Source organism: Serinus canaria, chromosome Z, assembly GCF_022539315.1.
Source record: "Serinus canaria isolate serCan28SL12 chromosome Z, serCan2020, whole genome shotgun sequence".
Classification (NCBI taxonomy): domain Eukaryota; kingdom Metazoa; phylum Chordata; class Aves; order Passeriformes; family Fringillidae; genus Serinus; species Serinus canaria.
Window position 1 is genome coordinate 35337250 of NC_066343.1, and position 144179 is coordinate 35481428.

The 144179-nt window shown below is 39.1% G+C and overlaps 2 protein-coding genes and 1 long non-coding RNA gene across 9 annotated transcripts in view; all 3 read right to left on the bottom strand.

Moving 5' to 3' along the window:
* The window catches only part of LOC108962943 (uncharacterized), a 17785-nt gene extending 1212 nt beyond the window's left edge, over positions 1–16573 (bottom strand). The window contains exons 1-7 of one of the 4 annotated variants that reach the window (XR_007780507.1): positions 13691–16573; positions 13265–13599; positions 12027–12997; positions 11338–11431; positions 10638–10815; positions 7823–8642; positions 1–586 (exon numbers count right to left, since the gene is read on the bottom strand). The exon at positions 1–586 is cut by the window's left edge and continues 1212 nt beyond it. This is a non-coding gene — a long non-coding RNA (uncharacterized LOC108962943). Of the gene's footprint in view, positions 587–7110; positions 8643–10637; positions 10816–11337; positions 11432–12026; positions 12998–13264; positions 13600–13690 lie in introns of those variants that run through there. The other 3 variants (XR_007780506.1, XR_007780505.1, XR_007780508.1) reach the window with 3 other exon arrangements.
* Positions 16574–25893: 9320 nt separating this feature from the next.
* NXNL2 (nucleoredoxin like 2) lies at positions 25894–32162 on the bottom strand. The gene is made up of 2 exons (XM_030237563.2): positions 31813–32162; positions 25894–26430 (listed from the first exon to the last, which is right to left on the bottom strand). Exons 1-2 carry the CDS (start codon positions 32112–32114, stop codon positions 26262–26264), a joined length of 471 nt encoding a protein of 156 aa, XP_030093423.2. The 5' UTR covers positions 32115–32162; the 3' UTR covers positions 25894–26261.
* An 11779-nt stretch (positions 32163–43941) lies between these two features.
* Positions 43942–105931, bottom strand: SPIN1 (spindlin 1). Of its 4 annotated transcripts, XM_050986598.1 has the most exons (7): positions 105605–105905; positions 93022–93122; positions 66925–67150; positions 57070–57118; positions 51592–51845; positions 50395–50628; positions 43942–47711 (listed from the first exon to the last, which is right to left on the bottom strand). In XM_050986598.1, exons 3-7 carry the CDS (start codon positions 66974–66976, stop codon positions 47512–47514), a joined length of 789 nt encoding a protein of 262 aa, XP_050842555.1. In that variant the 5' UTR covers positions 66977–67150; positions 93022–93122; positions 105605–105905; the 3' UTR covers positions 43942–47511. The 4 variants fall into 4 exon arrangements, with proteins under 4 accessions (XP_050842555.1, XP_030092754.1, XP_030092753.1 ...); XM_030236894.2 differs by lacking the exon at positions 93022–93122 and having other exon boundaries at positions 105831–105931; XM_030236893.2 differs by lacking the exon at positions 93022–93122.
* Positions 105932–144179: the final 38248 nt, after the last annotated feature.

Below are 144179 nucleotides of genomic sequence, written 5' to 3' on the forward strand. Positions count from 1 at the left end.
CAAATATGCCGTCAGCATTATATGTTGATCACAGGAACCAAGGCCATGATTTAAATAAGCAGTAAGAGTGTCTCTTCTCTCTGAGAAGCATTGCAGAACCTTGCTGTCACAGGAAATGTGTTCAGACTTTCTGAACATCCCACATGACCAGAGCCTGGCAGATGTCTGCCCAGCTGTGAAAAACAGTCTTGGCTGTTTAGGTCAGTCATGTCTTTTCCAGGGAATCTGATGTGGAATTTTATCTCCTCTCCGTGTGAGTTATGCTGAGCAGTATTTGTTAGCTTATTATCTTTTCCAAGTTGGTCACTTTGTGTGGCAAAAAGAGAGAACAAAACTCATGTGAATTTATATTAGAAACACTGGAGAGCCCACATGTAACACTTCTTGACATCCTGTTTAAATTTCTGTAGTTATTATTCTTTGTGGAACATGAAACTCCTTGGACAGTTAGGGCATTTCTGGTCTCAAACCAATAATACCTCCAGCTGAGGCACAGGAAATCCAAATTGCTCTTCAAATTAAATCACGGGAAACCTTGACTCCTTGCTTGTCTCAAGCAAACTTAATGGGAAACAGATGCACATTCCTGTCAAAACACAACGTTGTATATTTATCTACTGCTGGCTTATCTTTCAGTGTACTGGGCTAAAATTATAATATTCACTTCTCCCCATCCCTCCTCATCCCCCTCCCTTAGTATTTCATTTGGTTAATATGCTTTTGCAAAATACTAATGAAAATAAATTATCAGTTTGTATTAATACAAAATAACTGATAACTGATCATTACTGGCAAATCTGGATCACTAATTTAATCAAAAATGAAATTTTGTGCTCTGGGAAACACGGCAGCAAAAATACCATTCATAATCTAAATTGATACAGAACAATGACAACCATAATCATCTGATGTAACAAAATATTCAATGTAGACTCAAATAAAATATTTTGGCTTGACTCCAGCTAACAATGTTTTGGTAAAAGGAATCTCCTCCAGATACAAAAAGTAGACACAGCTATGTTTTTAACAATGTGCCTCCTCTCCCTTCCACCCCAATATGAAACCATGCTATCCATCCATTGAAGCTATCATTCCAGTTGCAATGAAAGAGGGTTCTGGGTATCCTTGATCAGAACTCCCGAGACAAGGTTTTAGGTTCAGCAGTTAGATGATTATATGCTGTACATGTGAGCAGCTGCCAGTGGCAGTATCAGGAAAAAGTGCTGCTTTCAAGCTGGTCTGTATCCATGTGCCCACTCCTTCTTTACATTTCTCAGCACTATGATGGACAAGATTAACAACTTTCTCCTCCCTCCAAAAAGGGGTTTAAAAAATTGTTTAAAAATACTCATTCAATGTTAAAAAATGTTTTGTAAGCATTTCATTGATTGTCCACAGCCAGCAATGATCAGGCACGTGCCATAGCGGAAATCTGGAATGGAAAAAAAAATTCCTTCTTAATGACCTAAGCTAGCTGGCTTTTAACTCAAAGTCTTTGCGTAATAGTTCGTAGCTGGAAAAAGAGAGAAATCTCTGTGTCCAGGTTAATAGTACATTTTATAAGTGTAGTGCATGCAGCTTCCAGCTGTAGGTAACTAATGGCCCAAATTCAGTGAGATCACCCTCACCTGCAACCACATAACTGAGAGATTACCCAGGCCTATTAAATATCTTCCTACAGGCCAAGTCAGGAACTGTTCAGAGCACTGAATGTCTCAATGCTGTCCTTATATGTGTTTCTAATGTGATACAAGAAGCCAGTGTTTAAAATGTGTCATTTCTATAAACCTGACATTCACCGAGCTGTACCAATCCGCAGCATGTTGGCTTGTGCTTCTCCTCCCAATACTCCCCCCTACCTTGTGTCTCCCACATCCTTAGTGCACCTGGGATTAGTGGGATTGCAGTTTACCTGCCAGTTGCCACTGAAGAAGGGCCTTGGCAAATGATCAAGCCCACCTTCCTGCTTTGAAAGGGATATGCTCATTCTCCAGCCCTTGCTACTTCCCAAAAATCTATGACATCCTAGAAGAACAGTGCTGGCCTGGAGCACATTTGCTGGTCTCAGCAGAGTCCGGCTCATGGTCACACTTGTATTCTCCCATGCTTTGACTGAGGTCTGACTGAGTTTATATCCATTTCACTTCTTTGCATCTTAAAAACATTGTCTGAGGTCCTGGAGACCTCAGGCTTTACAGGATGTGGAGGAGGAAATGGACTAGTAGAACTAATAGCTCCCTTGGAAGGGTAGAAATTTCTCCATGATCTTGATGAGGAAGGAATGAAAACAAACAGCAAAGCAAGGAATATTTTTGCAGTGCTGTCTGCCTCTCAACCACCAACATGCACAGGCTCTCTGTGAGCTCCCTGAGAAGACCTCCAAGCCCTTCCCAAGGGCTATCTAACTTCCCCTTGGCTGACTTACTCCTTCATGACTCTGTACCGTGGACTTTGAGGCAGTGACAGCATTAAAAACTGAACATACTCTTGTGTCATTGTTTATATATTATTTTTTTCCTATCTCCTTCCAGAATGTATTTTTATAATCTTCCCTAATAGCCTGGCTTGCTAAATGAAGATTTTTGCTTTCAGCTACAAAGTAATTTTGCACTTAAGGAAATTAAATAGAAACTCCTAAGTTTCCTACCTTCACTGCCTTACTGGCAGCAGGCCTAATGCAGCAAGTGAAACACTTGTCATTAGGAAATGCCATGACAGAGGTTTAAGACAATCCTCTGCACATTGTGCCACTGAGAGTAAGAACTATACAGAAGAGCACTGCAGCCATCACGTCATTAAATGCTTGCCCTCCGAGAGAAAAAGCAGCATCACATCAGCACAAGTCTCCTGCCATTAAAAGGGCAGCAGTTCAAACCACCTGGAAAGGTGGGGAGACAGAGAGGCAGGCAGTGAGCCAAGTGATGTAAGAAGTGCCAGCGGTCCTCACTGGGGAAGGAATAGAAGTGCCAGGGAAGCACAGCATGGGCAGTCAGAAACGCTAGCAGGAAACTGGAGAGAGCTTGTTTGAGTGAGGAGAGAGAAAGTGGGGCCAGTTTTGATTGTATTTGTATTCATGCCCTGTGCAGAGCACTTGCAAGAACTTTAGGCTGATGACAGATGAGAGCTATTTTTTGAGATGGATGTATCTTGCCAAAAGAATGTTTCTGGTCCAGCAAAGCACGCATACCAGCCTTTGGACTTTCCATGGGGTATAAAACCATTCATAGAGTGACTTAAACGTTATTTAGGCACCTTTTCTCAGGTATTTGAGCATTGTCTGGGAGCAAACTTTCGGTGTTTAGTTGAGGTAAGGTAAGAACATATTATCCTATGAGGCACAGACAGGTGTGCCCACAGATAGGCTGCCACGACTAACTCCCAAGCAGGCATGCAAATTATCAGCCCATTTTATCCTGATTCCCTGTCCCTTGGTGTTGCTGGCCACTGAATAAACCTATGATCTGCACTAATAGCTGCTGAAAGCAGTAACCTCGTGGTTAATTTACAGTAAACAAGTGCTTCTGGGTTAATTTAGCTCCAGTAAGTCCCAGCATGTGAAGCTGCATTTCACCCTGTGCAGTCTTGTCCTATCCTCGCAATCGACAATTCCTAGCCTGTGGCTGAGGGCCAGGTCATGCTCCCAGATACGGCTGGATAGATCTGCTCTACCCACAGAACTATTCAGTCTGCCTTTTCCTCCCTTGACTAGGCCTTCATCATGCATCTGGTTGTCTATTTTGTAAGCTGCCGTCCATTTAATCCTTTTTGCTTTACTTCAGGCTTTATGAAAAGCTATGGGTTTTTTTGAAAATGCAAATACAAAAATAACTTCTTTTTTCCTTTCTGTAGACACACTGCTGGTCTGACATAACTCTAAAATGATTTCTTCTTGACTAGTTCTTAATTAAATTAAGGTCAGAAAAAATAATTTCAAGTAGTGTGTGTGCTACAACAACACACTGAGGCAAGTTTACGTATTTTTTTATGCCACAACAGTCTCTTAACTTCTTGTACGAATGACTCATTGCAGTTTCAGCAGGTTATTACTTTCCTGAAATACTAGTAAATTCAGTCTCTCTTCCTCAATTGTTGATTACTACCCTAAATTTCTGGCTATTTCCCACCAGTATAAAAAATTAAAAGAATAATTCTCCTAGAAGCAAGAGTGCTCTCTCACATCTAATACCACCCTGCTCCCTCACTGTCCTTTTTTGGTAATGTTTGGGCTAGGTTCTGGATGTGAAACTAGCTGTCTGACAGAAAAGTGCCTTTATGTTTGCATTGGTGGAAAATTCCAATTCCTCATTAGTTTATTTACTCTGTTTTTCTGGGGTCTAATTGTGGGTTTAAATGCTGTGGTTATTTTTAATTATATCAGTAAGAAAACGTCCAGCTGCTTGGAAATTATTGAATTTTGTTCAGAAATAAAAATTACTTTCAAATATCCAAATGAAAGCCTTAACAGTAAACCAGTCATAAATCAACAGTCTATTTTTTTAAGTGTTTCAAGGAGTGATTTACTCCTGATGTCACAACATCTATTGCAATTGTTGCTGGAGACTGGATTTTGCTGACACAGACTTACTATGTCAAACACAAAAGACTGTCCTAACTTGTGTGTTTTGAACCAGGTCCAAAGGAAAGAGAAAAAGTGACAGAGGGAAGAGGATTACCATTCCAGCTATGCAATTGAAAACAATCTGCCTATGCAGAAGAAGGCAAGGGAAAGGACAGAAAAAAATTAGCTTCCAGTCTCCCATGGTGCCCTGAGAATGAAAAGGAGAGGAGTGGGAGTGCAACCTGATGTTCTTCTTTACATATCAAATTGGCTTCCTTTTGCTTACATTGAAATTTTATGGGGTTCTCTTTTTTCACTTTCATTTTGAGAGCTGCTAGGAGTTTTTACCATTCTCCTTTCCAAATTTAAAAGGCCAGCCAGGCTGAGATAGGAGTGTGGTTATAGGATTTCTCAGTGCCTGTAAGAAATGTAGTTAAGATGAAGATTCTCAGGTGAGGCTGAATTACGTGAGAAAACAAAGAGCAGTCAGATAGAAGAGTTTGAAAGTCCCCTGTTAAAGCTCTTGTGAAGAACAAAATAATAAGTCATTAGGGAAGACATCAGGGGAGAGGAAAAATATTCAAGACAGAGAGCTATCTTTGCCTCTAGGTCTCTTACTGAGCATAAGAATGCAGGTTCCTATCCTTACAGGTAATGCTTTACAGGGAAAAAAACCCAAGAGTTTTGAATAAAAAGAGTATCCAGGGATTGTCTTGTACGTGTTACACACAGCAGCAGTTGATACCCAGTGTGTTTTACAACACATGCCCATGTACACCCCTGAACATGGGGGACCACCCAAAACCCCAGAGTCTGTGACAGGCTCTCCTCCTCCCCACAGTGACACAGAGCAGGGACTACAATCCAGTGTGGTCCCTGCAGAGGAATGCAGCAGGGTTCCCAGGCAGGTCTGCAGGAGGAGATGGCTGTCCATCTGCTCAGATCCCTGCAGGTATGGACAGGCCCAGATGTGCCTGCAGAGATGCACAAGTGTCTGCAGGATGTCTTTTTTTGGTATGTGGCTGCCATAGGACTGCAGGCACCTCTAGGAGTGAGCGGGCAACAAACAGCAGCAATCCTGCTCCAGGTGCTGCATTTGGCCAAGAAACCCTAGGCACCTTTGCTTGTTTAACAGCCTTTGACTGTCTAGGCAGCTTTCTGTGACTGTGATCAAGGGCTTGAGTTTGCTGCATCCACACAGTTGGTGGGAGCAGAGACCCTGCTTTAAACCAGGTTTGCCTCTTGCTGTAGTTCTCCTGCTTTGGGCTTCATTGTGGGGAGCTAGTTAGTGAGGATAGAAGGGGCTTGGAGCATGAATGCAGGATTGATCCTTAACTGACAGGACAGCAGTTCTCAGAAGTAATACAGAATCAAGTAGACTTCCTTTTCCAGCTGTTTACCAGTCTCTGTTGCCTGTCAGGTTGGGAGCTTGATGGCAGAGACTGGTTCTTAATATGGATTTCCATGTTTTCTGGCTGAACTAAAGTACAATGCAAACCGTGGGAGCAGAATTCAAGGCATTCCATTGTTATTTTTGCAACAAACTTATCTGGAGATAGATTATGCCTGGTGGAGCTAATGTGCACTGAAGTCAATGCCACCCTGCCTTAGCTGCTCTGAAGCCAAGCTGCATTGATTTGGAATGCTTGCACATGGTGCAGTTATTCCTTCCACTCAGAGCAAGGCATCCCCTGTGTCCCTATAACTTATCACAGAATATTGCTTCGTTATTATGCTAAATTGCAGAAATATCATGACTGTTTCTTCATCATTCTTAAAAGCCGATGAAGTAGTTTTATTTTTACGTACTCTGGCAAGTCCTGTTTAGCAGGGCTGGGTGTTAGCTAATCCTGATGTAGCCACTTGGGCTTAACTTTTTAATGAGAATGAAACACATCTGTTATACGGAGATAGTAAATCGTTTTAGAAGTTCCAGCAGAAGATAAGACCCACCTACACTGTTGGCCTGTATCTATCAGGCTTGCTGTGCAATCAGTTTTTGTCTCAGTACTGAACTGTTTGAAGATTTATGGTTAAATACAAACTTGATCATAGAGTTTACATTCCACAAGTGGCTCAAGCAATTTAAAATGAACTCGACCTGACATTTTAACCTCCTCACCAAGTTATGCAGACTGTTTATACTGGCAGGGGGGATCTAATAAATGGGGTAAAAAAAGGGAAAGGGAAGTCAATCACCTTATCTCAGCTGAATCATTGATTCACGGTGTGACCTATGCAAAACCCTGAGTCTCTATTGCCTCACAGATATTTTTTTTTAATGAGAGTACTCTGAGACCCAAATATACCACTTGAGGTGTGATTCTCTTGTTAAATTTGTGTCTGCTTTCAGAAAAATTGTCTAAGCATGGAACATTTCATACAATGCCTAAAACAACACAGAAATACTGGACATACGTTATTTGCCAACTGTGAGCCTTGCAAAACATGAAATGGGCTATTAGTTCACATTTAGGGATTGCCAAACTGCACATTTAGGGTTGCCAACAATTCTTGAAAGTCACTACAGTTTGCATGGGTTTAGTCATGACTTTTATTTTTCTCAAAATTACCTGAATTTTCAAGGACTAAGACTTTCAGCCAGTTAATCTCAGTTTAAAATCTCTTTGTAAGAGCTGAACCATAAAGGTTCAGCCACTTGGGACTCTTTGAAAGCACCATCATCTGGCCATTCAACAAAGCCATGTCCAGCCCAGCACCACTTGCCTTTCTGACACTTGTCTCTCTTGAGAATTACAGTCTGAAGAAAATGATTGAATCATACTCCATATGGTAGAGGCAGTGTCATGGAGATATAAATGATTTGTGAGTTCTTCAAACTCTTCCAAAGAGCAGCTGCCATTCTCTGTGCTGTTTCACACCCAGAATACAAGGGAAAAATTTACTGCTCCAGTGTTCCTTGCAATAGCTCCTTCTTATCCTTGAACTGATATTGAGGTAAAGCACATTGCAAATGAAAAGACTGCTGCCTTATCTCTTGGTCCTGATTGTGCCACAAGCCCAGAACATTCCCTTAGGCAGATGTTCAATATATATGCTGCATTTCTTTTAGTCAGACTGCATTCCTTGAAAGTGTGGTCCACATGTTGCCATTGGGTTGGAAAAGAAAACTCATCATGGAAATTATCAATATGTGATGATAATGCACTTACAAGAAAAGGATGGTTGCAATATCAAGCATCATAATTGAAATAATTATTTCATTCTCCCCTAAAAAACAGCAAGAAATAACATTTTACCCACTTTTTCTCTAAGAACAATGCCATATGGTGCCTAGCCTGGAGCAAGGAAGAAAAATTCCTTTGCTTTCTTCATGTCAGTAGCAGTTGGGCTCCTGTGGAGACATGGAGATGGTCTGAAATCATACCTTCCATTAAGGATGCTGGCTTTTCAGTTCTCTGAGAGTTTCTAGAGGAAGATTGTCTGTATGTGCAGCTCCACACTGTCTCCCACAACACAGACCAGGCTGCCCTTACCAGGAAGGGACTGGCTCTGGAAAACTGTAGCCTTGATAAGAAAGGGGGAGACCACTGTGGAGGAAAACAGCAGCTCCCAACAGACTTTCCAGCAAAGGAAGAAAGCTCTGCAACCTCTGGTCAGGTAGAAAGAAAAAACTGGTGTGTGTTACTTCAGACTCTGTACTTTATTGAGCCACAGATTTCTCTTTTAGAGTGTATTTATTCACTTTGCTGGAATTCAGAAAAGAACAAAATGAAGTGGCTTGGAAGTCAGGTAAGTAGAAGTGAAAAGGTTGGTCCTATGACCTGTGTTCTTTACAGCTACTCAGCTACTTAAACCTGCTTGCATGGTGTGGGAGGAGTTCATCTCTGTTCATTCTGTGTGTGTAAGATCTGACAGACCCTAAGGCATCATGAGGTCTCTTGAGAGCTTTGAACATGGCACACAACACAGATATTTACTGGCAGCTGCCAAAGTTCAAATCAGCTGCAGAATAGGGTCCAATTCCTTGTCACCTATCCATGGAGCAGATAAATCATCGGCTGGACAAGTCTGTTCTTGCTGTGGCTGGCAGTCCAGGGAGCCTCCACCAGCACCTGACCACCTGAATCAATGAAAGCAGAAGAGGAGGGGTGATGTCAGTGTCACTCCTGCCATAAGCAGCGATCAGGACCATCTCCTTGCCATAGAGAGTAACTTCCACAGGAACCAAGGAACAAGAGTAGAGCACAGAGCCCTCTCTCTACTTTGCTGCAAGAAAATTGTATTTATAGGTGCTGGCGTCACACAGCCTGGCTATGGCTGACTAAAGAATCCATCTCTAAGAAAATGTTAACTGCCCAGGCTCATCCTCATTAGTTTCCAGTTACAGAGAAGGCAATGGAGTCCAGATATTATTGCATGCATTTTGCAACTGGGGGGATTTTTTTGTAGTTTCCTTGTTTTAATTTTAAACTTTGATACTATACCACATCTATGCCAGAAGCTTCAAAATAGGTCTGGGAGAGTGAGAAGGATAAAAGAGAAAATAAAAAGAGAGAAATTAAAAGAAGGAAACTCCTCCCAACACTATTGTAGTCTTAGTGGTGTTAAACTATGGGGAATGATAAGACCTACATCTACAGTAACCCATTTGAGCTCAGCAGGTCACCTTTCTAAGATGGTTTCCATGGATTTTGGTATCCTCTCATTTCAAAGCGTTTTTCAATTAAAAAAGCATTGCCTGTGTTTAATTCATGGTAAACAACAGCTGTAAGATTTGTTCAAGGTCACAGAGGAAATGAATTTTGGAAAATGGAAAGTAAACTAGTATGGCTGTATCTTTCCCTCATCACTGGTTCAGGTAGCTTTCCCTTAGGAGACAATGACTCTCACTGTCTTTCAGTCATAGGCCAGACTTTATATTATTTATTAATATTATATATATATATAATATATATTAGATATATATATATATATATATATATATATCTAGATATCTATATATATATATAAAATATATATATATAATCCCTATATATTATATATAGGAACTTTATATATATTTATTGTCTTATTATGTCTATCTATCTATCTATCTATCTATCTACTACTATCATTATCTATCTATCTATCTATCTCTATGTATACATATAAATAAAATATATAATGGAAACAGTTTTCTGTTTTTATCCCACTTTAGTCATAGCTTTTCAACCTGAGAGTGTCTTACACACTGCAGAACATACAGGATGATGACCTCACTGCTTTCTGTAAAAACTCTCCAAGAAAGAAAAACACTTTAATGCTAGAAGTAAGGGTCATGACACAGCTTTCTTATATTCATACTGTATTTTTTAAGTGCTTGCACAGCACAGATCACAAAAATAACAGATATCCATGAGAATGTGGAGGCTTCACCTTGCAGGCCACTTATCTTTTTAAGGTGTCTAATTAGTCACACTAATCACAATCAACTGTTGATTTTAACTGTTAAGTGTAATCCATCTGATCCGTATTCCAGGCTAGCAATGAAATTTGGATGGCTCATCATATTGCATTTGCTGCTGCAAGCTCTAAGGTGCACAAAACACTACAAAGAATTGTCCTCTCCCAAACTTTGATTTTTTTAAAGAATTGTCCTACACCTTGCATGATGAGGGGCTCTGGAGTGCCCTCCTGGATGTTAACCCTACTGCATGGATGTCCTCATCAAAAAAGTCCAAAAGCCCAGAGCTCCTTTATCATAGTTATTTCTGGTCTTTCTTTTCCCCAGGAACCTGATGCCTGCTCCCACCCTTCATTCCTCAAGCTCCGATTTCTCTGTAGGGAATTTCTCTCTTACACTTCACCAGGAGAAGAATTCACCAGGTAGAGAACAAAAGCAGCCTATTCTCATGGTCCCAGCAATGCTCCAGCAAATGGTAGAAACTCAGAGGGGCCAAGCCACCCAAATTAAACATCTGGCAGCACATGACAGAAGACTATTCCTCTGATGACCAAGCATCTCCTTTTTTACTGTCAATACAACAAATAATTGAAAATTGTGTTCTAATTTTAACTAATAGGTACTGTCTGCTGTGTTCTACCCACTTTTGCCCAGTGGTGTGCTGTGGCTTACCATCTTGAGGACTACAGCTGCCACCTCTTCATCAGATACCCAGTAGAAAGGGAATATGCTGACTCACACACTACCAGCTCCCAGACACTGACATGTCTTCTGCATCACTCCAGAGGTAACCAATTCCCACGTATGAATGGGAAGGAGCATCACAAACCTATCCTGTAGCACAGCCTGTCTGTAAGGAGAAGAACATTGTCTGTAAGGAGAAGAAGTGGGTAGTGGGTAAAAAAAATGGGAGGAATCATCAGTGATGCTTTAGAAGTGGACTTGATGGGCAGGGGACAGGGAGGACTGAGGTTTGGCTAGAAACAGACTTGTCTCCCTTGTCACACTAGGAAAATTGTGAGTTATGTCACTTATCACAAGGCTGTAATCTTTTGGCATGTTCTTTTTGAAGGATAATGGCACAATTTGTAGGGATCATTGCACAAGTAACAAACAACAGCTTATCACTGCAGGCTGAATGATCTGATGTACAAATCTTTTGGGGTATTTTACTGCAAATGTGCTGAAGAAACAAAACTTCTATCATGTTCTTTCATTCTGTGCATGAGTTTTCTCTTTTAAACCCTTAGAGAAATACTGATGTAATTAAAAGAAACAAAAATAAAATTCAGAGACTTCAGAAATGTAAAACTATGACAATGTGCAGCATTTGCAAATCTATCAAATGCATTTGTCTTGTTGATATACATACCTCTTTTTAAATCATAATTTTCAAGCTATTTCCCAGGTTCTCTGCTTAAAGAAAAGAGCAAAGTGCACAGTTGAATTCTGCTGGAATCTTTTATCTGTGAAAGATAAAATGAAAACATCACTTTCTATCAGCTAAATGGCACTTTTATCTGGATTTCTTTCCCAGCAACCAAGAGGTTAATAAAAACATGATCTAATTTTTTAAAAAAATCATTTGATTCCAAGTGCCAAAGTGCATTTAGGGTTATTTCAAAAGGTTCTGCTTCAAAGCATACCCATGCAGTCTAGAAAAAAATGACAGTGGTTTAAAAATCATTCAACCAAACTAAAATGTCACTATCTGGACTCTTCAATTGCTTTGTTTAAATATTTTTACAGTAGTTTGACTTGCCAAATCTAGCCAAGAAGCTCTCACAATCACATATGACATGGTCTATTTTTTTATGACTCAGGCAATGTAATCTAGATTTATTAAAACAGAATCCCCCATGACCAAAGCAAAATCTATTCCAAACATATCACACATCCCAAATCTCTGAACCTGGGTCCCAAAAAGTAGGATACATGCTCTGTGGAAACAAAATGCTTTAATCCCCAAACACACAATTTACAGTTAAAACTTCTAGACCGCAAAGAGCAGTAAGTTAGTTGTGTTAAAGACATGAGGACAGAGAAAGTTTTGAAAGGTACCTCTTATTGCTTCCCATCAATCTTATTCCAGGTGCAAGGTGTGAGGGTCAGTGAATACAGGATGGCATTTGTGCCAAAGTGCCCTGCTGCTGCACAGCTGTGTGCCATGCAGCACAGTTAAGCTCAGCCCAGTTGCCACTGAGGCCACTGCCTGCCTCAATCTGGCAGTATTCCAGAGATGCAACTGCTGAGAGACTGTTTAGTTTGTTCAGTTAGAATTGCATTTAACTGCTACTTTTTTTAAAGCTGTACCTAGACAAAACATGAAACTAATAAACAACCAAGGAACATTTTGCACTTAAGTGGCAAAAAAATAACCTTTGCAATTTTTTTAATACATGTAACACAGAAAACCCCAAAAATAAAATCAACAACAACAACAAAAAATGCAAAAAAAACCCCAAAAAACAAACCAAAACAAAAATCCAAAACCCCAACAAAGAAAAAAACACCACAAAAAAACTGCAACCAAACAAAAAAAAAAACCTACTAAAAAAAGAGGGTGGAAAGGACAAAAAAATGACTCTGTAAATGTGTTCAGTCCCTTTTACCATATTGGAGAATTAAACTAATAAATAATCTCTAGATAAAGCAAGAGAGGAGATTAATGACAATTGTAACATGAACTGTGTGGATGCTTCTGACCCTCTTCTAATCCTTTTACACCATTCAGGTAGCAGAAGATACCCTGGACGAGTCTAGAAGGATGTTCAGACAATGGAAACCACAAAGCTGCCAAAAGAGTCCACAGCATATTGTTCATAGTAGGCAGCAGTGCTCCTTTTCCATCACACATGTCCATCAGCCACTGAATGTTCCTGAGAGCATCACCATTTATTCATGCAGCACATTAATAAATCACACCAGCCAAGTCTGCACTGAATGAACATGATCTACAGTGGTTGGAGGAATGCAGAAAAGGCATCTGTAGGAACATTTTCAAAACATCATCAGTTTGAATTTTCGGATCCCTGAAACAACAAATTGAAAATGTATCTCAGAGAAAAATTAAAGAGTCCAATTTTATTATTTTCTCTGCTTTGGACAGGTGGTTTTGGCTATTAAAAAAAGCTGTAACTCAATTACAATAATGAGAATGCTGCAACTCAAACTGGAATGGTTTCCCCCCCATCGATATCAGGGGTTTAAAATGCAGCATGCACATTTTGAGTAAGGGAAAGTATTTGTGTAAGCTACATCGATTGCAATTCTGAACACTTTCCAGCTTCTACAGTTACCTTTTGAAAGAGCTGTCTCAAAACAGAAGGCCTGGAGCCAGGAAGCTCTGATACCTAGCCTTGGACGTGACACTTGCTCACTTGGGGAATTCATGTAGACTCCATCCCAACAGATACTAAAGGCTTCCTGCAAGATGCAGAGATGTAGCACTGGCATGGATTTCTGCTGAGATGTTTCTTCCGGAATACCATTTATCTTTCCTGCTGCTGTGGTGAAGAGAGAATGATGGGGAGGAGTGGGATGTTGCAACATTGTGCTTGCCCTGCTGACAGGCCAGATAGCAAAACAACTGGTATCACTGGAATGGACAGTGTTGCTAATTTGTCCTGCTTGCCTGCAAAGGAAAAAAGAACAAAAACCTTAAAACCTGCACTTTTTGATCACACAAGTACATAGGGGGAAGGGGGAGGTCATGACTGACTCACCTTGGGTTCAAAACATAGTTTATTCCTGATATATATGAAGAGCTCTTACAGCAGATCATTGAAACATGAGGTTGATTTACAGGACAACTTTGGTACTGATGATTTGCCAAATCACTGAGCAGTAATTACCCTCTTCTTCCTCACAGCTTTTCCCCTCACAGCTCCTCTTCAGTGGCAATTACACAAAAACACAACTCCTGTTCATCTGCTTGATAACAGTGTTGTTTAAGGATAGACAGCCAGCACTAATTCTGAAGCTGCTTTCCTCATACAAATCTATATAGAAAGTAAATTACAATATTTCAAAGAAGCACACACGTTCAGGGCTCACATAATGACAGATCATTTTGGAGCTCACAGTGCCTTTGCTAGGGAAGAGTCTCCCAGTTACTAGTATTTCCTTTGCCAGCAAATGGAAGACACGTTATTGAAGATTAACAACCACAATGCTAAATAGGTCCAGTTATATAAGAACATCGCAGCAAACTGAGCGTGGATCGGTCAGCAGAGGGGGCAATGTGTAGGCTGGCAAAGCTCTGGAGTCTTGTGCCGCTGAAGGATGGAAAACAGGGATGACATTGCCCTCTCGTGGGAAAACGCTGAAGTGGAAAGCAGCAAAGCTGCAGCCGGCTGATGCCGGCAAGGTTTGTTAATCCTGCGAGTCTCATTACAGCAGGCTCTTAAACCTCCTGATATTTTCCTTCCATATGCTCAGGTCATTCAGAATTGAGAATGTGTGACATGCTACAGGACCAGGATTAAATCTTTACCCAAAAATTCAGTGTGTTGGCTAGGGATACAACTGTGAGGCTATAGCACAGAAGCATCCCCTTGAAAGCTATATATTTGAGCTCAGGATTTTATTTTCAAAAAGAACAGAGTAAAAAGAAAAAAAAAAAAAGCAAAAAAAAAGAGAAAACGTGTTTTAGTGTTTTAGCCTAAGAGCCATGACACAGAGCTGTGCCGCTGAGAGTCAAATCCTGCTAAGACCACTTTGCTTTAAAAATATCCCCTCTGCTCTGTCTAAAAACAGTTCAGTTCTTATCTCCTAAAAGTATAATTCATACTGTACAGAGTGGTGGGATGGAGGTGATTTAGGTTTAATTTCAGAGGATTTATAAATTATTATGGACTGATATTGATAAACATATTATAGAGTGGGTTACTGTCCAGCCATGACAAGTGTGGACATTTACAATGGGTTGTCCTGAGGAGTTACATTTTATAAAGAAAGTTGATTTTGATTTTTGCTCAGATCACTTCAGAGAACTTTGTAAAAGATGAACTATTCAACTGGTAAACATGAGATTAAGAAGAACAAACAAAAGCAAGAAGGAGGAGACAGGTTGAGGACAGGAAGGCTGAGGACAACCTAGCTTGGTTTTGCCCTAAGGAGAGCAGTATATTACTGGTGCCCAGCTATGTTTCTGATGTCTGCATCATTGCAATGACAAAAATGCAGGACAGTCTCAGGATATCTTTATGAAGGAGGCATGCAGGCCTACAGGTGGGTCACTGTTAACAGCATATATAGGATTGCTGTAATAAGCATGGCTGACAGAATATTATCCATTAATAAACATTCTATTCTCAACACAAAAAAAATATTCCCACCATTTGTCAGCACTGTGGGGAGCAGCTATTAAGAACCACAGCGAAATTATAGAGGAATAAGTTAAACTAGGTATGTTCTGGGTTTAGAAGGGCTTGTTGTTCTTCTTTTTTCTATATATACATATGTATATATTTATATGCATACATGTATGTATGCATGCATGTACAAATGTGGATAGCAACTGCAGTGACTAAGTAAAATCTTACTCTCTCAAAGTCTTTGTTCAAACTGTCTCAATTTCAAGTCATTTGAGATTGAGGACACATGATGAGAGAACAAGCCATAACTTGTTCATAGACCAAGTAGTGCTTTGAAGATTGAATAGGATAACACAACAGAGGAGAAAGCAAGCACTTTTTTTTAAAAAAGCGAACTTTACTGTGTTTTGCCAATAAAGTGTTTAAAGACAGAAAAATGTTAGCAATAATGTATCTCTAGATAAATCCAGCTGTGTCACAGTTGGGAGCAGGAGGAAGTGTTTCAGGTCCGCGTTCGATTGCCAGGGCTCAGCTAGAGGAAAGAGGTGCGGCAGTTTGGGGTGGCGCTAATCCCAGCCCAAAGGCGCAGCGCAGCGCCCCGGCACCCCGGCCCTGCCGCCGCTGGGCGGTGCTCAGGGCAGATCGGATCCAGCTGCCGAAACAGAGCTGCCCCTCAAGCTCTCTAGTGGTCCCCAGCGTCTCTTCTGGGTCCTCAAGGCTCATTCACAACAATGCAAAGAGCCAGAAAAATACCCTCTGTGTGCTCAGTGCTGTTACCTGGTGCTGCAATTACCTCGTGGCTCCTTCTGATGGATCTCCTGGTGACAGAACACGGTTCCCGTACCGAAAGAGAAATGATTGTAGTGCCTGACCTCACAGCTCTATCGGGTGTTTTGTCAAGTCTCTGGCCCACAAACCTTAGAATGCTTAGCTGTCTGAGTGAAAGGAGTGGAGCAGCTGCTCCCGTGTAAGCCCATCCCTCCTGGACCCTCAGGCAACATCTTGCCCGCAGCTCCTTCTGCTCCAGTCCCGGCTTGTCCTAAGACTCCCAGGGCATCCCAATTCAGAATTATATGACTGCAAGTAAGAAAAAAAAAAAAAAAAAAAAAAATTCCTCCTGCTCTGGATGATCCCATTCCTTTCACATGTCTCCCTAAATTACCCATCCTAAGCTGGGCATCTTCCCTTGTCTTCTCACCCCAGCCTAAGGTCTCTGTCCAGAAGTCAGCTGGTGCTTGGTCAGCTTCTCCTGCTCTGCTGGCACGGGTACTGCTGCTCTCCCTCCCACACAACTACTCTGGCTCCTTCTTTCCCAGGGGTTAAAAACCACAGGCATGAACTGCTTTTACCAGAAATCTGCCTGGGCAAGACGTTGAGAGCAAGAGAGAAGAACATGGCCTGGAAAAATGGATGCAATAGCCACAGAACAAGAGGATTCAAGTATGTCTAAGAAAATCAGCCAGTATTCCTGTCTCTAAATGAGCATAGAAGGTACTTGTAGTGACTATGCATCCTTCCTGGGTCCTACATTATGTCTGGTGTCACGTGTGCTGTGGAACTCCACCATATTTCTTGGAGCAAATGTTCTTTTCCTATGCTGCAACTACACATTTTTTCTTGTAGTAAGTATTTTCTCCTCCCTTTTTTTTTTTTTTAGGATATACACACATTTGTTGGTGTAAGCATGTAACAAAACTTGTTATGATGGAATTTTTCATTCATACTTCTCTAAAGAGAAAAATACAGATGTATAAAGGCTGAAGCTTTATAAGAAAAATACAGATGTATAAAAGCTGTAGCAATAAAAGCTACAGGGCTTTTGGCTACCTTTTTTTCCACACTGACAGGAAAATGTGGTTCTTTCCAAATATTTCAGACCAAGAGATCATAACTTCTCACATCTCTTACAATCACCTTCTCTAACTGAAAAGGCACAATGATTTTGTGAATTATGTGTAGACTCTTTTACCACAGTTGTGCAACGAGTCCCTAGCTGTAGTTTGGTAACCACTGGCTTAGGAATCAAATCATACTACTATTTGTGTTCAGGTCCTGGCATTGCTGCAAAATTCACAGGAAACTTTTCCAGACACTTTCATTATGTCTTGTTTTCTCTCTCAGTAAAATTAATATAGATCACATCAGCTGCTTCCCAGGACTGTTGGGAAGACTGGTGTTTTGATAATGGTGAAATCTGGATGGATGTGACCAGAGAGGCATAGAGTGCCTCTATTAGAGGCAAAATTAGATTTTGCCATTAAATAAACCCTTCCAGAGTAAGATTTCAGCAGAATTTAAGGAAAGATTAGGAAATTCTAGAAAACAGCCAATAGCCAAAGAACAAAGAATGCTTAAATTTTTTTAAACTAGGTGTTTAAAAAAAAATTACCTAACAGACACAGAAAACTGGCAGATTCACTTACAAGAGAAGAAAGCCAAAACAATATGCAGAAGAAAATAATTCTACCTTTAGCTGCTACCTTGCCTTCCATGAAGCTGGGCACTGACATAGTCTGTCAAAATATTTTAAAAAGTGTAATGTTTCAACCACTTTTGCTTGTGAAATTTTAAGCATCTCCCTGCCTAGTTTGCAGCTTTTCAGACTCTAGTATTTGGAAGGAAAGGCTTGTTTTACAAGACTAAATTAAAACATCGATTGCTTCATTGTTTCTCATAGCAGATCATTTTTCCTAGCGGGCAAATCCTATTGTTTATTTGGAAAATAAACCTTAAAAATCTGACCTGTAGTCTGCTATTTTTCTTGTGCTTACTAGTTTCTATTTGTGAATCTATTTCCTAAAAACTAAAAACAATTCCCTTCCATTTATTTCTGCAGTTATGAGTCCTAAGAGAAAAGGCATTCTGCTTCTTATCATTGCTACTTCAATCAATTTGCCTTTTCTGTTATTCTTGTGTATAGCAATACAGCTCAAAATTTCCACCTGGTGCAAAACAATGCAAGAATATTGCTGTTCCACACTTGCAATATCCAATTAAAGAATCATAATTTCTGAGCATGTGGATCAAAATGCTGCTACCGGTACATTTTACATGGGCAATAATAGGTTCTTTTCTACACTATAGGACCTATTTTACAATGTATTTTCTTCTAAAACTATGGTTAATGTTTATGTAAATTGTAGAAATGTTCTCAAAGAGAAAAAGGGCACAAGCTGAGAAAATGGTGTCCCTGGACACCATTCAATGTAATGATTGTGACGAGATCATTGCCAGGGAGAAATATAAATTTCTGTGCTGTGGTGAAAATCTTTCTTGAATTATTTAAGTCTCCCTTAAATCCTATTTTTAGAACTAAATTTAATTTAAATGCAGTAATGGACCTTGTTCAAGCATAAGGGAGAATTTCTCCTCAAGAATATGTCTGGTCTCATTTGAACATTTGTGCATTGCAGAGATGTGTATGAATGTGATTTCGTTTTTCTCTGGATACAATCACCTGCCTGAGACTGTGGTGATGAGACAGTGGTGAAATACACTCTACAGTTTCAGATGTGCCTGAAACTAATAATGTGTTATCTTCTGAACTAGAAAGAAAAGAGGGGAGTGAATAAAAAGCATTACATGTTAAATTAATTTTAAATAGAAGCACTGTTTTACCATTGCCTTGATTTTACACACAGAAACATATTTCCTGCTATGATAAACTCGGAGTATGAGAAACCTCAGTTCTGCCTATTTAAATCAGTTACTTACACAGGTATTGAATTTTTAACTTAATTTCCATTCTAACTTCCAGATTGTAACTCACTGGTCTAACTTCATATGTTCAGTTTTTAAAAGGGAATGCATTTTTTCTTTTAACATGCATTGTAACTCACAGTGAATACAAATAAAAATCTGCTAGATTTTCTCTTAACTATGCACGGAAATTTAGGAGATAGTGTACTTTGGCATAAAAGGGTTAGTAGAACAGTGATAAATATGGATGACAAAAACTGGAGATACTAGTAGAAAAATAAAGAATTAATTTATTCTGAAAACTGGCAGGTTTTCAGCATAAAACTTCTAGGCCAGTGATAAACTCTGCATTAACTGACCCTGTGTTTAGCGAGCTGGTGAGATTAAAAAAGCCTTTTTTCTGAGTCCTCAGGATATGACAATCTCTTCTCTAGATAAAGCATTTAGGTGTTCAGAGAGGAATCTGAGCATCTTACAGCAGCTACACAGGTAGGGTTTCCTAACATGGTGTTAGCACAGAGTAAGGAGAGGGAGGATGTAACAAATACAGTTTACAATCTTTTTGCTCCTTTGCCTTCCCTAGAAAAGCACTAAGCCTGTCTCTTTGTTACCGTTTCACAAATGGATTCTGTTGGTGGATTTCAGCTTCTCTGTTCCATACAGAAACAGAGGGGTACGTCTGGTCCCTCCATTCTTCACCCGTGCTTGTAGTCTGAGCTACTCTTGGCCTTTGTTCTGCAGCAACAGATAGCAAAGGCCAGGTTAATAGCAACTTCAGGTTAATACATGTTCCCCCTCTCCTCTCTCCCTCCTAGTCAGGAGCAGCTGCAGATAGCTGTGCCTCTTGCTAGCTTGCATAACTCTCAAACACCCACTCCCTTACTATTTTAAGTAGAAGAGACCCACCCATGTTCCACTTCAATAATCACCTGAGCTCTATCCAGCATGATAATTACACCACCCTCCTGAAAGACAGAAGAATGCTTCTGGAAGCCCAGCAATATTGGGTTACCTTCATGAAGTGCAGCTGGACTGTAGCAACAAATTATTTGTCACTAAGTACAGTTTGTCAACAAGTATAGTTGAAAATAAACTGTGGCAGAGCCAGACTGCACTTGAAGGTCCCATCAAGTTCTCTTCTTTAAGCTCTCACAGATGAAACAAATACTTTGTGACATAGCTTCAAGAGCCCCCTCTTTTATACTCCATATTGTGTTTTGGCATCTGACTGCCAGGCAAGAATGTTCTAGGTTGAGATTGAAAATAAATACTTCAAACTAATGTCTTTCTTCAAAGGTCAAGTGCACCATGACTTTTTAAAACACATCTGGTAAGCAGATTACAAACCACAACTCAATCTCTGAGCAAGAAGCATTCTGTGTGGACTCACAGGGTTGAGTTCATGTGGTCAGAAATTTCCAAGCTTTAAGTATACCAGAACATAAATTGTTAAGAAGTGGCCTATTAGAGGCTGCTAGAGGCCTATTAGAGCCCAAGAGGCTATTGCACTTTTGTGCATTCTTACACAAAATACCTGTTGTACTGCAAACACAGTCTACTTCACAGATTCTGGTTAGCCAGGGGGTTATTTCAACAGCTATAGGACAGAAAGGAGAAAGGTTCAGTCCACTATCAGTACAAACCATGACATACCACAACTCTGCTGGGTTTTACATCCATTTACAGCAGATACAAACTGCTCTGAAGGGGATTGATACATCAGGGCAGCAGCACCTTTACAGAAGGGAGCAGTGTTCTTCTTGATAACCCTGAAACTGCAACCATGTGACCTCACAGCCCTCTGTCCAGCTTCTCCATCTCTCACACGTGATGCTGCTGTGTCCTCAATCCAGCTGTGACCACACCAAGGCCTGCTTCCACATACAGGACAGAAAGAAGTTTTGTTTTGGACATTACTAGATTCAGACAAAGTTGGTGCTAGTTCTCTCAACTCGAGCAGAAAGTCAAATGTTTGAAGTTTTGAAATTTATTACCCTCTAATTGAAGGGTTTATTTTGGAGGGGGGTTTATTTTGGTCAATCTTGTTCATTTTTAAAGAAAGTCATGCCATCTTGAATGCAGGATGACTGAAACAAATGCAACAGAATTTTACTGTCACAACCCCACACTTGTTCCAGCCAAGTCCCACCAACTTCAAACGTCTTTCATGATGTTAGAGCTACTTCAACATCAAGCAGTTAGTTCTGTCTTTCTTCTTTTCACATGTGGGATACTTCTGCAGCTGTCTTTGCAGCTGTCTCTCCCTCTGCACCATGCACAGTAAAATCCTCCAAACACTCAAAATCTTCATGGCCTTAAATGTGCCATTGTTTGAATTTGTCTTGGAGGAGGTGATAATGTGCCAACTTTGAATACAAATGGAGATATTGCTAATGTGAATACTCTTCTAATGATAGGTGTTAATTAAGGTATCACTGAAAGCAACACACTTCATAAGCACAACTAGCTGCAGCAGGTAATATTGATCCAGGGAGCAGAGTATGTGTTTTTCAGTGTTGATAAACAAAGCCAGGACTGGGACCCCAGGATTAAATGAAGTTCTCAACTCTTGCCTGCCCTTCATTCTCTGCTCTCTTCATCAGATAGGACTATATGTGTTAGCAGCTTTATGAGGTTGTAGAGAGGAGGTATCTAGATGTAGATAATGTAATTTTGCTTTGGTGATGACAACAAAATACAGCCACATTCCAATTTGTGTAGACTGCACTGGGTCACGAAATGTGCATGCACTGGCATTGCTTCAGAGCACTCTTCAAACATTTCAATCTTCGGACATGGTTTAGGATTATTATGTATTGTACTGGGAGAAGCTAGGAGCAGAGTGAGAGTCACTTGCACAATGAAATAGAGATTATAACCCCCAATGTACCACTTGAAGCTGGCAATATTGCTATTAATTTCCAAGTAAGAAATAAGCATAACAAGGAGATTGCTGCATTAATGAAATATTACTAAAAACATCCTCTTTTATGCTTAAGCAGGCCTACTATCTGTTGAAGAGAACCTAATGTTTTGACAGTCTTGTTAGAAACCTGAGTGCCTTTCAAAACCAAACTGAAGCTACTGCCAAAGAAGAAAATCTCAGTAAATGACGTTCTTCTAGGACAAAGCTCCACTTATTAAAATAAAATAACTTCCTTTGAAAATAATTTGTATCCAAGCATAACAGTATTAGTAAATTTTATATTTGTATGGGAAATGTGCCCTCACATTATACTTGGGAAAACATAAATCTCTGAAAAATATGTCCTTTGATGCCCTGCCCATGCACTTAGAAGGATTTGGCTACTGCCTATGCAAAACGGTTGTTTATTGTTCTAAGAATCTATTGATTTGTCAATGTCCTACAAATACAAGTAGGCAGTTACTGGAAAAGCCAGTACAAACACTTCGAGGACAGTGCTTATATCTATTTACAACCTGCCTACAACTATTTTTTATCTCTTTGAATTGTTAGGGCTCTCATCTCAGTTCCTGCCCAGGGAGAAGACTACGTAAGAACACCCTTGTGCCAAGTTTCTTCAACTTCTCTTTGAAGTATTTCTTTGGGACTGTGCCATTATGCTTAAAAGCAAGATTTTTTGGACAGAAATAGCACCTTCCATAGCAACTTCTTCACCTGACACTGGCAGCATTAATTGATATCAGAGAGTCATGAGATTGATCATTGAACTTCCTCTACTAGGGAAATTTAAATGACATTGAGGAGATAGAAGGCTTAAAAGTGTTTCTGTTCGGTATTGGTCATTTATATGTCCATCTTCACAGATACTGACAGAAAAAAAATTAAAGTTGCTCTTTTATGAATATTGCCTGCCAGAACACATAATAGTTAAATTCTTATCAGTGTCTGGTTTTAACAAAAAACTCAGCTGTACAAAAGGCAAAACCAGGCTGTGCACAGGGTGGAAATGAAATAAAAGCAAAAAAAACCCTGTCGTGTATGTACCAACTACTGCTTGTGTTCTGCAGAACATCTGTTTGCACTCTAGATTTAACTCATACTTCAGGAAGAGCTACTGATATTTTGTATGTACTCTTGACTGAGACGAAAAGTGAAAGATTAAGTTAGCATTAAAAATGCATATGAAGATATCATGACAGAATTTCAAGGAATTTTCAAGTACCTACTTTAGGTTTTTCTCTTCAGCCCAAAATATCATAATTGAAGAGTTTAGGTGAATAAACAGAGATTGATCACCCCCTCCCTCCTATTTTTAAGCACATATATTTAAATACATCATAATACTATTAAAGTTTGACAACAGCAGTGCTGGAGGAGGAAGAAAGAAAGTTTTTTTGGGAGCAGGGTTAAGAAATAAAAGGAATACAAGATTAACAGAGAGATGTTCATTGCCTTTTTGATGTTTATTTCATGTCTGAATCTGCCACCCTTTCTGCTTTGCCTCTTCCTAAAAAAGAGTTATGGGACAGCCTGCAGCACTCACCTGAAGCAAGTCTCTACAAGATTCGGGCTATTTATCAATTCACAAAGTATCAACTTACAATCCTTGCTATTTTTCATAGTAAAGTAATTGTTCATAAAGCCTACAATAAATTCAACACCACTGGTTCTTAGCAATCTTAGCATATATTGATCCATAAATGATTTACTAATAATGGACACTATCTTGTCCAGTGGAATTAGGAAGAATGCTCCTCTTCTTGGCTTTACTTTTTTTTTTTAGTTGACTCCTTTAAAAAGGAGCAGCATCAACCAGTAGCATTATGCTGCTGTCTATTGTTGTATTTTTATAATGAGGGTTTTTTCCCCACTCCACTGAAAAGTGCTAGTATTAGCTAATACTCAAGGTGACCGTGACTAAATATGGAGGGAAGAAAGTCACCAGTAAACTGAAAAATAATTTAATAAGTTAAAGGGACAATTCTGTACATTCTGAGATGAATTCACTGCAAAGTTTCATTTCCAAAGAACACACATTCCAAGTAATAACAAGCCTTACAGCTGACCCACTAAGATTTACTTCTCTAATTTCACAAGGTATTGCTAATAAGAAAATATTTTCCATTACTCTGTACTTTATCTAAGTCAAACATGGATTATTTTAGCACTGATAAGTAAACCAATTTTCTGATATTCCAAACACTGATGTGCAAAACCAACAGTTCTTGTCTGAAGTCACACCAAACTTTTATACAGTATATATCTTTGTTTCATCATTATGAATTCTTAGCTGAATTTTACTTGGAAGTTGTGTTATTCTATTGGTGTCAATTATCCAAAGGGCCTAAGTCCATCTCTGCTGTAAAATACTGAGTTCTTTCATATATATGCATATAGACAAACAAGAATCAAGATATCAACCATCGTGAATCAAGATATCTTGGCTGAAGTAATGCCTGATATCTGATAATAGGGTGCAGTGGATACTTTTGCTATAAAAATTATTCCTCATTCAGGTAACCTATCTTCAAACATTTGGAAAAGCTTTGATAATTTTTTTTCTCATCATATATTTGAAATATATCTGCTATTAGGTGGCTTCAGAACAGCCCGCAGAGCTCACATCGCACTTGCACAAAAAATTTACTAAGGAGCTTAGCATTCATCAGGAAAGACCATGAATGCTACTTATATAGTGAGATGGCACAAATTAGAAATTGTGTGTGGTACACCCAGATGTAATTTTTAAAACAACTACAAGGAGCTCAGAACTCACAGCTCTGCTGAACACTTTCTGAAGTTATTATTTTCCATTTTAAAATCAGTTTCTCTGGTGTACTTGCTTCTCACCTACTGTGAAATATGTGTGACTTTTTACATTCACACTCCTCAGAGAATTTTTTTCTCCCTCCATTACAAGAAAATTATGCAGGTTTGTTATTAAATGATACAACTATTCACACACATTAAAGTTCAGGCCCTCTTTGTTAAGTTTTCTTACAGTAAGGCAAACGTACCTTAAAAAATAATAGAGACAGTTGTGGGTGGGGTCAGTAAGCCAATAACTGCAGATGGGATATCACAATCAATGTTTTGTTTTAAGGCTGAAGTGGTAACCCTTCAAGCACAGGCATGCAAAGAACTGTCTGCAGAACAATGACACTCTGAGGAATCAGCACTCTCGGGTGCCTCACTAATGCACATAGCCCAGGGGATGGACATGAAGTCAGAATTCTGAGTGCAGTTAGAGGACTGTGACCCCTTGGGGTCACAGAGACCTGCTGGGATGCTACACAGAACTGGAGTGCTACAATTGATGGATGCAGGCTCTCTTGCTCCAAATTGAGCCAACCAGACTTCAAGTGTTAGTAATGTAAGTGCTTGTAATGGAAACAATAACAACTCTGTTAAAGTCTTTAAGTTCTAATCAGCAAACACTCGGCTTGCATGGGAAGTGGGTTTTTGCGGCTCATTAATTGCATTAATGTCTGGGCTGGGACAGCAGCCATGAAGAGACAGCAAATCAAGTTGTGCTTTAGATACAACACCAGCATTCATCAGAGAGACCTGGTATAACTGTTGATGTTTGCTTCTACATATTTTAGCAAAAGAAAAGATGGAAAATGGTTTCTTCTTAACCTAACCTGATGTCAACTTGGGAGCAAACATAATGGAACCATAGAATGGCTTGTTTTGGAAAGGACCTTAAAGATCATCTAGTTCCAATCCTGTGGAATTGGAACTTAGCTTATAGGGTAAAGTTTTAAAATCCAGGGCAGAACTATAAATAAATATAAATAAATCCCATAAAAGTAAAATAAAGTAGAATATTTTTTCAGTACCGACAAACAAATGTGTTCTATTTAAAAGTCATGACATTTTCTGATTATTCTTGTTAGGGTAGATAAGGAAATACATGAGACATATTTCATAAACAGTAATTTATTAAAGCAAACAGTTTTATTTTCTTAATAAAATGCGCTAATCACCTGAAAAAAAGTCATCAATAAATAGTTTTTTGCATTTATTTTTACTGTGTTGACTTCGCAAAGTAAGTGTTTGCATAGATTTTACAGGTTTCTATTATTACTGTCTAAATAGCCTATTCTTCTGAAGTTCTTTAGTATTATTTGGAACACTGTGCTTCATTTAAATATCATAGATAGAACAATACAAAAATAATTGCATTTTATGACACTAGAATAACTGGTTTTCAAGTCAAACCCAAAATTTTTTTATAAGCAAAGGTAAATAAATAAGTCTTACCCTTCTCATTCTGAACAAAGCAAGAGTATTTTCAGAGCTCTACTAACTTTTTCACTATGTCTTTTCTTGCTTCTGTCTGTCAACATTTTAGCTAGAAAAATTCTGAAAGATATCTGCACCCTCAAGCCAGTTCCGGAAACAGGATAGCCCTTTGTCTCTGATCTGTTTTCTTCCCTTGTCAGTAATGACTTCTCCAGTCTGTTTCACAATCACCAGTTTGGGAATTGCTGTTATGTTGTATTTCTTCTTCAGATCACTGTGGGAAAAAATTAAAAACAAAACACACATTAGGAGCAATGTAAGAAACCTCCTAGTGTCTTTACAAAGGCTGCTCTGGCCAGGACACATGGGAGAGCAGGAGTGATGAGTGCCTGGGCTTCCTCAGAGTTTGAGGTAGAGCACTGGGCATTGTAAGGAGATCAACAAGGCGGCAGCTGGAAGCCCACACAGTGAAATGTAGCTCTGAGAGTTACGAGAGGTGCAGCATCCTTCCTGCAAATGCTTAGCACTGCTGCCTGAAGTTTCCACAGGAGCAGAGGCTCTTGGAGATGTAAAAGATGTCCATAGAAGGAAAGTTTGATATACTCTTCCACCTTTTTTTTTACTAGTCCAAAACAGATGTCATTCTGGGTCCTTTCTACAGGACAGGAGAAGGATCTCAGATTAGCATTTGATATTCATTCCTCTACAAATACACTTGAGTGTCCCATAGTGCTACTTTCTGCAACATCTCTCTCAAAACATACTTATAATATTAAATGGAAATATGCTGCCTGAGCACCATCACCACAAGCAAGAACGTTTGCTGTATGAGGTTCAAACACCAAAGAAATTTGAGTAGGAAAAAAATGTAGGCATTGCTAAAAAATGCTTGACACTAATACATAGACATTCTCAATGATTTCCTGGGAGGAAAAAAAAATATGGAAAAATAAGACTTCAGTGAAATACTGACCCAGATAAGGCATACCTGAAATGTGCCTTCCCTTCTGTATTGTTCCTTAAGAGAAGAAAAATGAATAGGTGAAGCATATTGCTCTGCTGTTATGTTGGCTAAGCAATTATGCAGGAAATACTATGGAAACAGCAATTATAGGTATGGACCAGGTTTGCTCTCTCAGTGAATTTTGACATACAAGCAAGCAACCAACAATCCCCACCAACCTTCCCAAAATCTGCTAAAACAGGTGAAAAAAACACATTCCAAAGCAAGTACGCATAGAAGCATGTAAAACTATCACCTCATACCACCTGAATGACTAATAAGGTGGGTGGAAGATGCGTTTTATTGGTTCCATGAACGTTACTTATTGGTTCAGTGAGCAATAAACACAATTGCAATAAACACAACTGTAGCAATCAGAGATAGAGCACTAGGAGACTGAAGGCATGGAATTTGGTATGGAGACTGGAATCTTACACTTTACTTTCCTCAGGGAATGCATATCTCCAGCAGGGCATGGCACCTTGTTCAGACAGCCTTAGGGCAGAAGGTGCCTGCATCAAACCAGATGGAAGCATGCACGGATCTTGATTACATTTGTGCGCAGCTTTCAAGATCAGTGGACCTGAAGAAGGCTCAGAAAGAGTTCTGCAGACAATGTTTCTTAATCACTGTGTACATGGGTACATGTGCTTACAAAAATGACTTCTTAAAACTTATTAAGATCATTCTCTCTGATAGGGACCTAAAATCCCATGACTCACCTACACAAACCACATATGTGCCATGGGACTAACTCCAATGGCAACTCATGGTATCATTAAACCATAAATAGAAATAAAAAGCCATGACACTAAGACTTAGGCAAACTGGAAGTCATAGGCATTGTTAGATCTTTTTACTCTTATAAGAAGGTTGGATGAAAGTTTCTGAGAGCACAGATTTTGTATTTCCAGATAATAGTGATATTAGCTGGGAGCTAATTTTCTTTACAGCAGCTTGCATGGTGCATACCAAAACAGCATTGATAACACATCAGTGCTTTAGCTATTGCTGAACAGTGCTTATGCAGCACCAGGGCCTTTTCTTGTGCTACCATGCCAGTGAGTATGTTGGTGATGCACAAGAATCTACGCGGAGCCCAGCTGGGACAGCTGATCTCAAACGACCAAAGGATGTTCCATATCATGTAACACTGTGATTAGCTGTAAAAGCTGAAGAAAGAAGGGGGAAGGGACCAACATTCAGAGCCAGGAGATTTATCTTCCCATGCAATCACTACAGGATGATACAGGACAGCTACTCTGTGCTGGAAGCTGTTAAATATCTGTCAGTGAATGGGAACTAGTGAATGAATTCCATATCTTGCTTTGCCTGTGTATCTTTACTTTTGCTTTTTCTTTTAAAACACCTTTATTTCAACCCCTAAGTGTTCTCACTTTCACCCTCCACCCATCCCGTGGGGGCAGGGAGTGACCCAATGCTGTCTGGGGCCTGACTGCCTAACCAGGCTGAGTCCCAACACAAGTATATTTATATAAGTGTTTAAGATCTATGTGCAAGAGCATTCTTGAGATGAAGACAACACGGGGCAGATATAATATAATCTTGGGAACATAAATGGTAAATTTTATACACATGTGTAATGGGATATCTGACAACACTTGAAATTTAACAGCTTTCGCTTGGAAATACTGTCATGTGAAAGTGATGGGCTTCTTGCTCATCTGCTTCTAGCAGTATGCCCTGCAATACACAGCTGTAAGTACTTTAGGTGTGAAATTTCTTCATTGTTAAATCTTAGTCATAAGCAAGCACGGCACATGCTCGGGATTCAATTTTAAAGCGTCTGCTGAGATTTTGCAATAGCAGTCTAAAAAGTCTAAGAATTAAGCAATTGCTCTTAACTGCTCAGATACTTCACATTATTCTACCTGTTTTTTAACACCCCACCCCCCCAATATTTCTGCAGGTGCCAATCCACCCTCATACATAAAGCTTCCTAATATAAAATGAACAAACAACATTTTTATTTTTTTATGGGCATTTTCCATGATTTTAATTTGCTGAGCTGTACAGGCCAGCCTGGAAGCCTGCAAGAACTACTGCACACACCAGGCACCCTCACAAAAACTGATGCCTTTCATCACAGTATTCAGTACAAACACAGCGGTATGTCTTTGTGTGCCATTATCAAAACAACAGTCCTATTTGACACCCTTTGTTGTTGATGTTGATGTTCTGTCGAACACCTGCTTTTCCTCTCTACTAGGCTCTTTCTCTTCCAAGTGCTCACTTCCTACCAGACTGTCTTCACACTCCACTTCAAGAATCAAAATATTGTGCCTCAGGCAGCAAAAAAAAATTACGTTAACCTGCAGACAGTAAAAGGATCAGGAGCAATATTTCCTGTTAGTCATGCCCCAGACCATACGAGGTAGTAAAGGTGCAGTCCCACCTCTGGGAAATAGCCAGGACTGACAGCATGGAAGAGTCTGGAGATCCTGCTTAGAATTCAGTTTTGCTTCTCTAAAGGTAGGCTTGACACTGCAGTGTTAGGCCCTACACACTACAAGTATGAATGATGTCTGTTTCTTACAATAATCACCAATACTGCTGTTCTTGAAAAGTATTTTGGATGGCATACTTAAAATTGGCTCTGTTGTGTCTAGAAGATACATCAGTCTATGCTGCAATTATGTACCTTAAACACTGAAGCAACCAGCTAGGATATTTTAACCTCACTGAAGGTTAAATGCCTTCTTTACACAGTAAAAAAAAACAATAGCTAATTCAACTAATTGCAATGGAACTTTAAAAATAATAATAAATTTTAAAATATTAATAATACAATTATCTTACCCACTTTTTTAAAATTATATTCTTAAATAGAACTAGTATCTAGCCAGAATTATAATATGGGTTAGTGACTACATATGTGCTCTAAGCCTATGATGATTTACCAGTACCCCTAACACCAAACTACCAGTTAATCCAGACTAAGCACCTTGAACAGCTCCACACAGTCCTCCATTGTTACACACAACCTCAAAAACATTGCTTGTTCATATCCCTCTTCACTTTGTTCTTCATTAAGCCACTGTGATCTCACAGTCATCTGTAAGGACAAGCCATGCTTCTCTACAGAACTGTGAAGGACATTTCAGGATGCCATCGAAAAGCCAATTAAACTATCTCTTTGCCTCCACTCCGCATTACTTGAGCAAGAGCAGTCAGAAATAGACCTCTAATCCACAGAGGATGAAGCTGTAAGCACATTCCCATGGGCCATGCTGAACAGCTTGCTGGGTATGGGGACTTCAAGGGATACATTTCCTGATGGAAATTTGCCTGCATTCTATTATGATTAGCAGATACCAAATACAATTACTGCCTGGGAAGATTGTAGAGAACTATGCAAAACAATATTTAAGGCAGTAGGAAAAAGGTCTAACATAAATTGGTAGTGGGCATCCAGAAATGAGGCAGGAAAGGATGAAATTGTTCCTGGGTTCAAGTAAATTGCTCTTGAGTTTGCCAAACTGCACTGAAAAAACAGGATTAGCCAACATGCTCCCTGTTGAGTGAGTAGCTGGGGTGTTACACACCAGGTAGCACACCTGAGATGGATCTAGAATCAAAAGGAAAGACAGAAGTTACTAGGAGCACTAGAAAATATTTATTTCTTAGAAGAATTGATCTGGCTGCAAGATTTTATTACCCAATCTACCTTTAAAAGTCATATTACCTCCTTGACTTTGGTACCACCTGGAAAAAGAAATTCTACAATCAATTAATTTAAAGAGAGGGGAGAAAAGAATCCGTTTATCAATATTTACATGTACTTCTAGTCTCTAGCAACAGGCATTTCAGTTGTCTTGAAGATCTTACTTGACATCCTGTAATCCCAGTCTATACTTATAGGAGCTAAATCAGATTTCTGAAAGTCATCCAAATGAGGCTCCATCCTTGACGTAGGTCATCAAAACACTTCTTGGTATCATACTTCACCCTGTTACTTACACGCAGTCATGCTCTTTCCTTTTGCCGTTTTCATGAGCAAGCTGCCTGCAGGAATGTCACTTTGGAAACTGAACAGCTCAGTTACCAGGTGCAGTATGCCACGGCTAAACTCTAGCTGATACTGTATCTGTCTGAAATTCCTCACTGCTTCCTCTGCTTCAAGTAGTTCAGTCGCAAGTTTTGCTGCGTCTTCATTTGCCTTTTTCTCAGAGCACAAACCTAGACAACGCAGACCAACCTTAGTAACAATTACCGCCGTGCTGAAAAGCAAATCACTTGATCCTCACTTGCCATTCGTTTTTACCTCACTCATCTCTTTAACACACGGGGTCTTTACTAACTCTTGTTCAAAGATCTTTTAGCTTACAAACGAGGCGCACAAAACCTCTCTCTTTACGTATGGGACGAGCTAAAACCAGAGAGCAAGCAGTGTGACAGCCAGCGGTAGCCGCGGCTCGGGTCGGGAGCACGGCCGGGAGATGCTGCAGCCAGCGCTCCAGGGACTTCAGCGGGCGGCAGTCTCGGGCTAACGGGGCAGAGGCGGAGGTCCCAGCTGTATTACGGCTGTCCGAGTGCCCCCGCCCGCCCCCTCCCGGCCCTCGGGGCAGGGGCGCTGTCCGTGCCCCCGGCGGGGCCGGGCCGCCCGGGGCGGCGGTGGCCTCCGGTACTCACTGCTTGTAGGGGTCGTGGAAGGGCAGGGCCAGCCAGTCTCCGTGCATGGCGCGCATGTAGCCCACCATCTCCTCGGCGCTGTGGTCGGAGGAGATGAAGACGACCTCGAAGGGGGCGGGGGGCTCGGTCTCCTCCAGTAGCTCCGTGTAGAAGTCACAGAGGACGGGGGTGAAGTCGCGGCACGGCGAGCACCAGCCGGCGGAGAAGTACAAGCCCACGACTTTGTTCTGCAGGGCCTCTTCGGGGTCCACGCTGCGGCCATCCTTGCTGACCAGGAGCCGCCCGCTGAACACATCCACCATGCTGGCACCGCCGGACCCGCCGCGGGAGCGGCCGCGGGCCCGAGCGCTCCCCGGGCGCGCCGCTCACCGGGACCCACCCACCCTCCTTCCCCCAGCGCCGCGCCGCACCGCCCCGACACGCAGCCACCGCCCCGACACCGCCACCCTGCCATGGCACCGCCGCCACCGCCCGGGCCCGCCCAGCGCCCCGCGCAGCCAAGGAGACCCGGCCCCTTCCCCCTCTCCTCTGAGCGCCAAGGCGGCTTTCAGAGGAGCTAAGTGCCGCTCAAGGCTTGCTGAAGATGCCGAACTTCAAATAAAATTAAACAGCAATCGCATGCGCCGGGCCCCTTTTCAGCTGGCCGTGGAGCTCACCGCCTCTCCCCTGGAGGTCTCATCACCAGACTTAGTCAGTTTTGGCAATAAAATTTTTATTATCATGCGTCTTGACCTTTTTTTTTTTTTTCGTAGCATGGAGACTTATCTGAATTCTGCATATAAAAGGAGCTGTCTATTCTCTGTCCCAGTAGATAAAAGGAATTCTCATTTTATTCCAGTGCACTTATCATGTGTTTGGGTTGAATAATGCTTTTTTCCTCCAGCTGACATTGAGTTAGAAATAAATAAAAATTGTATTACAAATAAGAAATCTTCTTTCCTGCCTAAAAAGAGCTGCAGAAACGGAAATGAAAGATGATTTGGTGGTAGGGCTATTAAATTACAGTTTAATTAAAGGATCATGACAGGGTGATAATCAAACCAAGCACATTTTCTCCTTTCAGTGAACTGTGCAAAGCCCAATTAAAGAGAATTTATCTTTAAAAAAAATCAGGATCCCCTAAAATAAATCCTAGTGTTTATAATGGATACTTCAAGTGTTTAATGATGCTAGCTTAAAAATATTTCACATTAAAATGGTGTATACAAGTGCATTCTAGGATTTACTCTTCAGTTTTCCCCATGTTTTAATCTGTAGCCTCTCAAAAATCTGTCAGTTTTACTTATAGAAAAGATAAAATTGTGACAAGTATGTATTATGATTCAAATACTTAACACTAGAACGGAATGGATGTAAGTTATGATGAGTGCTTTCTTGGGTAAGTTGCAACCAAGTTTACAGTGAAATTAAATTCCAGTTTATACTTCTGATAATCTTCTGACCATATAGTATGAAGAGTGAGAACAGTGATACTTCAAGGCAGAATTCCAGTTTAAATTTATATAGGAATAAACTAAGCACAAGTATTCTCCCCCACATTTATTCCTTTTGAGGTTGTTTTGAAACGTGCTTTTCTTCCATTGACTTGACAAAAAATTTTTGTCTATGTTCTGTCCTGAGTGAAAAAGAATATGGTATCATTTAAAATAGTTGAACATGTGAGAGTAAACCCAAAGATGAACCTCAGAAGTAACACAGCAATCTTGGGGTTTTTTTCAGTAGGCTCATCAAAACTGGTTGTAGGGTCACTTTGAATTGGGAGCTGCATTCCTGCCATTTCTCTTACCCCTTTTGTATTTTATCATGAAAATTTACTGCTAATAAAAAGACTGTTTGTTTCTTGTGCAGAAGTTCACACATTTAAAATAAAATAGTCACTCATCATTATTTTCTAAGAGATTCTTTTGAATTAATCTTCACAAAGCAGTCATTTTTATTTATTTCCAAGTATATCTGGACTAATATGTTACTTCAATTCTGATATTCTACTGGAAAACAACAAAAAAAAAATCTTAGGTGTTTAAAAAGTAGGTTTTATTCAAATATTGTATTTCTCCATTTTTCATAGAGAGTTTAACTATGTTTTTTCAAACCCAGATACTCATCTGCTTCCAGTACAGTAGTGACATTTAAAACAATATAGTCCTCCCATCTGTCACATCTCCTATCAAAACTTTCTCCAACTTTTGAGTGCTGTTTTGTGCAGTTCCTCCCTTCAGAATTCCTCTGGATGTCAAAAGTAGAAGACAAAAAGAGCTGTGAAAGTTGCCTCTTCTTAAAATAGGACAGGTGAGAAATTAGGCTCACCTGAGTTTTTGATTTGCCATACTGTCTGCCTTTGTGAGACCATTATGAAACAGGATGGAGTCAAAGCATTTGGAGCCTGTAGAATCACCAAAAAATGGAAAAATCTTTCCATACAAGTTCAGGCTACCATAGGTAGATTCTTGATATTCCTATGAATTTCTCCTTCCATTGGTGGTGAAAGTGCATTTTCTCAGGTAATATGAGTGGAAACAATGACCCAAGGAACTTCCAACTGTACCATCTGTACAGATTAGAAAACTGGTTAGCCAGAAACAGGGCTGTGCCATGAGAAAAGAACATGCTGAGATTGTCTTTGAGACCTCTAGGCATAGAGAAAAAAGTTGATAGCTACATACATCTCCCTGGGGAGAAGAGCTGGATGTACATGACAGTGATGTTAAATTTCTTAAGCTCTTTGAGGAGCAGCTACTAGGCATGAGATACCAGATACCTTCCCTCAGGAAACTTAAGGTGATCAACTCTCTAAACATATCAAAGATTCACTGAAAGTGCTGCATAACAAGGAAAATCTTGTCTTGCACCTGCCTTTGAATTGACTGCAGAGACATTTTTCCATGTCACTAACATGGACCAATAAGAAATGCCTCATTTTATGATTCATAAAGAGACAGAGACCTGTTTCAATTAGAAATGTCTTCTAGGACTGTTCCTGTTACTGGGGCTCACAATGTAGTGATTTATTCCATCCCCTAGTCTCCCCTTGGACTGAAAATAATGGAGCTTCTTTACACAGAACCTGTGGTTCTGTCTCAACGTAGTGTTAGCTGTGATGTTACACTATCAGAAAATCTGCACACAATGCTCCTCCAGTGGAAGCCTCTGAAGAATTCCAGGATAAAATTAAACAAAAACTTCCTACCACAAAAAATTGTGCTTATGATTTTACTAGAAAAGAGCTTTTTATTATTGAATTTACTATACTATTTTTAAGGTAACAGTATTTAGTCCTGTCTTTAATCTAAGCCCAAGACTTTTAGTTTATTTGTGCTCACATTGCAAAGATTATCCTACTTTCCTTGTGAGTTTTGCTTCAATTAATACTGAAGTTGATTACATATCCAGATTTTGACACACAATTGAGAATTTAAAAAAGAAAATATGAAGAGCTTGAATCATAAACTCTTGCTTTTAATGACATAGGGCAGCATGCTGAGAAAGACCTGTAGAAGAAATTGGAAGAAGAAGTGGAATTAAAAATGTTCAGACTTGCTGACTCCTAGATAATATAAGAAAATACAATATGTGCTCAAAGCAAAGTTATTCCATACACCTATGGTGGCAGAGTTAATGTCTCTATAAGCTATACACATGATAAAGTGTGAGAAGGTTCTGAAAGCCTGTCCAGGTCCTTAAGGAACATAACCATTGCTCTCTCCTTCATGTACCTTCTTCATAGCTGGCACGGGTCTGAGTGGTAAAGAATTTGGTCCAATAAAATTTGCAATAAAGAGCCTCTTAAAACTCATGTTATATGCATGATACTGGATTTTTAGATGAAAAAGTATAGAACACCAGGTTTCAATCTGCTTATAATTCTTAAGCATTCTGTTGAAAATAAATACCATCATTACACAGTTGATGTTGGCAGGCTGTATATCCATCCATGGTGAGAAGCCATAAGGCAAAATCTGACTAAATTTTCTCAAGGAGAGTGTGACCTGGTTGAAGTTTTGTTGGCTCTATCAAAAATTAATCGTTAGTGTACCATCTACTTAATTATACCCTGATGAAAACATGCAAGTGACAAAACTAATGAAGATTAATTCTGGTTGGGCAGTACTGTACGTAGCGCAATCCCTGAAGTCATATTAGCAACTGGCCTTGGTGAATCCCATCACGTGTGAATACTAGCCAGACAGAAAATCAGACCCCAAAGGAAACCAGAACACACAGAATAAAGGAAATACATCAGTGGAATAAAGAGTTAAATTTGCAGCAATCATTAAATTTTGTAAAATATCTGGGTTTTTAAAATTCTTTTTCATAATACATAAAAATGTGCTTTACAGGAGAAAGTTATAATCTGAGTTATTGGTGATAAAGCAGGCAAAGTTACCCACCACAGTGTATACAGCGAAAGAAAGGTTTCACTGTCGCAAGTTTCTTGATCTCAACCCAACACATTAACCAATGCGCTGGGGAAAGAAGCCAGTGGACAAAGAATTACTGAGCCAAAAAAATTAAATTTTACTATACACAACCTGCCAACTAAAGTAATTATTGCATATTCATAGCATTCCTTAGAGCTAACACATTTGGAACACCTTTTCCTCAGCTGGGTTCAGGGTCTTACAACATAGTCAGCAGTGATACAGATATGTACTGAATGCTCCTTCATGATTGTTCTTGGAGCTGCTTCCCCTACATAACCTCCAAAGACAAAAGAAATAATACTGGCTTTTCTCAAGTAGGAAAATTATTCAAATAAGTAGGACACCTTTTTTTTTTTTTAATTACTTACTATTTTATTAATTTTATTTCAACTCTTTGGTGCCTTTTGGAGGAGATATCAAGGGTTACCTTGTTAGGGAATCTTACGTTTCCTTCCTAAGAGATACTGGGATGTAGCTTAGCATTCTTACCACAAAGACAACTACCATTACCAAGACTAAATGAGAGCTGTAGCAGCTACCAAGTAACCAAAACATTTTAGTACAGAAGATACTGTAAGGTATATCTCCTTTTCTTTTGTTTTCCTTTTTCAAAGCAACAGATTGTTAGCAACAAGAAGCAATAATTATCAGAGAACACTGTGCTGGTGAGGCCTCACTTTGGGTCCTGTGTGCAGTTTTAGATGCCACAATATAAAAAAGACATTAAGCTATCAGAAAGCATCCAAAGGAGGGAAACAAGGATGGTGAAGGGCCTTAAGGGGAAGCCTTATAATGAATGGCTGAGGTCACTTGGTCTGTTCAGCATGGAGGAGACTGAGATCTCATTGCAGGCATGGCCTGAAATTGTGTCAGGGGAGGTTTAGGTTGGATATTAAGATAAGGTTCTTATCCCAGAGTGTGGCTGGGCACTGGAACAGGCTCCCCAGGGAAGTGGTCACAGCACCAGCCTGCCAGACTTCATGAAATATTTGGACAATGCTCCCACGCAAGAACAGGGTGTCCTGTCCAGGGCCTGGAGATAGACTCAATGATCTTTGTGGGTCCCTTACAAATCAGGATATTCCATGGTTCTGCAATAACAATTTTTAAGTAAACATTTGCAACATTAAGTCTGGGTCCCAGTTTAATAAGCATTACTGGTGTAAATAAATAGCATATATGGAAAGGGTGAAAGAATGCTCTTAAAAATATTTTAAAATTAGTTGGATTTGAGAGTTTGCAATGAATATTTTTTCTTTTAATCAGAAAATCCTGCAGCCTATTAACAGATTCCTACTGTGCAAAAAGTCTGTGATAGAAAGTGCAGCAATTATGGGTACATTCTTTCCATTTTACAGATTTTGAATTTAGCAATAGAAAAGGTGTATGAACTTCTCCTTGTAGTACAAAAAGCCTGATTCAACGATCCTTTGCATCTAATTTGATCCTGAGCAGTGTATCTCAAATTACCAAGTGCTACATAGTCTAATATCAGTGCTGTAACTTTTCTGACTTCCCAACAGGTATGCCAGGGAAACAATGCAATGTCATCTAACACAGCAGCAGCTGCATGGCAACAAGGAACAACATTTGCACCTGCAGAAATGGAAAAACACTGTGGTAAAATTCTGCTCTAGTTCACTTGAGTTCAGTCACACTTTTCACTTCACTCTAGCCTTTTAGCAGTTTAACGTAGTAAAGAGGACATTTAGGGTTTTGGGTTGGTTTTTTTTGACCTCTGACTAGATGCATTCCTTTCAGGGTCAGAGTCATCCAACACTAGATCCTGCATTTATGGGTCTTATGAGAAGCGCAAAGCTGCTTTTGAGTTCATCAGTTGAGATGAAGACACAAAATTTACTAAGTACCATTGAAGGTAGGGCAGACTTAACCAAGGGAAAATTAATTTTTTGCAAATCAAAAATAGGAGTAGGATGGTAACAAAGAAAGACTGAGCCAAAAATGTCTTCCTCCCACCCCTCTTTTTCCCAAGCTCAACTTTGCTCCTGAATTTTCTACCTCCTCCTCCTCTTGCCCAGCTGGTGCAAGGAATTGGAAAATAGGGGTTGTGATCTGTTCATAATTCTCTGTCTCTGCTGCTCCTTCATGTAATCACAAAATTGTTTGAGTTGGAAGAGACCTCTGGAGATCACCCAGTTCAAAGAGCCTGCCCAGGCCAGTCAGCTAGAGCAGGTGAGATAAGGATGCATCCATGTGGGTTCAGAATGTCTCCAGAGAGGGAGATTCCAGGACATTCCTGGGCAGCCTGTACCACAGAACATAAAATTCTTCCTCATGAGGAACAGGAACTTCTTGAGTTTCAGTTGATGGCCATTGCTCCTCGTTCTTCCTCACACTTTTTCACTTTTCCCTGGTACTCCAGTGTAGGTCCATTCCATGGGCTGCAGTATTTCAGGAACAGATTACACCAGTACTGGGGATCTTTATTGGGCTGAAGTTTCTGCCAGAAAAACTGCCCCAGTCTGGGCTCCTTTCCACAGTGCCATGGGTACTGCCTGGAGTCAGCTTCAGGATGGACTTTCCACAGACTGCAACTTCCTTCAGGGCATCTCCATCTGCTGCAGCACCAGGTCCCCAGCGACTACAGTGTGATCTCTGCTCTTCAGTGGTACTCCATGGGCTGGTGGGGGCACGGCTGCCTCACCATGGACTGGACCACATGCTTGTCAGAGACTGAAATATTACAGTTTATGGCTTAAACATCTCCATGAAGGACTTTTGCCGATTATGGCAAAACTGTGTTACAAAAGTTGCAGAGAAGACCACCACACCCTGAATGGGGCCCTGACTGAGGCCCTACACCGCTCACTGATGAAGATAAATAAAGTAACAACTCAGGGCTGGGCATTAGAACAAATTCACAGGGGACAGACAAGCTCAGCACCTTGGGAGGGAGAGCGCAGCCCCGGGCTCTCGGCTGCCGGGCCCGCGCAGGCCTGGCCCGAGGGCGGGGAGAGGCTTTGGGCTGTGGGGAAAGGCCCTGCTGGGGCAGTGCCCGCCCAGCCCGGCTGTGCGGGGGCTCGGCCGAGGGGCCCCTTCGCCCCGGAGAAGCCGCGGCCGCAGGAAGGAGCCGGGGGTGCCGCGGCCCCGCCACAGGATCGATCCCCGAGGGCTCCCGGACCCCGCTCCGGGGCACGGCAGCACGGCCCGGCAGAGCCCGGCGCTGCGAGGGCCGCTGTCACACTGGGTCCCTGCGAGGGAGACACCTGGGCGTCCCCACCCGCCCGCAGCGACATCCATCCACGGCATTCCATACATTGCGGTGTGGCGGGGGGGGCACGGCAGCTGCAGGGCAGCCTCAAGAGCACCAGATGGAGGGCAGCAAAGAGACGTCTCTTGACTAGAAGGTGATATACTTCCATCTCCCTGTTGCCCCATGTATGTGATATACTTCCATCTTCCTCTCCCTGTTGCCCCATGTATGCTTGCCTGGATCTTGAATAGAAGTAGTCAGACAGGACTTCCCCAGTACCAGAGCATCAAGACAGAGCCTTCCTTACGTTGTTAATCCCATTGCAAAGAGAGCACTAGAGCATGGGTCACGACCAACCTTAATCTGGCCCAGTCAAGAAAGGATTACTGCTTCAGAGTTAAGTATTTATACCCTTACAGCTCTGGTCCAAAGGCCAGTAAAAAGCAGGTTCATTTGCTGCCATACCTTGCAGGAGCCTCCTACCCCAGTGCCATCCCAAAGGTAGTTCAGGATTTCAGTCAGTTGGACCGGTCATTTTTCACTCCATAGCATGATTTTCTCTGGTGCTTACTCTGCACCTTTACTCTGCCACTCAAGACTGCTGACTAATCCCAGTAAAAAAATACAAAACAAACTTTGAAATTGCATTTGTTATTTCCAAAATGGTTTTAGTGATATAATCAGGTAGTTTAAAGAAAAGCAGATGTCTGAAGAATTCAAATTTCTACCTCTAGCAGCACAGTGTATACTACTTTTTTTAAATTAATTGACTCAGAAGGACACAGGTATCAATAACTGTTATCTTTGCAATCTTGAACCTATATTGAGTGCAAAAAAATGTTTGTACTCCACAGAGGAGCACCTCAAAACAAAGCATGAAATGCACAGGCTTTCTGCAGTAAGGTTTTTACCACTCTTCAGATATTTTCTTCCTTCCACATACAAGTGCATTCTTTAAAAATTTGAAGCAATTCAGATCTCTATTTCATGCTTTTGTATTATCTGGAGGAGTATGACTAGATAGTATCAATTAGTAGTAATTTTAGGTAGTTGTTTTGTCATCTGCTAGAGTTGCATTTGTTGAACTAAAAATTCAGAATTTTGGAGAACATATGGTGTTTTTTTGGGCCATATTATATTTTATATATGACAATTTTCATGTGTTAAACCAAATCTGTGGAAGCCAAGATGCTAAGTATCTTCTCTTGTGTACACTGCTAGTCTTGTAATACCAAGTTAAAGGCCAGGATAATGTTTGGATTTACAACATTAGAAAGCACTACGTATTGCAGTTAATCTTCTTATTAAAATTTAACACAATGCATTTCTCATATATTATGAGCATCTTCCTGTTAAATCTTCCTGCCTGTTTTTTTAGAATAAAATCTTATCCTCAGTTCTGAATCAGCAGAAAATGGATCCTTGTATTGTTTGGATTTTTTTACCCCCTACCATCAGAAGTTCTGAATCAGAGTGGTTAGGTTTTCTGCCTTGCTTTTTCAGAAAACTGCACTGTAACTCCCTTTTTAATGTCTTTTTTGTCTACCAGCTACTGAGTAGACAATACACTGAGCTGCACTAACAATAATAGAAGAGGATTTTGTGTCAGGCAGAATAACATCCTTTTAAGGCATAACTGGAATTAAGTGAAAAATGCTGGAGAATATTGAGGATTCTTAGCAAAACAGAGTTCCAAATTTCCACAATTGAAATTGTGGCATCCTATTGAAAAGTTACTTGTAAAAACTGCTGTTGCCATTCTTGCAACACTTTAAGCACAACCTTTTAATCACTTTATCTTCTCTAGTGCTTCTGCTGTTAGTACCAATTTATTTTGTTCTTACAGCTTAAAAGGTTAATGTTTTGTAAGTCATTAAATTAATGGAAGTTTAAGTTAGACATCTGCCACTGTAAGCTAAAAATACCGAGGAGTTAGTGAACACTGTGCAAAATCAAATAAATTAGTGACAGCTTTTATCCAGTGGTAAAGGTCCTTATGAAGATAATTGGTCAACCCCCAGTCCATTTCAAAGCTGAATATATCATATGTAGCTAGTCAGTGCCACAGGACTAAAACGCATCAGCCCAAAACTGAGATGAGTGCTGCCTTGACACTGAGTAATCTTCCATAAAAGGAAGAGAAAAATAAGACCACTTTCTCCTCAGTGGCTGTTTACAAGGAATCACTTTGATCAACAAGAATGTGTGTTTAAAGTAGTATAAAGTTGTGTTGAGGTTTTTTTTTTTAAATCATCTGTCAGATCTGGGTAGAACCTCCTTAGGGAGCAACAAGATTATGCAAATCAAGGTAAATGTGAAGATGTCTGTGTTCATTACTAAAGTCAGTTTTGAACACATCGGTCTATAGACCTGGGGAACGATGGCATCAAAATACTAAGAAAGGGCCTGTAAAACTCAGACTCCATTGAATATAAACAAATTTAAGGATTAATTGCATGGGGGGTGGGTGGAACCAGTGTCAAAACATAGAGGTATTTAAACTGTGAGGTTGCAAAACCATTCACACAAGTTGCATACAAGTGAAGTTAAGCAAATCATTACTGATTTCAGAAGAAAAATGTGCAGAGATCTGTAACGAACATCTACGTAGAATAGGGAAGGGTTGACACCACCTCACACCTGAGTACTCAGCTGCTTCCTGTTATATACACACAGGTGTACATTGTGATTATGCAGCTCTGCACTCTGGAAATCAGGAAATTCACGAGGCAATGGGAAGAACAGAGCTTAAAAAAATCCTGAGTAGTTTGATAACTTCCTCAGGCTGTAAATCCTGAAATTTATTAAAATGATAAGTTACGGATACTGGCAAAGAGGTTAAGTGATGTAACATGCTAAGGCAGGAACTTACTTAAAGAAAAATGAGTCAGATTGAAAATAATGCTTTAAAGTTTGTAAAAGAGTAAAAATCTTTTATTATTTAGTGCTTGAGGGTAAAAGCACATACCTCTAATTTCCTTCACCTATTTTGACTCCTCCTTTTGTACCCTAATGATCTTAAATTGCAGCAGCCCAACCTCCTCCAAAATATCCTTACTGAACATATCCTTTCCAGAAAGCAGTAGAGTCCCCTGAAGTCATCAATGGCTCCACTACTTACAGCATGAATATAAAAAAAAAAAAAAAAAAAGTCAAAGTAAGTAACTTAATGAGCAAAGAGCAGCCAAGAACAGCCTTTTTTTTTTCCCCTGAAAATTTAACCTGTTCACCTTGACAAGGAGGAACCTGACAGATGTGACAATACAGTACAGCAGCATTAAAGCAATAACTCTGAGTAGGACACCTATCACCCTCTTAAATCTGAGGGACATTACTGTCTACACAGCACTGACACTTGAGATGCTTGTAAGTGAGCTTGTAAGCAACCAGCTCCCAGGAGTGAGTTCATTACTGCAGTGATAGGCAACAAAAATATCTTTGCTTTTATAAGCCTACTCTTTTTCTCTATACAGAGGAAGATGCCATCAAACTGATAGTGGTTTATTAGTAGTAATACAGAACAGGTTCAGGCATTAGTCACAAAGTGTTAGTATCTCTTGCTAACTACAATTTAACAGACTGGTCACAGAGATAAACACTTACTTTCTGCAGGCACAAAGACTTTTTGCAGAAAAGTCTTAAGACTCTCCTTAATCACAGATGTACACAAAATAAATCTTTACTGGGAGCAGTGTCGGGGCAACAGGATACAATAAACTGGATGATGAACTAAGGGAAAAGGCTGGGTATGCATGCTGGCGTTCTCCATATTCTTCAGTATATGACTAAATGAACTTGGTGCCAAAAGTATGTTTTAGAATCACAGAATCATTTAGATTGGAAGAGATCCTTCAGATCATTGAGTCCAACTGTTAACCTAACACTACAAAGTCCACCACTATACCACATCCTTTAAGTGCCATGAACCCTTTATTATCAGAAAAGAGGTAGTAATAAAGAAAATCTGTTCAACATGGAAAGCTTGCCTTAGTAATTAAACCACATAAAGTCTTCAAAACACTTAGAAGACTTTATAAAATCCACAACATGGTGATGTTATCTTCTTTCCTCATCACCTTCAATTTCCATCAACTTTGTTTTTTATCAGTAAAATACACTTCATTAAAATTAAAACTGTTTTTAATTAAGCAAATTAATGTATCACCAAGACACTGTCAAATGCTTCTGCAGTTCCCCACTGCCAAGATATTTTGTGTGCTCTGGAAATAGAGACTGCTTCACAGACCTGCACAGCCCCTGGGAGGGGGTGGGGAGGAGTTTTTTGTGTTTAGTTAAATACAATTTAACAGTATGCTTTTCCTTAGGCAGGTTCCATTTTGCAACCAAATGTATTTCATAGGGCAGTTATTATACCAGCATACATGGCTCAACATTAAAATAGTAAGTCCTTTTAATCAGAAAAATGAGGAAACTGCTTCTTCATAATCTGAAATTACATCTGTGTTTTGCTCGTGAGAACAAAGTTTACAGGCGTAAGTTGCACATAAAGGGTTTATTTTAAATGTTTTAAGGATAGAGTTACATCATAATTATAAAAATTACTTACAGAATTAAGTAACAATTTAAAGTGTTTATACTTCTAAATGCAGAGAACAGGGAACTGTCTACATTGTTCAAAATAAAATAAAAATAAAGAAACCAAGCTCTAAAGATGAATTCATCACCTAATTTAAAAATGTGAACACGAAGACCTCTGAACTATACACATACCAAGAACCATCCAAATTGCACTAATGATGTAAAATACAAAAAACACAGCATTTTCAAGGAACCAGAAACTGTTTTTACCATAATTCTTTCCCTAGACAATAATAATTCTTTTTCTATACAATTCTCTCTGAAGACAAAGCCCCTGTGTTTAAACAATCCATTTAAAGAATGCTTCTACCTATTCCAACAAAAAGGGTTTTCCCCATCTCTACTCCAACATAGTTTAGGGTTTGGCACTCAAAAGAAAGAAGAAGAATGTAGTGTTCTGCTATTCAACTGAAATTTTATTTTTTTCTTCAACAGAATACATGGTCCCTTCAAATGCTGTATGACACATACAACTGGAAAATTACCTTCCGTTGGCACTATGCTCGTCTCACCGGTGCATTTAATCCTACTAACAACCATTAAAACAGCACAATAAGCAAATTCACAAAAAACTGAACACAAAATAAAAAACAGAATAAAACAAAAACCTAAACATTTTAACATGCAACTTTAGTTTGTTACATTGAATGTTCTAACCCTCTAAGCATGCAAAAAAGGATGGTCTGCATTTAAGTTGGATTTTTTTTTTCCCTTTTAAGTTTTACATGGCAGCCTGACATCACACACACGCACACACACAATATACAACAATACTACAGCAGGTAAATGTGAAGGGTGAATAACTTTTATACAAAGATCCATGGCTTGTGCCATCACAAGCCCTATGTGATTTTGGGAAGTAATGTTGAACCCCTATAACAAGGAACCAACATTTAGTTACCAGGGTAACGCAAGCACTGCATGCAGATCTGAAACATGAGCCTAAAACAAAGCCCAAAGCAGATGGGCAGGGAGTGGAATTAGTCTCAAGCCTCAAAACTGTGGTTTAAGCTATCAAAGAAAACCAAACCCAAAAAAACCAAACCAAAACAAAAAAATCCCCAAAAAAAACCCAAGTGAAAATATCACACAACAGACAAACAGGGACATCCAAAAATGACAGTGAAATTTACAGTTTGTAGATTATACTCTAATTGTCAGAATACATTGTGTATTCAACAGGCTTGCAGAAAACCCACAAATGCAAGCCTAATGCTAAAAGTGTTCCAGTAGACCTAAACCTCAGATATTTGAAAACAAACCTCTTATTCCTCAGATATATAGCCCCAAGCTCAGTGTACTAGGTAATCCATGTATCTTGTGTGTAATTAACACACTCACTCATTCCTGTGCCACAAATATCGACTTGGGCTCATGGAGCCAGGCTCAGCTTTGAGATTTACATGCAGGACTCTTAAGAGTCAATAGAAAACACAACAGATCTGCAGAATGAAAACACTGTGTTGCAAATCTGCTCACTTTGTTCAAACACAAGGAACATTTACGACTCAGGTACTTACTGCATAAGGACTGCATCGAGAAGCTATTCACTGAAAGACAATAGCCTGCCTTTGGTTGCCCATGGTGAAATACTGGACATAATGCAATATAGTAGCAATGGACAAAGAATTAAGGTATCATATTTATACGGAGAGTATTTATTACCATTCAACAGCATAATGAGGCACAAGCCTTAAGGCTAAAATATGAAATCAGGCAAAAAAATGGACAGAAAGGGGCTTAAACCACTGAGTCTTCAATATCAGGAATACCCACAACAGAGGTCATCTGTACCTCTGTCCTCTGATTAACAGCTCCTGCATTCTTCCACTAATGGCACACAGCTGGATACCAGGGTATTTGTTCCTTCCATCAACAGTGTTAACTGTCTTCACATTCTGTACTTCTGTGAAGCAGTTCTTGAAACTTGCAGAGCTCTGCCTTACTGTAACATGACAACCTTGTTGCTGTGCTGCATTGTTGTTCCAATTCCATTATTTTTGAAAGCTGCCACACTTAAGGAAACCCTAATTTTCATACACAACTATCTTGCAAGATTATAACCATGAAAAGGTTTTGCAGTTGTGGGCTGCTATTTACATCCACAATCTAATGCAGATGACTGAACCACTGAGACTGCCTTATAGCTTCCATTAGATAGTACACCACTGGCATGCAGAACTCTAGTGTTCTTAGAATGAAATTAATGTTAACAGCATACCTCAAAGCAAGTACAATGTACACCACAAAAGGCAACAACAGGTTTAAACTGTAGATTTGTCCAGACACTCCTTAAGTGGAAAAGCCAGAAAAAGAATAAACTGGGAAGATGCCTTCTTGAACCAAAATTATTAAAAGCAAACCAAAACAAAGGAATGCAACAGACTGAGCAGAAGGCAACAAATGCTTCTCCTTCTCTTAAGTTACGTCTTCACTGTAAAAGGACACCCCCTCCCACTCCCCTGGTGTGAGATTGTATTCACCATGAAAAATATTAACTACTGTTAGGCGTCTAAGTCCACACACAAACATTCAGGTTGCTAGGTTTTGATTTTAAATGAGAGACTACTGATGCCAATGCGTAGTCAAAAGTCTTCTGAAGTAGCATATATATTGTTAGAGTTGTGGCACCAAGCACTTGGGTTTTCCTAAGAAGTGTGTATAACAAACAAAGAAAGAAGTACAACGTTTAGGATTGAAGGCAGCCTTGTTGCACGGATTTTACTGGTTCCTACAACTTGTAAATATGGGCCATTAACCTGCATATTCTACTTAAGTGGTTATACAGATTAAATGTAATTTTATAGTTTAAAGCCTTTTCACTGAAAGGTGCGTAATCCAAACACTTGATATCCTACTGCCCTGTGACTAGTAAAAAATGCACAAGCATTTCCACGCACTGCAAGTTCTTAAAAAGCTAAATTTGAAATAAAGTGTAGAAACACAGCAGATTGATGTTACTTGGGTTAGGCACTCCTTGATACTGCACAAACTGTTTAAACCTTTCAGAAAAGTCACCTCTGTCCCAACCCTGAAGACAAGGACTGCCAGTATCCAAGAAATTAAATTTAATGTTACAAAAGAAGGCATATCAAAATATCAAACTACACTTGCATGTGGCAGTTGAACAAGTGAGTGCAAGATTGAAGAAAAAGTCAGAATCTATGAAAAAATTTAGATTAATGATTACAATACTAGATCAACTTTACACAGCTTGAATTTGCAGCTGTTCTTTGCTTTTAACTCCCTCCTGCCCAAACATACTGACTTCCTTCAAGAAAAGGAGTTCTCTTACACAAAATGTGTCATGTTTGTATTACTCAGAACAAAACAGTTTTGCTGGCAGAGATTGTGGGTTCGCAGGGACATTTAAGCTTTCGTTAAACTGGAAAGCAGTCAAGTCTTTGTGTCTACAAATTTTACATTTAATAGTTCCACAAATTTGGCAAAAGTTCATGATGACGTCTAGGATGTCTTCACCAAATCGTAGACATAAATATGGAAATCATCATCAAACTTGATGAAATAGACAGATGGTTTGGCTTCAACTTGATGAATGACCATGCCAGTCCTTTTCGAGCCATCTTCTTTGGCATATTCCACTTGTTTGCCTACCAGGCTGTCCACAACTTCACCTGGTTCCCGTTCTGCAGGAGGTGAATCATCTGTAACATAAATCCAGTATGCTTTAGTAGACATTAATAAATTTTGCACTATGGAAGACAACTGCACAGTCGTCTTTAAAACTCATACAAAACAATCAGAAGTTGTAAACAGATTTTATAACTAAATTGTTAAATGAATTTTATTCAGACAAGCATTTAACAATTGCCATGCTTGTAGAAAGAAGCTGCAGAAAAAATTTTCAAGCAATACTGTCTTCAGTTTTATTAAGACAAAAATAACACTTTGGTAAGAGAAGGCAATCTTTGACAGGAGGGTGTATGCACAGGTTGTAGAAAATGGCTGTAGATAGCTGAATTAAGCCATGAGCAGAAAAAGGCACTGAACCTACTTAGCAGAAAGGTACCCTAATTTAACTTCCATCTTCCCACACACATTTTTCAAAGGTTCAATGCATGCATTTGACTACAACAGAAGCATCTCTTCCGAAATGGTAGTAGATGTCAACTCGTTATTAAAAGGGACTTTGACTCCATATTTGAGTAATTTTGTAAAATCTGACTGTATTGTTTTCCTCTCTGGTAAAACCTAAGCAGACAATCCGTATGCTAAATCTGGATTATGAAAAGTGTGACTTGTAACATGCCAAGTGATTGGATACAAGTCAATCACAGAACATGATAAAGGGTAAAAAGTACTGTATGGAGAACTGGAAGCTAACCACATCTTCTTTCTCAACTCCTCTTCTCTGATTCCTAGTTTAGATAAACTTGTAGTTTGTATTCTACTGCAAAACTTTCTAAAGCAATTGTAATATCTGATGTGACTTTTATTCTGGAAATCATAAGCTTTTAAATTAATAACTTAGTTACAAGTTTGTATTAAGAATCCCTTACAGATTCTACCTATTTTGAGTTTTGAGAGCTGTGAAAAAACTCTCGAAGGAGAAAAAAACCCAAGAGGGAATGAAGAGACTGCTTTGCATTTGCACTTAGAAATTCTTGCAAAAAGAAGTTTCATTTTTGTGTTTCAGTTCCACTGTAAATGCACTGTACAGCACACATAGTTATTATCCTCTTAGTATGAGTTTTATACGAAGAGTCTTTCTTGGCAAAGATGCAAGTTCAACTCCTGCATTTTCACTCAGAAGTGTAGGCCAAGTTTTAGTATCAGATACAGTAATATACTTTCCCCTTACAAAAAGAAAAAGGTTAAAACAAATTATCTCTTATTTGGTCTCCTCACATGTGCAGAACCTATATTGATAAGGGACAGTACCCTAGAAATTTTATTTATAACATTATGGCAAGTTTCACCAAATTTACAGAAGCATTTGCAGATATTCTAAAATCTGATTTTGAATAATACTACTCCAAAATACTAACATCCAATTGATGACTCAAGGAAATGATTCAAAATATCTGGAAAGCATTCACGTTCAGGAAAGGAAGCAAATACCTAGAAGTGTTTAGAAGTAAGCAATAATCTTTTGGCGAGCACAGAGGGTGAAGTGCACTAAAAGCAATTAAGATTTAAGTGGAAAGAAAGCATATAAGCTTTCCCTACTCTCACGGTGGCAGAAAGCAAAGCAGACTAAAAAATACATTCTTGATGGGTAGTACAGTTAATACAAAAAACAAGTTATTTTAACATTCAAGTCTGAAAGAGCTTGCTTTATTTCTTTAAGAAAAGGAAGGTCACTTTTTTCCATTAACATCTGTGACTCTTTCTTTAAAAGTATCAGAAATGTTGCTTTTTGCTAGGGCCAGAGGAGAGGATAATCTAAACACAGATCATTATCACAGAGATTATGCAAATACGCGCCACTTTTCTATTCTCCCAGTAAATCATTAACAGTGGTGAATCTGAAAGAAGATGACCTCAAACTCAACAAATTACTAATTGGGTAACTGTAGTGGTTAACTACATAGTGCTTTGCTTATATATTAATTACAATAATTTTCTTTAAATCCCAGATGGCTTCTGTCAGAAAGGGTTTTGTTACACAGGAGAAGTAAACTCAAAGTATTTGTTATAATCTCTCTCTTTGAACTATCTAAATCTCTAGAATAATACTGATTCTGTGAAAAGTCTCCTAAACTAAGAGAAGTCCTGAAGAAGACTACTTCATCCAAAATGAGAGGAAAAATACTAAGAGGAAATATTTTTCTTACTAGTTTTACAAAATGTGAGAGAAAAACAACTTTCAAAAAATAAGTACTTCTTTCCCACAAGCAACTACTCAAGAAGTTTTTCACACTGAAGATACATAGCTCAGTGAAATTGTTCATACTATATCAGTTTGACCCAAAATATTCATTCACACAAGAACTGCTTCAGAAACACAAATCAAGAGCCAACTCCACACAAGATGATACTTATATAAGAAAAAAAGCAGTGGATGACTTCCAGCTTGTCAATTTCCACTAAAAAACCAAAAAGTAAAGTATTTCACAGTGGCACACCCATATTTTCAGGAGAATTAAGATTAATTATGAGAAAGTATTACTCTGCATATGTCACCGCTAAGAAAAGTTAAATATTTCAGCAGTTAACACAGATGTTCTTTCTTGTACTACATTTGTTAGCTGTGATACTTAAAAAAAAATTAAATGGAATATCAAATATGATGCTTCTTTGTTAGCTCTTTTGACCATAAATAAACCACAGCCAAATGTTTAATACAAAAAGCTGCTAAAAGAAAACAGCAACTGGCCTACTTACTTGAATCAGGCATAATGCGAAGGTCACCTTCTTTATAATCATCTAAGAGCTGGTACATGTACAAGACAGGATCTTTCTCATAGGTAATATAAAACCATGTGTTCATAATAGGAGCTCGAGCCAAAACCATCCCCCTCCATTCATCTTTTGAGCCATCCTCTGTCTCAAACATATGTTCCACGGCTTTACCAATCATTGTGTCTGCCAGGTGGGCATCACTAATTCGAGACGAAGCTGAAATGAGAGCATTTCAGAATTCATTCAAAAGCACAGATATGTATCTTTGTAAAAATAATCTTCATGTTAACTAATGCACAAATTTGATTGGCAGTTAGTAAATTCATACACAAAACAAATAGTGTCCATTCCAGAGAGTTTAGTGCTGCAGAACTAAGAACTTCAGAATGTTGTTAAAATAACAGTGAATTACTGTACTCCCTTTGATTAAACAATCACAATGTAAGCTAACAAGAGATCAATCGAGCACCAAAGACTCTGAACTTTAACTAGACACTGGATAGGGAGAGGCAGAAACAAAAGGCCTGTCTCAAGGCAGTTCTATGATATTATTAATTCAACTTTGGGGTTGGTTCCTCAAAATGCCACCCTACAGATTGTAACCAACTCCTTTGCAGTCAGGAGAAGCAACAGCTTTTTCTATTTACAAACTAGTGTTTACTTGAGTAGATATCAAACTTGGTGGATTGAAAAACCTGCAGTTTAACAATCCAAGTTAATTCTGAAAAACAAAAAGCATTATTAATAATTACATTAATTCAGTTAGAAAATGTCTTCCAGCCATTATTATAAGTACATGGCAGTAGTACAAGAAAAAAATGTAGCCCTATTACTGTTAGACACACAAAACAGACAATATAATCTATAGATGGCTTAGAGTTGAAATTTCAACAGAAATATCAATGCTAATCTGAAAACTACAAAATGTACTGCATACTGCTTAAAGACAGAGGACAGCAACTGCACTCAATAGCATCATCAAAATTTGGTGGAACTGAAAAAAAAAAATCAAAGCATTTAGATTTCCTGCCATCAGACAAAAATGAAATTGGCACTTAAGTAACACTTAAGTGGTCATAGGTTATCCTGGGGCAAGTCTGGAGGGATTAATGGAAAACATTTGGTGATAAATGTCAGCCATATGTATATTTATTTAGGAGAAAAACCTTAAACACTTACCAACTCTGTCTGGAAGAACTTCAAGTGCTGAAACTCTTTCATCTTTGTGAAGTTCTAGTCCATACACACAATCAAATCCATCATACTTTATGAGATAGAGAGAGGGATTTACAGGAACTTGATCAAGAACTGTGCCCTTCCATTGTGTTACAGGTCCACTTCCTTCTTTCCATCCATGCTGTATTCTGCAGCCTACAATATTTCTTCGTGGCTGAGAAATAGGTTTGCTTGGTCCCACATTGTTTCTATGTTTTCTGTACACAGATACAAACATTAATATTAAACAAATACATACATATTCTACTTCAGAAAATAGCTGTATCCTTTTACTTGACAATATTTTTATAGCTTATCATGCTTTATTCAAATTAGGTCATAAAGCTTATCACGCTTTATTGGAAAAAAGAAAAACACTTAAAAGTAGGGACACATTTTTGACATCTGTGTAAGTTCAGTTTCCTAGCAGTAAATTCTAAATGCAGTTTGCTTAAGCCAAAATAACTGTTCTATCCCTTGTTACTCTGAATGTTAAAAGTGAAACTCACCTGATCAAATCTCAAAGCACAAGGTTAGCTGGCAGTATTACAACTTTATTACCTTGTTACTCTCTGCAGAAGAGTAAACAACTTCTTCTCAGAAGGAAGAAGTCAGTGCAAGCATTAGGTGGCTGACTAAAATTCTTTCAAAATGTTTATTTACCCCAAAACAGACCTGTTTTCGCCTGAAGAAAATTTTGGCTCCTCCATTCAAAGGTAATTTTGATTCCAAGTAGTTTTAAAGACATGACAGCAACAACACTTCTGTATTTAGTATGGAAAATGAAAAACTGCATGTAATGTAAATGGTCAGAGAGGGGATACTCCTTCATGTGGAAAACAGATCAAGTAACTTTTTTGTCCTTCTGATATTTTCATGGAATTGGCATGAAAATTCCCTCTGGTAAGTAACAGTTGCTATTCTGACGAACTGTAATGTAAGCCATTTGACAGTTCCAAATCACTGAAAGTGTTATTCAAGTTTTGTTTTATCCAGCTATTAAAAACACAGTTTTGAACACAAATGGAAGAAACTATGGGGCATTATGACAATATACAAAATTCTCCTGGATATCAACTACTTGTAAAACAAATTTTCGGGCTACTACATGTAGCACACATAATTTCAAAGGCAGTAATACATGCCCACAACTAGCTTAAAAGTAACATCTAAAAAATGATCAGTTGCAGAAGGCAATATTTTTCCTTAGATTAGAGACAGTGATCAAAGAAAAAGGTCTCCAGATATGATGAATGCTCTGAAAGAAGTCCCTATATGAACCAAAAAATAGAGATAACAATCATACCACTGAAATCCTGGAAGCAGTATTTAGAATAATACACTCACAATATGATATTGGAATGTTTAATGCTGTATCACAACTGTAATCATAACTATTAAAAACAGGATACACAATTAACTTCAGTACTTGTCCCACCTCCAGACTTTAATTCGCCATGACGATCTTAGCAAGGGTGTTTTCAAATTTCACTTGTTTAATCATTTGACATTTCCAAAGATCAGACTGCAATTTTGCATTCCTACCCTTGATAGCACAGGTAAGTGGAACAGGTTTGAGTTCCTGTAAAAAGAAACTCTCCCACAAAGCTGGATCTAATTTTTTGCAAAAACTAGAGTGTATTTTCAAATTCTAGCTCTGCTCAAGTATATACATGTGTTTCTAATTGCACTAAGTGTCAGTAATAGCCTACCATTACAAAGTAAGTTCAGAGATCTGGCTCTCAGCACAATATTGAGTTTGTTTTGTATTCAATTCATCTAATTAGTGTTAATGGAACACTGCTTCATTCTGAAGAGAACAAAAACTACTAGAAATGAAAGAAGTTTAAACTGACATTACTTTGTCTAGTTTAAGCAGTTTATGTTGCTCATCATTTCATCTTTGAAAAAAATTATAATGCTATTGGTATTCAACCTCACAGACAACTTTACTTTCTGCCTACAAAGAATAATCCACTTTAGTATTAATTTGGAACAATAAGGGAAAAAGCTTTACACTCATTCTAAAAAAAGATGGAAGAAGACAACATAACTGACTTCGAACAGGTTTAAAATGCCTCACAGAGCAAAGAGTATTAAGAATTTAATTACAAATCAAGTGCCCGCTAGGTGTACTTGCAGTTGAAATTTTTGTTTGAAGGTTGCATTACTAACAGCTGCTCACTTCTCATTTGAAGCAGTTTATACTGTAACAAATTAGACATTCAAACTTGTATAATATCAAGGAAAATCTACTTCTTGTATCTGAACATGGTAAGAAAGCAAGCAAAAGTTTCTAACTACTAATAAGTAAGTTATGACGTACTTTCATGTAAGACAATCAACTAACCAAATTTCCCTTCCTCAACACCGAGCCATTTGTGTAATAAATCAAGTTACACAGATAACCTATGATTTTCTATCCAGAAGGTCCAACAAAATTTTTCCTTCTCTTTCATTAAAACATTCTTTAAAGTTTCCACAGACATTTACTCTTGAATATTTGAAAACAATTAGACATGTAAGAAATGAAGCCAGGATAAAGAGCAAATAGCAAGTCCTGGAAGTAGTTCTTGACACATGAGATACATCCTCATTGTAAATGGCCCTTCGATTCCCAAAAGTTTCTGTTCCTCTTCTTTATCTTGCAGGCTGAAAGCTGTTAAGTAAAAACCTAATGCAAAAAAGTTTCATTATCAGAACCAGATACTTTGGAAACATTCTAAAGACTACACAGCCAGAAGGAAATCTGCCCAGATATTAAAGCTGTGTTTATATGATCCTTACAAAAACTTTAATTTGGCTACTGCTACCTGGGAAACCAACATATTTCATAACTGCACAGGACTGGTAGCAGAAAAATCAGCCATTACCAGAGGGCTGTCCTTAAAACACAAACTACCATTTATAAAAATAGGAATGGCAATGCTCAGTAACCTACAAAGTTACCCATTTAAGTTTCGTTGTTGATTGGTTTTTATCCTGATCATGTCACCTCAGAAAAACACCAAAAGGGGGGGAAAAAAAACCAAACCAGAAGGATGAAAGAAAACCACATCTCTCAGATATGCAAAACACACACAACTGTGAAAAACTAGAATGAAAATGATAAAACATTATAGAAGCAGTGCAGCAGCAGTGGTCAGTATGCTTTCAAATCTCTCATGGTACAAAACAGAAAAGTTATTGCAAATAGGAGACAAAACTTAACACAACTGTGATCTCATTAATGGCTATGACTAATAACATAATGTTGATCTGAGAATTGTTATTAATTACTTTTCATAATATTCAGACTATGAGGCATGTTAATTAAGATAGAGGTGTTGAAGAATATTCTCTTTATTTGAAGTACTCCCTCCAAAGTAAAAAAAAAAATCATTAAGTTGTGAATTTCAGCTCTAGATGCTGCGGAAGCCAAGAGCACGTCACCTTAAAGTGGTATCACAATTTCAAAATGTTTAAGTTCACTTGTAATTAAACTGCAATTATAACCTACACCTCCAAGTCTCCGAATTGCTGACTACAAGAAATCTGGAGAGCCTATGAAGAAAGGATTGTTTCATACCTGTGCTAAATCTTGCACTATCCTTATACACTAAGCATGGAAAGAATGACATCTGTGAGCTTATTGACTGATCTGATGCCAGTGAGGTCAGCTTCATACTGTCAGACATCACCACTACTAAACGACAGAGCACTTGGAAGAACTGTCCTATAACCACTGGAATCATCTCCAGAAGGCTCAACAGTTGTGGGCCCTTCTTTCTTTTAAAGAAAAGGGTACTGTCTGACAAATGGCTATCTTTCATTTAAAGAACTCAGAAGGCTCATCCACACTGCTCATTCTATCACAACCTCATTTACTGAGTCATGCCTTGCTCCTTCTTCTGCCACAAACCTTCTGAAACAAACCTTTAAAATCTCAATAGCCTTTGAGTACCAGTAGGCTTCTTTTTCTTTTTCCTTAAATGAGGACGTAACTAAATAAATAGCTGAATCAGTGACAAAGTATACATTAGTAACAGTCAATCATGTTGGCTCAGAGTAGTATCAGCATACAGTATTACATCATATTCATATCCTACTCATTTATGGTAAACTATAAACAATGTTCCACTACTCCTAATTCTCAGACAAGTCATATGCAGAACACAAGAAGTCACCTTGGCTTGGTACAAAAAAACCTTAACTAAATAATAAAAAATTGAACTAGGCTAAATTAACATAAAACTAAACTGGATGCTTAAGTTAAATACCTCAAAATTATGTCACTTAGGATCAAAACTTCTTATGTCCCACAAAAGCTTTTATGCTAATAAATTTACAGCCTATTTAGTTATTTAAATAAGTGTATATTAACACAACAATAAAGACAAATCTAGCCACCCTCAAGTACAAAAGGCAACCCACCTCTGATAGTCTTCCCATCATACACTCCTTTCTCTGAGCGGTTGAAAGAGAACAAGAGAAATTAAAGTTTAACCAACTCTACCTGCCCCTAGACAAAAAAATGTTTCTCTTTGCCTTCTATAGAGATAGACAAGAATGGACAATGATGAGCTGGTGGAAGGCATCAGAGTAGTTTAACATCAAGTGTTGTCTCTGGGAAACAGTTAACACTGTTAATAGTGATTAACTAGATTGATTGTGGAAAATACACCTGCCAAACAAATTGCTTGTGATTGATACACACTATATGACTTTACACTTACAAACAGCTAGTAGCATTTCAAGTTTCCCACTTACCCAGCTTAGCTTCTCTCACCAGATACAGCCAGATATGGTATCTTGCTGCATGACACTAAGACCAATTATATCCAGAAGGTTACCTCTACTTTCACACAGCTACTCACCAGTGTTCAGCTGCCACTATTTAAAATGTTGAACATGGAAAAATATGTGCCACGAAAGTGTAGCAAATGCAGGTATCCTTCCTTCACATACTAACAGCAACTTCCTTACAGAAGTATCTCAGTACATTCTTTATTTTAAAAAATGAAAAATCTTTTCCAACACTTATAGTGCATACATGATTAGATATATTTGAAATTTCCTTCCCAAATGGGCTCTCAGTAGGTATGACTTGCAGTTTTTTTTGACCTGGTGACTGCATGAAATCTGTGCCAGAGAACAGACATCCTACAGTAGACATGGCTAAGCTCAGGCTTGAAAATCCTTCTCTACAGATTACGGAAGAATTTCAAAATTGTTTAAAAAAAAAAAAAAGTTAACAGTCAAATCAGCATTTAAAACTTTATCTGTGGGGCTTTCTTTCCTACTACCCTCCTGAAAGGATTAGAAGTCCGACTCTACACACATGTACAGACTGGATATTATTCCACAATTTTCAAAAACAGAGTGGAACAATACAGATATATTTCTAGAACAGTACTTCCAGTTACTGAGAGCTATTCTTTAGTAAATATATTAACAACTTACTTGTGGGATGTTCTTTTCTTCATCATGCTGGCAGACACTCCTGCATGACCTACAATATAAAAGATGTTGGAATTACTGAAAAACAATTTAAAAACTTACATAAAAGCCATCAAATTTGATGTCAAAATGTAAAGAATCCAAACACTTCGTGTTACGACTGATCAGTGACCTGTTAAAATGGGAAAAGGCTCTAGAGAGGTAGACATTGGCTATCTGCACATGAAGCTGTGGTGGGCTGATCTTGCCTGGATGCCAGGTACCGACCAAAGCTGTTCTATCTCTTCTCTCAGCTGGACATGGGAGAGAAAATACAACCAAATGTTCCTGCGTCAAGAGAGGGTCAGAGAGGCATCACTCACCTATTACCACCACAGGCAAACCAGACTTGATTTGGGAAATATTAATTTATTACCAAGCAAGTCAGAGTAAGATAATAAGAAATTAAGCTAAATCTTAAAAATACCTTCCTCACAGCTATCCCTTCTTCCTGGGCCTAACTTCACTCCAAATTTTTTTCTACCTCCTTTCTCCCAGGTAGCACAAGTGGACAGGGACTGAAGGTGCAATTAATCACATGTTGTCTCTGCTGCTTCTTTCTTTCTTTCTCCTCAGGGTTAGGGTTAGTTCTCCCTCTTTAGGGGAAGTACTCATCTTACTTTTTCCCCACTGAAATGTGGGGTCCCTCCCACAGGAGACATTCCTCCAAACTTCTCCAATGTGAATCCGTCTCATGGGCTACAGTTCCTGGTAAACAGCTGCAGCATGGATCTCTTCCAACTGTGCCATCCTTCTGGAACAGGCTGCTCTGCACTGAGCCCCTCATGGGGTCACAAGACCTGCTCCAGAGTGGGCTCTTCTCTCATGGGGCTACAGGTCCAGCCAGGAAACCTGCTCTAGTGCAGACCTCCTGCAGTCTCACAGATTCCTTCAGTCACATTCACCTGCATCGGTGTAGGGTACTCCATGCACTGCAGCTGCTTCACCATGATCTTCACCACTGTCTGCATCAGACCCTCTGCTCCAGGGCCTGAAGAACCTCCTCCCCTCTCCTTCTGCAGTGACCTTGCTGTCTGAAGGGCTGCTATGCTCATTCATTTTCACTCCATTCCTGCAATTGCTGTGGGGCAGAATTTTTCACCTATTCTTACATACAATATCCTAGTGGCACTACCACCATTATTGATAGGCTCAGCTTTGGCCAGTGGCAAGTCCATCTTGGAGCTGGCTGGCACTGGCTCTCTTGGACACAGGAGAAGCTTCTAGCTACTTCTCACAGAAGCCACCCTTGTACCCTCCTGGCATGCCATGCAAATCCAACACAGAAGCTCAGTGATGAACCTAACAACCTTCCATTAAAATGGAAATTCAACTAAATGCAACAGAGACAGTAGTTTCAATGCTCAATCAGCAACAATAGTGAATCAACAGGCTGTTTTAAGCTTTCATCCTTGAGTTAATAAAAGGAGCTGCCAATACACATCATCCTGAGTTAGCCAGACCAGCACTACCTGTGCCTAAGAGAGCACATAATAAACTAAAAATAAACAAATTTTTACTGAGAGAAGACCACTGCGCTCAACCCAGTGATAACTTGGGATGAATATGAAAAATGGAAAGCTTTTAGTAAGATGAAATGAGGAAAGGGGAAATCAGACTTCTGCGGCTGATAGAAAGCTGCTTATGAGCAGCCATGAAGAACTCAGCAGAGGAAATATGCAGAATCAAAATGACAGAAAAACATCTTCAAAAGAATGCTGTACATAAACGGTAATGTGCACAGATAGAAAAATCAAAATTAGTTATTAGAATGAAAACTGCAGCCTCAAATCACAGTCAAAGGCCACCTGCACAGGGATCACGTACTGATATTGACTGAATAACCCCTGTATAAGTGATGGGTGATGGTGATTACATGGCCAGAAGATAACAGGCCTTGATCCTGATTTTCCCTGTCTTCCTCACTGTACTGCTTTTGAATAGTATGCAGTTAAAATTTCTTCACAGCAGCTTTTTTTGGGCTGTCTTGGATTTTTTGCTTTTTGGTTGCTGTATCTAAAACAATCTGGTTACAGTGCTGGATTGAACTATGTATAACTCTAATGCCTCATGCTTATGTACAAACATGCCTAGAATTTTAACTAGGAATACTTGAATTAACACTTGCAGAGAAGTGATTTAATTCTCTATAGGCCTAAACAAACCAATTCTTTAAAATTTACACTATGTGCATGTTCCAAGCATATCTAGAATTATATACATATTGAAGAGAATCACACAGGAGTCAAGCAGTGACAGTACAAATAATATTCAAAGTCTTCATAAATATTTTACTATTTTAATTTTTGTATGCAAAATTTAAGAGGGCATACACAAAGTTACAGGAATGGCAGTAATGAATAATTAAAATAATCTTATGTTTAGTAAATACAAGCTTGCATCAGATTGTCAGTAATCTGAATTTCCAAGAATAATGGTATCTGAAATGTTCTTAGGTTTTAAAAATTAGGCCTTGTCTGTCAATTACTGCAGTAAAGATCCTACTTGCAATTTTTGACTGTTACAAAACCAAATAATTAAATTGACTATTTGCAAGAACTTAGCTGGAAAAACAAAAACAGCATCACAAAAAATTTGATTAGCATCCTGTAAGATCTAAGGACTTTATCACAACCTGTAAAAAAACTTTCTAAGCATAATTTCAGTTACCTCTCAGCATATAAGGCTGTGTTCTACTGCTATATAATTTAAAAAATATTAAAAATATGGTAATGTTTTATTTTTAAAAAAGGAATTTCTTAAAATCCAAGAACTGTTCTTATAAAATTGAGAAACTTCATGACCAGACGATGAACATACATACTTAACATTTTACATTTTCAGCTAATGAGAGAAAAGTAAGATTTTGGCTAAAGTAGCTCAAGTAAAAACACAGCAAAATAACAGAATGCAGCACAAGAATTTGCTTTCTGCCCACCTCTCAAGGACTGTGTAACCTGTAGGAAAGGAGGAATGAAGGATTTATCTTTCCAAGTCAAGAACAGAAATACTAGATTGACACAGAAGGAAGATTTACTACAACATTTGCAGTAAATAGAGAAGTTATGCTGACCTCTGGGAATGGGATTTTGCTGTCACCTAAGTTTTCACTTTGGCATCTTCAAATTTTGCTAAGATTCAACTTGTTCACTGATGTAATGAGTTCTATACCAAGGCAAGACCAGATAACTAAGTACTACTAATCATCTTAAGTCAGTTTCTTAAAAGAGCTCCCAGTTTAATGAAGTAATTGCATTTGGTTTAATAAATATATCAATAGCAAGTATTTGAAGATCCTAGGTTAAACACACTCTTGTACTAACCAGATGCTGATTTGCCACAATTTGCCCTCTTAATTTGCACAGTCTGATTTCAGATAGGCCTCATTGAGATGTAAACTCCTTTTAAGGATATATCAGATTACACAATTGAATTCCTTGGCTACTGTAGTGGGTCCAATGCTGGCCAAATGCCAGTCTACTCACTAGAATTACTTATTTTCTGCTGTGAGATAAGGATTAGGAGGAGAGCAAAACAGGCTCAAACTTTAAAGGGTATAAAGAAAACTTTATTAACCGAATTAAAAGAAAAATAGTAAGAAATCAGAATAAACCTTCAGAACACTTCACCTCCCACAACAGCCTCTTTTTTTTCCCACTGACTAGGTAAATAGACAAAGCCTAAGATTTCAGTCAGTTTACCACCTCTTAAAATAGTCTTTCTTCAGTTCTCTTAGGGAGAGGAGTCTCTCTTGCCATGCCATGGAGACTTCTCCCCAAGAAACAGTTCCCTCATGGCTTTAACTTTCACAAACAGCAGCTGCCTGGAAATCTGCAATCATGAAGTCCCTCCCACGTTTTGGTAGTTTTTTCCATAACTATCACCATGGGTTAGTAATTTCAGCTTATTGGGGTACGATTTTAAGGATGAATTGTTCTAGTATAGAAACCAAAGTTTCTTTATCTCTGGAAACAGAGGTTTTCTTCTTCCATCTCTGGGGAAAGGTTTCTCATCTCTCTTATCTCTGTTTAAGCTACTTCAACAGCTGCTTGCTTCAACACTGGTGCCTCTGCTCACTGTGGCTAGAATGCTACATACCCGCAGTGCATTCCATGAGTTACACAGGGAAGAAAAAAGGCTGATATATCAATTATATCTTCACCATAGCCTTACAAGAGAATTTCAGCCCAAGACTAAGGTATTTCCTCATTCTCCTCCCATCTCCTTCTTTACTAACCTTGGTGTCTCTATGTTTTCTCTATGTGTCTTCACCCTTTCCTTTTCTCTCACTTGAGTGAGGATTGATCTTTTCAAGTTTCATCTGTACACTAAAAATGTTAATATCTTGCCCAGGCCTGTGGAGAGCCATACGTATGATCTTTGCCAGGCAATGGCCACTCAGTCTGCAGGGCTGTATTCTGGCCCCTGCTGCATTTAATTCCAGTTGCAGGGGCTGATTTCTGCGTGGGGCTGCAGAGCCATCTCTGTTCTTAGCCACGTGATTTTTCTGTGGCACCAGCAGAATGGCTTGGTGGCTCACAGCCGGAACAGAGCCTGGCTTGGCTCCACCTGAAGCTGAATGGAGCCGGTGTGGCTCACCAGCCATGGCTAGAACTCCGTGGCAGCAGAATCTCAGCCAAGCTGTGCTGCAGGCTGGGCTAGCCAGGCTGGGTGGCAGAGCAGGGCCCAGCCTGGCCAGGCCACACAGTGGAGTGGGGCCTGCTCAGCTAGCATCCAGTTACCTGGCTAGAAGCAAGAGAGCTTTTCCCAGGATTTGTTCATTTTAAAATATGTTTTCCACAGAGATATTTTCAGCTCTTTTAAGTGGTTTAACACGCTGTCAATATTCAAATTAGCCAACTGATTGGTTTTTTCAGGTCAAAAGGAAGCTGCCAAGGTCCCTACAGGGAAGCACTTCCATAGCACATGGATTTTTTTCTTAACTAAAACCTAAACTATGTTGAACCATGACAGCTACACAGTAGTAGAAACTGCAACAAGAGTTTCTCTGTCCTCTACAGCAGCTCTGGACACGGGGAGAGGGCAGCACAGAACCCTCACATTTAGCATATTCTAGTCAGAAGGTCAAAATCTGAACTACCTGCCTCCTGAATTTGTCTTGGTCCACAAGAATGGAGGAGGTGGATGACATGACCCAGCCATGGACACTCCCAGCCCAGAAAGCCAAACGTGTCCTGGGCTGCATCCAGAGCAGTGTGGGCAGCAGGGCCAGGGAGGGGATTCTGCCCCTCTGCTCTGCTCTGGTCAGAGCCCACCTGGAACCCTGCATGCAGGGGTCCTAGCACTGAACAGACCTGCTGGAATCAGGTCACAGGAAGGCCACGAAGATGACTGGAGGGCTGAAGCACCTCCTGTATGAAGAAAGGTGAGAGTTGGGACTGTTTGGCCTGGAGAAGAGAAGGCCCAGAAGAGACTTTACTGCAAACTTCCAGTAGGTTAAGGGGGCCTATAATAAATATATGAACAGACTTTTTAGCAGGACCTGTTGCAACAGGACAGAGGGTAATGATTTTAAAATGGAGAAGATTAGAAATAAGAAGTTTTTGTACCCTGAGTGTGGTGAAACACTAGCACAGGTTGCCCAGAGTTGGTGGTTGCCCCATCCCTGGAAGTGTCCAAGTCTTTAGTGCAACTTCAGCAGGCTTGTGTCCATCCATTGGTTCAGAGGGCATAGTGAAGCACTTTACTAAGTGCTAGCAAATGAACTGTGACTTTAAAAGGATTATTAAAAAATTTTCTGTCTCCAAAGCATGATTTCAAATTTGGAGAATAGTAATGATTATTCTATTAAAAAAAAAAAAAATCTGATCTAGTTGAAGATGTCCCCACTAATTGCAAGAGTTGGACAAGATGACCTTTTAAAGGTCCCTTTCATATCAAACTATTTTATTTTTTTAGGACTAAGAGCACAAGAAACATATTTTTGTAATAGAAATTGACCACAACCTCCAGCTTCCAGGCAAGAGCAACAGAATTAAGAATTCAACTGTCATATGGTGTTTTGTCATACTTGTGTTTTCTGAGGCTCACTAATTAACCCCTTACATTAAACTCTTAAAATTCAACAGCAAAACTAGAAATCCTGTTTCTGAACTTTACTCCAGACAAAGATAGAGAAATAGGGTATGACAAGACCAAAAAAAAATAATTGTTCAGGATGTTGGCTTCAAGGGAAATATATATGTCATTTCAGCTGGGGCTATAGGAGAACAGGAAGAAGGATGGGAGAAAGCTACTGACAATGTTTTGCTATTGTGACATGAGTTGGTACCCTCCAAGCAATCCATGAAAATCAGACAGGCTCTCCAGAAAACAGCAACCATATTTTACTTCTCTGAATATCTCCTATGTTTACAACAGGAAGCAAAACCTAGATGTCTTAAAGTTGTACTCCAGAACCATCAGTGTGAACAGCAGTAATTCTATATCTGGAGACTATTTCAAAATTACTTTCAGGGACCTAAGAAACACTTCAGTGTGCTGATTCACACCTGGTATTTCTCAACCTCAACTCATGAGTTTGAAGAAAGGAGGGCTTTTAATTGAAGTAGGTCAGAAGTACAGACATAAACCAAATTTCAAATCTGCACAAAATATTACTCTGATCGAAAGATTTTCAATTCTAAGCAATTCACATCCAACCTTAGTTAATAAAAACAATACTGAAACAATTTACACCTGCTTTTATGAGTGAAAAAAATACAAATGCTCATATATGACTCATTATATGCTCATATATGTATTAAAAGTTTTCTTTACTAAGAGAGTACTTTTATGTTTTCAAACCATCCAGTAAAGGCTTTACAATTGTTCCTGACCATCATGCAGTTCAGTAGGATTCTGCATCTCTGGGAGAACACTCCTAAGAAAGACTCCAGAGGACAAGCCTTTCACTTTTATAGGACTATACAGGTGATCATTAGATTTAGAAGGGTCAATTGAGTTAACACAGGGTAATCACATCTTACTTTACAATCAAATATACTGTACATTTTTTTTTAAAGGCTGTATTTCTCCTATATTTGGGACAGCAATACACTAATTAGAGAGACAGGCAGGCACACTGTCAAGAGCACCTGTCTGATGCATGGAAACTAGATCATGGAAAGCAACTCTATACTTTGACAAACTCCAAGAGTCTGCAGCCATGTACTCTACTGTTGTGTAAAAATTAAATGTCTATCTTGCCTTCCTTTCTCCACTTTCAATCCTACCCTTTGCTTCTCAAAAAGGAACTACATACATAGTATGTTTCCCAGAGAGAGAGAGATTTCAAAAGTCTAGGTATCACAAATCACATATACCTCTTCCTTTACATCTACTTAACAACATATAAAAGCATTTCCTTCCTGAGGAGACAGACAGGACAGCTGAAAACTGTCTTTGTCAAAGATGCTACCAACCTGTAGTGTCACTGATTATAAAGTCCCTACAACAGGATGAAATCAAAGTCAGTCGAAAAAGGCTTTGTTAATGCATCAAATTTTGCCCTATACAAAAACCTGAGACTACCACTGGTTTATCTCCACCTCCAGCACCTGTTTTTTGCTACCTACCTGTACATGATCCAGAAGTCTCCTAGAATCCAACCATTTTATTATTTTACATTATTAACACATCAAATAAAAAATACATAGACTTCCACTCTTTCACTGTATCTTTTTCTTTTATTAATTTTTCCTCCTGATAAAGACTATATTACTGCTTCATTATTCAATCCCAGATGACAAAAATTTTATAGGCAAGACTTAAAATCCTAATTTCTACTTAAGATGTAGCTATTCTGGAACTTTACTGTTTGTAAAGTTGCTTGGAAAGTGGCAACCACCATTAAAAATGGAAGGCAGTAAATAAGATATTTGTATCCATAATGCTGTAAAGCACAACAAATCTGATTTAAAAGTTACTTCTTTTTCTTACAGCTGTTCTAGGTAATCTCAGAGATTCTCTTAAATTTACCTAGTTCAGCCCTATGATGGGGAAGGCACTTTTCACTAGATCAAGTTGCTTAATATCCCTTTGAACATAACCTTAAATATTTCCAAATGAGGAGCCACTCATATTTGGGTAATCTGTTTCTGTGTTTTACCATATCTACTCATTGTAAAAAATTTCTTCTGTATACTCAAACCTAACTATACTCTCTGTTTAAAACAATTACTCCATGTACTGTCACTGAAGGTTGTGGCAAATAGCCTTTCTCTATCTTCCTTGTAAGTCCCACTTAAAAATGAAAAGGTTGCACTTCCTGGAGCCTCCTCTTTTCCTGACTGAACAACTGCAACTCTCAGCCTTTTCTCATGAGAGGAGCTCCAGCCCTTCAGTCACTCATGGCCATCCTCTGGACCTACTCTCTTTCAGTTTGAAGCCAATTTCTCTTGTCCTGTCATCACAAGAGCTTCTTGTAATGACAAGACAAGAGAAATAAATAAATAGAAGTAAATAGCTACTCTACAACTTTAAGTCCCCTTCAGGTATCAGCAGGCCATGATTAGGTCACCTTGAAGCCTTCTCTCTCCAGGCTGAACAACCACAGCTCCTGAAACCTGTCCTTGTGGGAGAGGTGCTCCAGGCCTCAAAGCCTTTCTCTGGACTCATTCCAACTTATCCACATCATTCTTACATAAGGAGCCCCAGAGCTGGATGCAGTACTCCAGGTGGTGTCTCATGGAGTGGACTAGAAAGGCAGTAATGCATCCCTCAACCAGCTTGTCATGCTGCTTTTGATGCAGCCCAGGATGTGAGAGGCCATTGGGGCTGTGAGTGTGACTGTGTGACCGTGACCCTGATGGGTCATGTTGAGCTTCATATCTGCCAACACCCCCAAATCCTTCTTGCCAATGCTGCCCTCAGTCCATTCTCTGTCCAGGATATATTTGTGCTTGGAATTGCCCCAGAGCAGATGAAGCACCTTGCACTTGGCATTATTGAACCTCACAAGGCATGCAGGGCCCACCTCTCAATCCTGTCCAGATTATTCTGGATAGCATTCCTTCCCTCCAGCATGCTGACTGCAACACACAGCTTGGTGTCATCAGCAAACTTGCTGAGATGGCACCCAATCCCACCATCCCTACCACTGAAAAAGAAGTTAAACAATGCTGCTCCCAATACTGACACCTGAGGAGCTCCAATCATCACTGTCTCCATTTGGCCACTGAACCAAGTATTGAAGACTTTGCACTGGATGTCTCCACTGAAACCTGTAGCTCCTTCTTGAAAGATACCTGCATACTTTTGCAATCAGTACTTGTTTCAAATAAGCGACAGCAAATTTTAACAGTCTCAGGTAAAATATAAATTTGAAAATTTCCAAAGGGTTACTGAAAAATCCTCCAGTATCAGTTCCAGTTTTCAATGAATCAAATGTGCATTTGGAGGCACCCAAATCGTCTATTGCTTAGGTATTTAAAAAGTTAACTGAGCTTTTCCAATGACACTTGTCAGTTGGTTTCTTGAGAGTTTCATAAAAGCTACAATTCAAAATGGTTGGTGATAAAAAATTATGTTGCTTTCCCCACACAGGTCACTGATAAATAACTTTTGACACAACACAAAATAGGATGGTCACATCTGTACTGCTACATTTACATTTAAATCTACTACTTAATTTTTCAGTTTGTCTTTTCAAGCCATGATCTTCTAGAATAAAAGCAAATTTTCTTTTAAAACAGGAATGATGACACCTCAAATTATTAATATCTGCAGAAAATCATTCACCTATTTAAAAAGTCAGTAAAGTAAGAACACTTTTCATCCATTAAAAGCAAAGAAAACCATTCATAAAGAACACCTCACCTGCATCAGCTCTGGACCGCTGACCTGGTGATTTTCCAAATGGGGTCTTCATTCATCTGTGTTTAAGTGAGCAGCAAAGCTGCTGGACTAGGGTGAAAATCCAGTTCTTTCTAACTTCCAGGATATCTTCTTTTTAGTCTTAGGATGAGACAACCACTTATTAATCCACCATTCAATCAACAACTTGTTCTTCAACTGTAGAAGATGCTCTTTCAATTACAGTACTCTGAAAAACAAAACACATGAAGTTTATAAATAGCTTGATTTTGAAACAAAAATATACCATCTTAACCAAGTCACACTTTAATGTTTGTTTTCATATGCAACAGGATATTCCTTCACAATCTGGTATTCTGAAAACATTCAGCAACACAGGACATATATGGCTAAACAAATACAAGGGCTGCTACTTTTATCTCCTAATCACAGTAAATTTCCAGGTCACTATGTCAATTACAAAGAGAAAGGAAAGCTTCTTAAAAAGCATTGAGCTTAACACAAGGGGATATGACTACTAATTTAGAGAAACTGTACTACCTCTACTTGGTTAAAATACCAGTCAAACAATCTAACCAATCTATTTGGTTAGAAATAACACGCTCCCAGTCACATAGCAGAATAACTTTGCCTCACAGAAGTTTAAAAAAGACTACTGAAAAAAAATGCAACACAAAAGCTTTTAAAAGCACTGATTTCACTGCTTTACCAGCAATTCGTTGAACAGGTCAATCGTTCATAGATCTGATGATTCATAGATCTCTTAAAATTTCTGGCAATTCTTTCCACCTAAGATCATCAAATTCCTAAAGCACTTAATCATCACATTCCTCTAGATAAGGGAGGTAACTGAGGACAACTTTTTAATACCCTTTTCAGGATTTAATAATGGAGAATTTTTACCATGGGAAAAAAAATCAAAGCATTGCAGGCTAATTTTTTTCAGGATAACATTTCTGGGCCAGAAACATTTATGTATAAGAATTCACTACTTCAGTGCTGCTCACAGAAGAGTCAAGTGAGATGAGATCACTTCCTTAAGAAATGTCACTGCTAATCTGTGAGATACAGGGCCTGTCTACTCTGCGAGTCAAGCACTGTCTTCCCTCTTTTACTTCAGTTTTGGAAACTGTCAATTTTCATATAGGTGTTAAAATTAGAAGAATGCCCCTAACTAGTGATCCAAACAAATGAAAAAATGTAGCTTAAGCTAATGCCTTACTGAATAAAGGAACATAAAGGTGACACACCTTGAGGTATGGTAAAACTGTTACACAGAAAAATGCATTTACATCTAACACTTGACAATTCTTTCATTAATTGTACTCATTAACGTCTTGGAACAATACAGCAACAAAGAGCAATGCAACTAGCAAAAATCGCTAGGGAGCAATCTGTAGTTTTTAGAAAGAACTAACTTAAGCAATTTACCGCCAGGAATTCATAAGAACTTGTGAAATAAAAAAAAATATTTACAGAAACATACTAGCTTTCCACATTTCATCTCATCCTGAAATCTACCAGTGTATGCCCAACAATGCTAAATGATACCATGGCAACAATATTCAACAATATTCCAAGAGGAAGCAATTAGTTTGCTTAACTACTTTACTAGAAATATAGCATAACGATTATTTTTCTACTGAATTGAGATGTATTCTCCTACAGACGAAAACACATTAATATAGAAGCATCACAGATTATGAAAAACCAACTCTAGATTCATAGCACTGCTGTGATATACTACCATACTCGTCTCACAGGCACCACATAAAAATACAAGCGGTAACTATTCTCCTCCAGAAAATCTATTAGCTAAGAAGTAACTGTAATCTTGTATTATATCTTCTGATCTAAAAGCCCCCACAAAACTACAAGAACAATCTCTCCAAAACATAAACCAAATCACCATCACCACCTTCACAAACCCACAAAATGTGAGAATTCTTCAGATGTAGAAAATAATACACCCTTTTACAGTAAGCTCTTGAACTGTTATTAATGGGAAGTATTTTGTAACACCAATATTACACACTTCTCCCTCATAAGATTTCCAATTCATAGTAAAAATATAAAGTACTAGATATTTTTATTGCACTGCTTATGCAGTGATGTATAGAAAAATAACTAAACCACAACAAAATATATGGTTTTCTACCAGTTAAGTTTTTTTTAATAGAATATCCCCAATCATTACTATGCCCCAAATTTGGAATCATGCTTCGGAGACAGAAAATTTATTCATAATCCTTTTAAAGTCATAGTTCATTTGCTAGCACTTAGTAAAGTGCTTCACTATGCTCTCTGAACCAATGGATGGACACAAGCCTGCTGAAGTTAAAACCAGATCCAGCTGTTTAAACTGATTTTCAAGAAACTTAGCAAGTAACTGTTATCAGTTCAAAGCCCTACTGAAGATGAAACTCTGCTTTCCTAACACTAGTATTCTGAATTCAATACATTTCACTTGCATAGTGACAGTTCTGAAGTTACTAACAATAAGGCATAAAACCTCGTTTTCTGAAAACAACTGATGTACTTTAAGAGCACTTTGAATTTTAAGAATATGTAAGTCTTACTAATTTGATTACAAATACACTAAACCCTGTACAACTTAGGGTTCTTAAAAGTGATAAATGACAAAATATCAGACTTAATGCCAACATGCAAATATCTTGGTGTCCTGATATGGAAAATCATAAAGAGAAGATAATTAACTCATAAAATGAAAAAATCTTCTACTGCAAGTCTCAAGAAATCTCATGCTTCACATAAAGATAGGAAACACAAAATCAAAACACACTTCTGATGCACTCAGTCACAATAATCTGTTCTGTGTAGAAAGAGCAGATATTCCTTGTTTGGCAATATGTAAGAAGGCCTATGAAACATAACTTTCTAAAGTCCTTCTTTTGATAGTGGCAGGTACACTAAAGTAAACCCAACATAAGTAGGGTGTTTTTGGATACAAAGTGACACATCCAAAGCGACTTTACAGACTGCCAGTAACTTCCCAAAGAGAAGCCTACTTGTCAGACACCCATTTCCCCAACACCTAACAGCACAGGTGATGATCAGTACAGCAGCAGGTTTCACTTAAAAGACAGAAATTGTTTTGACTTGTGAGCTGCCACTCACCAGCCCAGGTGTATTGCTCATCTGTTTTTACAAGCCTTTCTACACAAAAGCACTCTTTAGGAAAAGGGTGGAAATTGATGACTACTTCGTCTGATAGTAGTCTAATTATTGCAGAGTGTTTCAGAGGCTATTAAGTGTTAGATTAAAAACACTAGCATCACAAATTGTCAATCATAACACTTCTATTTGAGAATAGTGGATTCATACTATCAAAATAGGCAGAAAAACATGACATAAGGAGAGGAAAAAATAAAAAGCCATGAAAAAAAATTTTTTTGCAGTATAATGGGAAATTATGGAAAAAACAACATGCACAGACCCCTTACTGTGAAATATCTTATCCGCTTTCTAAAAACTTAATTGTTTACAAACATTAAAATACTTATATGTGCTTTTAACCCCAAGAAAATAAGTGTAACCACCTAAAATAATTATCTAGCTTAAATTTTACTTAACATGCATGTCTCTTTTTCCAAAAAATTGCATGGATTTCACTGCAACACATGGCACAGTGCTGTTTAGTGAAAGCTTCATGGCTCTGCTATTCACTGAAGAGGGATATTAACAGACAAAACCAATGATAACTAATGCTGACAGCAAGCATCACAATTTTAAGTGCCTCACTCCTAACCAGCATATTTAAATTTTACCATCATGACCACAGACAGAAGTATTTGATGAGGAAAATGCTTTAGGGGTAGAAAAGTTTGGAAGGAGAGGAAGGGCAATTGCTTGCATTGCTTGCATTTAGACAATACAATTTCTGCCAAAAGTGGCAGGCTTGCACTTTCTCAGGTCTGTTCCAGCTGTCAGAGCCACCAGCGATAAGATCACGCCTTCTGGCACCACCTGGTGGGCTTCAATATTTTTACTTCACTATCTAAATATACAACTCACTGAGAACTTCCACTGCTAGCTGCACAGGGGAGGACCAATACTTCACAAATATGTTCTGGGGAAGGAATCATTCTAAACTGAAATACATCAGCTGAATTCCTTAGTAAGCAATTGTGACTTCCATAAATTAGCTCAGAGCTACTGCTATATGTTTCATATGAAGCAGTAGTATAGTTTATTCCAGCACTAACAAGTTGGATGAAGAATGTTATTCAGCATGTTAGTCTGTTATTCAGACTCCCTAATCCTTATTATATGAGCAGAAAGGATCATTCTATGCAAGTCTTCTGCACCTGCCTTTCCAAAGGCAATCTTACTGTTAGGATTTCTCCTAAATAATGATTGCAATAAAAAAAAAGCTCTTTTTAGTTTGTTACTGTTGGGATTCTTTTCTCGTTACCTAATAAAAAAACCCCAAACACCTTCCTGTGGTACAAGAATTCAGCAACTCAAATTACAAATTTTTTAAATATCCTACCAGGTGAATCAGTATATTAGTTATTAGGAACTTCTTTTATTCTATACCAGGAATTCATGCAGGTAGTAACTTCTGATGTCTGAGAAGAAAGTACAGTACATGAAATCTGAAGATAAAAGTGATTTGCAGCTGACAACTACAGAAATAATACTTTTCAGAAACATGTTTATGAACTGAAAGACCCCAAATCAAGTACAACTACCTCTATCTATCCACTATCCACTACTCCACTATCATGGCCTCTGCATTTTCACCTCTACCCACAGAGGTGCCGTCTACAATTGTACAGAAACGAACAGCACTGGTGTGCAACTGTGTGTGCTTATACAAACACACCCAATACCACTGTACTGGTACTAACTCTATGGTGCTTTGACCTGGTCTAGGGAAAGAAGTCCCTGCCAATGGCAGGGCAGTTAGACTAGATGTTCCCCTTCCAACACAAACTACTCTCACGACAGATATAAACTCACAAAATTCAAAGTTAACTCCACATTGCAATGCCACAGTGATGAACTGCAGATTATTCAGAAGAAGACAAGAAGAATCTGAAATTTGTGCACACTGTCTTTTGTTGACAAGGTGTCTTTGAAATTCAAGAGACAGCACGCTGCAATTTCTAATTATTTACTAGAAAATTTTAACATAAACAAACAGGCAAGTTATTTACCATAATGAAAAACGATATAAAAAGGTTTGCTGGTAAGTTCTTGTGGCTGTAGGGAGGGGGTGGAGCTGAGAACTCCATGGGCGAGACTTATATTGCTATTCTGTAGCATCTACATGAGCATGGCAGGGCACAGCCATGGGGGAAAAGAAAAGGTAAGTACCTCGCAGAAATGACACAACTTTGTTTACCTCCTCCTCAGAGAGGTTGCTGGAATCAGCTGAGCGGACCCTGCCCGCTCTTGCCACTCCTGATCCATTCCTGTCCCTCAGGAGAGTGCAGCTCTGGGTGGCAAACACAGCTGAGTCCAGCGGAGCAGTTAAAAGCCCTGGTGCTGCTGGGAACCGAGCTCTGGCAGAGTGAGAAGGGCAAAAGCAGAAGCACTGGGGTGGGAATCAGCCATGGGGAACAAAGCAGTAGCACAGCACGATGTGAATGATCTTGCTTTCAGGGGTCTGTCATTGTTTTCCATTATCTCAGGCCTGCAGGACAGGGAGAGCCAACTGTGGGGAGTGCCTGCCATCTTGTCCTTGTCCTCACTGCCAAAGAGAACTACATGGAGGTGGGGGACACCTTTTTTTTTCTATAATGTACCTTCTCTTCTTGTATACTTTTGTTACTAATATTGCTTTTATTACTATGCATTTCTTATTCCACTGCTGTTCGCTTTCACTAAATTGTGATCTCAACCCATAGTCTCTGCCTTTGTTGGAAAGAAGGGGAGAGGCTTATTTGGAGTTTAATTTGTGGCTGGGGTCAAATCACTACATTCACTGATGCCCACTGTGAGCCACAAAAGGGTTGAGATAACTTTGATCCAAGAATCTGTCTTATTAGGTCTAGAACTCTCTAGTTAGAGCTGCTCTATTTGTTCATGGAGGTGTGATATTTAACCCTGCATATACTCCTATACATGCTCCCCATGATGTTATTTTTATGGAGTAGGGAGAAGGATCAGGATTGCTTTGTTGCTGTACTGTGTGACATGATAACATTAATGGCAATAAAGGTCATCTGGGATGTGTGTTCAGTGCTGTTCACCTATCCTGGCCTGAGCTGCTACCTCTGAGGATTCATTAATAATAGTACCCAGTCTGTAGAGGAGCCAGAGAACAATGATTTTTCTCAGCCTTTCACCCCTTTTTCCTCCTTTGGGACTCCTACAACAGTTTTTGAGAATCTTGAATTCCATGGGGATGTTAAAGGTATTCAAATTGAAATGTCTGCCAAATTTCTTATAGTGCAGTCTAGAATAAGTTAAATTTAGAATAAATTATGTCTACACAATGTTTTGAGTCAGCATAGACACATTTAGGGAAGCTGTTCAGTGAACTGCCCTGGAGCTGAACATTTCTGAGTAGTATGGGATGGTGGAGAAAATAAGCCACCTTTTAAAGGAGTATGCTGCTCCAGAGGTTTGGAAGTTCACCCCTGAAAAATAGAGGGGTGATAAAGTGGCAAAATATTTGAAAAACAATGCTGTGACAGCTCTAGAGAGGTGCAAAGTTATGCAACTTGCTGACACTAGTCAGACACTGCTTGTGTGTCTGACAACATGCCCAGGGGAAGGAGAGGAAAGCAGAGCAACAGGCAGCAAGGCGACTCAAACTGCAGCTGAACCAGAGGAACAACCCATGCCTGTAGCAGCTGCCCCTGTTAAGAAGAAAAAATTCAAGAACAATCAATTCACATGGTGAGGGATGAGGACCCATAAAACCAGAGGAAGACACAGGGCTGTACAAAATCCCTGGATCCATATCCATGGGTGAGCCCTGAGATACACAAAAAAGATTACAGCCACCAGCCTGGTGAGCCCTACTGGCATGGCTGTTTGATGCTGGGATATTGTGGCAAATGGTGCAACGTTAGATGGCAATGAAGCCAAGCAATTAGGATCCCTGTCCTGGACTGCAGGCATTGACCTGAGGAATTTACTTGCAGAAACTCTCAGTCTCTGCAAGTAACTCCTGTCAAGTCTGATAGAGAGGTATTTTAGCACAGTTGAAGTTCACCTTTTAGTGCACCAACACAAGTGGAACACCATGGAGGCAAGGTATCCAGTACCTGAGAGAAATAGTTGTAATGGAGGTAATCTGTAAAGATTCAAATAATGAGCAGTCCCTATAAATATAGACGACATCCAAGGTACACAGAACATGTGGTGAAGTTCCTACAGAGCGTGCCAGTGTCACATGCCAACTCACTGGCAGAGAAATCATAGAGGGAAGGAGAAAAAATAAAAAACAATTTGGCTACCAAACTCCAGCTATATAAAGAAACTATCTCCATCCCAATACAGGACTGTATCTCACCTGTGAAATGATTGTGCAAGGACTCACAACAATGTAATGGGGAAATAAAGGAGGACCAACAACAATTTTAAAAAGACTACCCAAATTTTAAGGAGGAAATGTCCCATGCCCTGCCAGTACAGATCAGAGCTCCTGCTATTAGGCAGCAGATGCTCCCCAGCTAGAGGAGTGCGTACACACCACAAGGTAATCTGGATCTAGATGCATGACCACTGAGAATATGTGAGGAAGTGGGACAGAAAACCCACCTCTGCTCTAGCAGCACTTCTGTTGAGATGAAGGATAAAGACCACATTAAAATCTTTGATAATAAATGCAGCTCCAGTTTTCCTTGGGCAAGATCTCAGAGATATTAAAAAGGCTGATGTTATTTCTGATCCTCCTGAAGGGACTTCCAGGTCATATTTACAAGAATGAACAAGTACCATGATCAGTACAAGTACCTCCTGTTTAGAGGCAGACCAGGAGATGCCCTGCCTCTAAACAGGAGGGGGAAAGGAATGATCACATCTACAGGAATGTGGATCTGATGCCCTGGCACATTAGACCCATAAGAATGTAAGGCTTTAGTTGGCACCAACACACTATGTACCCTGATGCCATCAAGGTATCTAGGGGCAGAATCCATCTCTATTTCTGGAGTGACAGGGGGATCCCAACAGCTGACTCTACTGAAAGCTGAAGTAAGCATGACTGGAAACAAATGACAAGAACATTCCCTCAGGAAACTGTGGCTCTGGGTGCCAAGAACAGTGTAGTCCAGAGGAGTTGAGTGGAGATGTCAAAAGTAGTGTCACTGGTTCAAGAAGCCACGAGTGGTGCAGTGTGACATGGATGGTCTTGCTTTCGGGGGTTTTTCTGCCATTGTTTTCTGTTGTCTTGGGCTTGGGGACAGGAAAAGCTGGGCATGAAGAGCACCTGACATCTTGTCTTTGTCCAGGGAAACCATACAGCACTGAGTGCAGGAACAGCTGCCATTTTGTCTTTACCCCGGTGTCCAGGCAAAGCTAAGTCATGGTGGTGAACACTTGTTTTTCTCTGTAAAGCCTTCTCATTTCCTATACTTTTGTTATCAGCATTGCTGCTATCACTGTATGTTTCCTATTCCGCTCGTTTGCTTTCAGTAAATGTTATGTCAACCCACAGCATCTGCCTTTTCCTCCTCTCTTACTAGAAGGGCAGGGAGAAGAGACGTGGCTTATTTGGACTATAGTTTCCAGATGGTGTTAAATCACCACAGTTATGAAGACAAGAGTGAAAACAGGAAAGCTGACATATCTTAGGAATCCTAAAAAAATTTGGTAACACTATAGCAGAACAATAACTATGAACAGTAATTACATTGAAGAATTACATGGGTAAAGGTTTAGAATTACATGGGTAGCTTTAAAAAGGATACTATTCTTTCAGAATGCTGCTATCTCAGGCAACAGTTTGAGCAAGTTTCATTAAATCTATCATCTTTCAGCACATGTCCTTACCACAGCTCTTCTATAGTTAGGAATGGCAATCAAGGTGAAAGGTGGATTTATTCTGGTTTAGTTCATTAACTTGAAATATTAGTATAGTCTTACAAGATCACATGTAGATGGTAACCTGTGAATACTGCAGTTGAAAGTTCTTACACACATGAAAAATAAAGATGAATGGAAAGAACAGCCAGAGAGAAACCCTAAAATTTCAATTTCCATTGTTTCCTATCCAGCCTTTTTACTTTCTCAATTAGCAAAATGTAGCTGTTAGAGAACTCAGTACAGTTTGTTCTTTACTTCCATTGCATTTCCTTCATGTTAGATCATTAAAGCAGCCTCTCTCACTTAATCCAATTAAGCATTACAATGGGTGTAACTTGAAATAAACTCTGACAGTGTATATTTGGGTTAATTTGTAAAGACAGCAGTAAAATCTTCATTAACAAACTTTAAACAAACTTAATTAACTTTTTTAATTTCAGAGACTTAATAATACCTTTATAGGATCAGAGTATTACCTTGCAAGACTAATTTTCAGAACTCAGTCACTACACTTCTAAATTGCAATAAAAGCACCAGTGGAGAAGTCAGGAGGGAACCGGATTCTCAGTCCCCATGTTAGAATGCAGCTTGTTCTGATAGGCTGAATGATAAAAAGATGTTGTTTTCTCCAAGCTTATAAGTAATTTTTAGTGTCTACATATACACATATTTTAGCATACCCTTATGCTTACATATATTTGTATGCACATATATTTGTAATATCCCTCATCATTGTGGGAGATTCAAGGTACTAAAAATAAGAGTCTTCTTATCTGCATTAGAGCACCCATCCATTAAGAGCATGAAAAAACAAAAAACCCAAGGAAACATGACCTTTCACTCTACTGAGAAACACCAAACAAACATCCAAAACACAGTGTAATCACGTTAAGAGTCTATCATGCAGGAGAACTGCTTAAAATTACAGGAAGAACACATCATATCACATTTGATGGCAGGAGCGGATGTTACTTGAAAAGCCCTGGATTACTGGGAGAAAAATCAATTTCAGATTTGAAAAATGTTCACATATAAATATGTATTGTAGTTTAAAATGAGTAAAATCCATAGGTGAAAAAGTGCCTGTCAAATGTGAAACTTCCCAAATGTTTTCCAGCCCAAGATAAGAGTCAATAGACCTAACTAGTGCCACCATCACTGAAATTGATTATTGAAGTTCAGCTTTAGGAGTAAAGGTCTTTCCAAACAGCAAGAAATACTTTCCTGAAAGGTTAGGTATCGAGAATCCAATGCCTACTCTTCTAAAATATACCAAGGAGTCACTTTCTGAAGTGTCTAAATCCTACTGCATACAAAGAATCGTTTCTTACTTTCCGGGCAACTACGAATTAAGATTATGTCATCATGATTCTCCTGACTTGCCTGATATTGTATGCCACACCTCATGATATAGTAAACATGAATGTGGAATTCTGGCCTCAAGAATGCTACTGTTTTCACCTGTCATTTGTGTACTCCTTAGAAAGATCATCCAGCTTGCTTTCTTTGTGGGTCCTTTAGTGTAGAAGGTAACATTTTCAACATACTTGAAAACAAAACAAAATAGTAAATATGTATGACCACAAAAGAACTACTTTTTAGCTTCAGGGTTACAAAGGCTCAGGCTGCTCAGGTTTTGGGGTTTTTTTCCTTTTGTTTGATTTTTGGTTTTTTTGTTTTTTTTTTAATAATGGGGAAATGAAAAAAAAAAAAAAAACCTTACTACAAATTGCTTAAAGAATACTAGCAAACAAAACCAGAGATTGAAATACAATCCATTAGAGACCTGGAATTATCAGCTCCTTGCACACAGGTAAAAATCTCAATATAACCTGTGAAAAGCTCCATTGTTAACTTGCCATTATCTGTCCACATACTTCAAGAAATCACTGTGTAGGAAACTTTAATATGCAGTTATTGTAAGGAAACCCTGCTCTAGAGGTTCACATAAATGTAAGCTCAATGCACAGAGATTCTTTTCATAAAAGGTTTTCTTTTTGAGGGCTCTCGTAGCTCAAACCCAGATGGAAATTAAGCTCCAAAATACCACTTCCTTTTCTCCAACTGCTCAAGAGAAAGGGACAAAAAGGCAGAGATTATGGATTGAGACAATAATTCATTAGAAAAGCAGCAATGAGCTAAGGAACACAAACAGTAGTAGCAACAATACTAATAACAAGTGTATAAAAGAGGGTGATCACATGCAAAAAATGCTTATAGATGTCCAACCGACCCAGTCTTACCATGTCCAGTGACACACAGATTCCTTAGACAAAGGAGAATATTGCAGACATTACCACAGCTACCATCTTCTTCCCTGAGCCCAAGACAATGAAAAACAATGGTAGACAAATTGTCTTGGGAAGTTTAGGAAGGACATTGAGATACCTGAATCCATCCAGAAGATGGATGATAAGGCTGGTGAAGAGCTTGGAACACAAGCCCTATGAAGAACAGCTGAGGGAGCTGGGGATATTTGGCCTGGACAAAAGGAGGCTCAAGGGTGACCTTATCATTCTCTACAACTTCCAGAAGGGTGGCTGGAGCTACCTGGGGCGTCGGTCTCTTCTCTCACAAGAACAAGAGGAAACAGTCTTAAGCTGCACCAGGCGAAGTTCAAGTTAGACATTAGTAAAAAAATTTTCCCTAAAAAACTGACTGGGCACTGGAATCGTCTGCCCAAGGAAGTGGTGGAATCACCATCCCTGGATGTGTTTTAAAAAAGACTAGATGTGGCACTCTGTGCCATGGTTTAGTTGATGAGGAGATCTTAGGCCATAGGTTAAACTTGATAATCTCAAAAGGTCTTTTCCAGTCCAGCTCATTCCGTGATTCTGTGTTCTCCACCTGTGTTCCTTCGCCAGGCTTAAGACAAAAACCACAATGTACAAATGCCCCAGCTGGACTGCCCACATACTACTCTGTTGGCTACTTTGCTCTCCTGGAAAAACAGAACAAAGTAATGGCTGTTCTGCATCATGTTCCCTTTTTCTCCAATTTAAAGCCATGCCCTCTAATAATGATGTGGGTGCTATAAAATAACTTGGCCCTGCCCACACAGCTCCAGGCTCCATCTCCCTCATGGTAACTGTGATGAAATTAACTCTGTCCTAGCCAAAATTAGGAAAAGTGTGAAATAAAAATCATAGAATAATGATGAAAAATTACAGATCAGAAGTTTAAATGTGCCTTAACTGTTAACAAGGGAGGGAGTATGGGAGAATATAGAAGATTTTGTATTGGAATGCTCTTTTACTGGTGGTATGTATACTAGCAGTTGCTTCCCATATATTTTACTACAGTGGGAATTTTTGTCGTGATGTGCTAATCAGATCTCGCCTCTGACAAGCCTAGAATTAGCATCTTCCTGTTGCAAATTCTCTCCTTCTGTCCCTGACCTGGAGTTTTCACTGTGATGCCTTATTTTACAGACAAGTACCTCCTGTGGCCTTGACAGTCTGAGACAGGGAACTGTCCTCTTTAAGTCCTTACACCTTACACTCTGTGGCTCAAATACTGCCCTCCAGGGACTTTGCTCTTCAGCTCATAAGTAGCCACAAGGGTGATGTATACGAAGCAGTAGGAGAAAAGACAGAAGCAGTTACATGAGCAGTCATACAATGTACAATAGCTATCCAAATAATTCAGATCCAAAAATGCAAATCCAACAGCAATCATCAACCCAAGTCTCACTAGCCACTTCCCCTACCCTGAGTCCCAAGGATCAAAGTAATGACATAATCCAGGAATTGGAGCTAACTCCTAGAAAACTATCTCGGCCTTGGAGCAATTGGTAGCAAGTTCTTTTAATTCTGCCTTGGGATTCTTCAGTCAATGCCACCACATTGTGAACAGTGATACAACATTCAGTTTTATTAAGATTTAACATTCCACATACCTTGCTCCCTTAATAATAACATATCTAAAGCCCATTTTGACACTTTTTTGGACTTGCAAGTTAAGGTTTCTCAACACATAACTCATCCAGTCACTGAGGGTTTGTATCTTCACCATAAAAGGATCTCATGCAAAACAGAAACCAGCTCTCATACAAAAGGTTCTCATGCAAACACAGTCCATTGGGCCCATACTCTATTTCTTCAGGGGACAGAGTACACCTTTGGAGAAGGGTGGAGGAAGATAGGGAGAAGGATCCAGTGGTGTCCCATGGGTCCTTCCTCACTCTGGGCTTCTTGGTGGTGGGCATCCCCAAGTCGTTCTTCCAGGGGTACCACCTATACAGCCCAAGTTCACACACAGAAGCACACAGAATTCCTGGGTTGGAAGAGACCTTTAAAATCACTGAGTCCAACCCATGCCTTAACACCTCAACTAGACCATGGCACTGAGTGCCACATCCAGTCTTTTTTTAAACACATCCAGGGATGGTGACTACATCTCCTGAGGCAGATGATTCCAAGTACTTTATCATCCTTTCTGTAAAAAGCTTTTTCCTAACATCCAGCCTGTATTTCCATTGGCGCAGCTTGAGACTGTCCTCTCATTCTGTCAGCTGCTGTCTGGAGAAAGAGAACAACCCCTACCTGACTGCAGCCACCTTTCAGGAAGTTGTAGAGAGTGATAAGGTCACCCCCGAGTCTCTTTTCTCTAGGCTAAACACCCCCAGCTCCCTCAGCTGTTCCTCAGAGGGTTTGTGTTCCAAGCCCCTCACCAGCCTCACTGCCCTCCTCTGGATGTGCTCAAGTGTCTCAATGTCCTTCCCAAACTGAGAGGTCCAGAGCTGGACACAGGACTCAACACAGCACACTGCACACTGGTGTGGCATGATCAGTGCTGACTGCAGGGGAAGAATGACCTCCCTTCTTCTGCTGGCCACTCTATTCCTGATCCAGGCCAGGATGGCATTGGCCTTCTTGGCCACCAGGGCACACTGCTGGCTCATGTTCAGCTGGCTGTGGACCAGCACCCGCAGGTCCCTTTCTGCCTGGGCACTGTCCAGCCACACTGTCCCCAGCCTATTAATGCTGCAGGGGGTTATTGTGGCCAAAATGCAGGACTCAGCACTTGGACTTATAAAACTTCACCTTGTTAGACTCTGCCCATCCATCCAACCATTCCAGGTCTCTCTGCAGAGCCATCCTACCCTCTACAACAGATTGACACATGATCCCAGCTTAGAGTCAAGCTCCCAGTCTTAGTGTCTGCAAATTTACCATGAAAGACTCAACACCCTCATCCATGTCATCAATAAAAATATCAAACTGCTGACATGCTTGGATGTTCATAAATCTATGGGACCAGATGGGATCACAGACCCCTGAGGGACACAACTGATGACTGGCCCCCAACTGGATGCAGCACCATTCACCACCACTCTCTGGGCCCAGCCATCCAGCCAGTTCCTAACTCAGCAAGGAGTGCTCCTGTCCAAGCCCTGGGCTACCAGCTTTCCCAGGAGTGTGCTGTGGGAATAGTGTCAAAGGCCTTGCTGAAATCCAAATAGACAACATCCACCACCTTTTCCAGCACCCACCAGGCAGGTCGCCTGGTCATAAAAGGAGACCAGGTCAGTGAAACACGACCTACCCCCGCTGTATTGGCTGGGTCTGATACCCTGGCCATCCTGTAAGGGCTGCATGATGACACCCAACATAAACAGCAGTTGGCCATTACCTTACCAGGTACTGAGGTCAGGCTAACTGGCCTAAAATTATCAGGATCCTCCTTCCCACCCTTTTTGTGGATGGGTGTCACACTGGCCAGCTTCCAGCCATCTGGAACCTCACCAGAGAGCCAGGACTGTTGGCAAATGATGGAGAGAAGCTTTGCAAGCTCATCTGCCAGCCCCCTCATCAGACTGGCATGGATCCAATCTGGTCCCATAGATTTATGAACATCCAAGCATCTCAGCAGGTATCTGACTGCCTCCTCTTGGATAACAGGGGGACCATTCTGCTCCCTGACACCATCTACTAACCCAAGAGGACAGTTGTCCGGAGGACAAGCCATCTTCCCACTAAAGACTGAGGAAAAGAAGGTGTTAAGCACCTCTGCCTTCTCCTCATCTGAAGTTACTAAGTTCTCTTCTGCATCCAATAGCGAACAAAGGTTGGTCTTACCCTTCCTTTTACCATTCATATAATATATTTGCAAAAACATTTGTTACTATCTCCTACAAAAGTTGCCAAATTAAGTTCAAACTGAGCTTTGTCCTCCCCAGTTTTTTCCCTACATGCCCTAGCAAGTCCCTTAAATATTTCCTGAGAAACGTGACCCTCCTTCCAAAGACGAGACATCCTCTTTTTATTCCTGAGTTCCTTCAAAACATTGCTGCCCATCCAGGCTGGACATTTGCCTCATTGACTCATCTTTCAGCATACAAGGACAGTCTGTTCCTGCGCCCTCAAGATCTCTGCTTTGAAGCATGCCCACCTTTCCTGAACTCCTTTTAAGGGCTGCTTCCCAAGGAACTCTCTGAATAAGTCTCCTGAACAGGTCAAAGTCTGCCCTCCTCCAGAAGTCCAATGTAAAAGTTGCACACAGCATAGCAGCATACCCCCTTGAGATCTGTGTTTGACTGATGATAACTCTATGAGCAGTTGCCTTCTTTCACACCCTTTGCTACAGCAGGAATCTTTGGATGCATTACCCAGGATGCACTAACAAGGTTTCACCTCCTCCAGGCCTAGAATTAACATCTTCCTGTTGCAACTTCCTCCATTTTCTGCTATCTAAAGTTGCTGCTGTGCAAGTTATCTTATGGTAAGTTCCTTCTGGACAGGCAACTGTGCTCTTTAAGTCCTTACATTTGGTTTATATCAGAATCACTTTCTACATTAAAAATTACCTTAAGTCACGACTTCGTATTCTTTTAAGAAAATAAGAGCTGTTAAAGTAGAAAACCAACAGCATGTTTTTCATCAAGTAACGCGTAAAGAATCTTGCTTCACAACATGTATGTTAAAACTATGAGATAGTTTTCCCTGATCTTATTTCAGCGCACTCTGTGCTAAGAACACTGTAAATAAAACACAGCCCACGATCAAACACCAGACCTGAAATGGGAACTGCTGTTGCCCAAGCTGTTGAAACTCCAAGACAGCAATGTTTTGATTTTAGAGTTCTTATTTCAGAGACGTAAAAAAATTGCTCAAAGGATACAAAAACTAAATACAAAACAAAGCAGCAGGGCACTATACAGCATATCCTAAAAACAATCAAAAATACCTGAACCTGACCTAAAGATTACATTTGAGAAAAATACAATTCAGAGATCAATTCCCTATGAACAGCAAAGCTGAAGCTTTTGCCTACAGACCCCTAGTTGGTAAGTTAAAGAAGGCATCTAAATTACTTTTACATTTTTAAAGACTTTTTCTATAGAACTCAAGGAAATTTTTGTGTTTCTCCAAATCATGAAAATCAGTATTAGCACTTTCCTAGTAGGATCTTTTAAACTTGCTGTGATGCATCGTCATTTAAAAAGAGCCCAATAACTATTAAGGGGAAAGTTGAGCAACCCTTATAATTGCATAGCTTTCTTTATAAAAGCAGAGTTCATTACTTCCATGTTCATTTGAACTCTGCTCCTCTCACATTCTCAACCTTTTAAGTACGTGCGTAATGACCATTTAAGAGATGAGGTAAGCCTTAACAGGAGCACAAGAGCAGTCACTAGTGATACCACATAAACACATTCAAATGCTTCTTTCGAGGGTATCAGGCTAAAAAGTCTGTGCCACCAGCAGCATGTAGGCATGCCTGGCTGCCCACATTTACCATACACTGGTTACCCTTCCTAACTGGCAGGGTCTCTTAACCTTTCAAAACCACTTGTCACTCTACAGTTTCTAAAGCTATCTGCCACTATGAAATACTGAACTCAAGTAAGCTAAGAATTCTCTCACTTCTTTTAAAACACCTCACTCCTCAACCACCGTCTTACATTTTCTCTTTATCACTCTCCCTGACTTCAGTCTTCGGTCTTCCTTGCATTTATGTCATTCTACCATTGCTTCACAGAAAAAGACCTTCAGTCATTTGGCCATGGCCAGTTCAATCAGTTGCTCAACTTTTTTACATAGTTCCTCATACCAATAATCTTGGGGTTCCGGCAGCTTTTTTTTCTATCCTAGGCTGTTTGCAAAACCAAACAAAGCTAACAGTACTCACTTCTCTGTGGCTTCCACTTCTCACTGAGGGCTACTTGTCACAAATAAAATTCACAGCCATCACCTCTGACAAACCCTATATTTCAGTCAAATCAGAACCATTAACAAAGCATTAAGCAGATCACAGAACACAAACCAAAAAGTCTCAGTGGTTGTCTTCAACAGTGCAAAAAGTAACACTACAAATTACAGTTGCAATCCTATGCACCCCACACCATGCTGCATAGAAAACGCAGGGATTTACCAAGATCTGGTGGAGTGGGTCTCTGGTTAAGTAAGCATACACAAGAATTGTTCAATGCTCATTTCTTTGAGTTGAAGTGATGCATTAGCAGTTCATGATTTTTTTTCCACTTATAAAAACCTATGCCCTCAACAAAGATTTATTCTTTATACTCATCAATTTCACATCTTTGATACATATCAAAGTCTGACACATTAATCAAAAACAATACAGTTTCTTTCTGAAGGAAAAAAAATCAGTTTTTCCTAACTATCATCATAAAGAAACTTAAATTTTAATTGAAGTTTCATTATGAATTTTCTTTTAAAATTTTGAGGCATACTTCCACTAATGACAACCACAAGCAGTAAAAAGGAACTTTAAATAAGCAGTACCACAAAATTCTTAAATTCCTGCTTAGAAGCACTCCCCAAATACACTCATCTTACTGGTTCAAAATGCAATAAAAGGAAGCCATTTTAATCCCTCCATTTACACCATGTTCTAACCAGCTACACATTGCTCTTTTCACCATTTTGTTAGTAGACTAAGGTTTCACTATGCAGTCTTAGAACCAATGAACTCTTTCTGCCTTTCACCCAAGGATGTCTGATTTATAATTAATTAGGCCATACAAATTAATAGAAGTGCTATAGCAAATATTCAGTTTATCAGCCAATAATGAAAAAACCCCACAGAATCATTAAGGTCAGAAAAGACCTCCAAAATTAACTGCCCTTTGACAGAACACCATCATATTCGTCAACTAGACTGTAGCATTAAGTGCTACATCCACTCATTTCTTTCACAATTTCCTGGGCAGCCTGTGACTATACTTCCAAAAATATTTGTAGCTTAGTTCACAAACATGCATCATAGCAAAGTACTGTATCAAACACATTTGTCAGAAAACTGATATCTGACAAGTCATGTCAAACATCATTTTCACTTATGTATTCAAAAGAGTTTAGCCAGTCAACAGCAACATACAGGGCACATGTAGGCCTGTACACTGCAATTTCTTGAAATCTAAAAGAGAAAATGTTTTTTAAACATTATTTGAACTATTACTTAACCTGACTTATTGCTTTTGTACTTTATATGAAAACAGTATTTTCCATTACTGTACAGAAAACTCAACTGATTACACACCTGATCTTATATTACTACTCCCAACTTTCAGAACAAAAGAGGCAGTACAGGACTTAAAAGCATTTTTCAAACTTCCTTGTAGTCATCATCTATCAGGAATACAACTAATTAAAACTAATACTGGTCAGAATGTAATGCAAACACACACATCCATGCAGTGTACAGCAAGAGAAAGAAATGCACACTGGTTAATTCAAGTGATCTCTTTGTTTGATGGCTTTAAAAGGCAGAACAAGTCTAAGCCCAGAGAAACTTATCTACTATAGCTGACCCCAACATGCAATTATCACATGTCAAAAATCATAGACTCTGCATATATTAAAGAGACAGTCTGAAGCTACTCAGAATTAGTAAGGTAACAAATATTTCTAGATAAAGAACATGAAGTTTTTTTGCCAGCAGAATAATTAAAGAGGATTATGAGCTTTAGATCTACAGGAGATCCATTCCCTTCCTATGTACACATGGAATAGTTTCCATTTTACTGGAAGCATTCATATAAAATTCTTCTTTCTGACTTGCTTACTACTCATTGCTTTACTGAAATATAGTCACATATCTATATGATGACTATGAACTACACATGAGTTTCTTCACTGTTTTTTGCAGCTGAACTTTTCAGAGCAGAAACAGTTGTCATTCTTAGGTTTTTCATTTCCAAGAGTATCTTTTATCACAGTTAAACCAAGACTTTTTCTACTATGTAAGCATCTAATCTGTGACAATAAAATCTACTGATATTAGAAATGCTTCAGGCATTTTCAATATCATTTGAGAGGCCAAATATTCCAGCTCTGAATAATGCACTGCACATTTAGCCCAGTTTTCCAGCAACTTCCTTTTATTTTTCTGTATTGTTAAGATCTGAAGATTTAGCAGATGTCCTTGCTCTAATAGAAAGATTTGGCTGAAAAGAAACCTGACTTCTCTTCCTCCAATTTCCCAGGACACTGGCTATTACATTATAATTTCCCTGACAAGCTGGTGAATTTTATTTCCTCTATTACATCCTGTGCTAGGTTAGGCTGGGGTAGTTCATTTTCCAGCTGGTATGGGGCTGTGTTTTTGATTTCTGCTGAACACAGGGCTGATAACACAGCAATGGTTCTATTATTGTTGAGCAGACTTATACAGGGCTAAGGACTTTTATGCTTTTTGTACTGCCACATTGTTGAGGAAACTGGGGGTACATGGGAGGCTGGGATGAGGACCCAAACTGATCAAAAGGATGTTCCATACCCTGCAACATTATGCTCAGGATTTAAAGGTGGGGGGACATTGGAGTGATGTCATTTGTCTTCCCAAGTAGTATGTGTGATGTGACCCTGCTCTCCTGGGGAAGGCTGAAAACCTACGTGGCCAACAGAAACAGTAATTAATTCCTTGTTTTGCTTTGCTTGTTTGGATGGCTTTTGCTTTCCCTATAGAACTGCCTTTCTCTCAACTCTTGAGTTTTTTGGTTTTTACCCTTCCAATTCTCTCCCTGACCCTGCTGTTGTGGGAGTGAGCAAGTGGCTACATGGGGTTTAGTTGTATTTATTTTGTTGCCAGCTGTATTGAACCATAACACAAGCTTTAACACCTAGCTCTACTAACGTGCAGGCAGTCCAGGAACCCAATACAGGAAAATAATCCTGGCCCTCAAAACGAGTTGAATTTATCACATCATAATGAGCTTATCACTTCATAATGTCCAATTCACTTCAACATCTTCATTGACGGTTGAAGAAAAACATTATACTGGCTTTTCAGGGTAATCGTAGAGGATCATTTTCACTTCAACACCGGACAATAACCAAGGAACAAGTTATGACTGAGAAATCTGGTGGCCTTCTGCAGTGTTGGTGCTTGAAGGAAGAGTGACTAATGTAATCTACATGAACTCCTGTGAAGTATTAGATACTGTCCTGCACAAAACCCTTGTCTCTAATCCCAAGAGACATGATTTTACAGATTAGACAACTTAATGAGTAAGAAATTCACTGGAGGGCTGCACTCAAAAAGGTTGTGGTCAACAGTTCAATATCAAGAGGAGAACAGCGACAAGTGGCGTCCTCAGGGGTCAGTACTGGGATCTGAATTGCTCATCATCTTTGTCAGCAACACAGACCATTTGATCCCAGTGGGATCAAATGCACCCTCATCAAATTTCCTGAAGACAACAAGCTGTGTGGGGCAGTCCACATGCTGGAGGGAAGTGGTCCATCCAGAGGGACCTGGACAGGATTAGGAGATGGGTCTGTGGGAAACTCATGAAGCTCAAGAGGGCCAAGGGCAAGGTGCTGTACTTGGGTTGAGGCAATCCCAAGCACAAATACAGACATTAGGCAGACAGTTGAAGAGCAGCCACAGAGAGAAAGACTTGGGGGTATTGGTGGATAAGAGGCAGATCAATATGACTCAGTAATGTGTGTTTGCAGTCAAGAAAACAAATCACATCCGGGCTGCATCAAAAGTAGCGTGACCAGCAAGTCCAGGAAAGTGGTATCACCTCTCTAGTCCACTCTCATGAGTGGACTAGAGAGGCAACACCACCTGATGGTATGTATCTGGAATACTGCATCTAGATCTGTCCCCCAGCAGAGACAAAAAGACAGACATGACCTGTTGGAAGAAGTCCCAAGGAGGGCCACTGAGCTGCAAGGTCAGGATGAGAGATTTGGGGTTGTTCTGCCTAGAAAGAGAAAGTTTTGGGACAACTTCACAGCAGCCTTTCAGTAGCTGAAAAGGATCTACAAGAAGGCTGGAGAAAGACACTTTATCAAGGCAAGGAGCAACAGGACTTGAGGGAGTGTCTTCAAGAGAGAATAAGTTTAGATTAGGTATCAGGAAGAAATTCTTTACTGCGCAGGTGGTAAGGCACTGGAACAGGCTGCTCAGAAAAGTTGTGGATGCTCTATCTTTGAAAGTGTTCAAGGCCAGGCTGTTCGATGCTTTGAGCATCCTGGTCTAGTGGAAGGTACCTCTGCCCATGGCAGGGGGGCTGGAACGAGATAATTTTTAGGGTCCCTTGAAATTCTGTGATTTTTAAGATCCATATAGCCTTATAGCATAAAAATACTGGTATGCCCTCTAAACTAACTAAACTGAATCCTCAGCCAAGTTTTCTTCAACATCTTTATTCAACACTTGGATGTATGACTCAAATGGATGCTAAATAAGTTTGACAAGGACACTAAATTAGGAGATGCTGATTTCCTCAAGGACTGAGAGACAACTTGACAATTAGAGAGGTGGGTGATCACCAATCCTATTAAGTTTAACAAGGGCAAGTACTGACTTCTGCAGCTGGGACAACCCTGGACATCTGTACAGGCTAAGGTACAAGAGGCTGGAGAGCAGCACTGTGGAAAGGGACCAGGGGGCACTGGTCAAAAGAAGTTGAATGTAAGTCAGCAATGCCCTGACAGCCAGGAGGGCCAACCTGGGGTACATCAGGCACAGCACTGCCAGAGGAAGGAGACTGTCCTACTCCACTCTGCACGGTACTGGTTCAGCCTCACCTTGAGTGCTGTGTGTAGTTTTGGAGCCACAATATTAAAAAAAGACATTAAGCTATTAGAGAGCATCCAAAAGAGAACCACAAGGATAGTGAAGGGTCTGGAGGGGAAGCCTTATGATTGGTCTGTTCAGCCTGGAGGAGACTGAGGGGAGACTACTGCGGTCTACAACTTCCACATGAGGGGAAGGTACCAACCTCTTCACTCTCATGACCAGTGGCAGACCTTGAGCAAATGACATGAAACTCAGTCAGGGGAGGCTTAGGATGGATATCAGGAAAACGTTTTTCACCCAGAGGGTGACTGGGCACTGGAACAGGCTCCCCAGGGAAGCGGTCACAGCACCAAATCTGTCTAGTTCAAGAAGCATTTGGACAACTCTCTCAGGCAGGCACAGGGTGTGATTCTTGGGGATGGTCTTGCGGAGGGACAGAAGTTGGATGTGATGATCTTGATGGATCCCTTCCAGCTCAGCACATTCTAGAATTCTGTAATTTAGTTTTATCAGGATTTTATTTTAGTAGCTTTTGAAAGACAAGTTACCAACTTAAATAAAACCAAACCAACAGTTTTCTTAAATTATGTCTACCTTAGTCATTTATAGCTTTTCCAATTACACATGTATTACTCTGTACAGCAAAAGCTTCAAAGACATAGTAAGAGATTTTTGTCCTGCCTGTAAAATGCATAATAAAATACACCCTTAGAGAACTAGGTCTTAAAAGTCCTCAAAATTATCATCTCTTCTGTTGTTTACTTGATGGATGGTAGGTTAAATTTAATATAGCTAAAGCAAATTTTCCAAGTTGTGTAATTTCTGTTTACTATTTATCTAGATTTTTTATTTTTAAAATACACTGCCTAAAATTATTCTCTGCAAGCATGCTTTCATTTTATCTTTCAAATTATTAATGGAACTTTAATGCAAACTAACCCAAGGACACACTAAGCATGGTTTATCAGGACTCAGGAGATCATGCAACAAGTCATTACCTATAAGCACCTTCTACAGCTCAAGAAAACTATCTTCCTAGCAAAAACTACCCCTAAGCACACACCTCTAATTTATTACTTATATTTACAGCTCCTGTAAGTATAGGTTAAACTAAGACATGTTGTCACCTGAAGAAGTTTAGCTGACTGATGAAAACAATAACTCTTCTGACACAACTCTCTCACAATACTTCAGTATTTAAGATATTAGGGGCTTTGTCTTCAGTTACAGATGCTTATGGAGCAAAAAAAAAAAATTTTTTTAATGCAATGAATAAATGATGAAGTAACAACACATTTCCAGACAGACATTCTGGTATACATGTGCATCTATAAACTCACCACATTTTACAAGTATACCTCAATACCTGCACCATCAACACAGAGAAATTAACGTAACGACCTTCAACAACAACGATTTCTCCATTTTGCCTTCACAGATTTTAATAGCATTGATAGAGTGGACTGAGTGGACACCTCTCAAACCCTCAGGCATTCAGCAATAAAATGTGCCTTGTTACCTCAAATAAGCAAAACAATCCATAATGGGTGACAATTCATTATCATTTTTTATATCTGTTTCCTAAAATGCACTAAAAGATTGCCAGTCATACAGAGCTTACATTAGCATCACACAAAGTGAGAAATCCCTTTTAAATAATAGACAAATTTTCATCACTCCAACCCATTACTGGCAGATACTTCTGCTGGGAAGATCATCCTTTGGTAGAAAATTCTGTAAACAATCAGACATACTATGCTTCAGTAAAACTTGTGACTATTTAATTGTCCACAGCTGCACAACCTTTCAACTTGCACCCTTTTTTAACTACCAGAAATAGAAATCACTACAGTGAAAGTAAAATAAAAACCACATTTATACTTAGTTTCATGTAGAGCATAAGCATCAAGTTTTTAATAGTTCTCTGAACTCAGGAACTTGCTTAGCATCTGTAACACCAGTATGTACATGATACACTGAGTGATCTTTTTCAACAGCACTGGAAATGCAGATGTATATAACCATGTTATTGTCCCCCTCTCCTACCAAATAAACGAACCAAAGACCAGCTGGTCCTTCCACCTAGGGAATTTAAAAAATGCACAAAAAAGGGCAAAGGGAATGACTTCACTTTCAACAGAAGAAAGGTGTACTTTAATCATGCTTTATCTATTTTTCATTCTATTTTTCCATAAAAAAGGCACTAGTGAAACTAATTAAACATCCAGCCTACTACTGGTGTGGGAATTAGTCCACCTCTGTCCAGAGGTTTTAAAAGTTCTCAGCCTTCCCATAAAGAACAGACAGTTGCACCTGCAAGAGATGATCATCTCAGCTGGCCCAGCTCAACAGTTCACAGATCAAGGCTTCTTCCAGACAAGGCTTCTTGTCTGGGCCTTTACATCAACTGGAAAGAGTCTGGGAACCTGCAATCAAAATTTCCCTAATTTTATTTATCTGTTGCTCTATATGGTCCTAAAATTCTTCAGAAAAAGAAAAAGGGGCAGAAAACCTCTAAACAATGCCATTCCTAAAGGCGTCATACATCAGTGGTTATTAAGTTTGCTTCCAAAATGCACTGATTTTTAAATGACAAACCTCAAGTCACATGGGTTGATTACGACTAAAAAGCAGTGATAACACTCTACCGTCACTAAGACAGACATCAGCTGCTGACTGCAATTAAAAATAGACACAGGATTTTGCCTGAAAAGGAACTGCTAGTTATCAACATGCACAGGTGAAAAAAACCCCCAAAGCAACCCACTGACAAAAACAGTGATTAATTAAAGAAAAATGAGATTAATGAAGCAAATGAAAGTAGAAAATAACATATGCATGCCATATCCAGAATGCAAAAACAAAATAAAAAAGCTCAATTAACTCCAGTTTTTAAGTTTACACTCACACTAAATATAATTATGTTTCTGAGATTCACACAAACTTTCAGGGTAAAGCAAAACTGCAGGACTGCAACTTTAAGCATTCATAAATAAATAACCCAGAAAACAAAGGAAAGTTCTCCAGAAATTAATTTCAGATAACCTTGTAGGCTTAGTCTAGCCTTTTACAAGATATCAACAGTGAAGCTGTGCAAAAGTAGAGCATTTTACTAAAATTAAACTGATTAAAATGTAATAGTTTCTTATTTGATCTGCTTCTACATGGACAATATTACAACCAAATTAAATATTGGCTAAGGACTTACTGACATTTTGACATATGCTTGCCCTTTGAAGAATTCCTTGCTTGTCTCTTGGTTCAAAAAATAAATTCCAAAAATTAAACACAAAATGCAAAAGAAAATGTCATAAATCTGGTATTAAAACACACACATTTTGGCTCTTCTACTGACTAGGAATGAAGCTAATGAAGGGATAAGAGAACTGATTCATGCCAAATGAGCTTACAAGGGCTTCCTTAAAAAAGAAAAAACCACAAAAAACTCAACAAATGAAATATGCTTGTCAACATAAACTTTCAAGTTCCATACTAAACCATGCAGTGGTTTTTAAATAAATTTCTAGTTTGTTTTCTCTCTAACGGCTAAGAACAAATGTATCTGTTTTCCCATACATACAGATACAGAGCAGAGCAAAACTAATTTTGAAAAAAACAATTCCCACTATTGCAACATTATGCACACTTTAGTAAAAGAACAATAACGACACACATAGCACATTTTAAAAGACTTTTCTTATAGTTCTTGTCTACTCTTCTCTCAAGCAGCATGGGCAAGCATAACCTCTTTTATTACTGAATTATTTCCTATGCTAACAGAACACGGGGTTCAATTTCAGTACTATTCTGTCCTTCTACTATGGAATCATCATCAGCTATCAAAGTGCAGCCAAACAGCTTTAAAAATAATGACAATACAAGATAAGACTTTTTAAAAATAATATAAAGAAGAGATCTATCTAGTACTTATTCAAAGTCATGATAACCTCCCTTACATCACTTTACCCAAAGGTAAATTTCAACCCACTCCTAATTGTTCAGTCGAATGCCTTTAACCACAGGGCAAGAACCTGCACTGCTGGCATAACAAGAAGCTGTCACAGCCTTGTGTAACCATCCAAAGCAACTCACTTTTGCATCATGGCAAATACAAACTCGGTTACTTTTTCAATTGATGATCACAGGGCTGGAACATCTCTACAAGATCAGGTTGAGAGGTGGGGTTGCTCCGCCTGAAAAGAGAAGGTTTTGGGGTAACTTTATGGCAGCCTTTTGGGGTAACTTTATGGCAGCCTTTCAGCTGCTAAAGAGGACCTACAAGAAGGCTGGAGAAACGCAAGTAGCAACAGGACATGAGTGAGTAGCTTCAAAGTAAGAGAGGATAGGTTTAGATTAGGTATCAGGAAGAAATTCTTTACTGTGCAGATGGTGAGGCACTGAAGCAGGCTATTCAGAAAAGGTGTGGATGCCTCCTCTCTGGAAGTGCCTCAATAAACCCTTGAGCATCCTGGTCTAGTAAAGGCGTACCTGTCCATGGCAGAGGAGTCAAAACTAGGTGATCTTTAAGATCCATTCCAAACCAAACCACTCTGTGGTTCTAGAACTTTCTTTCCTGGTAGACAACTATCCTCTCCTCCTTCGAATAAAAACACCAAAAATAACATGCACAAAAGTAACAGCTGCCTAGGATATGACAGCAACACTACACAATCACTGTGCTTGCTAACACTATATAGTGAATGCAAGTGAACTTTAAAGTTTTACAATGCAATTATTTTATTAATCATGCTCTTACAAACAGAAGTGACACAAATAATTTATTAAAACTCTAAGCAAGTGTACTGAATTTGGTCTGAAAACATTTACAACAGGTCTCCTGAAACCATGGAGGAAAAACATCTATTTAAAAAAGTAAGGCACTTCACTGTTCTCTGCTCGAGTCTCTTCAAGGAGTACACTTCAGTTGGCCTTTGTCAGAAGACAAGGTTTAATCTATTGTGCTAGTCAGAGAAGGATTGCTCCAAAGCCAAAAGAATCACTCCAACATTCTGGAAGAGCAAGCCTAGGGCAAACATACCTACCCTTCTGTTAGAAAGTAAAGGACTGGTAAGTTACTGCGCTTATAAGTCTGTTAGGTAATCATGGCAAATCAAACTCCTGCATTTACAACTCTTGAGAAGGCTGGCTGATCTTTCTAAGCATCATTTTAAGTACATCACAACCACTTCTCCACAATGCAGGCTAGCAGTGCTGCTATATACACCTTCAAACACGGAGAGAATACAAGCAGCATACTGCTTTTAGGGGCAGGGGGATATCATCATTAGATGAATCACTTGCAAACTTTTTAGTCTGTGCATCATAAGTACCAAATTATTCTTTGATGTGTTTGAGTATCCTGAGAAGATGCCACTGCAAAACTAATCTAAACCTAGGCATAATAAAAGAAAAATCCTAAACCAAATGTAAGAATTTGTGACACAAACATTTGTAAAAAAAGTCAAAACAAACTTGTGCAACACAACAACCAGCCACCAACTTTTAATGCAAACAAAGTGCATAAACATTCAAGATTCTTCTAATGACAAGCTATTATTCACAGAATTGACTAGAATGTCAAAATTTAATTGTTATGAACCCCAACCTAAGTAACCAGAGAGGATATTGACATGTAAGTAATAATTCAGCACTTAAAAGAAAAAAAAGCAGGACCGCAAAATACTGAAAAGGGACAAGGTTAGAAAATAGTTGCCTACATCAGCTTTCTATACAACCAAAACTATGACAAGATTAGCCACAAGATCATTTAGTCAAAGATTTGAGACACATGTGTCCAAACTTCTCCCATAACCAATATCACAGTAGCTACAACCATAACAGACATTTTTCAATAAATCATATATTAACTTGGATTTCTACTGGACACTAACACTGATTGCCCCTATTCTAACAAAAATGTAGCTCTGTTTCTTAAATCAGCTGACAGCAGGAAGAGGAATTAGAGAGAAAGTATTGATAAACTTTGGCCTCTTCTAGTCAGAAAATGGACACATTTTATACAAATTACTGCAATGAAGGAGCAAACATTACTGTTTTTGCAAACTGAAGCATGATCACACTGATAGATACTAAATGCATATTCCAAGCATAGGAATTTCTCATTACACACCTGGTTTTAAAAAAAACTTACATAGTTAGACAATCCAAATCAACAGCATTTTTCGTCCTATCTTTGCAATGACCAGGGAAAAAAAAAAACAAAAAACCCAAAACTGAAAAAAGGATTCAGAGAAAATGATCTCTTGGTTTTTATCTACAGTTTGAAAAAGCTGAGCAGCCAGTCTTAAACTGAATTTGTCTTACCTATTTTCTTCACATTCAGCCATTTTAGCTTATATTAAATCAGTTCTCAGAGGCATCCATGTAACAGTCTACAGTGGAATCATAAACCAGTTAAGTGAAAACACTTGCTGTTAAGCATGGCAGTCTCTTGCCACAGTTACTAATGAAAAATGAGATGTTAGTTTTTCCAGATCATCTGCAGAATATTCACTCACCGTCTAAAAATCTTGGCCTAAAGAGATTATCGCATTTAAATGGTGAATAGCTGCCATAGATGTCAAAGTTGCTATCGGCATAACAAGTCACTAAAAAAAAATTCAGCACTCTATTATAAAAGCTCCAATTGCAGCTAACTACACTGGTTTCTGTAAGTCTGAAGAGTCAGTGAAAGAACAAAAATTTACTTTAAAAGAAGATAAATTAGCTGTAGAAAATTTATATCAGATATTTGCAATATTAATTTAAATACTTCAGTCAGAACCGAATTCATCATCAAAGGCAATGGTACTTCTTCTTATTAAACCACCAATCATACATTCTTCTCTAAGATGAGAACCATTAGCATTGTGATGTACCATGGTTATCTTCTTTCACATTTTTGGTGAAAAAACACAACACGTACTGCATAATGTGTGCATGTCTGTTTGTGTGTGTGTGAGTGCTGGTAGGGAGCAAGACAACAGAGAAAAAAGTTCAACTGTGAAACCAGTGAATCTCCCTAAAAGCTGCAGAGACATCAGAACACACCAGTCCTCACAGAACTTCTTAAAAAGCACAGAAGAAAAATGCACAAAATATTACTTCTAATTTTAAGCTACTACGAAATATTACTTCTGATGATGGTATATACTCAGGAAACTAATTAGTAGATGTGAAGTATTTAAGCAGATAAGCTATTTCAAGCTACTCTGGGAAGTTATTTATTGGACTGTGAAAAAATGAACTCTAAGACAACATCTGCATGCATTTGTGTATAGCTGACTTAAAACACTATACTATCCTCATTCTCTAGTTACAGAAAGGTAATGTTATATTTGCCCAATTATCCCATCATCAAAAAAACCCAAACAATATTAAAGGTAGAAGCAATTTTAATTGAGTAGCTTAGAATATATAAAGTCAGATACACTTGAAATATTGACAACATAATTTGGTTAAAATAAGGGATAATTTGGTTCCAATAATAGCGCATAAGCAAAAAAATAACCGTGTGGGATATGACGTGCAGGGTCCTTGGACCCCTGCCACCTCGCGCACAAGCACAAACGAAAATGCTCCCTTTTATGCCATATGTCAATGCCATCTCCTCCTATTTTCAATTCATCACACTTCTACCTCCACCCTCATCACTACCTTTACTGCACATGCTCCACCACTCTTATAGGTGGTCACACCACTCTTTTGGGGTTGTCACTGATGAAGGCCTCTCCTCTTCCTCGATGTCCTTTAATTCATCTTTAGGTTACATGTATGCACCAAGCTAGTATAATGTAAGCCAAAACTAACATAAGATAATATTATATTTAAGCACCCAAACAATAAATCTCATATAATTAACATTTTCCTGGGACCCAACCAGATTTTTGTTTTTGTTAATTTTTAGTAACTGTTATCTCTTGCTTTTTCCTGCCTTAAACAACTGCAGGAAAGGGGGGTGTGTGGGGGGTGTGTGTGTGTGTGTGTGTGGAACCCCTCCTCTCCCTTTCTTTCTTGGCACTACATCTTTTAACTGTTTTATTATTTCCAAATATTAATTGCTGTATCAATATTGATTACTGTTTCAATTTTGTCAGCACGAATCATACCTATTCACCACAGTAACAAAATGATGGCAAGAATGAAGTCAAGGCTTCCAGAATCACCTTGGAATTAGTCATTCTTTACCATACTGTGTCTGACCCACACAGTAAACCTGCCTTCCTTTCTTCAACTTCGGTGGTTAAGTTGTATTTAAAACAACTGCTGCACTGAAACTACTCCACTGTGCATGCAGCACAAATAGAAATTAAATGAGAAAGTAAATTAATTATGACAGACCTTGGAGGTAGAACTTCTAGCAACAGCAACAGATAAATGAAGTCTCTTTTTTTGCTTTATAATCTCATTTTCTCTTCAAAAAAGTTTTATATCTGATCCGAAATAGCTTCACCAATAAACACTTAAGTGTATTTCCTGAGATTCTGCATTAACCTAGGTATGGGTAAAAACAACAATCCTCCCAAAAAAACTCACATGCCTCTTCCCTTTTGAAAATGCACATGCTTATTTGTAGGGAGGACTTAATTGTCTTGTCCTGTGGTCCTTGAAGAGAAAAAGTGAGGCATCTTCCAGCAAACAGGATCTCAGAAAGCAGGATATCCTACTCCATAAAATCAGGTGAGGCTTTCTAGGAGCCTGTCCTGGAGATAATCAAAGCACACACAACAACAACCACACCTTTGCCCTTTTTGCTCATGCCACTGCCGTATTGCGCCACCCTCACCCAAACACAAACTCTCCTAGAAATGTAATTAGAGGCTTAAGTACAACCAAAACCTGAGATGCTTATTTACAACATCACTCTTCCTTCTTCAATAAATTATACCTAAGAGCAAAAGAAAAAGCCTGCCTCAAACAAATCCATGCAAATTCAGATCTTCAAGCTTCTAGCCTAAAACTATCTGTAATGCAATGTCTATTTCACTTCTGGTTAGCCAAGGTTACAGCATTTGAAAAAGTACTTTTCATCCAGTTAATACAGCCACCTATCCCTACTGCCATAAAGTAAAATTAACATGTACAATCTCTTTCAATACAAGCTACAGGTATAAACACTGTAAACACAGTGCTAGGGTTTAAGATTCTTCCTTTTGTTTCTACTCTCGGGGAATTTTCTCCCATATGTGTTGCTAGGTGACAGTAAGGACTGGGTACCTAAGAGAGACAAGAGAAGTGGCCACAGCTTAGGGGAGGGGTCCAGTTGGCTACTCTCTCTGGGTTTCTCTGGGAAAGGCAGAATTGTGCTGCAAAGAGCAGGGGCTGGGGCAGCTCCTGGCTCTCTTCCACTTGGCTTTGAAGGAGGACAGTCGGAACTGCTGCTTTGGGGAGGGAATTCACTGCCACTGGAGCCCAGCCCAGTCCTGCTTCTTCTGCTGTGGGAGTCCTGCTTCTCTGCTCGTGAGAGCAGCCACTAAACTAGGACCTTATTACCACCCAACCTCCTGAAAAAGGACTTTTCACCATCTGCTGGGGTGCCTTAGGAGAAAACCTCGGGATCCCAAGTGCTTTCCCCTGGCAGGGAGCCTTTTCCCTGCCCTGCTCAGAGCCCGGCTGCCACTTCCCCGCCGGCTGCCACTTCCCCACCGGCACCATTTTGTTTTTTTTCTGCCACTGCTCTGAGTTTTCGTTACATTGTAGCTCTGCACCCCCGGACATCCAGAATGCCCCGTGATTCCAGCTGCAACTGCGAAGTTTCTGATAAATCTCATCCACCACTCCAGGACTTTGCTGATCCCTACCTTCCCAGCTTACAGCTCCAATGTCCCTGCTACCGCTCCTTTTGCTATCCAGAGGGGGCAGTGGAATAGCTGGTCCTGGGGTTCCTAAAGGAAGCTCCTTCTCCATCCCTTACCGCCAGCTGCGCCCACCACAGTTTGAGCGGAGGGACACAGCTGGACCTGCGCACAGCGCCCCCTGCAGGCGCGGGAAACCACCGCACCCGCCCTGCCCACCAGGAGCCAGCAGCGCCCCTGCCGGCTGCGACCGGAACTGCACCCATGGGCAAAGCGCTCAAAGACTGGGAGAGAGACATTTCCGCTGAGGGTCTGCTCGTTTGCTGTCGCTGCCACTGCTGTCTGCTTGCCTTGCTACACACACCAGTAAAGAACTGTTATTCTGTTTCTCATATTTTTCCTGAAAGCCCCTTAATTTCAAAATTATAACAATTCAGAAGGAAGACATAATATTTTACATTCCAAGGGACGCTCCTGCCTTCCTTAGCAGACACGTGTCTTTCAAAGACACACAGGTATAACTGAAGGCAGAAGCAAAACTCCTCCTGAACAGATAGTAAATCCGCTTGCCCTCTTTTTTTGTCTGGCATCTAACAGACAAAAGGAAGCTTTGCTTTACCGACAAAAAGGAAGTGTGGAAGACGTAATTCACCTGAGACGTACTCCTGCAGTTTAGGAAATGAAGATTTCTGTGCTTATTCACTCCTCCCTTCAGCAGGAGGGAGAGATGACCCAGAGGCCAGCTGCTCTGCCTATCATCAAAGAACCATAAGAATATGCAACAATCTGTGATTTCCAAGTATACTGAAAGCCTGCATATCCTGTAACCCTAAAAGGATTCAAGAACGGATTTCTGTGAAGTCACACGGAAGTCAGAATCTACTGTTAAGCTGCTTTTGAAGACATACTTGTCAAAGTATAGATTTTGGCCTATCATATCTCACAAAATCTCAGGACCACAATATCTCATTTTTAGTTCCAATGACACCTAAACAACCAATTAATGGGTTTTCAGGCCATCTTTCACCAACAAGACAAAGAACTTCTGAAGGGGATTTCTGAAGAAAAAAGTAATTACATCCATTCAACAAAGCTCTCTGCAACTGGAATGCTTTGGGAAAGAAGGAGTACATTGATCTCTAACTTGTTTGCCTCCATCCCAGCTTCACAGTGATGTTTAGCTCATTGTCTAGACCATACGTGGTTATTAAACATGATGGGCAAGCAATTGTCCAGAAACAGTCAACTCTTTTCCAAGTATAATTTTATGAGTTACACAAACTCCAAATTTGAAGCATTATTTTTACTAATTTTTATCATTCCTAGAAAATGGAAGAAAGATGGTCTAATCTGCAGACACTTTTAAGTGCACAACTATAACCAGAAATAAGTTACATATATGCAGCAAAACACATATAATACTTTCCAGTCCATGGCAGGTACTTAACCTTTGCTTACTAAAAGAAAGCAAAGCACAGCTCCAGACTTCAGCAAACATTGTGTCTGTCAAGGAATATAGAACAGTTAATCAAAAAAACTTCACAAAATTTTTGCTGGAGAACTAATCTAGAACATGTTTATTCTTGTACTACTCAGCTCACAAAACATTAAATCTAGAAAGGTAAAAATTTCCCTATTCAAGAATTTCAACTAAAATCACAAGATAATATACTAGACTTGAGCTGCCTTGATTCCACAGAACTAGCAGCAACTTCCATGCAGGAAACACAAACACTAAATTAGTAAAAACTGAAACAGTTCTAAAACACATAATTACTTGATTTTAAAAAATCAAATAGATCAAAAGGCTGACATTTAATAACTCTTTCTGTCCTTATCCACATAGGGTAAGAAACCATAATCTAGCAAAGTTCTCTTTTAAATTTAAACTGGATTAGAAGAAGTTAACAGGAAAAGAAGCTCAGCAGTTGAGTTTTGCTTGTTCTGTTGTTGTGTATGGTTTTTTTTGAAGTCTGTGTTGGTGACACTTTATAGACCTTAGCATGATGGTGCAGACCAGCTAGAATAGCTTACTATACTATAAAGTAGTAACTAATTGATACAGCTCCATTTTGTTCTAAATACCATACACAACAGATGGTCTTAAGTTCAGCACCCCTTCTGTGAAAGTCAAGTATTTACTAAATCACTGGAATCCACAGAACTGCTTTTGAAATAAGCACCTACTCTCACCAGTATTTGTAGGTGCAGAACTTGAATACTGTATTGGAATATTCCACAAAAACTTTTTAAAAATCACACCAAAAAACCACAAACTAACCAAAAAAACCCCAAACCTAACCCAATCAAAGAGCTAATCAAGTTTTATAGATTTTTAAGTCTTACCAAAAAGTGTATAAATTCATCAAAATATTTCAAGAACATATGAACCAAGTTACAATAACTGCAAAATTTAAAATATGATTAAGTAAAAGTTACAGCTAGTAGACACCACAGGTAATCATTACTATTTCTATATATTTCATTTTGTGAAACCTTTGTGGAACCAATAGTGAAGTTTCCAAGTCAGTCATTCAAGATGTCATTTAACATAGATTTACAGCAGTTTCATGACATATATTACAGAAAATAAATTAAAAAATATATAACCTGGATTTGTAGAACCATGTCCCACAAACTGAAAGCCAAATCCATTCCCCTCCTGAATTCTGTATGTCTTTAGAAAATTCACATTTTACTATACAACAGAAAGTTAACTTCAGCCACCACATGGTGAAAGCAGTTAGCTCAAATCAAATTATTTCAGCATTGTTTGAAATGGATCAGTGACGAAACCCTTTTGTCTCTTGGATCAACTGTTCATAGCTAAATACAAACCAGTCAACTGCATTGTTTTAAGGATCTCAATATATATTCACATCAGATGGAAGCAAGTCTACACATTCATAAAGCAAAGTCAGATTCCCCATTCTTTTAAGGCAGGTAGCATGATGACATCTAGATAGCACCTGGACGGCAAGTGGGATACATATTGATATACAGGAGATACTCATGAGAACCAGCATCAAGAATCATCAGAATTCAGCCTTCCATCATAAAATCACTAGCCTCTGAAGAGCAGTAGGAGAAGGAACACAAGAAAAACAACAAATCAAAAAATTCTCTCACACCTGTCATGAGAAACAAGCTATCTAACCACACAACAGGAAACAACTTTCTGTAAAGCATTTTCTTTGGGTTCAGCTTCAATGCACAGCTTTCGAAGACGGTTTTCTAAACCAGTTGGTTGAATTCGTTTTAGTCACCTATGAAAACATATTGCCATGCCCCACCATCAAGAAATCAAAGTTTGATCTTTCTCTTACCAGGTAAAAAACAAAAAAAAAAAAAGAAAGGAGACAAGAAAAAAAAATGGAATGATGGGAAGTTTGCACCAAAAGACTTCATTCTTTGGAAAGGGGAAAAAAAAAGGTTAAAAATGGCATTTTGCTTCAGTAAATAAAATACTTCTAAAAATATATAATTTGTCAAATATTAAGCAAATCATTAAACATTAATAACACACAGCTCTTGCATCAGCTATTGGTTTACAGATCTGAACATGTCAAAGAGTGCAGTCTGTCAACAGATAGCAAGGAAAGATACTGGGTTAGAACAGGACAAAAGAACACTCAGACTGAGAAAATATATAGTACTGAATAAGAATGTACTAAATATTTATTACCTTTAGGACTGTATGTTACTTCGTAATTCCATAAATATTTAGAACTACAGCAAGTAATGATTTACTTGATTAAAGATCTACTGAAAAGTATACCCACTTTGAAAAAAACTATTAATTTCTAACTTCTCCCAGCAAGCTGATCACTGAGACTGCATTTACTGCAGTCTTCCTTTTCCTCAACCTCATTTGCCAAACAGTTTTTGAAAAAAAGGTTTTACTAGTCTCAGGTTTTTAATTTGGTTGAATACAGCCTAGCATAACTCACAATGGCAAAAACACTGGAGGGTCTTCACTAAATGAAGATGCAGAGATTTGGCAAGATCTTCAATTACATCTGCTCCTTTTGGGGTCTGAAGGCCAACAATACTGATTTTTGACTAAATCAACACAACCAAGACAGGAATAAAAACCTTCCCAGTGTCACAGAAAAGAATACAATGCAAGGTGAAATAAAGATGCTACAGACAGGAAACTTCACAAAGATGATGAAATGGAGACAAACATTACAGAATAAAATTTAACTCTACCAACAAAACTGCAATGTAACTGAGTTAAACTGTGTTGTGGATGGCTTATTTTTATTCTATTTTGCTCTTCAGCCTAAGAATTGGTTTAAGTATCTGAAGGCCTATTCTGAGGGAGGAGTCGCATACTTCAATGCAGTTCACATTTTTAGTAGGTGAGCATAATTTCAAAATGCAGTAGTTATCACAATAAATGACAAATTAACTACAACCAGTAAAACTATTCTAGTTTAGGCAATATTGCCCTCAGACTGAAAAATGTAAAAAAAAAAAAAGGAACTGCCTGTTGCAGGAATCTACTGATGTATCAGACTATAGACCTTTGCTCTGACTTTTCCATCTAGAATTAAAACAGTTGCCTCAGAAGTCATGACGTAGATACACATTCCAAAATGATACTGTAATTTGGATGACTTATTTTAAGTTTTATGTTGCTGTAAACTCCTTCTATATATTATTTTCTCCATAACCAGTGTTTGCTAATCAATGCTTATAAACGGGGATGGAAAAAGCAGCAGAAAGAAGTATTCATATACAGTATTTAATTAGCATATTTCTACCTCAGTAAAAGCTGTGAGACTGTGCCATTCCAATGCTTCTCCACTAGAAGCTTCTAAAGCAAAGCAGACAAAAGACGACATAGCTAGGACATTTGTTACTTAAGAGCAGTGCTCAGAAACCTATGGCTATCCATGTGTATAAATAAAGACCGTATCTTCAAGTATGATCCTTGAAAAATTAAACACTTGGAATTACAGTAACATGTCTAGAAAGCAAATATAAAGCATCATATCTTAACCCCTTCAACATTCACCATTAATTTACAGGCTAGAAATAAAACCATTTCATGGCAGATCACTTTAGATATGCTCAAACTACCTCCAAGTGTTTTGGTTTTACGTCACAAGCAGCAAAAAAATAAGCCGTATTTATCAAAGCCAGAAGGGGGTGCTCTGAATAACTGAGGTGGAGGTACTGAACTAAGCATTTGCCTTGCACTGCTAAAGGGGTCAAAAGCATGCTGTCTTGTTTTCATTTGGGAGCTCACTTAACTTCATGTTACAATGCCTTTTTTACAAAAAAAACCCAAACAAACAAACAAGCAGTAACAACAACAACAACAAAAAAACCCAAAATAAAAAATCAGAAAGCACTCCTTTTAGGAAAAAGGAAACGCTTCGGTTTGTACTATTGTCATCACAAGGGCAAATTAATTTGTGACAGAAAGCTAGCAACACGAAGACCTGACAAGTGTAATTTCTGGTTTATGTATTCCACGTTCTGCAAGCTGTTTAAGATACTAACAAGGAGATACAGGAAATGCAAAAAAGCCAAAACGCCTATTTTACGGGTTTTACCTACACAATGCCTATTCTGACATAATTAGTTGAGATCTTTTTAATGTGATTGTCCAGAGTTGACCCCTTAGATCGAATTGTCCTGAAACGAAAGAAAAGGCCCTAGTTCATTCTGCCAAGTGTAACACAGTGTTCTCATCTCTGCCAGCACTTTGGTGCATCAGCCACCCCCCCACCCAACACCAGAAAAAGATACGCACATTCCAATCAGGCCTCTCGCAGCGGGGCTCACCCCGTTCCCCCCCTCCTTCCCTCCCTTCCTCCCTCGCCCCAGGCCTTGCCAGGTTCCCAAATCACCTCTGATTTTAGGTTTCATTTTGTTGTAAACCGCAAAACGAAAGGAGAAAGCTTCCAAAGCGAGGATCCTTACCCTGATATCCCGCCATGCGCGCAAATAAGGAGGGTGAATTTTTTTTCCTCTTTTTCTTTTTTTTTTTTTTTTTTTTTTGATGGGCGATGAAGGGGGAGGGGGGGAAGAAACAAAAGCCTACACGGAGGAGCGGCTAAGCAGCGGAGACTGAGGGAGAAGGCGGAGACCCTGGTGGAGGAGCAAGGCGAGCGTCAGCCATGTTGTGTGTGTGTGTGTGTATGTGTGTGTGTGTGTGTGTGTGTGTTGGTCCAGTATTTACAAACCTGCAGCTGCAGCAGCGTTTGGAGCCTGGGAGAGAGAGGGGAACGCAGGGAGGGAGAGGGAAGGGAGGAGGGAGGAAAGGAGCGAGGGAGGAGGGGAAAGCGGCACAGCAGACAAAGGATCGCAGCAGCGCAGAGCGAGCGAGGCGCGCATACACCGCGCCGGCGCTGTCTCCCGCGGCCCCGGCTCTCCGCCGCCCTCACGCCCCCCTCGTCCCGCTTTCCCGCTTCCACCTCCCCGGGGAACGGCTTATCCGCCAGCAGCCCCTCGGCGGGCCCCAGCCCGCACACAATAGCTCCGCAGCGGGGAAAGGGGGAGGGCACCGCTCCCCTACGGGTGGATGCGGCGCGGGGCCGTGCCGGGGGAGGGCGGCAGAGCCTCGGAGCCCGGAAGGGCGGGGGAGGTTGCCAAGCAGCCAGGGAGCTTGCGGGAAAAGGGAGAACAGAGACGACACCTCCAGACCGGAGCCTCCGCGGCCCCGATGTCGCCCGCGGCTTCCGGGCGAAGAGGGCGGGGGATCCACGATGTGAGAGGCCCGAGGGAAGCGAGGCGCGGCCGGCCTGGGAGCGCCGGTCCCCCCACAGCGACTCCCTCCGGCTCTGCCCGGTACTGGGCCGGTCCAGGCCAAGGGCGGCGCGACGGGCTGCGCTCCCCCCATCCCCTCCCTCGCCCCGGTCGCTCACCTGCTGGCGGAGCGGGCGCCCGGGGGTGCCAGGGCTGCCGCTCAGCCCCTCCCAGCCGGGCCGCTCAGCTTCTCTGCGGCGGCGGCAGCAGCGGCGGCGGCGGGCACGGCCGCTCCCCTCGTCTCGCTTGTCCCCCTCCGCCGCCGCTGCTTCCAGCTCGCCTCTGCCACATTTGGATCCCCCTCTCCCTACGCGAGCTCCGCCGCCAGGATAGAGGCCTCCTCACCTTCCTGCCAAATAGTGAGCCGCCCGCATCGCGCCGTTCAAAACACAGGGCCGGGGCCCGCCCTCCTCCCCCTCGCTGGCCGCCCCTGGCGGCGCGCAGGCGCACTGCGCCGCCCCGACTGCGGCGGGCAGCCCCACCCGGCCCGCCATGGGCGGCGGCGCGGCCTGCTCCGGGCTGGTGGCGCACGGCGTGTCCCGGTCGTGCCCCAGGTCACCCTCCAGCCCGCAGGGTGCACGGAGAACCCCGAGCCATCTCTGACTGTCCTTTGCTGGGAGGCACTCACAAAGATCATCGAGTCTGCTCTCAGCCCTGAGCGGGACATGAGTCACACAATGTGCCTAAGAACACTGTCCTAACACTTAGTGAATTCTGCCAGGTTTGGTGCTGAAGAAGGGCAAGAGTGTAGTGCAGCTGCTGGAAGGCAGGCTAGCACTTCACCTGAGCAGGGAAAGTGTTTGTAAGTAATACAAGAGAGCAACTGCATGTTTTATGAAATTGTCTTCTCATTTCAAAAGAAGCAACGTTACTGGGAGAAAGAAGGTGTAGTTCCTTCAAAACTTTAAGGTTTCCCTGAAAACATGTTAATCTATGTAATTAAATGCAAAAAAAAAAAAAATAAGGACATGAAAAAATGTAGGGAAGCCTTCAAAAATCTGTGCTGAACAAAAGCAGTAGTTACAAATTCTTTCCCCCTCTTGGAGGGCTGTCCTGCATGCCCCTGGCAGGCTCAGAGACAGTACCTGAGGGAGCAGTAATGGAAAATTTGCAAGTAATCAAGACTTGGTTAGCGATTGACAGACCATAGGCAAGTGTCATCTTTTCGACTTAGCATTAGATGCCAGGACACCTAGGAGAAAATCAGAACGTTTCTTTATTCTAACAGAGTGTATTTTCTAATTTGGGAGGCATGCATGATCTAGATGGAGTGGAACACAAGGAAGAAATTTGGTGAGCCATACCTGAATTTTTCATACTGAACTGTCTAAGGCATTAATTCGGGGGCGGGGGGGGAAGTAAAATAATCTGGAAATGTATTGATGAAAATATCATATAGTGTCATCAAATCCTAGTCCGTCATTTTGGTAAGTCATTAAAGCACAGACCTCTAAGATCCATTACTGTCATGCTGACAGCAAAATGGGAAACATCAGTAAGATTTTTACCTTCTGACAAATTTATCTTATAATGAAAGCAGGTGGATAGCTGATCTGCCATAACAAATTATATTGGTACCTTTTTCTGAAGCAAGGCTTGGCAAGAAAATAAGTCAGTTTGGGGAAGGGAAGATTTGGTTCAAAGAATGGAATTTGAGATTTCTTAGTTCAACAGTAGCAAATGCACAGGATAGTATCCAAGTTCCTAAGTCACATTTACAGATCACATCATTAATTAATTCTGTGCCTGTGACAGAAAGTAAAGTAGGGGTGTGTGCAGGCATAGACTTACATAACTTTGCTTAAAATTCTATTGGCAGAACAGAAGAAGAATCATATTTTTAGTTTCTTCTTTGTTTTCACATCTCTTAATTTCATCCAAGGAACTATGTCCCCAGTAATTCCTATGATAAAGAGTCCTGAGATTCTGAGAGATTATTCATTTGCAATTTAAAGGAAGAAATTTCTGAGAAGAAAGAGATTGAGAAACAATGAAGTAGGGTAAAGATGAGGGTACAAGTTAATAATGCTGTACCATCTGAGTAGGATTGTAAAATCTGTAACCAGCTTTGCGTATCATTGAGATAAACAATCATTGGTTAAATTCTCCTGACATAAAAATGAACATAGAGTCATAGAATCGTGTGGCTAGGAAGGGACCTTCAAAAGCCATGTAGTCCAGTGCCCCTGCAATGAGCAGGGGCATCTCCAACTAGAAGTTGCTTCAACTCAGGGGCTCAGAGCCCCATCTGTCTGACCTTGAGTGTTTTCAGGGATCAGGAACTATCACCTCTCTGGGCAGCCCATGCCAGTGTTTCACCACCCTCATTGTAAAATATTGCTTCCTACCATCTCTAAATCCCCACTCACTTAGTATATAATCATTGTGCTTTGTTCAGCTGTAGCAGCTACTGCTAAAAGGTCTGTCCCTGTCTTTATTACAACCTCTGCTTAAGTACTAAAAGGCCACTGTAGGGCCTCCCTAGTGCCTTCTCTTCCTCAGGCTGAACCTTCCCAAATCTTTCAGCCTTCCTTCATGCAGAGGTGCTTCATCCCTTTGACCATTTCTGTATCCCTCCTCTGGAGTCACTCCAGCAGTTCCATATCCTCCCTGCGCTGGGACCCCAGAGCTAAATGCAGGGTTCCAGGTGGGCTCTGACCAGAGCAGAGCAGAGGGGCAGAATCCCCTCCCTGGCCCTGCTGCCCACGCTGCTCTGGATGCAGCCCAGGACACGTTTGGCTTTCTGGGCTGGGAGTGCCCATGGCTGGGTCAAGCCTCTCACTCACCAGCAGCCTCAAGTCCTTCTGGGCAGGGCTGCTCTCCATCTGTTCATCCCCCAGCCTGGATTGATACTGCAGGTTGTCCTGACCAAGGTGCAGCACCTGGAACTTGGTCTTGTTAAACTTCATGATATTCACATGGGCCTGTTTGCTTGTCCAGGTCCTTAAGAATGGTATCTTATCCCTTAGTTGTGTCAGTTGCACCACTCAGCTTGGTGTCATCTGCAGATATGCTGAGGGTGCACTTGATCTCACTGTCTGTGACATTGATGAAGACACTGAACAGCACTCGTCTCTTGAGGGACACCACTTGTCACCAGCCTCCATCTGGACACTGAGCTGCTGAACACTATTCTGTGGATGCAAGCATCCTACCAATTCCTCATCTACTGAACAGTCCACTCATCAAGTCTTGCATGACTATTCAGACAGACAGAATACCTAGATCTGAATATATGGTGTGGGACATATGGAAGGATATTAACAGCTAGTTAATATCCTAGTTAGTTAATAATGGAAGGATAGTAACAGCTTCTCAGTAGTGGCTGTGGTGCTATTTTTCTGAAAGGATTTAATGGTACTAGGATGTATTTGTTCTTTGGAGCTGTCATTGACTGTAGCAGGATGCTCTGCCTAAGTGGGGGTAAACTGCTCAAACCTTGCTCTATTTGTAAAAATTATCAGTGATAGATAGAGAAGGAGTTCATGTTGCTTTTGATTTTGAAGAGTGCTGAAGCCAGCCCGAGTCTTTTATCCCAAAACCAAACATTCTGAGGATGTAAAAAACAGTGTTGTGACAGCAACTGACATTGCTGAGGAAGCTGCAGACAAAAATCCTGATAAAGAAACCAGCAAGTGATTACACTGTAATCGATTTAAAGGTGCTGAGCTAAAGGCTGCTGAGCTGACATGGCTGGCCTAGAAACATGTGTTTTACAGTCAATGACTTTATACTGTGAAAGCCCAGTCCCTCTTCTTCCAGGAGGAACTTGCAACACACTCCTTCTAGGAGTGCATGTGGAGATTCCTCCCTTGAGTGCTGATGCCCCTCAGGGTTACTTTGCCCATGGTCTTTGGTTTGGATAAGTAGCATCAGTCTCCATTTAATAATTATTAGGCTAGCTTCAAATTATTGATTTAAGAAATAGTGCACTCTGCTAGTAGTTACAGTCCTGACTGAAGTCTTTTAGTCTAATCACTATCATCAATTAAAATAACTGATTTACTTTCTTCATATAGATGTATTTAGTTTGTCATCAATCTTGCAGGACAAAGTCATGTAAGTTTCAATCACACCTATACAGTCCTTTAGAGGTAATCATTGATTAAGTCTAGGATTGGGTTCTGCCACACCTAGACTTCTCTCTGAGGAGTTCAGAAGGCAAGGGAGTCTTTTCTGAACCCTCTGTCACAATGGGAAGGTCTCTCTGTTAAACTTTGTCTGAAGCTTCCATTCAGACCACAGCGTATAAGAACCAGTTCCAGACTTCCTACACTTCTTCAGTTCAGATGTTTCTGTACCCAGGAAGCCAGACCAAAATATGCATTGCCAGTTACCATTGCCAGTAACTCAAATAACTCCAGTTACCATGCATTGCCAATTACTCCAGAAGCCTTCACATTGTACCACAGGGCTTGTTCCTCAATTTAGGAGCTGCAGAACATAAATGGGATGTAGCTGCTTTTTGAATGAAATAGTCTTTGAGTCCAACGAGGTCTTGTTCCTCGTCAAAGGAGGAAGTCATCAAACCAAATGTGAAATCAACAAAGTAATTTCTGTGATCCCTAATTTTGTTGTGCTGTTGGAGGGGGGAGGAGCAGTTTAAAAGGAAAACTGGAACTACTGTTAATCCTGATCTGTGTCTGGGTTGTAGTTGTTTTCTTCTCTTGGGAACTGTGGGAAAGCCATTACCTTAGAAAACCCTCACAGAAAAGGATCCTTAGTGCTATCAGCCCATTCCTTGCTTCAGGAATCTGAGGTGTGATGATCCCTGAGGCATAGGAGATCACTTAATTGAGAAGCTCTTGAAAAAATGACTGCCCATCAAGGCCATTTGTTCTTTCTGAATTGCTAGGAGTGCCTGCCTGACTGTAGGCAGGGCCAGGCAAATTGAACTGTGTAACTCTTGCTGCTTTGGATCTGACCTTCTGCTTCAGCCAGACTGTGAATCTGTGGATTCCTTGGCACAAGCTTGGAGCTCTCATGTCCATTCAGGTTTTCTGAGGAAGTGTTGGAGGTCATGTCTGTACAGAGAAGCCCAAGATTGTGCAGCTACCTGACAACTAATTAGGCTAGGCAAAGTGTTTGTGACCAATACAAGCCCTCAGATGCTGACCAAAGCAAACCTAGATACTATATTTTGTACAAAATAGTTTTATGGAAGAGACTCAGCAATAATTCCTTGGTGAACTGTTATTTATGCTCCTGACTTTTTGGTTCCATTAGCGTGGAAAACCTTCCACTGGAGCTTGGCAAGTACAACATGACATAATGTGACTGTTTTGTTACAACATAAGACAAAGAAACTTTAATTCCTGAATACCCGTAGAACACTCTTCATCTGGCTTCCTTAGCAGTACCTTAAGAGTCATAAAGAGCTCAATTTGGCACCATCACATTGTGAACTCAAAAAGCAGCTTAATCCAGTTATTAGTATCCTGTTTTTTTCCAAAGTGTTGTACAAAAACTTCTTCGAATTTTTTAATGCTCTAAATGCTGCCTAGTTTCTCTGGGAACAGAATGGCTGAAATTTCCCACAAGCTTTGAATGCTCTTGGGATGCTCTTGGTAGGAACCAGGTTCCCTCCAGTTCCAGAAACATTTTCTTTTTCAACATCCTCCTGGCTGAGGAATTGTCTGCCATAAATCCTGAAGAAACAAATTGGTTATTGACTTTGTAGTATATAGTAGAGATAATTCATGCTGTGTATGTATATAAAATATTGTGAGATCCAACTTATGTCTTTGACCACCCTGGCTGGGAGCAGAGTCTTATTTCTATTCAGTTAGTTCCTGGACATCGTTAAGATAAAATCAAGCCCTTAAGGTAAGAATGAAACTGAATGAAACCTTCCTGGACCATGAGTGCCGATTTCCAAAGAATGTCTGAGAACCTGTGCTCACCTGGGGAGATTGCATCTACCAGCTCAAGCATTGGCAATACTCTGTTACATGTGAAAGAAGGCTATTCTGAAGAAGCCCAGTCAGCCATCTGGACCTCTGGACCGGCTTTTGTACACTTCTGCATCTGTATGGTCCCAGTTCTACATGTGAAGGGACACAAAAGAACTTTCTGTCATTTCTGCCTCAGGCAGAATAAATGGGATATAAGCTAGCGGCATGAAGCATTCGGGGTGAACCACTAAGGAGACGCTGGCACTCTGTCAGTCAGATCTAGGTTCACCCAGCGCTGACTTCCAGGGTTGACACTGCCTTAGCTCTGGTGGTTTTTCAAAATCCTATTTTTGTTCTTGATCTAATAAATCTTTGTTAATTTTTTTTCTATAAATTTGGTTGCCGATCTGATCATTTATAACAGACTTGATGGTAATCAAGGACTCTTGGAATCTAAATTGCTCATTGGATTTGAAGGGGAAATGCCATCTTTCCTCTGAGCCTGATTTTCAATCCACATCCTTAAATACTGGGATCAGTCAGCCTGTTGTTTTAATTTTCTTTAGGGGACTAAGGGGACTTAATTGCTGTATTAAAGGGTAGCTTTAATTGACTCTCAGTTAAATTTGTCTCTTCCAAGGTAGTTCTTATGAAGCTGATACAGAAGTTATTTAAAATTCAAGGAAACAGAGGCCTCCTAGTGTGTTTACTGGATGACATAGTTACAACATTTGTGCATATCACTTCTATAGGAACCAAATATCTGTCTTCTAACAATTTAAGTAAAACAACAATAAAGTTCAAATATTGGTGATTTATATTAAAATTTTTCTTTTTAAAAATTTATCTATGTATGCATCAGAACATGGTGAATAAAGCTCAGCCTAAAGAGATTCTCCAACTACTACAAAACGGTAGCTCAGGATCTATCAGAGATGTCTATCATGTGCTAACAGAGAGAGTGACTTCTGATCAATATGTTTAATTTCTAGGACTGGCTTACAATTAATCTGCTTAGAATTAAAACATATAAAAAGTAAAAAAAGATAAATGTTCAAAATAAACTAAATTGGAACTTCAGTTTGAAGCAAAATCTAAAAACTAACTGAAATTTTAGAGGTTTGATAGGGAAGCTTTTGTAGCTAAATTAATTCTTTTTTTTATACCTCAGTCTCAATTCGTGATTACATTTTTCTTACTATTAACAAAAGCCTTCATTTTTACCGATGTAGTTACACCCCTTTTATTAGTGAATGATCTATTAATAAGTGTCAAGGAATGATAAACTACTGAAGGGGGAGGAGTCTAATAAATCTGCTTGGGGAGAAGAATCACAGATATTAACCTGACATTTTTTTAAAACAGATAAATATTTCTGTCATATGAGACCCTGCTTCACAGACTTACTTTGGTCACAGCAAGATAGAATGCCAAATGGATTATACTACTATTGCAGAATTTTAAAACCCTTCGCCTCCTACTCTTATATCTTCCCTCCTCACTTTCACACACCTATATCCAAAAATAAATAGTTGTCAGCCTTTGGCAGAACAAAGTATAGCATTTTTTCCACTAATTTCCATATAGGTAGAAGAAATGAATCTCTATGACAGAAAAGGAGGATACTTACTCCAAAATACACTTTTTCTTCATTATTTCCATTATATGGGCTTTGAAACGTGAGAAGTTTGATGAACAACTTATTTTGAAAATATATGATCATTTCCATTCTGGTAATTTTATTTTTTAGGGAGTTACACAAGCACTTGAGATACATGTGGTCTCTGCGTCATGTTCTTTAAGGCTTTCCAGGGGAACCAAACAATAATATTAAAAAGTACCCAGCAGGAAGGAAAAGAAAGAAAACCACTCTGACCAATCTTGGGAAAAAGCCATGTCACCTCAACTTGTTAATAGCCTTCAAGGAATATAGGAAGACTGTTCTTTCAAAGATTTAGTACTGAAAGGAGAGAAAAATTATTAAATACTTTTAAGAAAGAGAAATGTATTTCTATGCAAGATAGAAAATACAATGTAGATAATCTTGTGTGATTTTCCTCCCAGTAGTGTTGGATTAATTAGGACTTAAAAGGTGTTTTCCAGTTGCATTATTAGTGTATCTCATTCTGTTTCATTTTTTCATATTATTTATGTAACTGGTACTTTGTATTTATTATTTTCATTTGTTCATTCACTTTTTATGTGTACTACATTCATTATTTTGGGTTTTTTTTTTGCTTTGATTACAGCCATGTCACTTCCAGTTCAGGTATATTTGCTAATTCTTACACATAGTATAAAAAGGAAAGTGGGCTTTACTCTGTTCTGTATTGATACTGAAGACGCAGTCTGTACAAAACTTAGTAGGATGAACATTTTAGTGGTCTCACCTGTGATGGTCTGGGGATACAAATTAGTCTGTTTTTATGGTGATACTTATCCAGTAAGCTCTGAATAGGATGATGAACATGAAAAATAATAGCAACCTGTGGACTACTAGGTGCACTTAAACTCAGACATAACACATCCACCTTCATAAAACCTACAACCATCTAAAACATATGCTTGCATAAAAGCCTCAATTACTTTATACTCAGCTGCACTTGCAACAGAACCTGAAAAGAAATTAACAAAGAGTAACACAAGGAAAAATTGTTTGCAAGTCTCAGCATGGAGTGAAGAATTTAAGGTAAACCTATATAGAATTAGTACAATATGAAGTGATATCTCATACAGTTATTTTATACCACTCTTGTTTTGAAAATTCTATAAGAATTCATAAAATATATTTTAAGCAGGAACTTCATTTCCCCACAGCCCTGTGATACTCATTAGGGTCAAGCTTCCTGGAGTCTGTACAGTAAACCAGAACAATGGATAGAAGACATACCCACAGAACTTCACAACTATTTCAATAGGTATCTCCCAGCACAGAAATATCAAAGTATAATAATTCTATATATGTATTTAAAGGAATGTGATCCACTCCATTGCATCCATCACGTGTCTTCATGGAAACAATATGCTGTTCTGCTGACAAACACTGCTTTTCAGCATTGAACCAGTTGATAAAGGATGGAGACCTCCATTTAGAAGTAGTATTTTCACAAAATAGCTGTCCTTTGTGCCTTAATATTTTTCCTCTGGGGAGATTAAAAAGAATACCTTCTAAACCACACTTGGGAGCAAACATTTTTACAAGGGGACTAAAAGTTTCTAACTGAATTTAATTTAAAAATTGGATTTTGACATAGTATCATAGAATTATTTTGGTTGGAAAAGACCTTTAAAATCAAGGTCTTTTCCAACCAAAGTCTAGCCACTAGTCTAGCCACTAGTCTAGCACAAGTCCACCATTATGTCTCTCTGTGTCACACCTACATGTCTTGTAAAAACATCTAGTGATAGTGACTTTACCATTCCCTGGGCATCTTGTTCCAGAGCCTGACAACTCTTTCAGTGAAGAAATTGTTCCTAATTTGTTTCTCTCTATGTATGTAATCTAAAATTTCACTTCAGATACTCCCTACTAGCACTTATTTTCCTCTATCACTTGCTATTGTTTGCTTGATTCTTCGTGCAGGGCATTGTTTTTTCCCAGTTTTTTATGTTGATGTCTACAACTCAGTAAAATTTAGTGTTAATGTTCTTAGCATGATATGTGCAGTTTTTGTTTGGTTGCTCAAAAGATCCTTATCTGATTACTGATCTTAATCTTGATTTCTCCTATAACTTCCTCTTGCGCTGGTAGATGCGTAAAAGGAATTTTTATATTTTTTTATTTACCTGTTAGTGATACTGTGAATAAATATTCTTGTGGGCACAATTGCCTAGATAAAGATTCTTAAGGGTTTCCTGTGCTTTTTGTGCCAGACTTAACCAAACTATGGCATAAACTGACTGTTCATATAATGAAATTCTGTAGTCTACAGTTGTTTCCAATCTGTTTATATTAAATAATATTATTGGAGTAGTCAGCCTGAGCACTCTTCCATTTTCTGAAGCCAGCGAGTAGCAGTCAGACTACATGTATTTCTAGTACACAGTTAATATGGAGAATAAAAATCACTTTGTTAATCTTGTGAAGATTTAAGGGAGCTTATTAATTTACAGAGATTCTCAGCTCCTTCATTTTAAATATTTTCCTTCCTTTTAAACTTGAAAGGAAACCATCAAAACTTAACATCTAGGTTAATTCCACAAAGCAGATAGTTAATGATCACCAAAATCTCCAATGATAGTATTTAGTGATCATTATAATTGCAGAACAGTTTCTTACATTTTTTTTTTCCTGTGGCTTACCTGTGCCTTTTAAACATCTTGAATATTTCCAGGTACTGTGTACATTAAAAATTGAAATTCACATTAACATCTCACAGGTGAGTAGATCTCTATAAAATGCATTTTCTTGCAGTCTTCCATGAATATCCATTTTTTTGAATATGCTCAACAATGACTGACAAAATTTCAGTGCATTGTTTCTGATCCAACATATGAATTTGTGATCTGGGAACATATCTCTTGGTATCAGAGTTGATGAGTTTACTCTTTCTACTACTTTCTATACCCTGCAGAATCTATAACACAGATGGTTACAAAGCAATCCATCATGTTTTAAACAAACACAAAGGATTATCATTCAAATATTTAATTGTGGAAAACATATTCCTGTCATACCAGGATTTTTTTTTTAAGTTCTGCTTTAGCTCTGATTTACAGTGATTAAAAAATATACAATATTGAATCATGCAGTCATTGGGAAGAACAAATAATATGCCACAGAAATCAATATTGAAAAATACAAGTTGCTTCAAACTGTTCTCCCTTGAGGTGTTAATGAATTGAATGTATGTGAAATAAGCTTGCCAGCTTACCAGCAAAAATACTGCAGAAAGAAAATTGTTCAAAAAATAGTGAGGTAAAGTTTTCCTGGTTTTAAGCTGGAGTGGATTTTCTTTCATTAAGAAAGAAAAGTAATTTTTAAGCTCTTGCTGTTAGGAGATGTTCAGAGTTAACTCTCAAAAAAAGCTTATAATTCAGTGAAGTCTTAACTGCTTGCAGAAATCAATCTTTTCTACAGAATAGTATCTGAATATCTTGGGGTTTATGACATGATTTTTATGTACTGTAGCAGGATTGAGTAAGGTGATCCTTGAAGTTTTCTTACCTGTGGTTCCAGAGAATTGAAAGATACCATTTTTGTTCACTTTGTGAGAAAGTAAATCTTTGTTACTTGTGTAGACAACTTATGAATCAAAGACAAGTAACATGGATTGTCCAATAGCAGCATCAACATGCATCGTGTTTGGGACGCGGGGATGCCAGTTGGGGATGTAGATTGCAGCTACATATGTGTCAGTAGTGGGGCTGAAGCGATTGCTACCTCTGTCTTCATGCTCACTGACATACAACACAGACAATACAAAGAATAGAAATTTTCTGTTCCCCTTGCAGTTGTTAAAGAGAGCTTAAAGAGTAACTGGCAAAATAGATAAAGAAATTTAGGGGTAGACACACAGATGCAAAACATAGCTGGAACCAGTGGATAAACAGATCATGAGCAATATAGTGGTTTTTGTGGCAAAGGAGGCTTGATAGTCTATGTACCTTGCCCTTTGCATCATCATATGAATCCTGTAAAGACACCTCGTAACACACTAAGTGGCACCTGATGCTTGACAGATGACACAACTCATGGACACACACTTCTTGAGTGTGCTTGTGAGTGTGTGAACATGACAGTGTGGGTGAAATTGATTTTACTGTAAAATAAATAAATATTTCCTTTTTATAAGGTCTCATCTTGAGCTTTGCAGCAAGGGTTGCAATATTGTTTCAGATATAGAGGTCCATGTAGGAAAGGGAAAGAAAAAGGAAAGAATATAAGAGGAAATTAGACTGCAGATAAATAAACTGAGGCTTCTTATGTCTATTAGTTCACTTGACTGGAACACAGCTCCCTTAAGGCTCCTCCATTACGTTGTTTTCCTTCACATGTGGGGTCTTTTTTTGCCTTATGTATGTGCTTTGTTTTAATTATGTGATACCTAAACTTGTGCTTGTAAGCAGTTTCTTAAAGGTGATTTGGTATGTTGTAGTTTTAACCACCCAAACACTTCTCAGAGGTACACAGTGAAAGGACAAGAGACAGCAGTCATAATTTAGAGCAGTGAAAATTCTGACTCATTATAAACAGCAGTTTGTTTCTGGTAAAGGGATCAGACCCTGGAATGAGCTGCCCAGAAACTGGAATTTCCATCTTCAGAGATTTTCAAAACTTGACAAGTCCCTCAGCCACTCTAAGTCTGAAGTTAGCTCTGCTTTGAGTACTTCAGAGGGCTCCTCCCACGTAATTTTCTCTATGAACATGTTTAGAATTTCTCCATTATCATGTTAAGAAATGCTAGTTATTTAGTGTCTCCATTCTGCTCCAGGGCTGAGCATCCTTCTCTGTGGAGGCAATTCTGAGCTTTCTTAAACGACATCTGAGAGCTGCTCATATAAATGTTTGACACAGAAACATTCTTTTCCTATAAATAAGAAATATCAGGGAAGTGTCACCCTACAATTTTCTAATAAAGTCAAAATTATTACTTAAAAAATATGTAAAAAGACAGAAAAACAAATATTGTTCAGAAATATTTCAGATCATTAAACTGGAGTCTCCCATAAATCTAAATAAGATGTAACTTTTGCTCTGTAGACAGCTGTTCCTTTCTTCTGCATCCTTCTAGGAAAGTATTCACAACAGCAGGCTCTCAGAGCAAGCAGGAGGAGGCATTAAACTATAGGCAGCCACATTAGTTGAAGAGAAAAGATGCCTTCCTGTCTGTACCAACTCCTTAATTATGAGTGTGGGAACCAGTTTCATCCTTCTACTCTGAGCTGCTTGAAACCAAGGGCTTGCGTTCACCTCATCTGATCAAGGAGTATTACATGCAGAGGAAAATAAGAAGTAATCCAGTTAATTATATAGACCTTTTTAAAGATACAGTGCTAATGCAGTTAATTTGCATATGTTAAGTAATTATTTTGTTACTGGCAGCATATAATTTCAAGTTGCTGAACCAGCTTATTGAAGACACAATATCTAAATTAGAGTTTATAATTATTTGTTAATTTCATCCAGAACCTATTATTAACACTTACCGAATATAAGGAATTATATTTTACTCAAATCCTTGACTCCAAAAGCATCATAATCCTGTGATAAACAGGTTTTAGTAAATGCTCAAAGTCAGACAATTCTCATGCAGGCCTGAATAATTTCAGACTTTTGTTACGTACCTGCTGTCATCAATGCAGAAAGGTTTAAATTTTTTAAAGGTACTTCTGTAGTGCTGAAGCAACCCATTTTGAAAATCTGAGGCCAAAATAGTTTTCCTTTGACTCTTCTTTAATCAAGTGGGTCAGATGATTTGTGAATAGATACACTCTATAGAGATTGTTATTTTTGATTAAACTTAAGGGTGGTGAGGGGGGGAGGGGGTTGTAATGTAGCTTTGTTTATTTGTGTGTTGTTTTCTTTTCCTGCTATTACCAGATTACTCTTAGGAAAATATAAAGGAAATACGTTGTGACTTGCAATAAGTGAATTTGCCCATAGCATAAGAAGCTGAAGTTATCTGGCAAAAATAATTCAAGATTTATTTTAAGAAAGCATGGATAATGGACTAGTTTAAATCATTCTTAAAGTGATTTCAGGTTAAAAAAAAATATTGTCTCTATCCAATTAAAATTCATACTATCTGATGATCCAATATGGGTTCACTTCAATTAATCTATGAAATATGTTGATTGTTTATTTCCCAGTTAGAGTAATGTTATTAGTATCACATTTGTGCATCACAAATAAAATTAAAAATTCATGTTTCTTTCTTTATAGTATCTTAAACTAACTTTAAAAAAATTAGCAGTTTCTTACTGATTTTGGACATAGGATGAGACCTATAGCAGTTTAAGAAAGCTACTCTACATAAGCAAGACTTTAGTCGAAACATTTTTTTCTGGGACTTCTGAGAAGCAGTAGGTAAATAAATATTCATTAATGGCCAAGAAAACATGTGAAAATCACATATAACAGTAATAGACAGTCCCTTACTGCATAAAATGTGAAATAAATATATAAATTCAATACTGAAAATTGTAAAGTTAAAATTGGGAATTTACCTTGGAATCTCTTCCAGTCTGAATTATTGTATGATTCTGTTACAGTCTATTGAGGAGGTAATTTCACTGGGTTTACTTAATTTGCAATAATAAGTTCTAGAGAAAATTTGGGCCATTTGCAGATAAATACCTCTGAAATACAGCATTTAGTGACAGAGAAACAACATCCCAATACCTTTTATCTGCATAATATATACATACAAATACCTAACCTTTTATATGTATCCAGACATTATTAATAGTGAATTAATAACCTGTGTGAGGCAAACATTTTTTTTCTTTTTTGCTTTTTAAGCTATCTTCTGACACCTGCTATCAGAAAACCTTAGTTTATTTCTCAGATACTCTCCCAATGTCTTCTCGTCCTCTTACTTCCAGTTAGCCAAGGAAAGACAAACTATGTCTATGCAATATAAAGCTTTGCTGAACTTCTCTGCACATTGGAAATAGATATATTATCTAGCATTTATGCATTTATTAGTATATAAAATTTGTATGACAGCTATGTAATTTACATGTACATAACTAATATAGTAATACCTGTGTAATAAGCTCAGGTGACTTAGTAGGTAGTTAATGCATTCTAGAAGTTACAGTTATAGCAGGAGAGGTTCAGCAAGGTGGAAGTGATGGGTTCTGCCCTCGTGTCACAACTCCAGGCAGTGCTCTGACTCCTGGCTGGGGTCAGAGTGGCTGGAAAGCAGCTCAGTGGAAAAGGACCTGGGGAGTGCTGGTCGACACATGAGCCAGCTGTGCCCAGGTAGCATTCATGGCTACAAAGAAGGCCAATGGCATCCCGGCCTGTGGCCAGCAGGACCAGGGCAGTGATTGTCCCCCTGCTCTTGGCACTGGTGAAGCCACACCTTGAATCTTGTGTTCAGTTCTGGGCCCTTCAATCCATGAAAAACACTGAGGTGCTGGAGTGTGTCCAGAGAAGGGCAGTGGACCTAGTGAAGGATCTGGAGCACAAGTCCTCAGAGGGCAGCTGAGGGAGCTGGGGGTTTATGCTGGAGGAAAGGAGACTCAAGGGTGATCTTTCTGCTCTCTGAAAGGAGGTTGTAATTAAGTGGGCATTGGTGTCTTCTGCCACATAACAAAACAAAACAGGAAGAAATAGCCTAAAATTGTGCCAGGGGATATTTAGATTGGGTATTTGGAAAAATTTTTTCCTTGAAAGGGTTATCAAGCACTGGTACAGGCTGCCCAGGAAAATGGTTGAGTCATCATCTCTGGAGGTATTCAAAAGACGTGAAGATGTGGCGGTTAAGGATGTGCTTTTGTGATGGACTTGTTAGTGTCACACTGATGGTTGAATTCAATGATCTTAAAGATGTTTTCGACCTAAATGATTCCATGATTCTAAATTATAAGTGAGAGATCATATCTTTAGTAACAACTTTATAAACAAAATCTTCAAATACAGGTCTGTCTCCTAAACCTACCTTCATTTACATATAATTTGTAATCTATACTATGTAGTAAAGAGGATGCTTTATGAGTTGACAATAGTATCCAATCCCTTCAATTAGTAGCAGATCGAAGCTTCATCTTGCAAATTTATTTTTAAAGTAGGTGTTGGCCTGAGACAGCATCATTATTTGTCTTGTGTAAGAGTACTCACTGCAAATACATCCTCATCACCTCATTGTTTCCCAGATCAAATTGATGCAGAAATGTCTGGCCAGGTGTATTGGATTTTCACCCCAGTAGTAAAAAGATGTACTATTTCCATTGCTGACATACTAAATCTCTGCCCCCTTTTCAAACTAATCTAAGTTTTATATCAATGTGTCTTTTAATAATTTATAATTTTTGATCTACAAGCTGAGTAATCTGGCCAACAAGTTCCTATGTTGCTGGAAAGTAATCTGCTTACCCCTAGAATAGAGAACTACTCTGATAATTGTATTGCTGAGAAATGATTGTGTCGATTCGCAGTTAATTTTTGTGCCTTTGTTTTAAAGTAAAATAACTGTAGAGATAATTGTACAGTCTTGCACAGTTACTGAATTATGGAGAGTTAATTGCTTGAATTAATCATCAAGACTTGAGTAAGAAACAGCCTATCTATAATAGGAGAGATCTGAGAAGTTTCATTCATTTGGAAAACAAGGTCTTAATACTGCTACTTGATTCCATTTTTGTATTCAGCAGTTGTTTGATGATAACATGATAAAGGACAGTTACAGTCTCAGTAAATTATTCAGTAAATATGCATTGAGGACTGGAGAGGTGTTTGGATTTAACTCATACTCCATTTTCGCAGGAAGGGCCTAAAGGCCTGAAAAGTGCATGCACAACAACGGAAGTTTATGACCAGTGAAATTGTACAATTTTTACACTCAGGATGTCCACAGACTATTGGTAAACTCAATAAATCAGATAAGTCTACAAGCTGTCACTTTGCTAGGCAGTCAAAAATTAATCTGAACTTGAAAGAAAATAAAAAACAAGAGAGAAATATCGTATTCACATCTTTCATTCTCAGAAGATGCTTCAGGACTGGTTCAAATTAAGCTGAAGCAGTGCTGTTGCTAACTGGTCCTGCCTCTTTTCACCAGTTTGATGTACACTCCTCCTTATTAGCCTGTGTTGGATCTAGTGACAGTGAAGTTGTGTGGTGTGTGGGAGCTGCATTTTCACTGAAAACATATCAGTACAAAATACAAAGTTTTCTATTTGGATCATCATACTGGCAAGGGTGGGAAGCAGATAAGAAGAAAAATAAATGGTTAGACTGCTCCTTCTGACAGCAGCTGTGTATCTGGTTCACTTAACTCCAAAACTGCATGAAGAGAAGAAGGAAAAAATTGTCTTTTTGGACAATATTTTGAATAAATATGCAGTAACCAATGTGTCTTTTATTACAGTATACTGAAGTTAAAGGAAAGTAGAAATACTTGTATCCCAGAGCAAATATTCATAACAGCATATAGTGCTGCAAAAAAACATGTAAATAACTTGATCTAATTATGATCAGTCCACTCAGGGTAAAAAGCCTAAGTGATGAATCAAGATGGTGAAAAAGGAGACATATGTTTTTCTTGGAATGGATTACCCTTGTTTATCTGTAAAGAATTTTTAATTAGCTGTTAGACATTTAACCTAACTGTGAAGAGTGATTTGCACAACTTGCAAATATTTGCTCCAATGCATAGTCATCTCCACTTAGGTGCAATTACATCTATTTTGGAAGTACTGAACAGCCTTACTGTGGAGGTCACTAGAGCTTTTTAATGTCATACATAAGATCAAAAAGCATATCTAAAATATAGTTGCTTCAGACAAGATTCTAAGGAATTCCATATTTCTGAATACAAAAATACCTGATTTTGATGTTTTCAACTGTTGCACTTGGAAAAACATAAAGGAATGTACATAATTTAAAAATATTTATTTACTTGTATATTTAACTTGCCTAGCACATCAGTCTAGCATGGTCTAATCTAATCTAAATACTATTACAATTTTGGAATTATATTTAGGTCGACATACACATATTTCAAAACCAGAAAATTAAGACCCCACATGCCAAATTACCTGGTCTCAAGGTAAGAGTATGGGAATTCAGCAGAAAATGAGACCCCTTGAGTTCCAGCTGGCGTTCAGAGATCAGAGGGCCTGGGTGTGAAACCAATTTAGCGCTGTTAAGACTGTCCAATTTCAAAAGAAGAATTTGAAGCATAGGAGCAGTTCACCAGTCCAACTCTATAGATCTGGTTGCACACAAAAAGCAATGTTCACAATCCAGATTCACAAAAATGAGACGCAACAGAAGAGCACATTCAGGATTGCCAGTGATAAATGCACTAAAAATACAGAGTGTCACATAAGAAAGTTTTGTTAGAAATATTCTTATAGTGGGGTGTGTGTCTGTGTGTATGTGTGTGTGTGTACATAAATAAATAAATATATATATATATATGAAAATTAATATTCTCAGCTGTGCTACAATGCAATTAGAGGTATAAACCTCACCTAAGGCCATCCCTTCAGGAGAGGAGAAAGAGGAGAGACACTGTCTATCAGTCAGTGCCGACCAGATAAAGATATTTTTCCCCTCCAGTGACGTTTTCCTCCTCCAGAGGTTTTTCCCCCTCCACATGTGTTTTCCCCAATCCAGTCTTTTCTGCCCTGAAGCTAGCCTTTTATTCTTAAATTTTGGCCAATCCCTAGGGGATAGAACAATCACATGTTGGGGTGGGGTTTGCTGACTTTGCTCCTGCATGCATTGCACAACACATGTTCTTCATTTGCATCCTAAAGGATACTTAAATAAATCTGTTAATGGGGTTTAATTAGAGTCTCAGTTACTTTTAGTCAGGATTTATAGTTGACAAAAGAGGTAGAATCAACACTTCGGTCCTCCTTCACATACTGAGATTGCAGAAAAGGCTGCCTGATCTTCTTCAGTACAGTACAGTACAGCAGATGTATTTTTGTATTTTTTCTATGCCTCACTGAAACAACATTGGGTGGGAGTTTCCACTCCAGACATCATTCTGTTGTTAAGTCCTGCTTGAGCCAAATGCAAGATAAGCAAATGGCCCAGCTCATGTTTTCCTCAACCAGCTTCATCAATTCTTCGCCTGTCTTAAAGCAACACTGTACAATTCTGACTATTTACCACACCTGGGAGCAGATTTTTATAACCACACCTGAAATCTATCAAGTTAGCAGGATTTTCATTTACTGCAGAACTCATGTTTATACTGTGTTCAAAATTACTAGCGCTAAAAGCGAATGATTCAAAAACTTGCAAATAAATTCAGTTATAGTGAATTGCTACCATTCTACATTGAAACCTGTCAGGACTGCTTCTGCTGTGTAAATACTTTAATGGCCCAGAAAATAAATTCCAGTTCATGTGATGTGACAAGCAAAGTATCAAATTTCTTGCTCCTTTATCCCAATGACACTGTGCTGTATTCAGGATGGTACAATTTTTTTTCTACAACATTAGTATTAAAAGTTACAAATACAATATCATTTCCAAGAAGTGCAGGAAAAGGATAAATGGGATCAAGTGGTACTACATTGTACTTTGTCTTGTATGATTTCCAGAGACCCCTCTGCTGCTCTCTCACTCCGTCTCAACAAGACAGCAGGAGGAAATATGATGGGAAAGTTCATTGTCTGAGATAAAAGCTGTTTAACCAGAGAAGAAAAAGTTGCATATGGAAACAAAGAAAAATAGGAATTATTCACTGCTTCTCATTGTCAGGCAGATGTCCTGTCTGTCCATTGCCTTGGAAGCTAGGCCTCAACTTTCCTAGGGTTGCTTTGGAAGCCAGCACCATAACACCTCCTGCTTCTCCTTTTCCTCAGTTTTATTGCTGAATGAAATTTCACACCTTTCAGGGTATCTCTTCTGTCAGCTAGAGACTGTTGTCCCTTGTAACTCTTGCCCAGCTGCAGCCTACCCTCCTTTGGTAGTTGAAGGCTGTTGGAGAGACGACCTTGATGCTGTAGACCAAACACTGGTGTGTTTTCAGTGCTGTTCTAACAACAAAGCGTAGCACTATAAGGGCTGTCCTGACAAAAACCAGTTCCATCTCAGCCAGACATTGTACTTACATACTCTACCTTTCTCTTCTGTCCTCCTTTTAAGTGTCTGCATAGACCAAGTTTGATTTGAAATATGTATTTTCATTCAGTGTATTTAATTTTGTGTAGTGTATTTGAGAAATTATGTGTTTTGAATAGTGCATAAATACTGTTTACAGATGTGCAAAGTTTGACATCTTTTGGGGTTACTGAGAAATATGTCAAAAGAATCAAAAGTAAGATGAAAAGCCCAGCTTTATCAAATAAATTACATTCAGAAGTATAGACAATGTAGAAGTCTGAACTTCACAGTCCCTTTTCCAGCTGAAGAGACAATTTTTCTCAAACAATAAGACTACTTGCCATGTGATTTATTCTGCTTCGGATATGTTTATGTCAGCAAGTTACTTATCTATCAGCATTGAGAAATAAACTTTGCAGTAAAATTTGAATTTATTAAAAGTACCGACAGAAAAATTGATAAACAAGTGATATGATTTCTAGTGTGAGACAATAAGATGTCCATGAAATCCTGACTGATTCTGTGAACATGATATTCTGTTAGTCAAGGCTAAAACTTGTCATTTTTTTCTCCCACTGTTATGGCAGACTTCCTCTCCTCCATTATTATTAATGTATGCACCTTTCCATGAAAATTGTTACCTAAAGCTGAAGATTAATTTGCAAAATTCAGCTATTCACATTTCACACTCTTTGTGCCACCTTCTGCTTTTCCTGTCACAGTCTAACATCTTTTGCTTGTAGCAAAAGCTCCAAGCATAGCTAAGCAGTGCAGCTTAGGGTGATGGACACATTTGTGTCTTAATGCTTAAGAAGATATATGAATGCAAATTCCTGCTTGAATGGTCTCACACAGGGCCAAAATGGCCAAGTGCCACCTGGAAGAAACAAGTGAGAAATCAAGATGTAAGTTACTTAGATTGCAGCAGATGTGGTATTATTTGGGGAGCATTAAAAACTTGGATGTAGGTTAGCACAGAAATAACTTGATTAAGAAGGTGGTAGAATCACATAAACACTGAAGAAGGTTGCAAAAGAAAAATGCATCTGCCAAGAACAAGCTAAGTACAGAGTAATGGTTTTTCCCAGACAAATTTTCTACAGTTCAGTGAAAGATGTTTGGAAAAATAGAGAAAAATTTTAATGTTGAAACACAAGAGAAAAGTGATGCAAATGATTTAAACTGCAGTGTATTTTACACTGTTCTGAAATGGCATTGTAATATATGTTATGAAATAATTTGTGCTTATGTAAAATATATGTGAAATAAATTGTGCCTGTATGAAAAATTCCTAGTCTTAAAACCACAAGCAGCAGACCGGGGGAAAGAGATTGCTTCACAAGTTGTGAAACCATGGACAGAAGCGGAGAGAAAGATTTAATTAGCAAACTAACAGACCTAAAAGACCTAGCCCGGGCAGAGATGGGCACTTTCCCGGGACAGTCCAGAAGACACCCAAGCGATGAATACTCAATCAGTATCTACAATCAAGACAGCCAGAGTTGTCAAGAACTGTGCATCCCAATGCCAGGTTCATGGCATCCATGGCTTCCCAGAAACGGCTTTGTCCAGCCCAGCCCAGAGAAAAGAAACCTACATGAATATATGAAGCCAGGAGAAGAATAGGAGAACCTCTGCCCCAGGCAGAAAAAACTGCATGAAACCAACCTGAAGGAGACAGCATTTGTGAACAGAGGGGTCCGAAGCGGCAGAGCTCGGATCAGGGTTCACCCAGCGCCGATCCCAGGCTCGACGCTGTCCCTTTGATTGTGGCTATCGGAGACCCGATCTCAGTTGCTAAGTAAAAACCTATTTTATATTATTAATTTGGCTTTATCATTTATTGGCTGTAACAGCATGAATGAAGTAGTAAAGGGTAGCTCCAGAGAGATCAGGCTGGTCTCCACTTTAGGTGACTGTCAAGCAGATTTCCACTGTTAGTCACTAAAGAGAACTTTTGTGAGCCTCTCTGTTACTGAAATTTTCAGGGGAGCTTTTGTTTGTCTAACTCTATGACTGCGTTCGCCAAAAATATCTACAGGTATTATGGCTTGAGAGCAGAAGTATTGATGAATTTCATGGTGAAACTTTTCCAGCAAGTTGTATTTTACATAACTGAAGTAAATGCCCTAATTAGGAATGATATAATAGTGCTCCTGAATGCCAGGTAAAATTAGATGTATATATATATATTTATATTTTTAAATATTTATTTATATATCTGTATATATGCCTATGGTGAAAAAACAGGTAGCTGTTTAAAAAAAAGAGGGCCTTAGATAGAAATAAAATCCTTGTTTTCCCACAAACACCAGAAAACAGAAGAAAGGAACCCCAATATACAACTTCAAGTACAAATTAAAAGAGAAGCAACATTTACCACTTGAAGCCAGATTGGTTGTGAAAAAACATACAGCAAAAGGATCAGACTATCAGTCCTGCATTCAAATGTTATTCTTAGCAATAGTCATAAAATCTGGAAATCAACAGAGACTGAGGAGATGCAGATTCATATATGTATATTCTGATCTGAATTACCTGCTCTTTGATCCAATGACATCTTTCTTTTTTAAGAATGTTTAGATTGTTAAAATACCCCAATTTGTTTCACAGGTCCTACTACTGTTCTGCCTCTTATGTGGTATATACGTGTTGTTGAGCAGAATAACTCTATGAATGCTTTTTTGATGACTGTTCTTTATCTTTAGTTACAGACTTGCCCATTCTTTTATGTGAGAAGAGTTTTACCTTGTCTCTAACTCCAGACTGATCAAAGCATGTCTAGGGATTGTGGAGAAATTGAAAAGACCTAACAAGAAGTACCCTTATAAATGAAAGTAAGGCACAGGATTTAGGTGGAAGTTGCTGAGGACATTTTGCATTAAATATGCTGAAAGTAATAGACACACATTTCACATTGTTGTGAGAAATCAAAAGAGGTTTCTGATGCTTTTGAATATCAGTCAGAGGAGCACAAAGGACAACTGCAGCTCGTGTCTTCTATTTTAAACCTGGCAAAATAATATTCAGATTTCTTTCCTATAAGCAGGTACTCACAGCTGCATTCTAGTTAATTTGAATACTTCCACAAAAGTCTATAGCATGAAAACAAGACAGAAAAAAAGATACAGTGTAGTACTATTAAAATGAAGAATTTAGTCAACCAGATTTACTGAGTAAAATCCTGGCTCCATGTCAAACTTGGGAATTTTGCCAAAAAATTTAATAAGTTAAAAATTTCATTACTTGCATTCTGTGATAGAAGATAAAGGAAAATATGATTAAATTTAAAGAAAGAAGGGAAAGAAAACTCATACACATATTCAGCTCACATGTAAATTCACATGGCTATAAATTTAATGAATAATGACAACTATTATTATTTATCAACATAATTAAAAAACTTTAATGAAGCTGTAGATTTATATCTATTTTATCCTATTTTGTACCTGTATTTCAGGGGTAAAACCAAGACAAACTTGGTTTGATGACTTTCTGTGGGAGCAGTTTTTACCAAGTGTGATATGAAAGTCTGGAGATTGAACAAGGATTAATATTGAAAGAAAATGTAGCAGGAATTCTGACAATCACCCTTTTCCTCACCATTGGTAAGGAATACCTGTGTATATGTGAATAGAATTTCACAGTGAGTAATTTTTGTCCAAGTGGATGGATATTTTTGCTTGAGAAGGCTTCTACCAAGCCCTGGAAATTATTTATTTAAATCATCTGCCCATTTTAAGACATTTTTCCAATGTGAATAGAGTGTCTTAGTTCATGTGCATGATTCACAAATGGCTACTAGTTTACGAGCTGCAGGATGATTACAGCAGCAGAACACACTGATATTCTTCCTAGCTACACTGTTCCTTCTCCAAGAGTTTACTTTTTTAATCTGCTATTGTTTTGACAGTATGCCATTATCCTTCAATACCAAGAGTCCAGAGAAAGAGTGATTTATTTGTGTTCATGATGATTCAGTGGTCCTTAAAAAATGTTGTTTTGTCTCCGGCAAAGAGAAAGAAAATAATTTAGCTTCCTAGAACATCTTCAATCCCAAAATTTCCTAATGAGCTAGGAAGTATTAGGAAGAAAAGGAGACCTCACCCACTGCCTTGTCAGGACAGGAGACTAAAGAGATGGGAACCACAGTATCCATATGAGAGGCCTGTGAAAGAGGAAAGGGAGGTGCCAGCTCCAGTTTGGCCACCTTCCTAAGCAGTACAGCAGGGTGACCCAGATCCCCAAGTAGAAACACTAAAATGAGAATGTGTTGTTGCAAGTGACTTACTTGCTTTTTCCTTGTTAGAAACTCATGAGCCTAATAGAGTGTGCTTTCCCCTCAGCAGAGCTAGACAGCATTCTCGCATCACACCATGCCTCTGCTTGGACCTAGCAATCATTTCAGGTGCTGGATTGGTAATGGATGGCAGCTTAGTATTCCACCAATTTAAGTATGAATTTTGCTCTTTTCTTTCCAAGATCACTCCACAGACATAGTTCCCATCGCTGAAGTAGGCTTTCCAAAGCTTTACAATGATGATTGCATGTTACTTACAATATTGGGAGCAGACAAACATAGATTATTAGTGAGACACCCAGTAAGCTGAAGAGTCCCCTGCTCTGCCTCATGCTCCTTCCTGAATATGCTCTGGAAAGACACCTGAGATCAGCAGCCTACCCTAATTCTACTTGGCATCTACAGCAGCACTCAGCTGTGTGCCTGGGGTGACTTGATCCACGTCACTGCTTGCCTGTTGACTTGGTTCCTGTATGATCTTTTGCTGTTAAACCAATTCTTCTCGCTGAAGGACAGCCAGCATGCTTCTTCCATAAGAGTACTATCAGGATTAATGATTCTTCTTTCTTAGACTGGATCGTCACTCCCTTGAGTACCAGTGCAACTGGAAACAAAACAAGCAAAAAAACCTGAATACTTGAGAAAAACAAATAGTATTGGGGAAAAAAAAAGAAAGGAAGCCTTGAGTTTCCCAAGTGGAGCATACAGACACAGCATGTTGATGATCTCATATAAAATGAATGAGTATTTTTTTAAAAGTGATCATGTTTTAGAAATCATTACATTAGCATGTTAGGAACTGTCCAAACTCAGGAGAAGTCTATTTAAATATTTCTTTTGTCTTCTGGCTACATTTATAGAAGGTCTTAGTAGCAGTAGTCGTTTGTTAGCTGAAACATTATTTCACATGTTCCATGTTTTAGTTACATGTGAAAACCTAAAGAGAAGCAAAAACTATGTATTAAACAAGCCTGATCCTTAATTCAGAAAGTTTATTAGTGTCTTGAATAAATACATAGATTTACTATTTTTTAATTTCAAATTTACATACTTTTCTCATTAATTTATAAAATATCTGTGACTTTTACAAGTTAAGGAACAGCAGTGTTTGGGAAGTAGCCCAGAGACCCAAAGACTTTTTTGCATCAAAAAAGTACATGATTTCTGTGAGCCACGAGATTTTCACATTGATAAAGCTGGAATAGGGTGCTGGAGAAAAGCAAAATAGAAGTGAGATGCACAAGCAAAGTTGTTATGGTAACTTGCTGTTCTGAGTTGCTAGGTTCAGAAACATTTAGAGGAGAATACTACAAGGAAAAGCTAGCATGTAGTGTTAGTCATCAACACACCTCTGTGAAAGAGCCTCTTTCCACATAGAAGCAGTAAAGGCTGTATCTCATTACAGCAACAGTAGGAAAAATTGCAATCTTGAAAGGTAAAGTTACAAGTGGATGTAATGGCAACAGGCACTCAACAGACTTGAGGAGAATCTTTAATGGAAAAGTGCTGTCATTAGGCAGAGGCAAAGCTACTTCCACTCAACAGTTATTTCTCCACTTCCTACATGTCTTCAGTGTGCAAATTTAATGACTCTCACACCTGTAGTTGTGCCTCTTTTGTCTTGGAGGTGAAGGTGTAATGAGATAGAGTGGCTGTGAGATGGTACAGGAAAGTTCTTGCAGGAGCCACTGTTTTAACTGGACATGTAATTAAACATTGAAACAAATATGAGACAACACACATCTGCAGACCTAATAGCTCATTTTAAGATTAGATGCAGGACTCACTATATGAAGCCTGTGACTTGCTTTATTCAGTGAGTCAGCCTAATTACTGATTAATTAATTCTGATCTTTTAAATGAGTGTACTGTTGCTCTTTGTTACATAAAAACCAAACCAAAAGCAAAACAAAAAACGAACAAAACAAAACAGCTGGGAAAGAAAACACAGCCATAGAGAAGTCTACAGAAAAATGTTTGCTAATGATATGTAAATTAAGGAGCTGAACCCTGTCTGTGTGTGCTGTGCCTCTCTGGCACACATTGGTGAGCCTCCGAAAGAGAGCTGTAAACCAAATGGGGGCCCCCAGGGAAGCTGAGATTCCAAAGATGGTGCATCATTCCTGTACCACCCAGTGGTTTCTTTGGTTGGTTGGTTGGTTGGTTGGTAGGTTGGTTGGTTTGTTTTGAGGTTGGTTGATTCATGGGCCATACTGAGCCTTGCATCTTGACCACAGCTGAGATGGCTTTCTGTCGCTGTGACCCAAGGAAGAGGTTTCCATGGACAAGACACTGGCCACCCTAGTTTGGGAATGTTTCCAGAACAAATGCATTTAAATTGGAGGAAATACAGAAATTTTGGCTGTAAAAGGAAAATTTTAATAATATTCTGGAAAACTGGGCTTTCAATAGAAACAAGATTCTAGTGAATTTACTACCACAAGCCCAAAAATATCAGTGTGGGGTTTTCAAACCACATAGATCCACTCTGTACTAACTCCCTGTCCCAAACTGACATCTCCTGAGAAAGAGTAATCAAGTAGGATCTGGAGGATTTTTATTTTAAGATGGAAATGTCTGAGAAAAGTAAAGACTTCTGGAGAGGATGTTTTGTTTCATGATTTTCTGCTGGGGAATGGGGGGAGATGACAGGCCAACATAATCCCACTTAATTCCTGAGAATTCTTCCGTGATTAGTCACACTCCAATCCAGGGAAGGGTCTCCTGCTTTTCCATTTGTGAAACAAAGAGAGATCATGACTGTTATCTGAAAAGTGATAGCAGTGTATGCTCTGGTGCAAAGGCACCTACATTCCTTCTCTTTATCTTCTAATTCATGGATGAAAAGTGACTTTAAGGATCAGTGTGAACAGAAGTAGAAAGAGCTAAAAACAGCTGACAACTACTGATACATAAGTAATATATGAGTATTATAGCAGTTTGTCATACAGTTCAAGGATTAAAGAGAATTTCAAAATTATATATGACAAAATTTCACACTTACATTCACAAAATTAAACCAATCTACCATTTTCAGCAAGTACCAAGTCCCGTACCGCCATAGCCAAAGGGAGATTTATCAATCCCATCATTGTCATCTGTCTGGGACTGTAAAGTAAGAGCAAACCTGTAGTAACTATATTTATCAAAAGTTTCTCTAAATATACTGCAGTTGCTAGGTGCAGAATTTGGAAACTGACACATGTCTAAATGTTTAGGATGAGTAAACTTTTACCTTGAAGTTTTGAGAGACAATACATGGAACGTGGTTCATTTCAAAACATGTCAGTGTAAATAGAAAAAGAAAAAAATGCTTCTTGCTCAGAAACTGGAAATGTACAGTAATCCTAACCACTCCATCATCCATTTTGATTGAAATTTCTGGTCAGATATTCAAGTCTTCACAAGTTTTAGGGAAAATTATGTCAGAGACTGAAGACACAGTAAGGTAGCTTTGGTATAAAATTATTTATTTGAAAATGCTGACTAAAAGATCTTTCCCTGGATTTGAGAAATGAAATGCTATGAGGAGGTTATTCTTTTAAAGCTTATTAAATTTACTGTCTGATTGGTTCAGTCTGTAAGATTTTTTTCCTCAACGCTGTTTCTTTTGATTTTGTGACTACTGACCAAGGAAACTTGCTGTCTTCATGGTTCTAGCTCTGAAACAGATTTGGAGTTTTTGGATGGCAGACTTTGTTTGAGACCTCTTTTATTTTCAACTTAAACCATAACTTTAAACAAATGCAGAGATGCAAGTGCAGATATTATCTGGAGGATGGTTTTGCTTTGCAATCTTTCTGATCAAATTTAAAAAGTAGTTAATCTACTTCCAATCTCCACAGAAACTTCCACTTCCCACCCCCACTTTTAATTTTTTTTCCCCACATCTGGGTATTCTGTGTGAGTGGTTTGTGGGTCTAGGCAGTCCACAGCAGTCTGATCAACCAGAGTACAAAAGGCAGGTTAATGTAAGGAGCAGCATTTAGCAAAGAGCAGTGGCATAGGGAGTAGCAGTGGCATGGCTTGGAGGATCATCATTTGAGCCTATTTAACTAGACCCAGGCAGAAGGATTACTCTAACAGTAAACAATCTCTTACAAATGGCTTCCTAGAATTGTGTTTTGTGAGACTGTCAAAATTTTGGAAGTTTTCAAAAGTGTTGATGTTTCAAGCAATATTTGTAGCCAAAGGTGTATATTGAATGATTCTATCAATGTTATGGACAAAATATTAGTGGAGTTTATTTGGCTGACTTAACAGCCAAAGTGATAGGTTCCTTCTAGGGAACAGGCACTTCATCCAAATATGAGACTTGTGGTCTCACCTCTAGAAACCTTTGCTCTGTCTCTTCCTCTTCCATGCAGCACTTTGCTTTTGTTTTGTTCTCCCCTTTTGTTCTCCATTTTTTGTTTTCTCTTGGTGCTTTTATTTTAAGCAAAATGTTTGACACATGCAAACAAAATTGAGTAAATCAATAGGCTGCTGAACCAGGAGGAATGGAGTGATGTGACAGAAACAAAATTACTGCATAACTTAATGACACATAACTAGTGGTACTTCACTGTGCTGAATTTATAGATATTCATAATGTAAATTCTTCACTATTTGACAAAGAGACTGTAGTTCTGAACTTCATTTTCCCATCTTTTGCAATTTTTTTCCTTTCATGAGAAAATAAACTAATTAAAGAGTGAGGAGAATCCTCATTTAAATTATTAGCATCATTTTAGCGATCTAAGTTAAACAAAACAAAATTTTCTGCTCCTTCAAATCTGCTTAATTAATCCTGTGAGAACTAAATTAGTCTTTATGTTGACTGTGTTAAAGCCCCTTGTTACTGGCAGAATCATAAGCTCATTATATGTCTCAGTGTTCATAAGAAATACAAAAATATGATTTCCAAGTACAGTTCTGAAAGTTGGAAAAACCCTATCTACTTCAAAATACTTATTAAAAAAAATCATCAGAAACAAACCCCACAGTCTTTTACATCCTAAGCTTCAACATTTTTTCTCTTTCCTTTTTTTAAAAGGGGAAAGGTTTACCTTTTTTCTCTTCCAAAGATTAAAATCAGCTTAAATAAAGACCAAAAAAAAAAACCCAAAAAAACAAAACACAAACCAAAAACCAAATAAAGCCGCATTTTCTTTTACTTCTTAGAAGAATTGCATCTGATGAAGAGATGCATGGATTTTATTTGTAATTGCAGCTAATCAGGAGCTCTGACTTAAGTTTCTCTCATTGTCCCAACAGAAAGAAAGCTGTGGTCATTGAGATTCTTTTTCTTTTTCATGTTAGTGTTATCTGGACCAAGGACTACTAATGAACTTTTTCAGCTGCTTCTGTTGTTTTCAATCATTGCTTTCACAAAGTTTTTAAAAAAATTCTTTTTTAAATTTTAAATAGTAATTTAATTTGAATAAGCCAGCAGGTCCAAAATTTGATTGGGATAACAAGATAGATAAACAGGCTTGTAAAAAAGCATACAGACTAATTAATAAGTGTTGTTTCCATAGGTAATCATAAAAAAAATACCTCAGGTGATCTCTTTTTTTCCCTATGGAATAAAAAATCAGCTGAAAAAACCCTCATTTATTTGAGAAATATTCTTCTGAAAAAAGGAATCAGCCAGCTCTTGTTGTATGGGGGAAAAATTTACAAGATAAATGAGTGGATGCGTAGTATTTGAATGTTGTGAAATTATAATTATTCATTTATGTTCAAACTTGTTTCTTAACATTGGAGTTCTTCTTTGAGAAACAATAGATCTTTAGCTGAGAAACAGATTACTTGATAAAATTAATGCTACTCTCACCTCTCAGTTCACAAGATTTGTCACTTGCGTTTTTTGTGGCTGTTACCACCTGAAGCAGCTTTCTCAGACTTTTTGTAAGAAGCTCTTGATATGTAGGTAGAAACATAGAAACATGTTTAAATGTGGCAGTGTGATTTATCAGACTGGTGTATTTTCTGAAACAGTACTGATCACAACAGTACATGAGGCCAAATTCAAGGGGGCTTAAATTAGTAAGAGTTGAGGCACATCCTGGTTTTCAAAATGGACCTTGAGTTTAGAGTTTGAGTTTGAACAACCTATGAGAAGCTTATAGAACCCTAGAATCATAGACAATGTCAATAGAATGGACCTATAAACCTCATTAAGTCCAACTCCCTGCAGGACTACCCAACACTAGAATGAGTATGCAGCTTTGTTCTGTTTCCTCATGTTCTACTGCTGCTCACCAGAGAGGGGAGATCAGCACATCTCCTGCACTGCCCACCTGGAGCAAGCTGTAGGGCAAATGGGATCACCCCTCAGTCGTCTGTTCTCCAGGCTAATTAAACCCAGTGACCTCAGCTGCTCCTTGTAAAATCTTGCCCTTGAGACCTCTCACAGCCTTGTTAACCCTCCTCTGCACTCCTGAATAGCTAAATGTCCTTCTCATATTGTGGCAACCAAACCAGCCCCCAGCACATGAAGTGAGGCTGCCCCAGCTCAGAGCACAGCAGGACAATCCCTCCCTTGCCTGGCAGGCAATGCTGTGCCTGGTGCACCCCAAGACACCCCTCCTGGCTGCCAGGGCACTGCTGGCTCAGATTCAATTTGCCATCAGGCCACGTCCCCCCACCCCCATCTCTTTCTGCAAGGCTGCCCTCCAGGGTCCCATCCCATAATTTGTATGTATAAGCAGAATTACCTTGCCCCAGGGGGAGAATCTGGCTGGCAGTAGCTCCAGTTCAATTTCAAATGGTTGGTGATTGCCCAGCTCTCCAGATCTCTGTACAGCTTCTCTGCCCTGGAGGGAGTCCATGGCTCCTCCTATTTTAGTATCACTGACTAGTTTAAAATCAGCAGATTGGCAGTAGCCCGAAGATATAGGAGGATATAAGTGAACATTAGCTCACAGGAGGTAAGTGAACATTAGGGAACATTGGCCCCTGGAGCAGTCACCTGGTCTGGGAAAATGACTGATAAGAGAACCAAAGAATGAGGACCAAATTAACATAGAAGGGGAAGGGATAAATAACCAATAGGAGATGGAATACTAAAAAATGTGTTATTTGAAACAATGAATGAGAATTTCTTGGGGTTCTGTATGTATAAATATGTGAAAAATCAGGTAAAAGAAATCTGTGTGATGCAATGATTTTATGCACAACCCAGCCATGTGTGGATGAAATAATTTATCTGGCATACCTTGGCCAGAATAACACCCTGGCCAGAATAAAGTAATGCCTGAATTCTCTAACACTGAAAAGATGTGGGAGAATTTCTGGTTTTCCCCCTGTTTTGGTGACAGTGTGACTTTTTGGGTTGTCCTGTGCAGGACCAGGAGTTGACTTGATGATCCTTGTGTGTCCCTTCCAACTCAGTGTGTTTTGTATTTCTGTGATAATGCTTAACGCTTTAATAGGAGAGGCTCTTTGGTCTCAGTAAAAAATGCAGAAGGCCACATATCACATGCAGTTGATAAAGGGATGTACAAAATTACATGCTTTGCCTACTATGAAATGTACAGCAAAGCAGTTGCCAAGAACTTTGAATTTCAAGACAAGATGCTGGTTATACAAATAAATAGATAAACAAGACAGACTTTTATGTTTGGAAGTCAGGTCAATTCTAATGGTGGAAACTCTGAAGTTACTTGGTCTCCTATTTGTCCTAATAGTATAAAGGAAATTTAAAAGAAATCCAAAGTCTGAAGGAATACCACATAACCAATAGGTGGAGTGAAACTACTTTCAGTAAAATACTTTGGGTTTAAATGTCCTGGTAATCACAGAAAGTAATTGAGGTGCTGTTAAAAAAACATGCATAGTGGGAACACAAGTGTATACAAATAATATTTTTAAAATAAAGGGAATTGAAAAAGAGTTGCTGGAGAAGGCAGTATAGATAGAAATGCTATCCAGTATTGTTTTATTGTTTTTATTGCTTGGGTTTGCTGTCTACATTCCTTTACACTACATTGTGAAAAACAAGGTTCACTCTCCTGTAAAAATTTAAAAGTTCAATAAAGGATAGTTGAGACAAAGACAATAAAGCAAGGATTTATGGCCAGGTGCCTCTTGCCATTCAGCCGAGAGCACACCTGCTCTTTTGGAAACACCCTTTATATACCATTTCTATTGCATCACCCTGTTACATTTTCATGAACAATTACATAGTAAACTTTTCCCCAAGCTAGTTTACATGTTTGAAAAATTGTTTAGCCTGGCCCCTCCTAGGGACTGCCTTTTTATAGCATGTCTATTCCTTGGCTGTGGTTTTAGTCCATGCTTATAATCACCTCCAGTTTTGGGCCTTGGTCCATGCTGTCTTCAGAGAGTGAGTGCTGATAGTTGGCATATCAGTAGCAGGGTCCTCATCATATATTCCTCGGATGTTATATTATTATTATCCCAATTATCCCATATTATCCCAACCAAGCAGGCATTTTAACACAAGCATATCTTTATCAGCTATTTCTAACTTTTAGTTAACAACAGAAATAAAAACTGTATCTTTATAGCAAAGTTACTTCAACAACACACTTATAGAATCCATTTTAATATTTGTGAAAAGTCAATATTAGAATATGTATCTATAACAACATGGTAACAACAGCCAGTAAATCTAGTGCTGCAGCTTTGGATGGCCTTCAGCCATGAGCAAGAGCTTTTGTGGCTTTGGTGTCCCTGGGCTGAGAGACAGGGACCTTCACCCTGAGCTGCAGGCATCTCCCTGGTCAGGAGCTGGGCTGTCAGGGGGTCAGACCAATGAGCTGTAGAGACCTGGTAGTTTTGAGCTCCCTATATAAGAAGGCTCTCTTGTAAGAGAGAGCCTGTAAGACAGGCTGCTTGTGCCATGGAGCTTTGGTGTGTGTGTGATGTCCCTGTTTCCAACCACCAACCCCGTGGAACACTTGGATTTTAATGTAATAGGCTTTAACACAGCAAAATTATGCTCTTGATTATGAAGATCATCTTGATCTTAAAGATCCCAAATTAACAGTTAGAGTGCAAGTGCCTGACAGCATTTCTCTGGTAAATTGTATGTTGAAGGATTCATTATCCTTGGGAGTTAAATTCATGTGGAAATCAGCAAACAGTTCTTTTGCCTTTGGCAATTTTTGAGTGCAAGAAAGCCAAATCTTTAATAGGAAATAAATTTTAGCAAAAGAAGAAGGCTGTTTCTTCCTGTAAAGTGGAATTACACTAAAAAGAATGTAATCAGTATTTGCATGCCTTGAGCCTAGTCATAAGTGGATCAAAATAGGGTAGATTATAGCAATATGTAAGAATTTTCTATCACTGTAATACTGCTAATGACATAACTGGTATCAACCATGAAGCATCAATACATAAACAATACTAAGCTACAAAGAGACTTGCAATAGGGTTGCACAGCCAAGATGCAGGAATACACCTGAACAGTAGTTCAGGTAGAAAACCCAGGAGATGAGCACCTCGATACCAAACACAGGGAAAACAGAAAAATTCTGTAGAATAAAGAGGAAGCCTGCCTGGTGAGACCCAGCTCCCGAAATCAGATAAACAATCCTGAGTGACAATGAGATTCCTCATCTTTTTATTATTGTTGTGCTGGGGGGGATCAAGGAGCACACCACCACCAAAGGTAATGAAATAAATGTGAAGCATGTTGTCTCCTTTTGATTTCAGCTTCTCTGCACCAAAGGGCTTTCAAGTCTGAGCAGCTGAACCTTGATTACTAAAACAGTGGACAACTGTAGTCATCAGTGCTATCAGCATGGCATCAAGTCTTCATTTACAGCTGACTTTTGACAAGATTATTAAGAACTGATTTTGAAAATGCAGTGGTATTGATGGAGAGCAAATAAAAGCTAGCCATTGGCAAAGTGTATTTTCAGTCAGTGTTGGTACATTACAGTTTTGTTATAAAGACTAAAACTGGTCTGATTTATTGATCTCCTATACACCCTAGTGAAAGAAAGAAAGAAAAAAAATATAAAGGAAAGCTAAAAACTGGAGGAGTATCACATAGCTGTATACAACCATTTAGATTGTAGACTACAGACTGTAGACAACCATGGGTAAAAGATATTGATTTAAAATATCAGATGAACTCCCTTGCTATGCAGTTACATTGATTTTTATTATTTTTACCTTAAGAAGTCATGAATATCCCTCTGGTGATTGCTGTTGCAAGGGTTATTATTCTCATTATTACCAGAGACATTAAGAAACATGCTACTACTTTTTATGTAGGGAGTTAAAGTCCTTGGCTATTCTGATAGTTTTCGAGAACTTTCCTGGAGTAACTTTGGTGGCACCTGGTAGTTTCAGTGGCTGAAGCCAGAAGAGTTGATTTCTGGGTTTTAATGGCAAGGTGTTGGGAGCAGGGAGATTTCAGGAGTGGTCTTTGTGAGAAAAGAGCAGCATCTGCCCATTGTGTTGAACAGAGCGAGCACCAGCTGGCTCCAAAACAGACCCACAGCTGCCCAAAGCTGAGACAATCAGCTACGCTGGTGGTTGGCACCTCTGTGATGTCATGCTAATTACAGAGTTTATAGTTATTTATAGAGTTAAAAATGACACAAAGCAGCTCAGAGAGAGATTGTGAAAAAACGTGAGGCTCTGCTGATACCTCAAGCATAGGACTGTGGTGGTGCAGGTGAGCTTCCCCTGCAGCTCACTGAGGAGCATGCTGGAGCAGATATTCATGCTGCAGACCTTGGGACACCTGTTGTGGTTTGGCCTTGCTGGCAGCTTATGTTGGTGTTTTCCTGCTTCCCCCTCCCCTACACTCTTGGTGGGATGGAGGGGAGAATCAGGAGAACACTAAACACATTGGTTCAGATAAAAATGGTTTAATAGTTGAAAGAAAATAAAACCTAATTATGTCCAGACTGTGCCCCAGAAGCAATCAGCACCTCTAGCCAACACCCCCCGTATATAGGGAATGATGTATGGAATACCGGTAAACTTTCATTACTCTTTGATCCCCCTTGGGGAAGTTTGTGAAGGACTGTACTCTATGGAAAGGACCACTTCTTGTAGCAAGAAAAGAGCCGGATGAGAAAGAAGTGGCAGAGACAAATCGTATAAGCAGACCACAGCTCCTGTTATTCTCTACACGGCTTTTGTGTGTGTGTGTGTGTGAGTGTGTGTGTGTGTGTGTGTGTGCATGTGTAGGAGTAGAGGAGCCAAGAATGAAGGAATGGAGATGAACCTCCAAAGAAGAGGAGTGTGGGGGGAAGGTGGTTGTAGTCTTGTTTTTATTTCTTGTTACCCTACTCTTAATTGGCAATTCATTCAAATAATTTTCTGCAAGCTGATTCAGTTTTGGCCATGCTGGTAATTGGTGACTGATCTCCCTGTCCTTATGTCAGCCCATGTTTTATTTCTTGGTATTTTGTTCATCTGTCCTGTTGAGTAGGGGGAGTGGGAGACAGTCGGGTGGGAGGCCGGCAGTCAAGGTCAGCCTATCACATTGTCTCACATAGCCTTATTCTGTTATTCTCACTAACATCAGTGGAACCACTGCACTTCCAGCGTGATAAAAAGCCAAGTACATTTCAGGTTAGGCATATTAGAAATACAAGTTTTCTGTAGAAGACAGAATAGCCCAGCTATGAATGAACTCATTTGCTGAGAAGAAAATAGTTTGTAGCTGCAAATTGGTTTTAAAAGCTTGCAGTACCATGAATGTAGCTATTGCAGCACATAATTCTAGTAAAAAAGATGCTATTGTACCTGCTGTATTGTGGTTAGTTGAGGTTAGGTCCTGCTAATTCACGTGCTACTGAGAACACCCTTAGCTACAAGATTTAAAATACCAAACTTGCTCCGCTCCCCCCCATTCCTATTCCTAGTTACTTTTTATTATATAAAAGCCCACTTTTTCATAGCTGTGATCAGATGCTTAAAATCCTCTTGTATGGCTGCCCTGAAAGCAGAAAGCCTACCAAAAACAGTGAGAAAGGAGGTGAAGCATGGGCATGTGTTTGTTAATTTCTGAATCATTAGGCTGACCAAATGCACAAAACAAGGAAGAAATTATCAATGTGACTGTGCAGACCTGAAGAAAAACTTAGTGGTCACCAGGCCAGATTTAAGAGGAGCCCTACACATCAGCTAGCCTCCACTTTTCATCTACCATTATACTTTGTCCAAGGGAACAATAATAATAATTAAAACCACACCACCTTACAAAGGGTAGTTAAACTTAAACTTATAAAATTACCTTTATATGTAGCATAAACAAAGTCTGAAAATCACAGTCAACTGAAACTTCCTCTTTGAACCTATGATAACTTTTAAAATTGCTGTGGTCTGACTCATACTTGGAAGGGCAGCCTTGTGGCCTGCTCAGTCCAAAAATAAATATACTTTTACAGACACAGAGAACAATTTTTATTAAAAATCCGTGTTTGTATGGAAAAGCAACCTTGCAATAAGGTTTTCTACAGTCTTATCTCACCACTTACATTGTTTTTACAGAGCAATTTGTTTAAAATGGTAAGCAGTTCTTTAAATAGCTGGTTAGTTCCTGTTCTATTAGGATTATATTTGACTGTCTTGTGATCAGTTGCCGACAAGACACTTGAACTTGTTCTACCATCTCAGAGTAAGGCATAACCCTTTTCCTAAAAAGAACTAAATAATTTGCTTTTCCTGCAGCAAGATAACATTTAAAGTCTTAATTTAAATATCTATTACTCGATTTCTTTGAACTTTAGTCCTCTCCTCTTTTGTGTTTTGTTTCTGCCTTGTTGAACACAGCACAGTCCGACAACAGATAAAATCTGAATTCCAAAGGCAGCCAGCCAGCAGCAAGAGACACTTATGGTGATTTGATCTTCCTGTTCCCAGTTTACTGGTTCTATCACTGCCCAGGAAACTCCTTGCTATCCAGTGCTGACATCAATCGCTTTAAAAGTTCAGGAGCTCCTTTCTGCAACAAAGTGAAATGGAGTTTTTCCCTGGCTTAGAGAAAAGTGTCATTTTGGTTGTGACAAACTGTGAAATATAAAGAACTTTGTGAACTTTTCCCTTGAAAATGGTGCTTTTTACTTTAACAATTTTTAAGCACTTTATCTGTCTTATTTAAGGACACAGTTTACCGTGTTTGCTCATTATTCATACTGACCAGATGGCAGGGGTATCAGAAACAAGCTTTCAATTCTCAAAGGCGAGCTGTTACGTTGCAATTATGCACTTCATAGAAGAGGGTATAGGGATATAGTCCCCTTAAGTCCTTGTGATCCTCAGACTATTAGGTGTAGTTTAAATCTCTACTATGCCCAACACAGAAGATTTTTGATCTATTTTTACATATCTACCTTGGTTAAGTATAAATATTACATTACATTACATTACATTACATTACATTACATTACATTACATTATACTATGTTGTATTGGTGTGCAAATAAATACTTGCCTAAAATACACATATTAGAAACTTTAAAGAACAATCAAAATGTTTAATTCATAAACAGGACTTTCCCCTTCATGACAGATAACAAAAACATAACATAATAAATAGCTTCCCCATTACAGACGCTAGAAACTCTCTACTGAAATATATTTTTTAATTAATAGGGTATTACAGCAGTTATTTTCAAGGCCAGATTTAAAACAGTAGTGAGTTGGCTTGACACCTGATGGTATGAGGCAACATTTTTATATCCAAAAGATATAGCTTAATGCAGAGAATGAGATGACTGAAATGCCTGTGCTTATCAATTTGAAGAGGCCCTGAAACAGGATATCACTTGTCCACAAAAGAAACAGAAATTATTCACCTGTTACCAAAATATTGCAACATAATTTATATCTGGACCCTTCTATATGATGCTATAATTATTTCCTTAGCCTTTCCAAAATCTCTGCATTGCAGGCAATTGCTATGATTTTTATTTTTATGATGATTCAGCTTAAATACCCACCTGTTTTGTTGTATATGAGACCTATTCCTATCCTAACCCTGCAACACAAAATCAAACAACTAACATACAAGTAACAACCAACAGGCACAGATTTCATAGGGCAGATAAGCATTTTTTCCCTTCTGCCTTTTAAAGCTCACAGAGGGCAAAGAGATGAATTTTCAAGGATCTGACTAAAAATTTACCTTTTCTGAGTGAAAAGGAAAAATGCACTAAATATGGTGATGTGGAAATTTAATTAAAATAGTGTCCCGTAGTGGAAAAGCAGCCTTCTGAGCAACCTGCTGAGATTAAAATCCTATTCATCGTATTTGCAAGGAGACTTCCACCATGGTTTTCTAGCTGGGTCTTTGTACTGGCACATAAGAGCTCTGCTGTTCATTTGGCTCTGGGTTGTTGCTGTGATCTTGGTCACATGAGGAGGATTTCGGCAGACTGTTCACATTCCTTTAAACTCTTGCATAATAGAAAGCGGTTGCTGAGCATGCTGCTGAATACTCTGCTGTTCTTCTTCTAGCCTCTCCTTAGCAGGGAGAGTCTCCTCCTGCAGGGAAACTCGTTGTGAAGCCTTAGATGAAGCATTCAGATAGAGCAATTAAGGTGGAGAATTTCTTGTAACTCACTATCCAGTCATCTTCCACTCTATCACTACAAATTCTAGACGGCTATCGCTCTGGTAAGATGAAGTGCATGCAGAGTGCCCCCTGCACTGCAACAAACCCAGAGAGAAAACCACAAAAATACCTAGAGATAGAACTTCACAAAATAAACCTACACAGTCAAGTGGCAGAGTTGTAATGTTGAGCATGCCCTGTGCAAAGAAACATAAAAGAATGAATAATT

Bases quoted from the DNA above. Each gene is read 5' to 3' on its own strand.
- NXNL2 (XM_030237563.2), bottom strand. From the start codon at position 32,114: ATGGTGGATGTGTTCAGCGGGCGGCTCCTGGTCAGCAAGGATGGCCGC. The intron at 26,431-31,812 runs GTGAGTACCGGA...TTTTTCCCACAG, and splicing joins TTCCACGACCCCTACAAGCA to TGATCTGAAGAAGAAATACA.
- SPIN1 (XM_030236894.2), bottom strand. From the start codon at position 66,976: ATGAAGACCCCATTTGGAAAATCACCAGGTCAGCGGTCCAGAGCTGAT. The intron at 57,119-66,924 runs GTGAGGTGTTCT...TTTATATTGTAG, and splicing joins GCGGTCCAGAGCTGATGCAG to GTCATGCAGGAGTGTCTGCC. The intron at 47,712-50,394 runs GTAAGTAGGCCA...TTTATGTTACAG, and splicing joins TCGCATTATGCCTGATTCAA to ATGATTCACCTCCTGCAGAA.